At 32.5% G+C, this 124830-nt stretch overlaps 2 protein-coding genes across 2 annotated transcripts; both read right to left on the bottom strand.

Moving 5' to 3' along the window:
• Positions 1 to 810: 810 nt before the first annotated feature.
• Positions 811 to 9137, bottom strand: LOC137926662 (protein artichoke). The gene is made up of 5 exons (XM_068770334.1): positions 8964 to 9137; positions 8503 to 8684; positions 6381 to 7671; positions 3776 to 3978; positions 811 to 2909 (listed from the first exon to the last, which is right to left on the bottom strand). Exons 1-5 carry the CDS (start codon positions 8965 to 8967, stop codon positions 834 to 836), a joined length of 3756 nt encoding a protein of 1251 aa, XP_068626435.1. The 5' UTR covers positions 8968 to 9137; the 3' UTR covers positions 811 to 833.
• A 42963-nt stretch (positions 9138 to 52100) lies between these two features.
• dve (SATB1_N and homeodomain domain-containing protein dve) lies at positions 52101 to 123998 on the bottom strand. Its single transcript, XM_068770254.1, has 6 exons — positions 123802 to 123998; positions 88014 to 88248; positions 60799 to 60987; positions 59712 to 59941; positions 54284 to 55102; positions 52101 to 54203 (listed from the first exon to the last, which is right to left on the bottom strand). Exons 1-6 carry the CDS (start codon positions 123889 to 123891, stop codon positions 53541 to 53543), a joined length of 2226 nt encoding a protein of 741 aa, XP_068626355.1. The 5' UTR covers positions 123892 to 123998; the 3' UTR covers positions 52101 to 53540.
• Between the last annotated feature and the right edge of the window lie 832 nt (positions 123999 to 124830).

Genomic DNA, 124830 nt, shown 5'->3' with positions numbered 1-124830 from the left:
TAAAATAAAGTGAACACAACTTCAACTCCAAAAAAGATACAGCTAAGAGCTTATGTAGTATAGTAATACAATCATTGGCAAAATAATAATGGGATATGATGTATCTTACGAATAAGATCTACTACTATTACGATTTGTATAAAATTTATTTGTTGTTTTGATCGACCTCAGTGTATTGGTTTATCCTAATGTTGAGTTAGTTCAACAATTTTTATTTTCGTACTCGTATAATACTATTTACAAAACCACAAAGTTTTATTTTAAAACTTAGGTTAACTATTATATAAATTTAGAAGAACGTTCCCTTCTAAATAACATAAACTAGAATTTTCCTAAATATCAAAAACAAATAAAACAGTATACTAGCTCATTACCTCTATTAGTTGTAGAGTTTACACTTACTATATGGTACAAGAAACAAGGAAAAATGTTCATGAACAAAAATACTCTAAGTTTTAAATAATAATCTGTTCATTAAATTAAATTAGATAAAATTAACGAATATTTTAATTGGTATTACAAGTTAATACAGAATGAAAGATTTTTTTATATTTATGAGCTTTGTATTGACCGTTTAGTGAATTTTCAGAATATACAATCTTTAAGTAATATTTTTCGCCACAATCTATTAATAAATACTCTTTAACAAATTTTAAAACTTGAATTTAACGATTTAATAATAATAAATTAAAATTTGATATATAAATCTGATAAATTAATAGTTTATATAATTTAACAATATTTACAACAATTAAGTTTGTAGTGAACTATGCAATATCCATAGTAATAATGTAGAAATCTATAAGGTAAAAGGAAAATAAATAATGAATAACTTAAAAATCACTTTCTCTAGGTTCATCATCGTCTATGGAATACCTTCTATTCCTGATTTGTAGAGGGCGTGACAACTCTGCTTCCACCTCAACAGTCACACTGTCGCTAGCACCAACCATACCATACTCAGACATTCGCCTGCGACGTATCCCTGGAGACTGGTCTAATTCGGTTATCTCATGGCTTCCAAAGTTTCTAGGTCTTCTACGACGTCTTCGACGTGTACTTGACGCTGTTGCCTCAGATGACTCTAGTTCATCACCAATTGATAAATTTCCATTTCTTTCCGTCTCTTCTAGCAGATCGCCACTAGATTTTGTTTTTCGTCTACCTTTCCTCTTCTTTCTCTGTCCGGTTCCTACTTCACATAGGGATTGACATGAAATATTAAGTTTCGGCATTGAGAGAGCCTCGTCGTAAGTAGGCGGGGCTACTAAATCCCTTGGATCCGGAGTGTTGCATAAAGCTTCTTGTTCGGCACGTATTCTTAACTGTCGCAATCTGTCTCTAGCTTCCTCGACTTGTCTGACTCTTTCTGCTTGTATTCCTGCTAATCGACGATTCATTGTTCTCCTTATTCCATTTACTAACACTAAACACAAAGCTAGCCCTACTATCATTACAACTATAAACCATATCAAACTGTCAGTGTTCGCTTTTTTCTCACTAGGATTCCATGTGAAGTAACACGCTTCGAGCCATGTTTGTCCGACCAAATTTACGGGACTGTTGCAAATAAGATTATAGGATTCCTCTTTTTTGTTAGGTTCTAATGTAAGGAACTCATAAAAGTCAAACATATTACCGTCTGCACATTCACATCGCCACATGTTATCGCTCAGATCTAGCCTCTCCAGATAAGGGTTAGATTGAAAATATGACCTACTCCAAATAGTTGTAAATCGATTTCCAATTAAACCCATTCCGGTCAATCGTGGTAACATGAAAAAAGTATAGTTAGTAATAGTATTTATTCTATTGTAATTTAAATTTAAATATTTCAACGTATTTGAAGACAAACTCTCTGGTATGTGTGATAGTAAGTTATGCGATAAATCAATATCAATAAGCGATTGCCAACCTTCTAAGGAATCTTTACCTATGGTGTTAATTTCACAGTAACTCATATCCAGAATAGCAACTGACGTTGATCTTATATGTCCAACTCTTGTCAAATAGTTTCTGCGCAGTCTAAGTTGCGTCAACGAAGGCATTTCCAACAAACCGTCTTCTGGTACGCTAGCAATTTCATTCCATGACAAATCTAAGTATTTTAACATACTTAGTCCACGAAATGTGTCACTTCTAAGGGAGCCAATACTATTATATGATAGATCTAAATATTCTAATTTAGAATTATTAATAAAATTGTTGCTCTCAAGAAATCTAATCACATTATGTGATATTAAAACTTTTCTTATATTCGGAAAACCAGCAAGATTGATATGCATTATGTTACAATATGAAATATCTAAATACCTTAGTGAGCCGGATATGATCGTATTTGATAAAGTAGACAGAACTAAACCATTGTTATTTGAAAGTTTTAAATATACTAAAGATGGTAAATATGAAAGTTCGCTGTAATTAATTGAATTTAGTTGACAATTACTAGCATAAAAACTTTTAAGTGTTGGAGATACTAAACCTTGAATCCTTGACAATGGATTAGAGTTAATTTTAAATACCCTTATATTTATCAATCCACTTAACGGTGACCTACCGCTTATTGAAGTTATTCTACAGTTATCTAAAATCAGTGTCTCTAATGAAGGACTAATTAAAAGTTCTTGATTTGCTAAATTTTCCATAGTAGAAAACTTATTATTTGACAAATCAAGAATTTTCAAGTTCGTGGCAGGTTGGAGCACCTCATTAGGATTTAAGTTAAGCCACGAATCAAAGTTGTTTTGCGACAAGTTTAACAGTTCCAGTGATGTCAAGTTGTCAAGAGCATCCGCTTTAAGTGAATAAATCTGATTGTTACTAAGGTCGAGAGAGATAAGTTTATACAGCCTATTTATGTTTTGTGGGAATTCCAAAAGTTTGTTGTTAGACATGTTGAGGCTCGTCACCTGGAAAAAAATATATTTTTGTTCAATGTTTTTAATGTCTACGTTTAATTTATTAGATTTCAGACAGAAATATTTGAAAAATATATTAGATTCTCATTAAGTGCTTCAGTTTTTAGATATAAAGTATAGTGAAAATGAAGTATGTAATATTCCATAACACATGTAACACAAGCAACAAATGTATTTAATGATATTAATTTATTTTTTGAGGTTAAGTAATGAATAGATCTTATTTGACGTCTAGGTTAAATAAGAGCTATATATTTTCCTTAAAAAAACTTATGAACCATTGTAAGAACTTTAGATTTTTTTTCGATTGGGTAAAACAATCTTTTTACATCTATAGATGTAGATATAATTGACTTGTAGTTTAAAAATAAGGGTGTCGTTTATAGAACAGCCACCAAAACAATTAATTCATTGCAAACATTAATTTTTTAATCGTATATGTTTTAATTGGTCTTTCCAATCAGGCATTTTAATATTTATTTTATTTTTTGCGAGGCTATAAGAAGCAGGTTCTATACAAAGCCTATCCAATGGATTGCAGTTTTAAAACTCAAAATTCCTGTTGTGATTAATATAAGAGATTCGTTATTTTGCCAAAATATTATGGCAAATTTTGATTAAAAATTCGACATCTGCATGGTGTGCACATCTGTGTAATATCATTTTAATTTTTTTATAATTGCTGTACAATAAAAAGTTGAAAAATTTTCGTAAATAAACGATTTTTTATATTATGTTATATTTCAAATTCATCGGAAAAAAAACCTTACGGACGTTAAGTTATTATTGAATGAGACTTAATATGGAGCATTAAGATAATTGATAAAAATAAAAAATAGATAAATATAACGCCTTACCATGTCACTGATGCTATCCGGAACACTAGCCAGACTTCTTTTCGAGCAGTCGACAATGTTCTTGTCGGCACTGCACGAGCATACATAGCAAACATCGTTTCCGTCTCCGCCATCTACGTCCGATATTTCAGCATTTGCTACCAACACGAGCAACAGGAGGTATTGTAGTAAAACCATCCCGCAGATTTTTCTATCATAACTACCTGAAAATTTTAATTTCAAAACATCAATACTGGAGGTCAGAAGTACCGTGAATCACTCGCACACCTGCGTTTTTCGTTAACTGCTTTCATGTCACGTTTACATTACCAAAGAGGTTTAGTTTGGCCTTAATTCGTGGGTACATCTTCACATTACATTTTGCCATGAAATAAATATCAACAACTTTATCATTGTTATCTCTATTCGATAAACGCGCAGGTTGTAAGCTACTTAAATTTAGGTCGATTTCATGTACGCACCTTTAGTTCGTGCACTGCAAAAACAGTTTGGCAGGATTGGTCACTAACGTAATTTCCTTTGAATTGGAAAATAAGCGTCAGTTTCCCTTTCAATATTTTAGTATCTAGAAAAATTCTTATCATGAGTCAGAAGGAATTTTCTTGATAATCCTTATTCTTGTTTATGATTCACACAGCCACTTGGAAAATTAATTAAACATAAATTTAATATTCAGTTTGGTGAAATTTCGATACAAAGTGTAGCAAAATTTGAAAATAAGGTCGTTTATGGTCAAATAAACCAATAATGTAAATAAATAAAACTGTATATTTACTTGCCGTTGTATGTGCAAATATAAATTACATTTCTTGAGTACCAAGATTATCACAACCAAACAGAACTTTTTTTTTATAAAAATTGTAATAAAACACAATATACACGTTAGAAAATAGCACAGTACACTATAAAAATTTTGCACTAAACGATATAGGTAGAATAAGCAGATGGTTAGAAGCTAGTCGGTGGGCCTAGCATTTTTACGATATTCTGTGACTACACAGTTTTAACGTGTGACTTCTAGCACGAGATAACATTGTATGAACCGAATTAAGCGGACGCGTTATCAATGATAAAGTTTTGCGAAATCGCAGATCATGTAATCACCCATCACTTATATATTGAACACCATCTAACTCTTAGAATACTGGTTGTGATATTTTTTATATATACATTTATAAATTTGCAAGCTTCTATTAGCTTTAATTTTAATATAAGTTTTAAAAAAATCAAATTTACGGTTTTTATTTAATAAAAAAAATAAAAAAAAACTTTTTCAAACTTTTTTTAATTTAAAATTTATTTTTACTAAAAATAATACAACCTTGTTAATGAAATATTATAAATCAGAGACATCTAGGGACTAATAGTAGAATGCGTTCGAAAGTATGTTACATACGTTTCAAGGCTATTTTGCCACTCCAATGATTCTATAACTGCACAAAAGATGTCGCTGTACTAAAAATTAAATAATTTTAATGTCCCAAAAATTATTATAAATTTACGTTTCTTTTGATTTCGAAAGAATCTAATGTAAGAAATTTTCGGATTTTTCGAAAAAAGACTAATTCTTTTGAACTATGACTCAATAAGTACATGAAAATATATTTTTTCATCGACATTAAAGAACATACATCAGTTGAATTTTATAACGATGGCTTACATATTTTATGTACATAACTACAGCTTTCAAAAACGGCTAATTTCAGACAGCCCCGTCATTGTTTTTAAAATAAAGTCTGTTTAATATCTGTTTATGTATGTGTAATATCTGTTATATTGACTATTTCCTTAAACAAATGTAATAATATTGTTTTAGTTTTATTTTATTTTTGTTTTATCTGTATGGTACAAGTGCTGCTTTTATCTATCAAAAGCAAGAAAACGAATATCATACGTAAAATGATACACGATCTTACTCTGTATAAAACTAGTTACGTTACTATATTCGTAAGTCCTGACCATTGCGCATTATTAAAAATTTATCTTTAAATCTAAATCGTAAAATTACCTAAAAATCTACCCATCAGTAAATATGCAATAAATCATATGTAACAAAAAAACAGGAGATTAATAATTGACTTTTACGAAAGTAAAAATTCTTTATAGGATTGAATTTTTAATTAAATAAATTACGTGTAATACATATCATTATTAATTGTTTCATACACTGATTTAGTTGAAGCAGCGTCCTCTTTTGGTTCAATACTACATTACTAGTCTTTATTTGAATTGAAAGTAAAAAATGCCGCGAAACGCTATCATTTTAACAAAAAAATTGTTAATGAAACATTTAACTTAAATACTATTTAATATTAACATTTATTTAATATAATTTGTTTAAATAAATATCTTAGAAATATAAAAAAAATGTCTGTAAATTGGAGCATTTTTTTCATGCTTTATTGTAGATGGATTACTTTAAATTGTACATCATAATGTGAATTGAAATTTAAACCAGTCAGTAAAAAAAATGTTTCTCTTTTGTTCGTTTCATTGAACTGGAATGAGCCGCAATAAGGAGCGGTAAAGCTGGTTTATAAGAAAATATTTTTCTTTAATTACTTTACCTTAATTTCATATAAATTCTACTGATATTAATTAATACTTATTTCAACAGTTCGTCTGATTGAGCGTCTATCCATTGGTCTCGGTCTGGACTCTGTCAGATCGCCGATTGATCTGGATCTTCGGTGATTACGAACTAAATTATCATCCTCGTCAATGAAATCCGGTAATGAATGGAAAGATGAATTGAGACGTGGCATCAAAAGAGCTTCGTCATAGCTTGGGGGTAAATCATCTCCGAGAGGAATTCTCATCACTACGCTTTCAACCCTCGGTTGAGTCACGATGCTCGGACCATTCACAGTGGTAGTTTCCGTGGTTTGTCTCGTAGTGTGCTTGTTAATGGACATTATTCCTCTGCAAAAACATGATGTTACGACTATGCCTATTATAACACCAATAAACACTGCCACCGCCGTATACGATTGTTTGGATATCTCGTTCGGGCGCCACGTCAGTATATAGGCCTGTTGCCAGCTGAGCTGTGTAACATTGGACGGCGAATAACAAATAAGTGACGCAACGTCTCCTACCTTCGCAGGTTCTTTAGTCAAAAATTCGTATGTCAATAATAAATTAACGCTGAATCCTTCACAACTCCAACGGTTTCCTTTCACATGAACTTCTCTCAGAAAAGGATTCGAAGCAAAATGTGAGGATGACCAAACCTCTTTAAATTCATTACCTCTCAAATCCAGTACTGCCAGATGCGGCAATGCGGAGAAAGTGTCATCCGTTATTACACTTATTACGTTATAACTTAAATCTATTTCTTGAAGAGTACTAGAAACGATCCCGTCAGGAATTTTTTCAATTTCATTCATAGACAAATCGATAGCTAGTAAGGAACTCATTCCTGTAAGTGCCTCGGTATCGATATTTGCGATTTGACAGTAACTCAAACTTAAACTTCTCAACGACTGGGAGCGGAAGCTCGGTACTTCGGAGAAATAATTTCTAGACAGTATAAGCGTATCTAAGTTGTTCGCATCTGAAAACACGGACGTTGGCAAATCATAGATTCTATTCTCGGATAAATCTAAAAAAGACAAATTCTTTATCTTGTTAAAAGCTTTCACGTCAATGCTGTTAATTTTATTTTTGGACAAATCAAGTCTTTTGATGTCATATTCGTTATCGTTACCTAACCATTTATCGTAATTGTTATTTGACAAATTAAGCGTATGAAGATTCGACCATTTAGTCATATAATTTGGCAAAGGGGCTCTTAATCGATTTCCTGACATGTCCAATATTTCGATCCGATGAAAATTTTCAAGTTGTGCAGGGAACGAGACGAAGTTGTTATTGGACAACAGCAGCGCCTGTGCCTGAAATTATAAAAAATAATTCAATTATAGACAATATTTGTCTCAAAATCTTTTATTTGTAAAAAAGTTTTTTATTCTCTAGTCTTGTAGTAGCTCTCAATGTTTTAGTAGAGACTAAATTCAGAATTAACGGGATTATAGTTATTTCTTACGAAAAAATGTCATTTACTTTTACGTTAAGAGATTGCCTGACTGATTCCATGCCTTGGACCTGTTTCTGTGTTATTATGCAGTGGTTGTTTTTGCTGTTAAGTCTTATTATTTTTAGACAGATATTTAACATAAATACATATTAATAAATGAGTAGTGAATTATTAACAGTGATCACTTTTGCGCGTCATTAGAAGAATGCCAGAGGAGCTCAAATTGTTAGAAATTAAAATCAGGTACAATGGTATCCTTTAACTAAAAGCCACGAGGCTTCCGAACGCGCTCAGATCAGAGATGAGCTCACAACAAACTCAGATGGGTTTTCTTTCGGGCTCACTTTTACCACATCCTTAATATAGTAATAGAATAATTCATTCTCAAGCTTTACTATCATTTAAAAATCTTTTACAGTGTTATTGGATTTTGCATAAATTTTTAGTTTAACGTATTTATTATATTTGTTACACATTACTTGAGAGTGTATTATAATAATTTACACAAATACCAACAAGAGTTATTAATTTTATGAAGCCAAGAGAATCGTACAACGAGGTTATCTTTATTTCTAGTGCTAAATTAATGTAAAATTTATTAACAATCTTACGAACATACACGATACTAATATTTCTTTGCAAAACTTTTCTCTATTTTTAAAAAGAAACAAACTTCTAACGTGCTTACATCATAGTCTAGTTTTTCCGGTAACTCTGTAAGTCCACGGTCTGAGCAATCTAAGTACAAAAGTTCATTTTGAGTATATGTACGACATAGGGGTTCCTCAAGGTTCTCCTCTAAATTTGGCAGGACACTTGCAGTAACCGTCGCTGGCAGCAGCCATATCCCAAGGAACAGCGCAGCAACTCCTGAAATTTTTGTTGAGATTGTCACTATTATCTATTAATTATCAATCTATTGGTTATAATCTATAACATATTTGTTTGAATGAAAACAATATTGTTTAATTATGTATGTCGGAAAAAAATATAATAATTTATTAATAGTCAACACAATAGCCAAAGCCTAGAAGTTATTGAATGTGGCAGGGCAAGCTCAGTCATCATAGCGATCTTTGGGATCATCGGCTTCAACATTATGATGACGATAATTATTTGTTAAAAATAAAAATAGGTAAACGACCTTACCCATTAGAATCAATGTATTCTTTTTCTTGTTTTACGCATGTTACTGTTTATCACAAAAATCTTTTGAAATTGTTTTAATATAGAAAAATATTAAACCACTGCATCCAAGGAACTGATTTGTTTATAAAAATGTTCGTTTCACTTTTATGTAGTGTGGTTTAGCCGTACGATACAATTTGGTAATGGAACGACTATCTTTGTGTATTGCGGATGACACTAGGTGGGCTTCGTTTGCGTGCGACAGTGTTTAGATAAAGGATGTTTCTAATCTCAATAAAATCAGAATTGCTTAGTGAAGGGTGTTTGGTGTTAGTTTAGTGTATTGTAATAATAGTAAATATTTCTGTTACATGTCCGATGTGTTATGCTTTATGTTTATTAATACTGCAATTACGAAAAAAAAAACACGAAACATTGTATTTATTGAATGACACCATATATTTAAAAAGTCGTTCTACGATCATCTGCTAATGTAATAATCTTTATACATAATTACGAATATAAGTTAAATATAAGTTTAAATTACTTTATTATGTAACCTCCTGTATATTTTTACGGTTATCTACAATTTCTTATCGCTGATTAGACGTATCGACTTATCGTCAAACCCAAAGAAACAGTTTTCGCTTGAAATGTTAGTCACGAATCTCAACATGAAAATGCTTTCGTATACTGTAGACAACGTTTTTTTCAACAAATTTTTCTTTACAATTTATCCAAGTATTATCAGTTTCTCTTCACGTTTTTTAATATTCTATTTGTTACTGATACGAAACAGCAAGACTGTGAATCATTTATAAATCAAGTGTTATACTGTATTATTTTAATAGAATACAGTACTTTGAATAAATTAATTTAATGTTGAATACGCGTTAAATAAAGTTGAACACGCATTGAAGATGAGGTTGCAAACCAGAAAAGAGTAATTTAGCGTTAAGGGCAAAAAATAGCAATCGCAATAGTGTAAAGACAAATTAAATACCTTTTTAGAAAATTCCGTTTTAACAACGACTTGTAAATCGATAAGCAAAATGCAGTTTAGCATCCAATCTGTCTTGTCGTGTCACATCCTGCCCGCAAATCCTAAGTGCGTCAGGATTAAACACAGGTGTCGAGTTGTGAGAGCGTGACATGTTCGACTCTTCACGCCTGTCTGAACTCGTTTGAAGTCCGCTGTGACCTGTTAAAGGCCCTGCTTTCACCCCTGAAGATAGCAGCGAGCTCTCGAAGGGGGAGGAGAACACCCCATTTGATAAGATTCGTCGATTACAATTCGAGATGTTCTAAGAAATACGCGACTTGCTTAATGTTTTGGAATCAATTTACATAGAGTTAACGTAAAATTTTGTTATAACAAAGCAATTTTATTTATTTTAAATTACAATCTTTAAAATTACATGAATATGCGAAAATTACTTACAGTAATTTTTAAAATAGTTGATTAACCTATAATTACTAACTTTATTCAAGTGTTTTATTGATGCCTAGTGTGTTTCATTCTTTTCAACAATAAAGCCTCTTATTCGCGTCTAATCAATATACAGATGTTACGTCGTCTCTATTCTTGTCTTCGTTTAGCTAACTTTGATTATATAACACTGCAAAAAGATATAGGTCACAATATTAGAATGATATTATAACTGTAGTGTCACGTTATATTGTCTTAATAAAAAAAAATATTCCTATATTTATTAAATCATACAAACCTTGTTTTGTGATCATCGATTGTTTAATTTTCTCCATATTTAAATCGCAAGACGAGGACATTATGAGGTTTCGTGAATGTGAGGTCTCGATTATTTGTACGAGTCTACGCTGGTTTTCGTAAATAATAACACACCTTCCATTAGGCTCCTTGAAACTGCAACTCCTTTGTCGATAATTACGTACGCTTTTACAATAAACTTCTTTGTAATATATACTATCACTATTACTATCATTATTATATAAACTACATTCTGCATAAAAAAAATTTAAAATAAAAACTGGAAACAAAATGCGTAATAACTTTTTTGAAGCCAGCGGTAGGGGACAGACCTGCGATCGTCGGTCACAGGTTCGATTTTCGTAATATAATCATAAATTATTCACACTTAGTGCATTAATTTTATACGATTGCCACTGCCCACAAACAAGTTACCAGAGGAAGGGTAGCACCGTCCTCTGTGTACCATAATGCCATTGCAATCGCCAATCCGCCTTCCGAGCGTGGCGATTATGGTATATCTCCCATAGATATCGTTGAAGGAAATTTATATCTTGCAATGGCTGCCTATGGGCTCAAGCGATGACGAAACATTTTCATGAATTTACATCTTAAGGATAAACTGTTTTAACTACTGTATGAAGGATGTTTGTGAAATTCATCACAGTAAAAACACTATTGAATTTTTGCAAAGGTTTTTAGGTAAGGACACACTTGCAACCCTCGTAGCGTGTTCTAAGCCGAGGAATACCTTTATAGAGAGGCTCAATTCGCTCCTTGTTTCTGTTGACTTAGGCTCTTTTGATATTATTTTCATAACGTACATAAGTACACTGTTCAAATCAACTAAAGTTGATATTACTATGCAAAAAAAGAATTATTTTTTTTCCCGTTACTCCCATTTTGTTACTCACACGGGTATTCCTGTATTTACTGTTCAAAATCAATTTGCTTCAATTGCTCTAAATAGATTAATAGATCAGATAATTATAGTTATATATTTTATATTACATTGAAAGTTTATTTCCAAAAGTAGACCTTAAATCGTAGCTTTACTAATATCTCACTGCTGAGATACAAATCTGCCTTTTAGGAGGAATCTTACTCCTGATCTGATTGGTATATATTACAAATCTTCCGGTTTTTGGTCACAGGTCTGGTTTTCTAATGATGTTTTTATTTACCGTGTGTGACCACAAACGATTTATATACTCCATACAAAATGATTATTGCGTAAATAATTTAAGACGTTTACTTATTAGTCACAGGTTAATCACCAAGCTACCAGTTCTGTTGATACAAATATTTCAATTGTTATAAGTTAACTTTAAAATTTAGTATCGTTTAAAAATAAGACAGACTTTAAAATTTGTATCGTAACAATTTGCTTCCTGCGGCAAGTTCAATAAATAAGGATAAAGCCCATTAGTGACGGTCCAGCAAATCTTTGGCCGCCGAACGCCACTTACTTAGACTTAAAGTGTTGCGGGCGCTATTCCGTTAGAGATTTTGGATTGTAACGTCCATTTTAAGAAATATTTCGTCGGAAAGCACAATTTTATCTCTTAACACAAACACTCACGACAAACGATGTTTAAAAAATAGTTCCACGTTTAATAAACTTTTTTTAATATAATTGTTTGTTAATTATAATACAAGATTTATTTTAGATAGTAAGTTTAAGTTATATTTTTAAACAATTTTTTTTGTATAAAAACTAATAAACATACTAAAGACGTAATGGTAAAACAACAGCCAAATAAGATAACTAACATATGGTTCCACATTTGTTTTAAACAAATTTTTTTATTTGATTGCCAAAAATTCAAATTAAAATCAATTAATTATATGATTATTATTATTATTATTATTACATTTATTATTAATTATTATTACAATTATATATATGATGTATATGAAAATGTTGTATATTAAATTTTGTATAAATAGATATATATATAAATACACATAGATAATATATATATACACTAATAGACTTGGACAATATCTGTTTGTAGTAAAATTTATAAGAGCCTGTACAATCGTAATCATCACTATAATTTAATTTTATTATTTAACAAATTTATGTAAATAGTATATGTAACTATTTAAATATATATTATGGTATACGTATATATAGTAAGTAATACACATAAGTATATCTATATATATATATAAATTGATTCCACTTTTTTGCATTAATTTTCGTCTTTTATGATTTTGACCTGTTTCACCTACCTTTATTAATTTATTTCTGCACCACTTAACGGTTAACAGGTAGAGAATGCTTTCGGCATTAAGTTCGCCCTTATGCATAAAATGTATAAATAGTATTTTAAATGAATAAATAAAAACAATATTTCACATAAAAACCTTTTTCCAACTAAATAAAAAAAATGTTTGTTTTTGACTCTTAAATATGCAATTATAATCTATGCAATTATCTTTTTTAAAATGATTAAACCCACGGTTACTATTGGTAGAAATATTTGGTAGAAACTGGGATCAGATTAAGCTCCAATATTAACAATAATAACACCCTTAACTTAAAACCACTAGGGTTCCAATCGAGCCCTGCTCTAAGAAGAACCTAGACTTCGTTACTTAGATGGGTTTTTTTCTTGCCACTTTTGCAATATCCTTAACAAACTGATCGATTTATTCCCAAGCTTTATTTTATCTTAAAAGTCCTTCACAATATAATAAGAATTTAAAAAAAAACATTCTTAAATTTATTACATAATATTTCAGAGACATTACACGGGAATGTATTGTTATACCGTACTCAGTTGCCCACTAAAGATATATTAATTATTTTAAAAAAATAGTCTTTTGTTTGGGCCATATATAAAAACCATGAATGTATGAAAATAAATATAATACACCAAATATTTTCAAACAATATGAGAGACAATAAAACTTACATCTAATACCAATTGAGAGGGTCGCAAAGGTACGTGAATTATAGGGTACGTCTTAGACCGATCCACTGCTGACCCTTCCATATCTTTAATACCCGGGGATCACAGAAATATAATACGCAAGGAGCGTATTTATTTGTGCGCACCAAGGACCTGCCCTTCATATGTTAAGATGTTTGACCCGACCAAATGAGATGACGATAATTTGCTATATTGACTTCTCGGCCTTTCCGACTTATTGAAAAAATATTGAATCGGATGAACGATAAATTAATACATATATGATACATAATAAATAGTACACAACAATAATTATAAAATAGTCGAGTCGTATAAAGATATCTATCTAGATCTTTATACACACACACACACACACACACACACACACACACACACACACACACACACACACACACACACACACACACACACACACACATATATAAAATATATATATACATATATTATATATATATATATATATAATATATATATATAATATATATATATATATATATATATATATATATATATATATATTGCCAAGAAGGGCATGTGACTACATGTTTTTCGTTTAAAAACATATTAACATGCTTTTTAAACTGCCGAATCAATAATTTGTGTTTACGAAGTATATAATCGATGTTTTAAAATCATTGAAATATTGCCGCAAAGAATCAGTTCTCGTAGGACCTTTGTCTGCGTCTCAATCCTCTGCTACGATTGGCCTCAGCCTCAAACATCAATCCTTTTATACCAAAAACGAATCTCTGTGATATCTATCGATAAGTTATCACCGAAATGTTTCAAAGTTTAAAAATTTTACTTACTATATTTTGAACATCTCATACAACCCTGTATGTGTACTAGAAATGGTTATGTTGTTATTAATATTCATGTTATGTGGTTTCGTGACGTCTTGATTTTTTTGTTCGAGTCTACGCTAGTTTTCATTTTAAATCTTGTTGCAACAATGTATAAATGGAATGGTCAATAAACCAAATTAACACACTAGTTTTTAACTTATGTTAGATCGGATATTTAGAATAAAAATTTCATAACACTTGTAGTAATATCGAATTATAAAAACTTTGTTTAAAGCAATAACTTTCCTTTAAAACTGATAACCTCAAAGATCGACGATGACCGATCTTAAGCTGCCTCGTATTCAGCGACTTCGATAGACCTAGTAAGAGTCGTACCCACGTGATGTTAAATTAAATAAGATTCCATCGCAGCAAGACATTTCAAAAAGATACTTCTTCTTTTTGCGGTAAATTTATTCAAGACGTGTGAATGTAGAATTCGAGTTGAGATGAAAACATTTATCGACTATTTTTAAAGTAACATCACTAGATCGTTCACAAGTATTTTAAGTATTGATGGCAGCAGAATAAAACAGCATTGAGACGATGTCGCATCCCTAAACCTCGACGTCGGGAAACAGGCTTATTCTACCGATGAGTGCTATCGCTCGTGGCCTTTCAGACCCACCTCCCGCGGGAGCTCAGCCTTTTACTGTGTGTACTCGCTTTATACGATCGGCGTTCAATATGAATTTCAGATGGGTTATTAGATCGGTAAGCCAGCGTTCACAAATATGCTATACAATACTTATTGATTTGTACCGCTTTCTATCGTTCAAATGCACAATTATTCTCTATCTATTTTAACATATTCTTTTTAATATTTACTCAACTCGTTTTTCGTTTACCTATGAATTATAATTTTAGTTAAATTCAAAATCTTAATTGAAACCTTTATGGCTATATTTGAACAAATAAAATGTCTTTTAAGTGAAACAAACAGCTTAAAAATATCATTTCAACGATACATATTTCGTCTAAGACTTCTAGTAAAAATAATCTTATCATCAATGATAAATATTTGGCTATACATGATTAAAAGTAATGTTTTTAAATATTTTTGCGGTCCAGTCATGTTTTATACTGCCAGCTACTTATAATTTATTGATAACGAAATGTTTTATATAATCGTTATATTTTTTAAGGTAAATAAATAAGATATAGACAATAAATGAATAAAAAGCTATAATATTAATAAATAATGATTAAAAATATAAAGAGCTTCACAGCTTGAGAAATAGCGAATAAAAAAAAATACAGTAAAAACGATATGATGTGTCTACATTTTAAAGTGTAGTTTACGTTAAAAAAATATTGTATAGTAATGTATGTTAATTGCTCTGTCCAAAACTGGACCTCGCTTTGCCGTGAGGGTAAAAACCGTGACCTGATCATCCATGATGGAGGTAAGTCTAAATTGACGACCGCAGTTCGCTCTTCTCAAAAGTCTTAGTTAAATTATTTCAAAAACGAGCAGAGGCAGACGCGGGTATCACTTTAGCAGCTTCCGTTAAGGAGGAAGAGCCGATTACGTAATAGCATTTTCTCTTCGTAAAACTATTAAATATTTTAATCATCATTGTGAACGCTTTCGGCTATTAGGCGTCTACTGGTCTCCCCACAGATTTCCAATTGGAATCGAATCACAGGACCGATTGAAAGCGACCAGCATCCAGTGTTGTCCGATGACAATAATATCAATTGCTTAAACTTAACAATAATAAGCTTCTTCTTCTTCTTATCAGCCGATGGTCGCCTACTGTAAAGCGTTGGCCTCCCCCAAAGATCGCCTCGATGACCGATCTTACGCTGCCCGCAACCAGCGAATTTCCTCGACCTTAACTATGTCGGTCCACCTAGTGGGCCCCCCACCCACACCGCGCTACCGGCTCGATCTACTGAAATAAAAATATATCCGAAATGTATATGTTGCAAAATTATTTACACTAACGAACTCCAGTAAAATCAAGAAAGAAGTCGTAACAAAATTTAAACACGCTTTGATAAATTTTTGTCGGAAGCCACATCTTCAAAGTTACGGTAAGTTTCCCGAAGTTATAGTTCTTCAAAGCCCGTCGCGAAATTGCGGAACATTCCTGAAAATGAAGAAGCGAAACATTCGAGAGAAACGAGAATGGCTGACTGAGGCGGAATAAAGTTGACATTTTTGCAAAGCTACGTTAGAATTTCAACAAAATTAAATGTGGCACTACACGAAATGAAAATAGTGCGAGATCCCGCTGCCTTCCCAAGCTGCGTTGCCCCGTCTCCCTTCCAGTTATATTTTTGTACAGTTTTTTCAAGGTTCATTCTTGGCTTCGTTATTATTAGTTTTAATAACTACTTTTATACCAGAATTTCAGAAAATCTTGAATATTATTTTATACACTAGTGATTATAATGAATTTTATCCATACATTAATTATATATATCATTAAGCTATTCATTTTTACTACCAGTGTATTTTTTATTTATTAAAGTTTTTAGTTATTAAAGTTTATATTAATTTGGAGTAGCTGTTACGATTTGTGTTATTAGATGTTTCACAATTTTTATATTATTCAACGTACACTTGCCCTGCAGAACAAAGGCCACTCCAAATGGATTTCCAATAGGACCAGTAGCAAGCTCGTTGCATCCGGCATCTTTTAAGAACCTTAACGTGTATGCATTGAATTAATTCTTGCTTCCAGTAAATATGATTGATGTCTTTTTCTCTGCTTACTATCATTTTCTTCTTCTTGGTATCGATTTCGTGCTTTTTGCAGATTATCATTTATGGAACAGCCTACATAAATCACCTATCGATATATATTATTCGAACTAAACATGACAATTTTTTTTAGAATTTATACAATTTATTTTAGCGATCTTTGGGGGAGACCATGGCGATGATGGTGAAATTTATGAAGTATTTTTGATGGTCGTACTGTAGTAAAGATATATATATCTATATATATATATAATATATATATATATATATCTTTGATCTATAGTCTTATTAAGCCACGATAATTAATTATTCTTCAAATAAAACTTCTGTTTCTGCTTCATGATATTCACTCAAAAATTTGTAATAAAAAGTGCATGTTATAGAAAAGAATGTTTTTAACTTACTTTCGTGTAATCCTCACTAGAAATACTCATATCTTGTCGAAAAAGAGAAAATATCTTTAATTGATGACATCAAGAGTTTTTCCTAATTGTAAAAAAATTTACTTACTATGTTTATGATTATTTCATAAATTTAAGTGTGATGTGAAATTGACATATTTAATTAAATGTAGTGTTGTCTTCCCTAGCAATCTTAGCTAGTCTCCTCTATACAGCTGTAAATTAATAATCAATTCGAATCTTAATAAATAATAAAAAAGGTATTTCTAAACTTACTTTTTATTGTTATACTTACGTGAGAAACATATATTTCAAAAATGAATGTACTACACATGAAATTAAAAAAAAAACAAAGTTATAGAAATCTATTTACAAAGATAAGCGAAATCTGTACTTGTGCCAAAGTTATGGCATATCCAAGGAAATTAGGTATTAATAATAATATACTTTTCTTCAACACTTTTATTATAAATTTGTTTAGTCTCCTGACTTTCTGCTAGGCGAAGACTTAGATTACAGGAGTTAGAATTCTTATCCGTCATTTAGTAATTAATTTTGTAAATTTAATAATTAAATTATATATTTACCAACAAAGGGACTAAAGTAAAAATAAGAAACAATGTATATGTCTGTTGTGTGTGCGCTCGAGTGTTCAGTATGAGTGACTAAAAACGATTCACTTAATAGAGATCGATATGTGATGTAAGTAGTAATTATAAATAAATTATAAAATGGATCTGCATAACATAATCAAAAGTCTGAAATATTTTCTTCGAATGTAAAATGGTATCTGTTTATCAAAGTCGCTAGCTGGAAAGTTGTGTTCAGTGGGAAATGCAAACGAGATGCAGCTGCACATTAGCGCAACGAATAACCTCTGTCGCGGCGACTATCGCACGCCACATAAACTACCGCGTACATTACCAACCTGACACACGGCCCGGAAGAACGTCCAACAGATGAACAATTTTAACTCACGTATTATTAATTAATTTATCCACAAATAATATTAAAGCAGTAATTCATATAATTGTTTTTAATAAAAAACAACGTTCGATTGTAGTATTTTAGTTTTTATTATTAACCATTGACGTGTGATTGACCTGACAATAGAATGGTCCTAATATCAAATAATGAATAAATTTTTCCTAACGTATTATAAATTTTAACAACAATAAATAATCTTTATTTAAACTATGCATTTCTAGTAATGATTACATTGTCACTAAGCAAATTTTAAATGTTGTTTTACAGATATTTCTTGTAAGCTCTTATTATCTGTTGATAAATTTTCTTTAAAGGCTTTCGTGGTAATTTAACGAACATTTAACATTCCATGTAAACACTTTTTAACAATATACACAAATATCTGTGATACGCGGTAGGTAAAACTAGTTGAGAGTCTCACTAACAATCGAGTGAAGCCTGGTACGAGGTTGTTTTTCGTAATAACCGTTAAAAAACCTTTACCCGACATCTGTTAGCCAAATCATGCCTACTACATCTTGAATTATTAAATTCTCTAGTATGTAAAATATTTAATTAATTTTTTTATATGTATGATACAAATAAATCCATAACAACTATGCTCATGATGCCTTTACATACGTCTTGAAATATGTAATATTTTTTATGTAACACAATTAATAATTATTTTCATGTATATAAACGTTTGTGGGCAACCCCACAAACGTCATTTAAATTTATGAGAAAAAAGAATGACATAGGAACGTCAATACGACAATGACATAATAAGCATTGATCGAATTAATTGCGTTCTGTGAATATTATTATTATTAATTGGAGCACTCCACAATCTCCACACGTTCAATGCTCACGGATTATTTTGTCCGCGTGTCCCTATATACACCATCAAGCGCATACTATCATAAGGCTAATGTGCATGATCATAGCCGCAACATAACATAGCTTATGCAGAAATTCTGGCTGCCTCGCTGCTATAGCTTATTTACATGGTTTTATTTTTATAATATAAATATAACATTACTTATAAAAGTATTTATGAGTAACATTATATTAGTATTTTATCATTGCACTCTACATTATTAATAAACCATGCAATGTTTTGTCTGTTCCATATAGGTTATATAAAACTTGTAGTTTTATTCCATACCAATCAACGATGAGGGATTTTAGATGTACAAGAAATCGTGGAAATTCATTATATAGACTAGAATAATTGGTTTATTATTACTTAAAGACTCCCTGGTTACTATAACTTGTTGTTTTAGTTATTATTTCTTGGCATTAAAATGCTGAGAGCAAACGAAGCTGATGAAAGAAAGTTGCCGACATAACCCAGAGTAGTGGCAAGTTAAAGTGGCAATCCAGCCTATTGCGCATAGACAAGACTGCTGGTGGGCTCATTGAGGCTGATGAGATTCTGGAATGGATACAACGGATTGGCAAGCGCAGCGAAGGTGGTCCAGCTCTTCACGGGGCACGGGGGGTTATCCAAGTACCTTTACCGGTTTAAGCTCAAGGAGGGCCCTTCGTGCTTCTGTGAACCGGGCGTGGACCATACCGTGGTCCCCTTGGTAGCCCACTGTCCCGCATTCGGAGGACTCCGGGTCAACTCCGAATGCCGGTTGGGCGTAAAAATAAATGAAATAAACATCGCCTCTATGTTAAAAGATGCCAAAAGTAAACATGTTTCAAAAATAAACTCGTAAAATAGTATAATTAATAGAGTAAGCGTAATAAAAATGTGAATTAATGTAAACAAAATTATAAAATAGAGAAATATGAAGGCGAAGTATGAATGAGAATTAGAACGAAAGAAAATATAGAATGAATTGTGGAAAGAAAGAATGGAATGATAGATTACGTGAAGAATGATCGTAGAGAACGAAAATGAAAAGTCAGTGAAAAAAAAATTAATAAGACAAAAAAACACCCTGTCCTTCCCAAACATAGGGGAAAGAGAGTAAAAAAAAGCGCAGCGTAGGGCGTCTACCCTCAGGGTGGACAGGCGTTCTTATTAAGATCGCCAGGAGACGTTGGAGACAGGCCGCTTCTGAGTGGTTTTATGGAGAATGGCCTATTTTATGCAGTGAACGTCATATGACTGAATGATAATGACGATGATGATAATAAAGCGACTAAGATAGACTAGGTTCATTGTTTCAAAAAAATTTCGTGTTATAGTAAGTAGGAGTATTACGTAAACTGGTCAAGTCATGTCGTCATCACCAGTAATAAACAAAACCAGACTGGAGCGATAGTGACGCTATATCGCTTCCATTTCCTGGCACAGTGGGGCCTTGGACTGAACGTTTGTGCCGTAATTGGCTCTGGCCCATCTTCAGGCAATTAGGAGGCGGCGCGTTTTAAAAGATCCATATTTATTCGCAAAGCCGTAGACTCGTCGTAACGACGTTTCCAATGCTACAGCAGTTACAGCGTAGAATTAATGCTACGAAACATTTCTTTATGCTCGTTGACCATAACTTGCTTATTTCTTGATGTCTGTGAAAATCTAATAAAATAGATTCTGCTAAAAATATGAAAAAAAAAATCCAAAAAAGATCATTTAAAAAAATGTAAGTTAATATTAGGATTTTAAATGTAAAACTACGTACACATTTTATTTGTGAAGCAGAAATTTGCTTGGTTCCCTAAATGCTAAGTTATTGAATTTAAGCTCTGGACATCCAATTTAGAAGCGTTCAGTGTGCTTTCTAGATGATAATGACCCCTTTGCATGTGGCCAATAACTTGAAGCAAACTTCCCTATGCTCTGCATAAATTTATTTGAACACATTGTGAAACACATTTATCCGTGTTGCCAGAGCAATAAGGTAGCAAATAGCGTGAGAATCGATAAATTAAATGCAAATAACGTTATCGTTCAGTATAGGACATCAGCGAGGCACAATGCACTAATTATATCAATGTCTTAGAAAGCCCCTAACCATCCCCTTAACAGTTTTCCACGGTATCGGAGGGGCATTAGTGCATTTCCCAGTAATGCTTCTAAAGACGGTTGCCGCACGATGACCAAAGAGGTCTTCGGGTGACACAATATTCAAACTTGATTTGAGTTAATCGACGTTTACTTTATTTCTAAGACATTTTTAGTTTTTGAAAATGAAATATGTGTTAAATATTTAACAGTACCGACAGTTTTAATGATAATTAAAAAGTAAAAAGTTGAAAAATAGATTTTACGAATCCTTAACGAAAATTCATTTATGGAATAAAAGTGAATTGATATAACAATTTTGAAGTAATGTAAACAAAACATAGTAACAAAATGTTTACACCTTCCCCTTTTTAAAAATAATTTAGCGACTAAGACAGAAGTAGGCAGAAGTTACTATTTTAAGTAAGTAATTTGAGTACAAATTTAATTTACACAGAATTCTTAGTAATTTGAAATCTTAAGTCTCATAATTTAGCAAAACTTTGTCCCACGTTAAACTTAGATTTATTACACGGTGAAACTCGTCTCTTTGGCTAATTTAGAACTATCGGCAAGCAAAGTGCTTCGCTAGCGTCTTGCCGCCGCACCGGACTACTCGCATAGTTTCAAGTACCAAGCTCTGGTCCGCATCGACCTAAACTTAATTTTAATTTGTGATCTTTGGAAATACGTACCACCGTCAGGCGCATCTTGTGGTTTCTCGTAAAGGCATTGGAATTCTTTTTCATTTATCGGTGTTCTTTGAGGAAATAATGTTTAAATTCCTTCAGTGTCGCGTAAATTATATAATCATTTCAATAAAATTTACAAAATGTACAACATATTGGAAATACAAGTATAAAAATATTGCTAAATAGGTTTAAATTAAACAGCGAAAATTGTATAAAAAGCTAAGTTACTGTAATTTACCTTATAACTCTTCAACCTTACTATTATCTACATAAGTTTTTATAAATACTAACTACGAACAGCTGTTTAAAAATAACAGAAACATCAGAGATTATTGATGGCAATCATAATAATCTAAAATATTCAACGTTATTTTGTATTCTTTCTATGAGTACTAAATTTCTCATTAATATTTAACAGAAGGATTCAAATTACACATTTCGTAATTTCAGTATTCCTTAACAATTGTTCGATAACGTTGTAGTAATCAACGTAGGAAGTTATATAAGATATATAAGATGAACGTCTAATAATTATTTAGTATACCAAACTAAGAAATCCTTTTTATTATTGCATTAACCGCGATTATTCTGTGAACATTTATCCTCTGGCTCATCAAAGCATTTAATATTTAAAAACGCGACAAAGATTCGTTTACTTCTTTAAAACAATTAATTTAAAACTAAACTTAGTTAAACTTTACTTAGACAAACTAACGAATAAGTTATAAAATTTATTTGATAAACGTTGAGAGAACTATAGTAGATATCAAGTTAAACACAAGGTACATCTTAACTACAGAGGTCGTCGTCTCATATCCCTTAATTGGCGAATATCATCTCGCAAAAGGGATCCGTCTTCACCAAACCGTTAAAAGGATTCGCTACTGTTAAGTGCTGTATCGAGGGTTCAATTCCCCATTTAGTAATTCGATTCGGGCCAATTAGAAGTTTAGTTGTCGTTCGAACTAATACGTCTCGGATCTTGCGAAAGCGAATGCTGCTCAATTGTACCGGTCATTTGGACCCTTCCCGAGATCTAAGTGTGATGTATCCTCTAATAACCCAAAACTTGATTTCCTTCGGTAAATTATGATTCAAATAATAATTACATACTGTGAAAAATTTTAAACTATTCCTGATACTTAGATATTAGATATTCGCTTTTTTAATTTGTAATAAATATATGAATCATTTCCATCCCATTCGTAAAAATTTACTTTGATTGAAAGTTGCCTTTTATACGAAAACAGTTATAGATTCTGTTTAGCAGAAACAAACGATTCTTCAAGTCTTATAAAATCTGTGGTTATTCGTTATCGTACCACAGCCGTAAATTCGAATTTTGAGCTAAAATTTAAACGACATTTCAACCTTCACCAATTTCAATCAAACGCACAAAGCTTATGTCAAATGTCAAAGTTATCGCAAGATGGGGGAAAAAGTCTTTTCGCAAATAATATATATAAAATTGTAATAAAATATCTTTGTTTGTACTACTTTGTTTGGCTGGTTGCAATAATATTAAAAAGGCAACATTTAAAAAAAACTGATAGAAGAAAATAGTAAAGTGTTGCTTTGAGCTATTTTTACTTTACACAACAGAAAGAAACTGTCAGAATGTGTTAATCAAATGAAGGTTCTATATATTTAAAAAAAAATCAAAAAGTATTAAATTTTTTGGACGTAATGCAGGATAGTAAGAGAAAAACAAAGTTGGTTAAAGCGTTTTCATTCTAGAATTTTTTTGAAAAATGAACGTTAGTTTTGTGAAAGTGAATCAAGTTAGGTATGTTAATGGCTGTAAAACAGTTTTGTCTCAATCGGAAAAGGCTGGGTGTGTAAAAAAAACTTGTTATTTGGGTACCCCACGAGCTGTTTCCTCATTTGTGACCATTTATTAAGACGTAATGAAATTGAATTGTTTTGGAAAATGGATAACTCGTGATTAAAAGATACACATTTACATTTACACACATGATGATAAAATGCGAACAAAGCCGTCGGAGATCTGTCAGACCTTACAGACTACAGCAAACCCCAGTATAACTTTGTGTTTATGGTAGGACAAGAAAGTCGTTGTTTGTCATGAGATATTACTGCCGCACAAAACAATCGATTCGGAGAAAAAACTGCAAGAGTTAATCAATAGAAGGGGTGTGATTTATCATCACGCTAACGCCAGACCACACACATATTTAGCCACTCAGCAAAATTAAGGGACTTTTCCTGGGAGGTGATAATGTATCTATGTACGTATCAGTCATGTATGATTTCAGTTTCTTCAGAATTCTTTAGGCAACGATAGGTTAACATGTAGTTTTTTTTGTCAAGAGTTCCAAAATTTCTATATCAATGGATTATGCTATCTACAAAATGGCAAAAAATCATCGAACGAAACATCTCCTATGTTGAATGTTTTATTTACATTCATATTTTGAAAGTCTTGTACCAAAGTTTCATGTAAAATGCAAAGGAACTTTTTTACCAATCTGTTACTCACGGAGAAACCACCGTTAGACTCAACAGTAAAGAAATGTAACAATTATTGACCAATCACTAAACAATGATTTTAAGACCGAAGCAATTGATTAGACAAGTTATTAAAAATAGAAATTTCTTTCTTTTAATTACAATAAGTTCATTAAGTTAAAAATATTAATTAATTTTTGTGACGAGTTAGGTTAAAACGTCACTGAACGTAATAAAATGACTGAAGTATAAGCGAACCGACGATAAAGACGTTTTAAATCCAACCCACATCTGAAACTAAGCGCTAATCGCGCTGAAAATTCTTTCAGTTGGGCGGCGCTTCAGGCGTGGCGATCGTGGATATAGTCGTATCCGCATATCCGGCTGCGTAGTGATATCCGTGCGCATATCCGCGCGGGGGCGGATCAGCCGGATAAGCAACAGGTGGGGGATGAGCCGGTTGCAGATCCGCCCACCGTCGCCACGTGCTTTAGTTTCAAACTTTTACACAAACTTTTTTTATTCAGTTGCGAAACGGCGCAAGTTCAACTTGTATTGAAACTCGAATAGTTAATGCAGATATTGTTCTTATTTGTAAAAGACATTTACTTAAATGTTCTTATAAATAAATAACGATTTAATATCACCCGACTGTAATTATACCCCTTCATCAAACAAACTGCTGCTTAGTTATTAAAATTAGATTTGACGGTTTAATATTCACGCACCTAAAACAAAACAAGTTTTGCTGTATAATTAAAACAGCGCGTAGCTGTAAGCTCCAAATTAATCACCTGTGCGAATTTATTGGTCCATTCCGAAGCTTAATGATCGAAATTGACATTGGCAATTGTTATACCGCAAAAACTTCCCTTATTGTTGGCGTATCAATCATGACTCGCATAGAGTGTGGGCCTGTAATTTGACGGTTAGTTTATTTATGATAATCATTTGAGCTGTTACCGAAACTTTGAGTCAAAGAACTTATCATGTAAATAAATACCCTTCAGATTTTTGTTTTATATTTTTGTTATCCTGTGTAACCTTTTATAACTATAATTATTTTATGTCTTGTAAAAATTTGATAATGGAAGTCGTATATATATATATATATATATATATATATATATATATATATATATATATATATATATATCATTAATTCTGTAGTTTATATGCTTGTTATTTAAACATGATCCATATAGGTGATGTGAATAAAATCTTTTACTAATACTGAACAACCACATGGATCTTTATTTTCATATACTTAACAAACAGAATCGCATTGGTATTGTAGAGTGCAGTCAAGTGACAAATTTTGTGTGATGGTTCATAGCTACGTCCCAATTACGTTGACGCTTTTTAAAGGACGCGTTCGTTATTCAATTTAATAGTAAATCGTCTCATTTTTACTTTTTTTTTGAGAACCTTGAGATATATCATATGGTCACTCACTAATATGTATCAAGTCACATCACAGTACAATTTAAAAAGAAAATTGGACTAATAAGGGAGAATAAAGGTGTGTGCACGCACCCACACATAAGTATCCCCTGTTATTTGTTGGCGTTCGTCGTCTAAGACCCAAATTAATAGTCTAAACTTGGTTGGATCTCGCACGCGCTCGCCCGCCTTACTCTTAACTTAGTCACCAATTAATTTATTGCGCCAACTTTACTTTAAATTCTTTACCCAAACTCTTATACGTCTTAGTTCGATTCGATGTTGCCATGCTGCTGTAATAAAATTTCCACATAAATGAGTAGTTTTTTTTTTAATATTTAGATATTATTGATATTTTTTGTTATTGCTTATTTTGATTAATTCTAATGCTGCTGCCATGCAATTTTAAAAGTTTGTTCAAATTTTGAAATTACTCTTGCTTTATGGTGACATTATTCTTAAAGTACAACGTACTGAATAAATTACAATTAATTATTTTCAAGGAATTTGATATTTTGTCCTAGAAAATGGTGGCTTATATGTTATAGCTGTATTTTAATTAATTTTTGTTTTGGGCAAAGCGTTTGAAATTTACAAGAATGGCAACTGTAAAAGACAAGGACGCGCCTATGCCGCGCGGCGATAACCGCATGCAGAAGAGATTTATTTCGCCAACTTGTTAAAACTTCATAATTTGTCGGCATTATCTTCACAGTGTGTGTGCACTGCCGTCGATAGCGTTGCTCACCGCGTGTGTGTATCGGTGGTAACAAAGCCCGTCGACAAATGCGCCGTGTTTCATTAACTCTTAAATATTTATATCTTATCATAATAAAACACTGTTAAATAGAATTCAGTTTTTAGTATCAGGAAAATTTGGCAATGGACCAATCCTGGAATCTTTTGAAGTTATTAACTACTGTTTTTTTTGCAGATTCCGTAGCGGAGCGCAAAGAGTGCCTAGCATAAGACTTCTTTTAACTACTTATCCGTCTTCTTTTTTCATTCTACGGTTATAAATAATGCCTATTGTACATTTTTTAGTTGTTATAACTATATGTTTATCTCTCTATTACTTTTACAACAAAGATAATTAAATTATAGTTGATTAATATTGGATGGAATAGATGTTAAGTATTCATTTGTCCAATATTTAAATTTATTATCGTCGTTATCACTTGAACCGTAGGACGCTCACTATACGACGTAGTTATCCCCCATAGATTCCTAAAAGAACTGTTAGGAAGCAACGTGCATCAAGCTTCTTTTTACTAACTTGAATCGGTCATCAATACGTTCCAGAACTTTAAGGTTAACTTTGAGGTAATTTAGTGGCCATCTGAATACATGTATAAACGTGTTTTTAAAATAAATTTTATGAATGCTTTCTCGTAGCATGTAATTTAACCTAATAGATATATATTCATATTGTATAATGCATATATCTAATGTAAGTACACAAGTATAACTTATTATAACCATATTAGACGAACCGCAATAAGTTTCTGATTGAGAACCATTTCAAATTTTCATAACGGAATACAAGAAAGTTAATACGTATAAATTAAATGCTTATGACTTAAAACTTTAATACTTATGTCTATCTTGATCAGGAAGGTTTCAATTGCTAAGTATTCGAACGTAACATTATTTACTTCCGAAGTATACATTCTTGTAAAGGCAACACTAATTAGTCCCTCCTTATTTATGATTCATAAGCCGATGTACAATAAATTCTCGCGGAATCTTTCCGTCCCACATGTGCCAGTAAGCCGTGGCATTAGCGAATGTTGAATGTTGGTTCTCGCCTAATAAGAGGCGGGATGTAAGGAATCGCTCTGATTACTATATTATTTATTACGCTACGTGCCGCCCGTGTAAACGCTTCCTAATACTCCTCTCCGCGAGCACATCTTGCAACCGTATCGCTGTAAACGTTACAGGAACACTAAGGAACGAAGAGGAATACATCGGCAATGTTTTAGTTTATAAAAGTTCTAACAATAAAAAATAATAGCCATCTATCAAAAGCTATAAAGATTAGTTAGAGAAACGCGTGCTTGGCAGGTTTTTTTTTAAATTATGGGACGTATTAATAGGGATGAATGTATACCTTGTTGAGATACGTATATTTTATTATTGAATATTGCTTTGAATGAGTTGTCAAATTTTCTTTTTGATTATAAGCGGATAATAAATAGTTTTGTTAGATTTTGCTTGTTGTGTGTGTAGATATTTAGTACATTAAATTAGTAAAATTGAATAGGTAAAAAATTCTATATAATAGTGACTGACGCGTTCGAAAAGGTCTATATATTGTAATTGTCCCTTGAATATTGTAAATCGCAATTCTTCGCTTAGTTTATACACGTTTGAAACAAAACAGTGCGATGCTTCGACCCAGTAACTTGCTACGTGATATAACTATTCGTCCTTGCAGTACAAATCGGAGTTTCAGTATTTCTACCTAGAAGACTTTGATATTATTCGTTATATTTAAATGGAGAAAAAATAACGTTACCATAACTGTCTTTAAGAATTGTCTTTGTAAATGGCATCGTTTTTATTAGTTTATAATTAAAAACAGATTAACTAGATATTAACAAATGTAAAAAAATTACATTTTCTTTTGACTTAGTGTTGGTTACACCTAAGATTTTAAAGTAATCTAAGTTAAATAATAAACCGTTTCTGCATACAGATTGAGTTATTAAATGTATTAACCGGCTAAAATAAATTATGCGTGTGAATGTTGACAAAGCGCGGTTTGAATAATGACTCCCATATATCGTCGTATCTCCACTCTTCTTATTGCCGAAGGGGATAAGGCATAGAAATTTTGCTCATACGCCACCACGTCGCTTACGTAGCTTTTGCGAAGTTTTAGGTGATATTGCGGTAATTTTAATGAATACCGTTTACGGATTTTCCTTGATAACGTATGAGATTCAAATATTATAAAACGATGATTATATTTTTATCATTTTGATAGCTGCCATTTCTCTTTGACAAGACATGTATTAAATAACGCAATAAATAGACAAATCTTATGTAATAATGAGTGTCATGGGTTGCACTCGGAATGAAAAGATCCGTAGACAAATGAAAGTAGCAAACGTAATTCAGCAGATTGGTAAGTTGATTCGGATTGGTAGCTGGCAGGATATCTACCAGAACAAAATTTGGTTAAAGTTGTAGCAAAGGTTTGATGCACGCAGCTTCCAAACAGTTATATTAGAAATCTATGGGTAGACCTATATTAGGCAGTGGACATCTTATGACTGATATGATGACGACAATGTTATGAAATTTTGTAACAAAAAGGTGATATGTTGAACCAACGAAACATAATTTCGCTGGCTTATGATACACATATTTTAAAAGTTCCGAAGAGCGTAATAGACTCATCTTTAATACATCGTTGTTTCCTCGTCTCCACAAAGTAGAGAGTTGGGTCGTGAATCAAGCTCGCTAACCGTAATCTACGAGTACGGCGCACTGAATTATTATTTATAACGTAATTACAAAAACACTCTCACGCACGCTATCGCCCATTGCTAATGTTATTTATGCGGGGATGAACGTAGACGTGTAATTTTTGCATATCACCCCTCATATCGGAAGAATTGAATGATAAGCGAGAAGTTTTGTGGAACAGATTTTTTAGCTTCGTTAAGAAGGGGGAGGTGTTTTAGATTTTATTATGTTGTATTCTAACGATGGTATGATTTTTTTTTATTTATACAATATCAGGGTACTTTAACAACGTTAACACAAAGATATATAGAAACCCTATAGCATAATTCAAAACTAGTGCATTCCTTAATAACACATTCATTTAAATTAAAGACAACTAATTATAATCCTAATTGAAACTTCAAGAAAAATAAAATATTAAACATCAACATAAGACATTGATTTAGGAAAAACTACGGTAAATAAACAATAGGAACTATTAAGTGTATGATGTGTTCCGGTTATGAAGTAGAAGTGAGCCTCGCCTTGAGAGTTCCGTAACACGGTTTTGGTATAAGCTATTATAACGTAATTACGTTGGTAAAAGATTAAAATTTATATTTAAATAATTTTCATGCCATTTGAGACCCAGTACTTGTGAATATGTTTAGGTCACAACAAAAGAACATATTAAAGAAATTATTGCATAAATGATTTAAAATCCGAAAGTTACGTTACATCATAATCCGGGTAATGTATTACGATTTGTGTTCTTTCACATTAAAAAAAGGTGTAAAGGTTTAGATTTTACTATAATGGTAATAAGTTGTTATTTAAAATTTCTACTGCGTCGTCTAAGTTTATTATCGGTTCCCGTACTCCGATGTCCTTAAACTTATTTTGCATGTTAGACGGAACAAAACTTGCATGAGATGTATCATATCTATTATGCGTGTATCATATTTATTATGAAAATATTAACACCTTCATTTTAGATTAATAATATCACGATAACAGGATAATTCCTACAGACACGTAGTTTAATAATGACTAGGGTAATATATTCATTAGCAGAGATACTGCAAAGATCATTTTACTTGGACATATGAGAAGAATTTATATGTGGACGTATTGTGTAAAAAGATACTTTTTGTTAAATTAATTATGAGTTCATGCAGTCTCTTGGGCCCGAAATGAGTGTTCCTATAATGGAAATGTTATAAACACAATAAAGAAACATTCGTAATACAATTTGGTAAGAAATCTACGTAATGAATAAAATTGTTATCACAGGCTATTAGCGGTATTTTCCGACTGACTGTCCTTTGATTCTTTCAAAGAAAATCGTTGTCTAACCCTAAATACTACTTCTTAGGTGTAGCAGACGTTCGCTGGGGAATTGACCCCTTATTGTCACCAGTGTTGCTATTAAATATTTACTGAGAACTTTAGTGTAAACGTTTTTTAAAGACTCGGTTTTAAAACTGAATACGTCTTAAGGGAGCTATATCCGAAACTTCATATTCATAGAGACGATAAATTCCCAGCCAAGCCAACACGCGCACCTCTTTAACCGGGTCTGTATTATTTTAATATACGTAAACCGTGCGATATTTCCTCTCACTCGTGCTCTGGAAAATAGAATCTTGTTGTCCCCTTCATTTTTCGGAAGATATCTTAATAAGATTCATGAAAGGACGCCATATTTTATATCCGACTCTGTCCTCTATCTTCTTATATTATCCAGGCAAGAAGAGCGCCTTTGAAATATGTGCTTGCTTGGGAATTTCCGATCTTTCAATTACACCTTTGTTGGAGAGTTCAAGCTTGATATTTTGAAAGTTGTTGGAGATAAAATCGCATTGTTGGAAAATTGTTTGCGGGGTGGATGACTAGGTTCAAAGATAGTTGGCGTCTTCCTTTTATTTATGATTGCAACAAAATTTACCTCAATCGGTTCTACTGTTATAGTAGCTGTTACATGTTAATAGCTATACAGGGCAGACAGTTCTGTAGTCGTGAATTTAAAATATCAAAATTATTCGTTTGCGGAATATATGAACAGAATAAGTATGTATAAAGACTGAACTCTTTATATGAAACAGTTGTTTCCGCTAATATTTTTTAATATTTATTTGGTTATCATAAATCGCCTTGATTCGGATATTGCTTTGGTTTAGTGATACTGTTGGTGCAGCTTAAAACTTTTCAGGGCTTGGGGCGTAATATTAAATAAAGTTCCGGCTATAAATATTCCTTCAGCTAACGGTGAAATAACAACTCTGGAATAACGTATGATAGCGACGTCTTACGTTATTATCTGTTATTCTTACTTTAAAAACGACAAAAACGTTTAAATTTAAATATTACTCTAATTATCATTATAATTTTAAAGAAAAAGATTTTTAATGAAACCAATATCAACATATTTTTAAATGATTCAATAAAAATGACATAAAAAGTATTTACTATGAAATTAAAATGTTTTATCTAAAAGAATATCTACTGTGCTACATTAGGCTTTTATTTATAGCTGTAAAAGCTATATTTACATATGTCGATGTACACCTGTAAAAGAATCGTAAACCGAAAATAGCAGATAATACTTCAATAGAAGAAAATATAGTGTGACGAAAAGATAAAGTGAAGTGACCATCAAACCGGAAGCGACCACCAAAAAGAAAAAAAACAGTAGAGTTCATTGTGGGCTATTCTTCAATCAACGAGCATTTGAAACCCGTGGATTTTTATTTTAATTTAAGTTGGAAGATGCTATTATAAGCCAGCTTAATTTGTTTTTAGTTTCTATCAAATTGGACTCTTCCGTCACTCTTCTCATGACGCATGCAAGTGATCACTATAAAGGGTCCTAAATAGAAAATAAAATGAATAAATTAATAAAATAAATAAAAGCTAGCAATATCTAATCTCACAGAACGTCTATAGAAAAACTGTAGAGGTTAGGTTACTTAACCATAAAGTTCTTGATTTGAAAATATTGCGAATATTTAAAAGTACATAATTTTTGACAACGAGTTTACATGGTAAATCTATTTTCAGTATTTCGGATACTTAAAATTTCGTAATTGGTTATATAATGCCGCACGCTAATAGCATTAACGGTATAGTTTATCTAGATGAGAAACGAGCGTTTCCTTGGAAGTGTATGATTAAATATGCAAAAGCGCCGGCTATAGGAAATTTATTGACGATCTTAAAGGGGTACCTCCAGCAACGAGGTGAATGTAGTTAAAAGAAAATGTATTATTAAGAGACAAAGATAATGGTATATTTGTGGATTGTTCCAACAAAAACCTTAATATTAAATGATTATAATAACTAAAACCTTTCTAATTCCAAAATTACTAAATCACTACCAATTTTTAAGAAAATGGTTAAAAATATTTGCTAGAGCAATAATTATTTGGCAACTGCGATCCAAGTCAGTTTGATATTTTTATTTAATATTATATTTATGATAATCTATTATACCGCATTTATTATAAGTATATATGCTATATACACGTTTGTATATGTATGTTTTGTCTATATGTACACGTTTACCATCCGTTATTTATACTTCTACTGTTTCCATACTGTCGTTGTTTGGAAGACATTGCCGCGTGTGATAAGAGCGCTTATTGTACTCTTATTCTGCACTTATGTTTATATTTTTTTACTATTATGCACTTATGTTTATATTTTTTAACGTGGTACCATAAAGAAAATTATTGAATTAATAATATTTTACATTTCAAATGATGTTAATAATGTTAGTAATTTAAGAGGTTTTAAATTTGAATTTAAAATTTCTGTCGATCTTTTCTGATTATATTATCTATCCTATCGAGCCTCATCCAGTAAGTAAGTAAGTAATATGTTAGCAGTTTTGACATCCAACAAACCACTCATCGTTTCATTCGTTTGCCAATACTTCTCTATCCTATTGGTCGTTTACAAATTTTGAGGTTGGCGTCCAATGCTGTCTGTCGTTAGGCCTATGTGGCCTGCCTGTTAGTGCTTTGATTAGAGCTTCTGGGAGTTGATTTTCACGGCTCAATTTCTCATTGCTCGCTGGCCAGTGGTAATTTATGAATATGCTTATGCAGTACACCTACGATTGACAGGTAGAGTTACAGGTAAGGAACAGGAACGAAAGTAAAAAAAATAAGGAAAAGAAGGACAGTAAAAAAGTAAGGAAAGAAAGGACAGGTCAGAAACAGTCTCCTTAAGGCTTATTTTATAATATTGATGATATCGTAAACAAGCATAGATGTAGTCTAATAAGAAATACTAATACTATCAGTATTATTTAAGAATGAGTACTAATTTGATTAATGTGTAACGTATTAAATTTCTCGTAAAGTTTTCAAAATATTTCAGAAATTGCCCCTTGGCCTATCATTCTCTTACCCCACTATATCTCATATGCAAACTTTTTTCATTGACTGCAAAGCTTATTTCGCGGGGGCCCAACATAATTCCTTCGCCCATAAATCTTAACTTTAAGAGAAGCAAGGAGAGGGGATTAAAGATCAGTAATCTTACGTTCAGATGAATTATGGCCACCTCGCCGCGATCCTCTTTATTGTGACTTTAAGAAACTGAGAGGAGATTTTGTTAAACGTTCAAAATTAATTTAGATAATGATTAATGGTATCTACTATAAGCAGGAAGCGGTGCGGGATTGTGCGGTATTTGCATAATTAGAAATAGGTGCGATAACGTTAGAGGTTTGCGTTGCAGTTGCTCACATGAATCGATTCTTAATCGATGCTTAATTTTATTTTGATATTTTTCCAAAGAATAAAATTGAATACTTAACAAGAAAAACATGTTATACCAGAAATTATCTTTGTATTGCAGTCTCTAGATTGTATTGAGATAAAATTAATTTATTCATTATTGTAACTTTTTACTGGATTTTTATTGGTCGTAAAATTTTCACATAAGTCAATTTTGTTTTTGACTCTACTCTTTGTTATACCATGTTTAAACCTAGTTATATGTTTATCTAGGTTTTATAAAAATAGTAACTTTTTTGCAACTATGTTCTGTATTACAATACGATCCCGTATAATGTTATGTTATAACTGAATTAAGAGGTAATAAATTTATAATGTTTTTAAGTTAATATTTGTAAATATTATTATAATGTGAAAGATTTATTAGAGATATCAAAACTTGGGAACGAATTCCGCTTTTACATTATATTAATGTACTTAATATTGTAAAAGTGGGTAAACTCCGTTTTCTGACTTTGTTGTGGGCTCTGAGCTAAAGTTGAACGTTTTATTTTCTAATTTCTAAATTCTAAATAGAATGAATCTGGAAAGGAGCTAAATTCTAATTCTAGTTAGAATCAAAATTTAGCACAAATATTTCCGTAAACTTGGGTTCTACATTATTTTGTGTATAAAAATATAAACACACGTTTATGATATTTATTTAGTATTTTAGTAAAGTATTTTTTAATATTATTATTATCATTGACGATCAGAAGGCCATTGCTTAAAGCTTGAAAACGTCAATTTGAGTGGGACGTTACCAATAATTTATTATACCTGTCTGCATGCTAGAATGTAAGCAGGATTCTATTAATGCATAGAACGATACATAAAATTTATTGTACATATGCAATAAAGTTTATTGATTAATCAACAAACCCAATAAATAAAGGAGAAGTAAAAAGTATGCGCACAATTTATACAAATTTGTCAGTTCTCTACTTTATCGCCACCAATCATCCGCCTAAACAAACGGCGCTTATTCATAAATCTCGCGAGGCATTATTCGCGGGGAAGGTGAAACAACAAACATTACCGGCATAAATCTGCGACGTATCTCGGTCGCGAGCTCTGCGCGTCACATACAGCCCTTGCGGTTAGCGAACAACGAAACCTGTTTCATGATAAATATTTAGAATAATTTTAATACAATTGGTATTTGTTATAAAACCTCTGGTCGATTTGAAAATAAACAAACTTTTCATCTTAATTCTTGTAAATATTTAAATTGTTGTAACATGAACATATCTCACTAAATGTTCTCCTTTGGACGATGTAGAGAAAATTCAAAGAAAAAATTTCCTTTAATAATGATCTTTCAATACTCTCCGACTGATACAATCATAGTATACACATGATCCAATTATTTAAAACTGATTTATTTACATGTTTAAAAAAACATGAGCAAGCAATCAAAATAAATACGATGTTTTTTTGTGTTAATAACTTTTTAATAGAGATTCGTGTGTTCGGTTAAATACCTTTGGCCTTAACTTTCTGCCGAACATTTGTATATGGCTTTACCCGTTTTCAGGTTTAGCCATTTAGTTTTGAATATAAGAATGTTATTTTTTCCAGTAAAAATAACATTTACTTAGTATTAAACCAGTAACTTAAATTTATGCGATTTTTAGAACAGTGTGTCTCATTTGTTATCTGCCACCGTCGCGCCATAAGACAATAGTAACGCAATAATAAAAATGTTGAATAGCCCCCGCAATGATATTATTGCCGGTGGTAATGCATTGTGCCCCTGATAACGGATAAACTGTACCCCGAAGACGTATACACCGGCTATCTTTTCCGCGGTGAATAACTACGGCATTATCTTTAGATAAATTCACCGATTTTGGTTCATTAATATTTATTTCACTCGATAACACTATAACATTTTATTACAAACTAACCAAGCTCAAAAAAAAATTTTTAGTGTCTAACTTTAAAGGTAAGTTTCAATGTCAGTTAAAAAATAAATGGATATATTATGATATATATTTCAGATATTTAATGGATTCAGGCGTTACATTGCGGAAGTCCATCCTAAATAAGAAAGGACCAATATCTAGCCAGTCTCTCGGTGTTTAGCACTAATCTGTGTAACAACTCCTGAAGATGCCCCGTGGAGGGGTGAAACACGTGTTGGGTGAATTTACGGTGGCGGTTGTGTAGTTGGCATTGTCTGTCGCATGCGCATTTACGAGCGGGCTGGCGGGCGGTGCACTTTCATGCACGACAACCACTGCATGTGCGGAGGTGGCTAGATATTGGTCCTTTCTTATATATTTCAGAGTGTTCACTTTATTTTTGTCTCAACAATAAAGTAATATAAATTTAACAAATAGCTTTAGACTATTATAGAACTTTATTAGTCCTTCTTTGAAAGGTGCGTTAGTGACAAAAAATATTTAAAAACCTAATCAATTTAAAACAATATTAAAACATTAATATTTCCTTTGAAAAAGAAACCCATTACTAATCTTTTTAAATACTTAGCGGCATTCTATCATTTATTTTTACGAATTGGGGGCAATTGAAAATAATATTTCTGAATCACAAACACAAAAAAAAGTTAATTCATCCTCGTGTATGATTTTTTAATATTTTGATCGGAGGCAGCTACAAAGTATATATCCCACGATGCTCCATCGTGTGCTAATATTTACAATTAGTTTAACGAGTTCAAACTTTGTTTTGCTAATCTTAGTGATTATTCGGGTAAGTACACTGATGTGAGGACTGAACTAGTGGAGACTGAAGAAATCACCCACTCGCTCTCTTGTTTAAACAATAATTTCACAGGAAGCAAAGAAACATTCTCATTCTCGGGGAATTATTTTGAAAAATTCTTTGATATTATTAAAACTTTAAATGTATTTCTCGTATTTAAAAACATAATTTTTACTTCCGTGCAGTTCACGAATAACAAATACATTTTTAAATACAATTCATCTAAAAAAAGAAATAAATTTCAATTTAATATTTATTGAAAAGTAGACATATGCTCAATATGTAATTACATAGCGTTATATGTACATTTATATTCACGAAACAATTTAAGAAAGTTCCTAAAAAGTTTCCGAATTTACGACGCACCATCAAGATTCTCTTTTAAATTTCTCTGAAGCGAACACGCATATTTTCTCTGTTTATTATCCATACCGCCGACCTTCTTACTTATCTGCGCTTGTATATTGTTAAAAAACGTGATGACTTAGGAACTGAAAGTCCCATTAAGTAGACGTCTCTATTCATGTGGCAACTTGCAAGGAAGGGAGTGCGGATGGGGGACGAAGAGGGGAAATAAATACAAATAAAGAAGTGAGTTGTTTAAAAATGGAACAAGCGGGTATTCAGAAAGAGATAAGGCTGCGTTTCCGCCGCCACCCCCGGCGTGACGTCACTGGAGTTATTTCAGAGGTTCGACGGCGAAACCCGATGTCGTGTCTCTGTCGCATTCAACACTCGTGTTTTAAAAACCGTTAGTGTTGTAACTGCTGTACAGTAATATTATTTATGGCGTATATTTTCGTTTGTTTTAAAATATTTTACACAAATTTCACGTGATGTATTTTGTAAACAAATAATGCCTTTTTATTTTGTAATAAAATGTTAATTTTACATTATAAATACTTATAATATATGAATAAAGGTTTACCTTTAAATAATTATTTGCGAAAAATAATATATTTTATAAACTATGACCAATTTTAACGTCGTCGATTTTAATTTAGGAAGTTGAATAGTATTTATTTAAATAAAAATATCGATATTTCAAATTTTCGTCTCTATACACAGATCTGCAAAGAGCGCTCGTGTCAGATGCCCGTCGCTGCTTCTTAATTTCCTCTTGCTGAGATAAGATTGGCTTTTAGCTTTTTATTGAATTTTCTACGCTAGACGAAGCACTTTACTCTTTATTTCTTAAGTACTATAGAGTTATATTCATAACTGTCAACCAATTCGATTACTATTAAAAATATAAATATTAAACAACAAAAATTAAAAAACAACACTTTATACTATAGACTTCTTCAACCAAATCTGTGCGTAAATAAATATTTATATTATATTTACGTGAAGTTGTTTTAACAAAGACGCTATGGAAGCGGCTTCTATCATTTACAAATTTAAGTTGCAAATTTAATATTATTTATGTTTTAATTACGACTTAAATCTTCTAAACTTAAATTTTAACTAGAGACGTAATTATAATTTGTGATTGTCATTATTAATTTAATTGTTATTTAAAAACTGCCCCTCGCTGACATTTGACGTAAACGAATGCTATTAACCTAATTATGAAATTAATTAAAGGAAACGACACTAAACGCCGATTATATAAATACAAACACGATTGTTATATGTATGTACTCGTGTGACAAATTCACGATCTTCTTATTTGTAGATACTGACTTTTATTTTTATTTAAACTATTTAATATTGAACTATTTTAAATTCTTCACTATAGCTATTGATCTATTATAAAAGTTTTATCGGTTTTACCTTGCTTATGATGAACTTAGTTATTATCATCGAGTTTTAAATAGACGTACATGAATATTGTTAGTTCCATTATACAGGCAAATGCCAGTTTATAAGGCTATACAATTATTCTTTATTTTAATGTGTTTATTTTGTGTCATCCAAATAAAACTAGGAACCTATTTGCGGAATCTTTACCTACCAACAAGCAGATATAGTTTATAATCACACGTGTAAATAAAAGCACTTTCCATAATAAGCCAACACTTATTCTTGAAGTAAACGTTCATAGCTTTTACATGGTAACCGTGTAATGACATTCTAGAGTTTATACTATCTATGAACGGTGTAGAACTCTGGAATGGTTATGTACCATAATTACATTGGCTGTGTTAACAAAAATAATATTATTTCGCTATTGGTATATCTATTTAAGATGACTAGATCTAAGTTGAACCGACGTAGTGCTTATTTCTGATGTGTAACAAAGTTGCACGAGTAAAACTTTTAAGACTCTGCTGGTAAAATAATTAAGGTGATACTCACAAACAAACGCCATGATTTTATAACTCCTTGCTCTTATATATCTATATGTATTTATGTAAGAGAAAAATTATGAAATAAATTCTTATAAATATTTACTTATAAAGACGGAGAAAATTTTATTATGCTCGCTACAATGGGGATTCAGTGGAACTAAGTAAATACAGTTACAAATGATTGATTTTATGTTTGTTAGTAACGATGTAGATATGAAGCGATACGTAGATGCATCGGAATTCATTTGCGTCTTCGCGCCTTATCTGCAGCATAAACCGCGCGTTAGCTGCGCGGCGCACTTCCGCCTCTTCATTGAGTATATTTCACTTTTTTCGTTTCCGGCACGATTATTTCATTTTGATGACTGTTTTCGTTCCAAATTTAAAATGAGTTCTGTCGATTTTTGAACGTTGTTTTGCAAATCAGAGTGTTAAAGATGAGATGAGAATATTGTGCGGAAAAAATAGGTCACGCTGTAGGAGCAGGCATTGGTATTCCTTGTGAAACTGTAATTAATACGTAGAAGAATAAGTCGTAACATTAAAGAAAACTCCTTAATTATTCAAGCTTTAGCTATTAACATAACTAATTAAAAAAGAAAAACAATGTTAACAGTCTATGGAACCTTGCCTTAGATCCTGATTTCCAAAATGACTAAATGATTATCTGGGGTTAATTTACTTTATAGAGGCCGTCTTTATACGCCCACCGCTGCCGTGTCTGCCGTCAAAGTAGTTTGTCTACATGCATATGTTTTAACTTAAGGCAGCCTAATCGAGTGTGATGGGCTAACGGTACGTTTTTATATTACGATGACTACCATTTTGGAGCTGGTGCTTGATGGTGGCTGTAGAAGGTTCTAGAGTTCAGACCATGGACCTACCGGTGCAGCGTAGGTCATCCATTTATAACAATCTTATTAGAAATCTGTGATGCGGGCCGAAGTCCAGGAGTGGAAGTATTACGGCTAAAATTATGATTATGATGATACGAAGGTTCTATGAAGCAAAGCACAGTTGTCCCTTACTTGAGTAAAAAATATGATGTTTTATTCGTTTTATATCCATTTTAAGAGACTTTTTAAAAAAATGCGAGTTTTAATTTAATTTTTTTGTATTCATCAGAATGGAGCTATTCAATTAATATGAACAGAACGAAAATTATCAAAATAATTGTCACAGAGTTTTAAACAGTATTCTCTTGCCGCGATAATCGCGTTATGCCTGACACCTCGCTGACAGTGCCGCGAGGGGAGAGGTTTTTAAAAGAGCTAATTTCCTGAAGTTGTCTTTCACCGCACCATCGGGGACGTCTTTATCGCGCAAGTGTCCTCTTAAAGCGCTTGATTAGTCTCCACCCTGCGACAGTTAGTGCGCTGCCCCTTCGGGACGCAATCGAGCAATTTTTATGAGGGCTCGTTAAAAATTAAGTTATTTTGTCTTCAGGGACCATAACGTTTCTGCTATAGAATGTAATGTTTTAAAACGAATGCAACCAGAATACAGATACAATAATAAAACATGCATAACAGATTATGTATTAACTTGGATGAATAATTTATGTATTTCGTTATTTATATTAATTGGTCAAAATTAATCGTATCGTTAATCAATCTATGTGTAAACCACGTTACAATATAAAGAATGACTTAAAATTATTTTCAATATTTAATTTATTGAGGTCCAAGTGCCTCGAGGTACGTGAGTCTAGTCAAGCTGATCTTAGTTGGCCAGTTAATCTAATCATAATTCCTTCAGCAAAAACATCGTTAAATTGATGTTAAATTAATTAACTTAAGTGAGCCTGTAGCCTTTTATCTACAGGCAAAAACGGAACTAAGACTGCGTTAGCTCTAATAGTGTCTCTTGATGAAGTAAACCCGCTCAGTACAAATCAACGAACACCGGTCATCGTAGCGACCTTAAAGAAAAGCCCACGCCTTTCAGCGAGCGTCTATCTGACGTGAAATAAAATAATCTTTTAGTTAATTGTAGCATGTTTCAGTGATTACACTTGGATAACGGCTAAAAGTGTTTTACGTAAAAATATGTACAGGTTAATTTTGGCAGTATGGCATATATGAACGGAGCGCTGGTGGCACGGTAAACAGTTAAGCCAGCAATGCAGACGGTGGGTGAGCGTGGGATCTTTTCACCTGAGGCCGCTGCAAACACAGCGCGATGGAAATTTTACTGACTCTCTATAGAGTTGTTTATCTACCCTATTCTACAGATTGTAACACGTTAATTTTAGATGCATATTTTCGTTATTTTAATAAATCTCTGTACCTCTAAACTCAAGGTAAGATGTAAAGACCGAAAAACATGCAACACCACTGAATATACTATATATAGTATACGAGTTATATTTAAAACGCGTAAAATAATGATTTAAAAGTAGCATTAACTTTTAATTTTCTGAAAAGAACTTTTTAATTTAAATAAAATATTTAAAGCGATTCTCTTCCTCCGAAAGTAACGGTAATTACTATGAATTTTTGTAAACGTTGGAAAACATATTTATATTTTAATAATCTATACTCAGCCAAGTTTAAAGATACGCAATTTTATATTCCTCATTATCTGACTATCTTGTTACAACATAGTAAAAGAAAAATTGCTTTAATGTAATAGGTAATCAATCAATACTAGATAATAATTTACTAGGCTAATGCGTTATACATTAACAAGAAGTCACTAAAGTAAGATCATAACAGATATTGAATATCAATATTTTAATTTTATTTAAAAAATAAAAAGGCCACTGAATAAAACGCATTCATGAACGAAACAGTTTTTTTCTTTGTCGCGTTTTATTTTATTCATTTTCTAACATAAAGCTTCATTCAAAACCTTCGTGTGCTCTTAAAATATGTATTTGTTATTTATTATTATACGCGATGATTGGTAATCGGTGTAAAAACTTTAAAAGTGTGAATGCATAGCCTATTTGTCAGCAAAAATCTTTAAAGCTTTTACATCTATTTCCAATCACTCTCTATAAACTTATATTAAAAAATTCTCTACCAAATCCGAATTATCAAGTTTTTTTTCTGTATCATCATTACTTTATTTATTTTTTCTGAAACCATAGATTTTTAGATTGGATGTATCATGCATAAATTGACTTCAAAAGAGCTACACCCATCCCTTTAAAGGTTTTACACCTATAATAAATTTATTTTTACTGTAAATACTGGCTCTTTTGTTACGACCTAAAATGAAAAAAAAATTGTTTTATGATATGTAAAATCATAAATACGCCATTTTGATACGCAACTGTAATTTTTTTGTTATTTCTAGAGAATAGAAGAATATGTAATTTCTGCTCTATGAAGTTCTCGGAAGAGAGATGCATAAGTGCGATTTAGCGAGATGTCAGGGTGTGCGACGTTACTCATGCGTTAATTTTGCGCCGCGCGACAAATTAATTCGTGCACAGATTTAGATGAGAATAAAACACGCCTGCGAACTCCGACTCTTTGCCGAGATACTGTCGCTATTGTCCCGGCCTTAGCTGAGGTACACTTCATGTCAGCCTACACTGTCTTAATATAGACTCAAAACATTAATCTAGTGTAATATCAAAATTAACCCTTTTTTAAATTTTTGCTTTAATTTTATTAACTAATATACAGTATATATTTGACCGAACACCTATTTAATTATGTTTAAAAGTTTCTTTCTACATTTATTTTCGTATTCTTCCAATTATCGTATGCAGAATGCATTTGTATTTATTAACATGGCGACAGCAAGTTAGTTGAGCTGTCAGAAGTCTTTAGATGTAAATTAAGGTAAAACCAGATTTTTTTTAAATCATAACACCTATACTAGTGCGATCCCGGACACAAACATAAATATATTATTTATAAATATTATTAATGTAATATTGGATTAATTATTTACTATGTTCAACGGTGTGTTGTGTTGAAGAAACAAGAAAAAAAAAAAGGAAGTGTTGTGTTGAATGTTCAATGTAAGAAGTTAAATGTTGAAATGAACGAATTCTGGCAGTGATCAAATTGATTACCCTCGGCGTATCATTCAATAATAACAAAGAGAGATAGATAATTGAATAGCTCGCCCCGGTTTACGGCCAACGCAATGAATAAAAAGTAACCTGAGGCTTGACGTCACAAAACGCGCGAGAGGGAGTAAAAAAATAATATTATCCCGTGGAAACGAATTAAGCAGTCCGCAGACATTGTGGCGGGATCGGAAGTGAAGCAGCTTGGTGTAGAGACTGCTTCCGTTTTTTTTACGATTAACTTAACCTTTAATAAAACACGTGTAAGACTTATTAGTAAAATATGATGCTTAGTTATATATTGGTAATTAATTTTCTCTCATAAATAATTATTTTTATGAAAAGCAAGTTAAATTTATGCGGCATATTTTATTAAAGACCGGACTTTTTAATTTAAAAAAAAAAAAAACATTTTAAGTATTTAAGTAAACGTGTAAAATATCTCAATAATAATTTGCATTTTAACCAACAAACGAATTTTTTGTCGTACAGGATTTATGAGAAACATGCTGTAAGATATTGTAAGTAATCGCTGTTTACCATGGGTAAATAAATATCATTAACAGATTTACATAAATAATATATTTGACATTCAGAAGTACCTTCCATAGTTAGCGCTCCCAAAATCTCCCGATCCTTGGCAGGGTAAGTAGGGAATAAAATTAACCGAGGATGATCGCTAATGAAAATAAATTGGCGGCGGGAGATTTGAGATTACACCGGGCGCGCGGCTCCGAGCTCGGCGCAAACAACCTACGGACTATAGAAACTCTTATATTTTATTACAAGATTATATTGCAATAGAAAAATTACATTGTTAGAGATTTTTTAATAAGAAATATAGTCAGGAATGACAAATTTTTAATCAATCATCGATATTTTATTTTGGTGCATCCCATGTTTATATTATCTTCATCGTCTTCTTCTGAGGACTTTAACGAGGTCTTCTATCCACCGTTTAGCTGAATGTCCTACGTTGCGCTTACCGGTCCGTGTTTTCTACTCCAGAACCTTAAAGTAGCAGCTGCCAACTCTTCAGCCACTGGTATTTCAACTTGCAAATACGTTGTTCTCTGACGGGAATCGGGCCGTGAAAGGTCAATTTGAGGTACGGTCCCCGCGTACGTCTTTATGTTAGAATGCTAAGCGAGTATTATCGACAAGTCAACCGAGGGGTCCTTTGAGCCTAATCACTACCTGGAACATCCGCTGAAGACAGCTAAGAGTTTAACGGCCTCTCAATTCGGTAAAATAGTGATATACGGCTCGAGCTGACGATCTCTAGGAAACTCTAGAGCTTTGCTTGCTTAAATGCACCACGAAACCATGGAGACTGCAAGTACTATTTGGACAGGATTGTGATTACAATCAAAAATAATGTCGATTTCCTCATTACAGATTCGATGACGTAGAAAATTTCCTGGCATAACCCTCTCCAAGGTTGATGAGCGCCTGTGATGAGATTCAGAAAGAGGGATCACATCAGCGTCGTAAGTTATTTACCTTTGGCCGCTCTGTTCACAAAAAAACCGAGAGTGTACATAATTACACGGTTGTTACACGATTATATTTTAAGTATTTTGACATATATTTTCAGAAATCATTAAGTTTACTGTATTAATAATAACATTTTACTTAAGTCAGTTATTTAAGATATAGAAAGTAATGCAATTTCTTGTAAAGTATTTTTTTGAAATAATTATAGTTTATTTTTGATATAGGCCGTATATCATCTATAGTGTTGGCAGATGTAATATAATAGTTTACAGGAAAAAACAATTAATGAAATTTTGATTTTTTTTTCAAGTATTAAATGTGATGTCGTGATTAAGTTTTCATATTAAGAAGACGAGCCAGTCAACAGAACAAAGCCTAAATCCAACACGCTTTTTTAACCACCTGGCCTACTGAAAAAGCTTCAACATGCAATTTAATGTGAAAAATCATGCATGTTGATGTTTTTGGGTTGCGTTCACCAGCTATATGACGTCTCACGCGGCTGCTTACCACCATCACCAGGGGAGTACGGACCTGCGGTGTAAAATCAGACCAGGCCTTCTGCCCACTACCCTTTATACAGAAACATATTTTTCTTCTGTTGCCAAGTTCGCTGTTTTCTTTTACCTTCACCACTCGCAGCAGAAACGGTACACTTTGTAATTATTAGATTAACAGTAACAAATTAATTGCACTTATATAAATTGGACTAAATTACAAAAAAGCAACTAAAAAAGTACCATTATAAAAAGAGATGCATAAAAAAGTGATATGGATTATATTGGTCGTAGGCAGAGAATCAAATAAGTAAGCCCAATTATAAGGGAGCGAAGTCGTCGCAAAATAGGAGCAACATATCCGAGAAAGGTTCATCATCTTAAGTCAATGTGAGGATCAACTTTGAGTTATGAGTCGTGGGATTGCCGTAGTTATTAAGGAAGATTGCCTAAGGTTCACGACGACAGAGATGTAATATTTTTAAATTAATATATTTTTTTTTGTTTAAATTGTAATCCATACTTAAAAGTTTTCGGTGAATTTCGGTTATGTTAAAAGTGGTAACTTTACACATTTAAACAATAAAAATAAATAAGAGAACATCAGGTCCTATGAAAAATCATGTATCGTACATGGAGGAGACAGTTGTCTATTATGTATTTACAGTAATATTATTCAAGCACTTATAACCAATTTTCCGAACTAATTCTAATAACTTTTCTTATTTGACTTGTGCACAATCATTTAAGTTAACAGTAGTGGCAGTAGGAAATATTATATTGGTAATATGAAATTTATTTGGAATTTGGAATAATATATTCGCTAACTGTAATTAGTCGAGTATTTTTTTTAATGGCCCACGCCATTGGGGCCCTCTCGTTTACCTATTTTGTGTGGGACAGGGACTTTTAATTTTTTATTAATATGTTTACACACTTCTATTTATTTTCATTCTCTTCTTTCATATTTCTTATTATCTCTCTTTCTTCTTCATTCTTTCTACAGTTTTCCCAGTCTTTCACTTCCATTCCGTTACATACATCCTTCCATACATACATCCTTAGCCACTACATGCTAAATCTAGTTTACAATTTTATTTATTATTTATTACAATTTCGCACCATTTTATAACATATATTACCCATTTTTATTTCACAAATTAATTAGTCGAGTATTAGACAATATCAATTAGAATAGATGTTTTAGTGGTAGGTCAATTAACTATTCGTAACAATATTTATGACGAGACGAGTGGTGCAAAAAAAGGTTTGTCCCGTGTCAACTTGAAATATATGATGATTCATCTATTTTATTCATATATCGCAATACAGACAAAGTTACTGAAGTGTCATCTGTCACGTGTCATTTTTGCAATTTTTTATCTGTATTAAGATAAAAATAATATCGTAAATGGTAGAGGAATATTTTCTTAACAATTCACAATTAATTTAATATTCATAATTAAAAAGTTTTTAATCTTCTTTTCTCTCTCAAGCGAAGTGCGGACTTCGATCGGGTTGATTTGATGTTTTTTTTTTTACTGTTGTATTCACAATTATTAATCCTAACTATAAATACACATAGACAGGTGGTATCTTAGTGGCCTAGTACTTTTTTATTATTATTCATAAACTCTACATTTCTGTCGTTGTATGTACAATGTATTTTAAATTAAATTAAAATATTAACATTTTTTATTTTATTTCCAAAGAATCTAAGTAAAAAAATAATCATAATTGTAATTTTAACACAATAATGAATTTACAAAAATTTTACTGGATAACGTATTCCGTGTGAAACAAATAAATGTAATTTAGTCTGTTCAAATTTATGTGTATACAAAAAACATTATTATTAACCATTTCTTATTTACGGTCCGCCCAAATCTTGACTCATCATTATTTTTAAGCGTAACATTAAATCGCAAGCTTCCCCTATCTTTAATTTCCATCGAGGACCAAAAAATGTCATGTCAATTAATAAAATCTACCGTAAGCCGCGGCTTAGCTGCCTCCTTGTTATATCATAACTAAGGCTCGAACGGGCAGGCACGGCCCGCAAGATAGGCCAATAAGGACAGTGACATAAGGACAGGGTAAGCTATTGCGAAAATATATAACATTGCTATATTATTTCACCAGATAAATGCAATTGTTACCATAATAAAAAAAACAGTCATGTCATTAGACCAATTGTTTGTGAATGACCATGGAGTACCGTGACGATTGTATTTTAATATCTTTAATAGCTTAACATTCGCTCTACATTATGTGGATGCAGTACCTAAGTCAGCGATATTACGGTGTATTAAGTTGCTGGAGTAAATCTTCCTTGCTAGGCAATGGGCTTAAGAGTTTTATTGTCGTGAGCCAAGGAGCCGTTCTGACATCGCTACAGCCTGTTTCCTTTTCTTATTTTGCATGAAAATATGTAACTTTTGTTTTGTAATTTACGTATAAACAAAATTTTTATAATAATTTGTGTATTAACAAAACGTACCGGCAAGAACTATTGTTTAAAAGTATAAATGGTAATTGTAGGAATTACCTTGTTACCATCGTCATCAAGAAAAGCATTAAAAGACAAATTTTTCACGTTGGTAATCAACAAAAGAATCAACGGCCTTAATAAAGCTAATCTTTTTATAATAATAATTTAAATAGTTTCCAAGCGTAATAAAAACATTATAATTTTAAATAAAGAGTACGTACCTGTTCTAAGGTACAATGTTACTCAGAAAACAATTATTTGAAGATTTTTTATAGTCGTAAGGTTACATTGAATTTGATTTACTGCGGCCTTTGTCACAAGACAAATTTAACACGTGATAGAATTTCATCACGTTTACGTTGTCTCAGCTAGTTAAAGTTACCACGATCCAGATGTCAATAAATGTTTAACATTTTATACCGTGTCTTATGATAGAAGTTTCTTTTTTAAATTTGCACATAGGAAAAAAGTGGTACATTTTAAAATTACAAATTAAAAAACATGATAATAAGTAAGTCTCATCACCGATGAATAAGATTATACGTGAAATAATCAACATCAAACATGAGTAAATGTTGGAAGACGCAATACAAGGCGCTAAGGCTTTAAACTGAAAGTAATAATAATGTATCTTAAACAAACCGGTGGTAACAAGAAAAATTACCTAACACAGAGTTTTCAGCCTTAACTAAGTAATAAATTACTACATTACATGGCATGTCATAATCCACGTTTAACTAACATAAATGCCCGGCTTCACCCGTAGCGGCACGGCAGTTTGTTTAGATTAAAACGTTAATGGTTTCACTGATATTAAACATGAAACACTTTTTCATGCTTGCAGATTTATATAGATCTTAAATAAAATTATTAAATACATAATGACAATTATTTTCTTATCATAATTAAATTTAAAACGTAAATTTCCTCATAGGTTAAAATGTTCATAACTAAACTATGTGAAAGTAACCTCTGCGTACGTAATAATTGTGTGGTATTACAGTATGTGGTTATTAAAAACTGGCCCTAAATCATACATATTTTCAATTTTTTTTAAGGCGCCTGATGAATTCAATGAGCAAAAATGAACTACAACGGAATGCTATTTATTTATGATTATATTGTTTTACACTATTTTACAATATATTGTTGTTGGTTAGATTAATAATAAATGTATAATCTTTTTATACAAATATTTCAGTAATATTTTTCTTTCTTTGGTAGAAATTAGAAACCTTTAAAAGCATTTTGAATGAGTTTTGGATTTAAAAACAAGATTAAATTTAATTAAAATTACTCTCTATTCTTTTTATAACATTGATATTAATATAATTAGCAAAATGACACCGAGGAATAGACTCACGGCTGGATAAGAATCGCGAGCGAGTCTTCTGGAATCAAAGAAAATGTTCTGCGAAGCGACGCACAAATCTCTCTTTAATTGGCTTAATCCATATTAGGTACATCGTTCACAAACGTTTTTGTGCCTTTGTCTTCATTGCATTCTGTTATGTATATGATGATACCATCTATTCATTGTATACGCATGTCATTCGCAGTTTTATTTTTTTATTAAACTTACACTGACGGTATCGGCTTAAAGATTTCTTCACTAAAAGCTGCTACTTTTGCAATGCAAATTTTGCGCGTTTACATTTAAATTTTTATATCTTTTCTTTCTAGTTAAGGAATTATGTTATAATCTACTGAACGAGAAATTCCAGCAATCCGGATCCGGATTGTGGTTGAAGATCGCGAAACTCGTAGCACGCGTTATGAAGGCAATCTATCTGTAAACATTGGGCTGACTATAATAAAGATGCATTCACTTTAGCAGTAAATGTTTTTAAGCTTGTATCTAATTATGATTTTCTGACACCATAGTCTTTTTATCATAAAATGGTGAAGCAATGATTTCCGCTCACAACAGTACGGTTACGCTGAAGATTTCCATGATTCTTTGACAAAATACGTCTGATTAGCAAAGTGATTTCTCTTAACGTAGCGCTCTTAAAGCAATGTACAAAAATGCTTACGCTGTACTGTTAAACGCAAGATATAGTTATTGCGGGCGTACGCAGCTAGTTGTGATAGTATAATTATAATTCTCTAATAATTAAAGTGAAGTAGGTAGGCCACATAGCGCGTATCTGTTCTGCAGATAACCGCTGGGGCTTTAAGTTGCAAGTAAGGGCAGCGCAGGTCGTCCACCCGCAAGGGTGAGAGACGACTTTGTTAACTTACACAGAAGACGCTGAATGCAGGTTGCTTAGATTATTTTCAAAATCTATGGGAGAGGCATACCTGCAGCAGTAAACGTTCTACGTCTAAATAAATGATGATTATTTATTTTAATTCATACAATAGATGTGAGAAGTAATATTATTTTGTATGAAGTTGTATAAAGATAAATAGTATAAATAATAATATGATAAAGAGAAACTTTCAGCTTAATATTGGTTAACTATATTAATAAATATTATTATGTTCATTGCTTTAAGTTTACGTTTCCGTCTCAGCCTAAATGCGTCCGGTCACAAGAAGCGAGTGAGGATCCGAAGACTCGACAAAGATGTCTGCAGATATCGACGGCTGTAGGAACCCTAGTAACTTTGACAGGTGATTTGGGTCCTGCAACTACCGCCCGCCGGTCGCTTCCTCTGATTTGTAAGTACCCGGCCTAATCGATCTACTCTGAGAATTATATTGACATGCATTGTTTCAAAGTATATTCACAAGAGGGATGACAGTTTAAATTATAATTAAATATAGGATTACTTAATGTTATATATAATATTAACATTTCTCTCACATTTGTGATATGAAGCAATCTAATACTTACAGTATTTAAAATACTGCTACATGAAAATAAGCGTTTTTGTTATTTTATAAAAATCATTTCTTTTTGTATACCATGAAAGGCTATAGGCCAATATAAAAAATATTTATAATCTTCATTACTCTTATTTAAATGCCTATTGCAAAAACCGTGCTTATGATTCATTGATAAGCATACCCTTTTTATACAATATATTTAAACAGATTGTTCGCTAAATCTCGTGCGATATTCTACAAATAAAGCATTGGTTATTATCTGTTTCTAATACACTTTTCTTTTTAACATTACTCGACATTTTCACAAAGCACTCACTAAGAACAGTCGAGTTTAGTGATACACTCGCTTTATTAAAATTGACATGTAATATTTTCATATTTACAATCTCGTGAGTATACTAATGTATGCTATACTCTGACATTTATATATATGTAATTATTGCTATCATTACACCGCAAAGGCACTTTTTAAGGAAAGGGTAAAAAAGACTACAAATTTAAGATATATTCATTTAATCCTTCGTTTATAATGGAATGGAATAACATTTAACCAATTACTTTCCATTTATCTAAGCAATAAATGCTTAATTGTTCGTGTGAGCTTAGTGACAAATTACAATAGAAACCTTATTTTAACAATAATAAAATATTTACATTATTTGGAAATATCATCACAGCTTCACAAAACAAGCATAACATGGAAATAACAAAACAATGTAAGTGGAAATATATCTAGTGATGAATGTTAAAAACTACAAAACAATAGTTGAAGTTCTTGTGTTACAGCCTCGATGAGTAAATGCGTAAATACTGTTACAGTGTATCATTCTGTGACGCGACCTCCCTCCGCGCGTTAAGCTAGAGAAATGGTTAACAACTTCAGAAATATGTTCCTCGCGACTACTTGACATTGGAGTCTTTCAACATCAGCGCAACGTGAAGGGGTTAACGACTTTTTACGAATCTATGGATTTGATTATCGAACGCTCTTAATCTGATTTTCTCTAGGCTGTGCTTAGTTAAAAGCGCCTAAAAGCGTTATAAGAAGTGCATCAAAAATTACGTTAACGTTTACCGCCGCTAAAAACATTAGTTGCTATTTTTCCAGAACTTTTCCTATTTAATAGAAATTGATCGCTGCTGGCCTTTCAGGATTTTAGTTTCTACTAAGTCGGAGGGTAGCCAAAACTTTCAAAACTGCTCTGGAGTAAGTAATGGAAATTGGAATTTGGTATAAACTAATATCCTGTAATTGTTTAGTGGTATACCATTACAAATGAAATATAGTTATAATGTTATAATGATGAACAAAGTTGGCATAGATTATATGTAAGAATTCACTTTCTCGGAATTTTATTTCAACGATATTGTACTGCGAATACATGACATTTTTTATGTTGTATCAAACAACATTATGTGTAAATATTTTAACATAAAATAAAATTGTATAATTTTATAGACATAACTATAATTTGTGAACTTATTGAAAAATATGTTTATTCGTTTCCTCTTTTTGTTTTCCTTTGCAAAATTATGTTATCTGGTTGACAAATGTATTTGAGAATAATGTTATATCTCAACTCATGGCATTTTGTTCCAAGGAGCCACCGAACAATTTTATTCTAAACATTTCTAGAGTATGTTCGCGGATATTTTCGTATAACTTTTTATCTTAGATATCTTTACAGAGGGTTATTGTTAGGTAGAATTTAACCTTAAGATTGAAACAATTCCTTGCATTCAAATTAAATGAAAACAGAAAAGCTAAAACAACATCAACAGTTGGTTCTACCATGGTATGTATTGATAGAGATTTTATAAAATGTCAACCATCGAGATGAGTCTTGCAATAATAGAAAATAAATTGGTATTTAATATATTTTTATATATATAAAAGGAGTTGCGCTGGGAGATGCTTCGGACTTGGAAACCGTGCGATGAGTTAAATAATTAATATCCTATTAGATAATTAAACACTAACCAATCTTTGGATTGCGGAAGTATTATAACGTATAACAAAAGAAGGAATGTGCGTAATAAATGTCCTAAGATACTAAATTCTCGCCAGGCCTTAGATGGGTGTTCACTAACACCGACATGTAATCTAAGCTTTAGACCAAGTACGAGAAATTTTATATAATTTCAAATGTTCTACTCTATGTGCAATACATTTTTAACATACGTATATCTATGATAAATGACTCATTAATTACATATTATTATAACATTTAATACCGTTTTAAAGTTACTCTTGTTCCATAAACAAGAGTCTAAATGGTACTAAGATAATTAAAATGGAAATTTTGGTGAGAGTGTCCATTCGCATGAGTATTACTAACAGTTTAATATACAACTAATGTAATATTTAATAAATAGTTCTAAAACTAATTTATGTACAAACCGAAAGTACTGCTGAGTACATTTGAGATTCAATTATGAATGTGTTATCTAACAAATCGCGACCGATCGTCCCGTCAAGTATTTAAGAAGAATTCGTCAATTTTAAAGTAACGACTTTTCACGTAACACATAGCTTGTTTAATGCTTCTGAATAAAACGATAAATTTTAACATAGTTATTCTAAATCCAGAAAGACTAATTCTAAAATTTTATGGTCTTCAAACTGTTTAATAATACAACTGTACAGAAGTACTGACACTATTAATACTAACATGGCACTACACACCATAAACGTTTCGAATTCAGTCTTTCGTAAAAACGATGAAATTAGAAAAAAAATGTATGGTTCTAATCACAAGCGTTAATACAACTCCAAGATCGCGCGCTATGAACTTTACTAATAGGTATATTTCATTATCATGTATAATTTAAACCATCTTGCGGTCGGCGATTGCATGAGGGTGCCCAGGATGCGAGTAATGACTCGGCGAGGACGGCTCATATAAAGACATCTTCAATCTTTTACACTTAGCGCGCCTGTTTTTGAACCAAAATTGAACATTTTTAGATTCCAACCGTGGAAACTTTTGCCTGTACGGCATTCTGTTTAGTTCCTCTGTATATTTCAATATAAGGTTGTGCGAAGGATGCGTGTTCATTGAGAACCATTGCTCCAGAACGGGCACTTCAGAAACCGGGTCTATGAAAGTGCGATTACGCTTACGTCTTTCATCAGAAGCTCCTGCAAGCGCTAGATTAAGGCCGCTCGCGCCTTCGCCTGGTACCGGGCCGACACCTGGGAAACCGCTCATGTACTGACTCATGTACATAATACCATGGCCGAACATCGGATGATTGGGCACCATAGGGAACGGTAAGCGGTCCAGATGCGGCGTAGAAGGACGATAATGTCGCTCTTGAACGACATCGTCGTCAGAAACAACATCATTCTCGTCCGTAACTCCATTTTCTTCTTTAATATTGTTGTTATTATTGTGAGAGCTGTCACTATTTTTAGCTGGAGAGTGTTGAGGCGAGTTCATCTGATCAGATCTACTTAGATCGCGTAGCTCTTGTTTAATATCATGCACCTAAAAAGAAACGTTAGTTAAAAAAACAAAAACACTTTTTATTATACACTAGTAATTTACAAAAAGGCGTATTGTATTACCTTTATAATATCAGGTGGCTTTGGTGATTCTTTAGATAACTCTTCTTCGGTATTATTCTTTTTAGTGGTGATAAGAGAAAGTGGTGCATCGGGACTTTCAGCTCTATCATCCGGATTTAAATCACCACCATCGTCTTCTAAATCGGATCCTGCGTTGGACAAATTGTCTTCGGACATTATTGACATAGGATATCTACCAGGACTGCCAGACATTTGCAACGGGCTCTTCAATGAGCTGCGATCTTGCATAGGATAGTTGTCATTACTTGTCATCAAGGAACCGTTTGACGGACTGTGGCTTCTACTATTAAAACCATTAACACCAAGATGACAACTTATGCCTCCAATGTTGCGGAGTTCGGCGCGCTTTTGTGCAGCTCTAGCATTTTTAAACCAATATACCACATTATTTACGTCTAAAGGTTTTCGTCCCCGCCTTGATTCTAAATTATTTAGTTCTCTCACATATTGTTGTATTTGTTGTCGGCTTGGGTGTTGATTTTCTGAAAACCAACGTTGCAACTTTGGTAATTCCAACTCGGGATCGAAGCTAGTCCTCATTCTAGTTTTTTGAGTTGGATATTGATTTTGAACTGTCTGTAATGCTGGGTGTAAATGATCTGGAATAGCATTTAGTGTAGGCGAGCGATTTTTTGGCACCGGAGAAGAGTAGTGCCTGGGGCTGAATGGCGGTGGACGCGGGGACACTTGGGCGCTCCACCAAGATTCAAATTTACGACGCATGTCTTCAGAAGGCTCGTGAAAGTTATGTGGACCCGGAGTTCTATCTTGGCCTCTACAAATCTGAGCTAGAGTAACCTGCAACAAAAAAATACTTTTTAAATCTTTTGGGCCTTGACCGCGATCAGAGTGAACAGTAAAATAAGAGGTACCGCAAACATTTTAGACGGTTTTAAAGAGGGCAGTCTAACAAGCAACAGATACAGAAGTAATTGCTTAAATAAACAGCAAGCATTGTTTCACAGAACATCGCCATTAGATTATGAAAATATTAGGCCGACTGTTAATGTATGTGTCATGCGAAGCGATCTCGGCGCTGGCCGTATGAGCTGTTTGCTCGATGGTTAGTGTGCATCACTCCCGGCCTGCGCCGCCGAAACATCAATCATGGGTTGCTCTAAAACAATGAGCGGGAAAGGCATCTTAACAATTAGCATCCACCCATTTCATCTTCAACAAAGTGCCGGCATTCCAACATAGACTAAGTGGTTCAACTTAGAGGTAACGCCTCGATAACTCGATTAGAAAACACAACCCCGGCCGTCACAGCGCTGTTTACAACAATCGTTATCAAAAAGATGACTTTGGGACGATACATTGAGTTTCGAAATAATTCGTACAGTCAGCATAAAGTCAAGAGGTAGATGTTTGATGTGATGTTAATCAGTGAGTAGTCAATCATAAAGAAGTTGTCAGATTACGGCCGCGCTGTCGGGTTTGTTTAGCGCGGCAGTTATGCAAGTGAGATCTGTTCGTATCGCTAGATTACACACTACAATGCCAACGATTACGTCGTCATGCGACCTGTCACTCCTTCCAGTTTGCGTTGCGTGTTGCCAAATCAAACTTAAGTAAATAGATGCGAGCGCAACACATCCAGATTGCGCCTATAAATCATGTCAGTTGAGCGGCGTTAGCGCCTAACCGGAGTGATACGTTAATCCGCTTCTTTGTTTTATGTTTTTAAATAGTGCGCTTATATTTGTTCTCAGATATTGTCCGTTTCAGCCACGTACAAGATTTACGAGAGCTGGCGCCTGCGTGTGATAACTTTGTCACGTGTAATCCGCCTAAGTACGTAATTCGGTGTGTGATTGAGAACATTCTCTTGGTGTCGGAAAGGACGACTTTGAACACAATAGGCTTAGCGTTATCAGATATTAGTTTCATACTATGTACTTAAGCTACTTTACGCTTGCTTCATGAAATAATAACAATATTTAATAAATTCAAAGATATCTCTCTGTAACACATTTCTTATCCGCTTAACTTTACTTCTGTAATTTTCCAACGGTAAAGTTTATACGGAGAATTTCAGACACAAATTGGTATGATGAATTACCATAACACCAAAGTCGTTCATCTGACGTTTAGCAACTAACTTTTGCGTTCGAAACGTTTGATCATCTGCTTCGCTGAGAATTCACCGAGTTTATTTCCCTCTACTGTTTTAATCGTTACTACTACTGTTTGTTCATTTTCTTTAAACTAATAAAATAAAAGTTGAAAATGAAGTATGTAAATGTAAATCTTTAAATTTTACAAATCGTCAAGTGTTTGACAGGAGCTTGTATTTTAAAAGGTTTATTGTAGACTTGGGCGCTGTTTACACGTGTTTGAGTTGGGTCAGGAAACGCTAAATTGAAATCGCGGGCCGGAATGTTGGGCGCTTAAGCCACGGCAAGGGCGCGCATCGCGCTAACCTCGCGTTTAATAAGATTATAAAGCATTATTTTATGGCATTAATAAGATCAAAAGCGTTCGTACATCTAAAACTCCTTTTAACCCTCTTCCACTCTAGCTTGAGTTGGCAAGACGAGGCCCCCTCGCGCCCTAACCCGTTCGAACAGGGTATATATTTAGAAAATTATAATAAGATGCGAGACGCGGATGAGTCTGGGATTCAATTAAATTTATTATGTATGGAGATCTTGCGCAAAAGGCAGGTGTTCGTCGCTTCGACAAATTTGAATCTATACGCTCCCACAAGTGCCTATAAAATCTATAGAGAAAGTGTTTTTTTTTTATAAAATTACAAACTCCAACGGCTCGGTAATGAATATACTGAATGAAGGATCTAATCCATGATTAATTATTATTTACTTGCTCGATTCACTAACGTACAGAAGCTTATTGAATTCAGGTAAAATAAATATTTTTATTAGTACATAATTTCTCTTACCAAACTGATATTTAATAATAAAGCGATGAAAGTAAAGCGGAAATACCCCATGACCTGTTTGAACAAAAATATAAATATGTGTGAAACTAATTTTAGTACTAACACTTGGGTATTTGTGTACCTGTATTATATATATATATATATATATATATATATGAAATATATGTACAAAAGGAAAAAATTTAGACTCTTGGCCAGTTATGGAAAGGAATCAAGCAAATAAAAACTCTTAGAGTAATTGTTGTTTTAATTTAAACTTCACAACTCTTAAGATTATACAGCATGAAAAGATAGATTCGTTCATCCTGCAAAACGCAGTAGAAGGAAGAGAACTTAAGCCATATATACACTCTGTTGTCAAAAATAAAGTGAAATTGTCATTTAAAACCGACAAGGGCCACGACAAAAAAAAAGTTTGGTGCTCTAAAATCGTCGATTGACAAATAGAGACCTTTATTGAAATATCATTTGGCTTATGCCCAAATCCTTTTAAATAATGTTGTGTGTCTCAAAAGCGTTAAGTCTTGATTGATCCATGACACACTGCATTGATTCCTGACGACTTTTTTGCCAAAAACTCGACTCATATCGCATCGCAAACACCGTATTCGCCTAATTTCGCACCGTGCTACTTCTGGCTATTTAGCAAATTCAAAAGGCTAGTATGGACGACCTTTGGACACGACTGAAGAGATAAAAACCGTATCAATGGTCTTGAGGGCTGTACTGGAACACAAAAGTGTTTTATCGGATGGGGATTATTTTGAAGGGGATAAAAGTGATTTAGAAGAATGAACAAAGAATTTACATTTTATTATAAAAATCACCTTAATTTTGATCATAGTTTAATAAATGAACGTACAAACTCTAATGTCCGTTAGTTGTTTTAATATTTTAGATTAATTGAATTATAAGGTAATTACAAAATACAAATATAAAATAGATTTGTGTAGCGTTGTTTTCTCGTCTTGTTAAGATGTGAAATACTTGTGAACATCAAAACAAATGGCACGCTTATTCTTCCCTAACTGATGATCCTTATTAGCAGGGACTTAAGCGTAACCTCGCAAATTATAACGACCTACAAAGTACACGAGCCCATCTACTTAGCGAGAGTTTGATAATCTGTCTCCATCGTGAGTTCTTCAAATCCGCCCTCGCTGTGAGCTTCTTCTCATTAATTTGACGTTTTGGCGGACGCGTTAAAGGTGAATTTGTTTGCCTCAACAAAGAATCCGAACATAAACACGGAAATGGGTAATAATAAAAGTAACGTTAAGTCTTAAATAATAAGTTTAGTGTAACGAATCGTTGATCCTTAAATATTACAAAGTTTATACCTCTTATGATAGTTTTATCATCCATTACATGCGTTATAATGATAGGTTATTAGGGTTAAATTTAAATTATAAATTGTTTTAATACATGTAAGAATATTTTACTACAAAATGAGTAATATCACAAACTATTATGGACTTGTTGTGTGTATGTTAGTCCAGTCGATTGGAAAGATGGAATAGCAGTGGGCACGCCACATAACGCGCAAAACAGATGGCTGCTAGAGTCTTGGTCTTGGTGGATGGCTAGGTTCTGGAGTGGAGACCACGGACTGGCAAGCCGCACGAGATGGATAGACGACATGGTTAAGGTGGCGTCTATCTATCTAAGATTGGTACCGGTTCTATAGGCAATCTATGGATGTCAAATTATAGACGTTCTTCGGCTGAAATAATGAGGACGTTGAGTGTACTATTTTTGTAGTAATTCATTCATAACAAACTAATCGATACAATTTTTGCAAAAAATTAAACGTTGTATATATAAAATAATTCTCTATAATAACAACGCTTAAAATAAGATTATTAATTGCCATTCGAAATTTCAATAACACTCGGGGTGAGCGTTTAAAAATTATAAGCGTTCCGTTTCAATGAGCGAGCTTAAATATGGTAAACAATAAGTTTGGCGGTAATAAGGGGGTGTGGGTTTAGTCTGCGAGGGGCGCATTGTGCCGCGCTCGGGGTTACAACAATCAAGCATTAAAGAACATTACAGCGTCGCGGGTACATTGTGAACGCTGGTTTAGCGCACTGTAGCGGACCACTCCTGTCGCCCAAGATCAAATTCTACGCTCTCAGTACATGAACCGCTTCACAATTATCGTACCGATAGGTATTTACAGATTTTAAACCAAAGTTGAGATTAATAATAAAGTTACGTACCACATACAGAAATGTACTATCATACACGGGCTCAAAGTGCACTCTATGGCTTCTCACTGAGTATTTATTTATGCTATAATTATAAGCTTATTAAACCTTAGCATTTATTACTTGTCAACGCCCACGTTAAATAAAAACCAATAAATAAATTTTATTTTAAAACAAACATTACTTATAAGATATGTTTTAAGAAATAGAATTAAAGTTATAATGCAAATTTAGGGAAAAAAGAGATTTCAGAAAGATAATAAATAGATTAAATTAAAAAATTAAAATAAATTACCTCATCCAAAGGACATCCCGTTGAAATCAATAAAGGTCTACTTTGAACCAGCAACAATTTAAGAAGTTTGTCCTTAATGTCTTGGAGAGGGGTGAGTCTCGGCCGCAGCAGTTGGATCCTTAGCGTGGCCACGGTCGTCAACTCGCCCAGCACTTCGCCGACGGTGGCCAACGGCCCGTCAGAGATCTTCTCAAACGAGAGCGGCTTCCAATTGTTTATGACCACAGATCCTAAGATAATTATTAATTATTGGTAGAGATACAAAAATGGTACCACAATTCAGAGGAAAATAATAGTATATGAGTAAAAATACCTATGTACCCAGGAAAAGTAAAGGCGACATTATTTACACGAAATAAATAGCGTGCATGTCCACGAAAATGTCTGTTTGCTTTAAATTATTGGCTAAAAATTTTCCACTTGCATTGCACAATATGTTTACAAACATTTCCGCCTACAAAAATTGAAAAGGAATATATAACACGTTTACTATCAATTAAAGCAGGGTACATCCTTTACAATATCAATGGTTTCCGAAATAGTATATCACGTAATGTTATTTGGAAAAAAAGGGCCAATTCGGATTACTACATATATCCATTAAAATTAATTATTATTTACTATCCATCACTGCCTGTCACATTCCAATAGAAAAAAAAACATGTATCATATTTCAGAGCGATCACTTTATGCAGAATGATTGGAATAAGAGTAATAAGCTAAACAATTTGCAATAAATAAAATCCTTGAAAGATTTTCAACTAAGCCAATCAAAGGTGATTGGTTATAGTATTCTAAATCTGTTACTTTATTTACCAAACACATGTAAACTAAACAAGAGAAATTAGCGTATTAATATATTGACGCTTGTGAAAAAATCTTTCGAAATTTCAAGATATTTTTTTTTATTTAAATAATAAATTGTAATTGAAAGTAACTCGTAGTAAATGTAAAAACTTTGAGATCATTTGAAAAAAATCAGTGCTAATTAAAACATTATACAGGTGGTATACTTTCTTAGTGCATAATAATTCTTACAAAGTTATATTAAGTGTTTGTATCAAATAATTAATGTTAAATAAAGCACCTTTAGCAGAAGCCGCGAGTTCGTGAGGGTAACCCAGTCTCATCATGGCAGCAGGCACCAGCTCGTGAAAGGCGGTTGCCGCGGGAATGATAACGTAGCTGTCAGTTTCGACCACCGCCCGACGCCTCCACGCGCCTTCTTCTAGTGAAGACACAGCTTCGACTACACAGTGAACTGGCAGAGTTTTACCTGTACAAAAAAATACGTTGTTATCGGAGAAACATAATTTATGAATTACTTGTACATAAAAAATTTATTTACAGTGTATAATCCATAAAATTGAAGACGCACTATTTTCTAAATAATGTTGCCGTAGATAAAAACATATTAACTTATATAATACCAAAATTAATCTTTTGAATAATTTAGCTACCGTTTCATAATTTCACATGAAAAATTTAAAAAAAAATTACTTAACTTATCTTCTATTAGTGTAAGCCCACCTAAAATTAATGTATTACATTTTTTATAGCATAAAACAGGGAATAAAGTGATGAAAAACTTTATGCCTGCCTTCAAAAATAAAACTGCTACTTAATGTAGACGTCGAAACACTGTCGTTAAGAAAGCTTCTTAATTATTTAGCAACTTTTCAAGCGAGAAAGCAATGCTTTTGACTTGCTCGCGGACGCGGCAAAAAATCGAGTGAAATGTTTAAAATAATAATTAATCCTTGTTCCGTGTCTGGCAGCGGCCGAGAGAGGCCGCTTTGTACCGGTCGATGCTATTACAGATTTTCTTTGTAGACGCTTCTTTAGGCTGATATTAAATAGTTCACGCCTCTCTGCTTCATCTTTTTTACTACGATGAGTAAAAGCGACGTTCTTTAAAATTTAAATTTCAGTTATTACATTCTTATTGTTTTAAGACTTAAATGTTATAATCAAATTAATGTACTAAACATTATAACGCTATACGATATCTGGCCAACCGTTGGGAATTATACCGTGACATCATAGGAAGGAACCTATAGAGACATTACCTTACAGCCCTTGGTAATAAAAGAGAACAACGCGACGAGGAGAATTCGATGTCTAGAAGTATACTTTAAGATTTTGCGTAAATCAAATATGCGTCAATCAAACTTACTACTAGGCGATATCGCGCCACTTTTATTCCACTACGATAATTACTCTGATCACTGTCATGAAAATAATAAAGAGCATAGCTGCATACCGGAGTGATATATAACAAAATATTAGTTCCAAATGTTAAATACAAACATTTCTTAGCTAAATAAACACAATATTTAGGCAACATCTAACAAAGCTATTCTAACAAATATCGTAGTACACTGAAATTATTGCTGTACGCTATTAATTGTAAACAATATAAGGCTTTCGGTTCCCACTTACTGTTATTGAATTTACATAATACTATCCGGGTACCCGGTTCAACAGAATACCGTGAGCCGTATTCAAAATTATAAATTTTGCGGCACAATAATCGTTTAATAATACTGCGGCGGCACTGGCACCGGCGCCTCTGCTGGCTTACCGTTCAAAATAACTGAAATTTTCCAACGAGTATAATCGTGTAAAGTAAGTTTGAATAGTTCTTCGGCGGTAGTTTTCCCGGGAGGTTATTTCGGGGGTAGTTTCAGGGTTAACACCTATAGTCTGTAGTTAAGCATGGATTAGACGTGATTTTGCCGCGGGCACACGGCCGGTGCTTCGGTCAATTAAATCCTTCGCCCATAACGGCACACTTTATTAATTTCGTGCGTTAATACTTTGAAATATTGTATTTTAACGTTGCGAGATATTTATTCCTCGATTCCGTTCCCTTTTATCTACTCGTAATTTATTAATAAGTAGTTTTACTAAAAGTAAATGTATGTAATTAAAATTTCTGTAAAAGCTGTAATGACGACTATATTTTTATTTATTATGATATTTCGATTACACCTATCACCAATATATTCAATAAATTGTGAAATAAGTAAGCTTCCAATTAAGTGTTGTGAGTATAAGTGAATTTCCATACATAAATAAATATATAACCACAATTGTATTATGTTTAAACATATTTTAAATTATTTCTTCATTTATATGATCAACTAGCAGATATTCTCTTGAAAAACATACTTAACGTACACACAATAAAATGATGCACACTCATTCAATTAAATCGCAATATTCGAATTATTATTGAAATGAAAACAAACAAATGTATAAATTATTATACTTTTTTATAATTTTATGAAAAGTATTTCACAAACGAGCAAACAAAACAAACAGAACGAGATTAGAACTAAAGACCTACACGAACCAAAGCGTTTAACACTTTTTGATTGAATTTTATGCGTGTTCCTTTGAAAATGTTAATAGCATGCAATGTCATTTAAAAAGAAAGCTTCCCAATTAAAATCTGCATCTTGTGTCTGAGAAGTCTTTGTGTTTAATGCAATAAGTAAAGGCACAGCGTTCGTTAGTGTAACATAAAATATCAATTAGCAGCGATGGCGGACGCGGAGGCGGAGGCGAAAACGGGAGCGAAGCTTACTTTGCTCTGCCGAGGCTTAGCCGATCTAAGCGTACTTGAAAAGAGTTCAGTCTTTAACAAAGGATTCACGTCGATGTCAAGGAGCTCACGAGCTACAAGTAGTGCGAATTAAAACTTTAGACTAACAGGAATTACAAGTTGACAAGGCTCCCCCGATAAACGCTTGAAGGAAACCAGCGTTTTAATGAACATTAATTATTGAAATACTTTGGCATTCTATTGTAGTTTTTTGAAACAAACAATAAAGCGCAATAATACAGGATACTTAATTTTTAATATAATCATAATGTGTCCTAACATTTTCTATTCCTTGGCAGAAGGATCCTTATAATTATTTTGATATTCAGACTCATTAGTTGTAGATGCAGAAGCACCCTGTTATAGTATATCCCTTTTTTCAAAAAAGCTTATTCTCCATTTTTCAATCAGCCTGTTTAGCGACCATTCTGAAATATATTACTCTAATTTACTTTTTTTTGTTGTAATACGACAAGGCAATAAAAATGGCAGTACAAAGTATACAGAGACAGACAGAAAATGTATTTAATTTCAATTTGTACTAATCGGAATTTTTAAAGACTTTCTCCTACTGTATTATCATTACGTTCTTTATTTCTAAAACCATTGATTTTTGTGTAGAGTGTACCATGCATTACTTGACAGCAATAAATTGACTCACCCAAAGCTTGCAGCTTAGCTACAACCAATAACTCCGTATATTAATAGGTATCTATATATATGCCCATTATATAAATACATATAATTACATATATACTTATGACTACTTTAACAAAGGATTATTTCTTTATCTGGTTACGAAAGAGAACAGCTGGTCTAAGTACATGTGTGTAGAAGGAATGTTGGATTAGTTGTGTAATGCACGGGGTTACATTGAATACATTGAGATGTAACGGAATTTGTAATAAACCAAAACAATATCTGCTCACATATCATTAAAAATTACACGGAATATCAAGAGTATGTAACGAGATTTGTGTATCATGAAAATAATTAAATTTGTTTCTAGGAATCAGCAACGAACTGGAAGATCCATGCATGAATGACAGGAATTTTGCATAAGTATTTCGTCGAAAGTCTCATCCATATCTGACATCCCTCAACGACGGGAGAGAGTTTAATGAAAGTTTCCGTATTAGCAACACAAAATTAAATAACATTTATTAATAATATATATTTTTTGATCAAATTAAAATACAACTATTTAAAAACACTTAGTGTCCATTTAATGTTTTCTAACCCATGTCCGTGTGATTAGAAATTACAAAACTATGCAGGTTATACAATTGCGTTTGGATTTGCGTGCTCGACGGAGAGGCTTTCGTGAGCCATGATCTGTTTAGATCGGGTAAGTCGAGCACTAGCGTGACGGATGCTGAAACCTAGCAAATACCGTGTCGTGTTGTACTAATCGCTTGAACCCTGTACTTGTGTACTTTCTAAATGAAAAGTGTCTTTTTGATTTAGGTTTACTTTTGTCGCATAAATCGCGGAAGCCTGCGCTTGTTTTTAATAGCACTCGCATGGATACAGCCTTAAGTACGCATAGTAGTCATTTATAGGCGTTAAACGCTTTGAAAAGTCGAACGAATTGTTCATTGCCTGTCGATTAGTGTATGGTACACCGTATCCTAAAATCATTTGTATCACAAAACTTTCAACAACGTAATCATAACGTATTGAAAAAATTTACTACATTGAATTTAATTATTGTTTATGCGTCCTTACATATTTTGTGCTGTCAGAAAATATTGGCATATATTTAGAGTAATTGGTTTATATAAAATGATTGGAAATATGTCTAATCGTTCTAATTTTTTTGTATGTTTTATGAGTTCACATCTATAAAGATATTACACTTATGACAAATCACTCTGTAAAGTATTGGATTACAATTTTAGTAACTAACTTCTTTAATATTATTATTTCTATATAAAGATTACTGAATAGAAGTTCAAAATTAAAAAAAGCCTGCCATTGTTCTATTTGTGTAATAAATATTATTACCTATTATAATTTCACAGCCTTTAGTGTATCATTCGAAATATCATATATTACATTACATATATTACAAATATACATTATGTTAATAAAATTACCCTCTGTAATAAAATTATTTGAGTAAAATTTGCATATTCGTACAGACATATTTCGATATTTTATATAACTCGGAGTATAGAATCAATTAAATGTTTTTTCTATAAACAATTGCTATTTTAATCCTATGACATTGTTATATGGACAAGATTAAATTTAATAATGTTTTAACATAATTTATTACATGTAAGCATAAAAGCAGTGTTTAGATAAACGTACCTAAATGTTCAAATGTCAAAACAATTGTATATTTTGAATTTTTCGTACATAGTGATAAAAATTTTGTGAGAAGTATTAAGTTATAATTATTTCAATTTTGGAAATTGGATTAAAAAAGCGACACTCAAGTGAATCTCAGGTAGCGGTGAATGGACATACGGAGGACGCGGCTAACGCCTATACACGTGCAGTAATCCCCTTACTGCAGACCCCAAACTTTCATCTGGCCATCGGGCAGACAGACTAATGCCCATCTAAACAATGCAGATATTTATACGTATACATTACACATATAAGCTTAACGTAGTTACGGACATAAGTTTCAATTAAAATTATTTCTAACAAAGGAAAATCGTTGACAGAATAATAGTACCTATAATATTTCATGAATGTATATTAATTACACTAAATTATTATTGCTTTACTATATTTGACGATAAGAGTTAGTCAAGCTATGTACTTTGTTAGCTTTATTCACTTAATTTATTAGCTTTTAACTAGACTTAAATATGAAATCTAATGTTATTAAACAGCTAGAAATATGCTTTAAAAACACCACAGTGCACGGCTCCATAAAACTTTCCGAAAATAGAAAAGCCCGGGAAAGTGTGGTAGTGAAAACTGGCTTCATTGACCACAACTCTCACGAGGAAACGTCTAATAAGAAGAAATATTCTTTGAGTTAATGTTTAAAAATAAAATAACCTCATACTTTTTTTTGAAATTGCAAAAGTTAACGAAGCAATAAGAAGTAATCTAGTATAGATCTATTAAGTACGAAGTAGACTACAAACTGCCTGCACTGAAGCATCGCGCAGAAAAGTAACCCGACACTAGAGATTTTGCAATAGCATACCAAGGCTTACCTGCCTTAAACCGCAGCGCGTTTATACCCTACCTTAAGTCCCAGATTTAACTTTGTAATAAGGCTTTGTACAGACATTTTCTACTAAAATTACACTTTTCATGACACTTTTAACCTAAACGAGTGCCGTGACCTCAGACATAGTGAAGTGGACTAACGTTCACTAACGACCACATCTAGAGAGATTGCTGGTCAATCTGAGAATGTTACAAATATTTCAGCGATCTGTGGTGCTTGTCGAGTCTGTGCCTATTTTCGCTCAAAATTTTTATTAAATAACACATTCATGTTTCATAGTTATTTTAATATGTCAATCAATAACAAAATCACAGCATTTTTTTAAATATTGTTTATTAGCCTTTATCACTTTATATAAACATTTTAGTGGCAACACATGTATTCAAAAAAAAATGATTACATGCTTGATAAAGTAAAAAAACAATACTAGCCTGCCGAAAAATTTGACTAAAACCTATGGACATTTTTTGCCAGTCTTATAAAATATTCAATTGAGACACAAGCCGCTTCTGAAAGTGAGGGTAGGAGCTGTCATTCACATCACAGTGATATCCGCTTTCCGATAATCGAACCCATATCGTGTGATTGTCGACACAGTTCTTAGGTACAAGGCTATCATTGCTCATCATCATAAATCAAACAAAATTATTATTTAACGATCACCGTGAATCGTAGAATAATTGTAAATTAGTAATTTTATCAATGTTAAATGTATTTGTCTTTTTGTAAAAACCAGAATTTACTTTAAACATGATTAACAGCAAAATTTTAATACACTACAACATGAACGGCAACAGTCGTTTAGCAACCCCTCGGTCTCACTAGAACTTTAGTTCTGAGACTATAAAAGTGCAACTTAAATGATGCGCGAAATATGAAATTATTAAATTTGTTTTATGTAATAGTCTACCGTGTAAAAAATTAAAAATGTACTAAATGAAACTCCGAGTTTCTCTGTATTAAAATTCCTGTGCACTAAATCTTAATTATGGTACTCTTATTTGTAAAAGTAAATATTTATCAAGTAGCCAAAAAATAATATAAAAATAACTTACTTAATAACTTAGCTCCTATATAGGAAGAATTATCAGAAATCTATCCATTCAAAGTTCCCGGCGGCGTTCCCTGGTAGCGTTACGAAGCAACGGAACCCCGAGATAACACGAACAATTATTGTAAAGGCGATGTGGCTGTCAAAGAGCGTGTTAAAGGTTTTAATTAGGAAACACCGCCTTCCCCTTATACAACATTGACCCAGTTGTTATATTTCATTTTCTTGTGTTCTTGCCTGCGATGTTGATATCAAGTTACAATTTATTTTTAAACTATCTTAATAATAAATTTGAAATATGTGCATTGTAATTCAAAACATTAATTTTGAGGTTTTTGGATAACATATTTCTATATTTTTATCGGAAAAATAATAAGCGACAAATATTAATTTGCGGGCTGAATGTTGTCAGTTATATGTATTATTAGTTTAATATTTTATAAACGTATTTAATTTAACATACATAAAAGTACGTAACAACATAGAAAGTAGAAAATATTGGATATTATTATTAGATTGATACCCATTAGTTGACAGTAACAAGAAAATTATGTCAATACGAATTGAAAAAAAATTATAACCAACATTTAAATTAATTGAATAATATTGCATTTAATTTCATTTACAAAGTACGTACAGATTTGCAATTAGTTTTATGAAAAGCTATGTCATTACGTTTCACGTAATATTAGCCGTTGTTGAAGGTTTTTGAGCTTTTGTCCCGACCCTTGTCGATGGCTAACACATTTACCCACTTACGACTGGGTGAAAACTCGCGAAACGAACGCCCATTGTAGCGACCGTACAATACACCTCCGCCGCGCTTATCAACTCCCGTCAAAGAAGTTCAAAAGCATCGGTTTAGACGTACGCTATCGCACCGTCGTTTGTCAGTTTTCGCCCCGAGCCGCGATTGTCTCCGCGTTACAAATGGCCTCTTTGGAAACGCCCCGCTTGTTTCCATTTTAATTGACGTCGCAGAAATAGCAACAATTGTTCCGAGAGAAAATTTCAAGGAGGCGCCGCAAAGCCGCGCGTCGGAGATTCTTCCAATTCATTCGACTTTGGTTCGTCCCCGCTCAATAAGCGACGATAGCGACGGCAGCGACGAGCATGACGTTTAGAAGCCTGCCTACACAACGACGTCACCGTGTGCGTGTTCGAGTATTAATCTCATTTGTGTAATAAAATCTGTGCCTTAGCCAAGCCGATGGCGGAGTGATCCGTCCCTGAAATGCTTGCCTCCGCACGATAATCCTGTTAGGTTAAGAAGGTTTCTACATATTACGTGCTTTGGTACGCCTTAAGGATTAAAACGACATATATTTACGTATAACTCGATACGTACCGCCGAAGGGCTCAGCAATATATATTTGCCTGTAAATTATTTTACGAAAATTATGACTTTATAGGTATTCATTAGCCGGCGTCTGGTCCGACGGGGCTTACGGGATTACCCGTGCTTAAGATGCAATGTGGATTTACGTCAAAGCTCGCCATGACAAGGTGGTCATCGCAAGCCCCTAAATCTTTGCGCCGGACAATGAAGACAAAGGACGGTTTAATTATTCAAACAAAGCAAAAGCAACCTTAATATCTGGCGCGTAGTCGACATTTGTAAATATTTAAGTTTGTACGCCAATTTCGCGTTAAGACGAGTAGTTTGCATGAGAGAGGAATTGGAGAACGTCTGGGAGCTAAACCTACCCGGGCAGCGGAGGGGCCGTCCATAAATAATTAATCTGCGCCGATGTGCGTCGGACGGTTAACTAAATCCTGCGGCGGTTGGGCACCGGCCCGCCGGGGATACCTGAGGGACCGTGAGACGTTGTTCCAAAGCATCGACATTACGCGAATACTGCGAACCATTATATTTTATCAAAACACATTATTCCAATTTGACATATAATTTTAAAAAATTATGAAGGAAGTCATTCATATTTTAAAAACTATATGCTATAACTATATGAATTATAAAAATATATAAAATGTTAGAAATAGAATATAAAGGAGTACAATAATTTTTTATTTTAACTACGATTAACTAAATAATATATTGAATCATTGCCACTATGGTTTCGTGCATAGATGATTTATATTTATTTCGTGTATGTTACAATACTAAAATTAAAAAAAAATAATGTAAAAATACTGTATTTAATTGTTTTTATTCGTGTATGAAGTTCTTTGAAACTCATCAATGCATACATGTATGTAGGTTTGAAAATCAATTTACATATCTAGCACATTGTTTACACTACCTGTCCAAGAATTTGTATAATAATTATAACAGCTCTTCAAAATATGTCACGTCGCTCAAGAAAGTATTATATGTACGTAGAACATTTCCCGGTGCGAGTGAAGGGTTTGCGTAGCATAGTGCTGCGAAGCCCCACGTCTGAGCAACAAGCGGCGTCTTGCGGCTCCGGCGGATCGGACGCGGATTAGGCCGGCTTTGTCCCGCAAGACGACCCGACACAAGCAAAAGTATACGTTGTATTTTTTGTTCCCTTATAGTACATAATTAAATATATTGTTTTAATTAGCGCATTTTAAAGAAGTTAAAACAAAGAATAACCGACTAACTTGTGTTCAAAGGTTTCATATACAAACCACTTTTTAATTTACGTTTTCTAAATAATTTTCTTCCTTACATGCAATTATCATGTATCGAAAAAACTTTTTCACAAGTATATGCAAATGAAAATTGAGCCAAAAAAATAACATGATTATGTCGAAATATTTTCGCGGCTTTTTCATACAAAGCTGGCATAACCCCGCTTTATTGAACATTGAACTTAAGAAATTCAGCTTACCTGACTCATGTACCATTCATTGCCATGTTCGCTTTTAAAGTATATTTATGATTAGGCACAGATCAGATCAAAAAATAAACATTAAAAATCAATAAGAGCTAAACTATCTATAGTTCATACTATTTTATATTGAGGATTGTTAGTATATTTAGTATAAACGAAGGATTGTCCTGTGCAATTACACAATTTATTAGTGAGAATATTAATGTGAAAATAATTTAAAATAACATTCTTACTAATAAATTGTGTATTACAAGTAAATTACTCGTATGTGAATGGAAGCATACATCCAAGATTTACAACATTTAAGGTTTCTCTTTATACAGTGAATAGAACATCTGTTCTTATAAGAGAGAAAGGTAGACAAAGGAAATACGCACGCAGCCCTGCCAGTCAGAAAAGCTCTCTGTTCTCTAATCAATCTAGTTATGTGAATGAACTTCCGAACAACGAAACCTGTTTTCGTTAAAATTTGCTGCGGATTTGAAGGTAAGACACCTTTTTTTAATAATTAAGCTACCTGGACGATTAGTTTTCATTTTAAATTTAAGTTTTCCATCAATAAGTTACTATAATTAATATTAACTTTATAATTACACATCAAGTTAACATACTGCCGCGTCTTAACTTACATCAATTTTACGCGATAAAATATTAATATTAATTAATAAAAAATTTTAAGGTGTACGTTTGTTAATTAATTATATAATTAGGTAATTATTTATTTAGACACTTCTTATACAATGTGTCTACAACGGCGTTTACTATAATGCATATTTTTAGAAAACATCACAATAATTTTTTCACATTTTCGATGCACATATTTAGTACCTATATTTCATCAGATACGCAGATTTATAGCTACCTTAGACACATTAGAGAATATTTAACTCGCGCAATATAAGCCTGCAAAAGTTGCCTCAGCTAACTAATTGAGGCCTTGCCCTTAACTCGATTGCGTCGAAAGCTTACGAGTGATGTATCAGATTAGAGCCTAATTGTGTCTCACTTTTCGTTTCGTATGTTAACAAAGTTAAAATGAAATTTCAGTTAAAATAAAAGCTAAATGTAATGCCTTGTATAAGATTATCAAGGTAAGTGATATTATATTACTTTTTATAAACCTAAGAGAGGAGCGGGGAGGCTGACGTAAAATCTGGTTAGTTTTGTGGTTTCATGTGTTATATCAATGTGCATTCGATCAAAAAAGGTCTTCACCAAAGCTCGCATTAATGCGGATTAGCATTATTACTCGTTAGTGGAGCAGCAAAGCATTAAATAATTAAGAGGATAAAACATAATTAACGCAATGGTGGAAACGCTAATACCACACAATACTCGATCAATGCACGTTGAAATAGCGGCCAAATAATCGTCGAGCGGAGTACTTAATGAACGCGTTTGAAAAGTTAAAAGCTCGCCGTTAGGCCGCGGGAACGCCGCGCGACTAATTAACATCACGCAGTAATTCCACGCCCAGTGTGCACGCAGACTTAGCGGCATTATCGCCTAAATTGTCCTAATGTTAGTTGCGAGCGCAGGGGTCATTACTGAATTAGGATACAAATGTGAATGCTCTGAATGTGATAGCAAATATACGTAACTAGTTACGTTTTATCGTGGTCGACAATAATATGCAAATGGCTTACGGGAATGAGACCGGCGATACGTGAAAGTAAATAATCACGTACATTCACATATTTCACAATTTGTTTATACAAAGTTAAAATCTAAACAGCAATAAATAACATAAAGGCAAAATAATTCTTGTTAGATTCACGTTAGAAAATCGATAATAAATCAAATACATTAACGACTATACATATAATACCCACTTCATAATCACGTCCTGTCTTTTAGTCAATCTAAGTATCAATACGCTAAGTACTTAATACTGTATAATAAATATGTTACTGAAATTTCATACACTGCATTACTGGTAATTCTTTTTTCCTTTTTCCGATTTTTAAAACTTTAATGGCGTCTATCTAAAACAAATCAGTCACAACATTTCTTTTAGCCCTAGATTGAAAATCGTTTCCTAAACATCACTTTATTTACTGAAATTTTTAGCTATGTAAACTAAAATCTAATTAGTGTTTATTAAAAGACAGATTGGAATCTTTCAATATTTTATTTAGATTCTTATTAAAGAGAAAGAGGATATGCTAAGTTAAGTAAAAAGTTAAAGTTAATAACAGCAATGAAACGCGGAAATGGGGAAGGATTAGTGGTAATCGAAATTGCGTGCGAACGTTAGGCTTTAGAATGAAACCCGCTGTTTAGACGGCGGCAGACAGACTTGATTTAGTAATTAATTTTACTGCGCAAAGTGCTCTAAATGCACTAGAAACTATAATCTTCATTAAAATGGGAATAGACCACTATTCATTTTGCTATCAAATATAATTTTGCTTCCTAAATGTATTTAATGTGATCATGTATTTCATCGCACCTGATACGTGCAGCAGCTTTCGAATCTTTTAGTTTCAAATCGTTGTGTATTTTAACTTATAAATAAATACATGGAAAACAAATTAAGTAAACATTCCCATTTCTTAATTATGCTCATTTCTCTTATACAAATTGCATAGCGAACTCATGAAAAAATCTTCTGCTTTATACTTTCCAATTAATATTTCATATATCCCAAGGCATTTGTTAATGAGGATCCGACACTACGAAACAATACATTGCGATCAGTTTTATTTGTGCTCCTGGCTTTCAATTTTTCGCATAACGGATCCTCCAATGAAAATGAAAATGCAAATTAATTCACTCATTGTTTGTGTACAATTTTATATCATTGAGCCCAAATATCTGAGAGCGCTGCGTTCACGAGTCATAATCCCGAGCCGAAATGATAGTTATGGATTACTTCTGTTGCGCTGATTCATTCCATCATAACCAAAATAAATAATTCCATTAAGTTATGAGTATGGGTTAAATGAAAGTTAAAATCGTCTGGAGGGATGGTATTGTTGTTCCGCTGTTTTGTACGAAAGGTAGATGGAGATGCGTCATAAAATTCGAAATCAAAACGTGCGGATGCAGGCACCAGAGTGCGCGAGGGAGCGGCTGTGTCGACGCGATATCCGACACGGGTTCGGATTATTCAACGTCAAATCCGGGATTAAGCGGGGCCGGGATAAAACGAAGCCCGGGATCGGCTCGAGGCCGGGTCAGCGGGATTTTGCCGGGGCAATAAAAGTGTCTGCAGCCGATTTAGACTGAGCCAGGAGGCAATTCGACTCGGTTACCAATTGCTAGGTAATTTCGACGTGCGAGCGCGATCTGTCCGCACAAAGCCTCTCTAATGCCCGCCAATGGGATTAGCCAAGTGTCGTGCGGCCCTTACAATTTATTGGACGGAATCAAATGCCAGCATTTAAGTTTAACCCTAGAATAGAAGCGAGTTTGGTAGTTTTACACTGGCCATTATTAATAATATCATCTAAATCTGTCCCGTGTGGTAGCTCACAATTTTTCCTAGAAAAACTTTTGTTCATATTGGGATCGATTGAAAAACTAACAACCTGGTTATAAAATTTTATAAACCAATTATTAAATCACTTGCCGATGAAAATAAGCAGACGTCCAACCAGCGTACATTTGCGTCTTAGTTCGCTCAACCATGGATAAATGAGTTGCTGTTCGCGTTGACGTGTGTATCGCTTCCGCCGTGTATCCGCAACGTTCATAGGGATAAAAGTTTTTCTAAGCTAAACCGGCGCTCGTTTGCAACTGCCGTCGTCCAACCATTATACGGGCCCTCAGTAATCCGGATCGGAGATTCATTAGGGCAAGATTATACTCTATTGAAATCTGGCTTAAGCGGCTGCACGAGCGGAACGAATACCCAAGTGCCCAGTTGAAAAGAACGAAAGTTAAAAAATAACGATGACGTCACTGATGTTTTCAATTGATGTAATTTTTTATTATGGTTTTATTTTAATGTAACAGTATTTTTAAAATTTTAATATTACTGAAGTCTATTAAAAAAATTAACTCAATACATCTCGCAAATGAACGTTTTCATACCGATGTTTGATTAATACATGATATTACGCTTTTATTTGTATCAACTGAATGAAGGAAGTCGCGAATTTTGCAAAAATCGGTGAAAACATTAGCGTTATTGGATAAGACGTGTAACGAGCAATGATACATCAAAAGCAAGGCCCGACTCTGGTAGTAAACAAAAGACTTATGTATTGGGGATGAAAAGGCAATACAAGTTCCTGTGCTTACGTTAATATAATAAGATGTTAAGATAAACAGGGAAATATTTTCTGTTCAATATTAATCTGCTATAATGAAAGAATTACATTTATTATAAAAATAATCATAAAAACGAAAATTTATTTAATAATCTTACTTCTGTGAACTTAGACCGCGTGAGAATTTTAATATATTGTAAAAGGCCTCATGATATTATCTAGGTTATTCACGAGAATAACATTGTGATTGGCATTTCAAAATTCCTAAGACAAACAATGTTCCTTTATTTATATCTATTTGTTATTCACCAATAATGATATATTGTCATAAAGAGGTTTTAAATTTATATATTTTAAATAGAACAATTCAAGTCATTCATTTAAGTATTAATCAATTATCATTCGGTCATTTTCCTGAATGAATCATAATCGCTTAATACTGAAACGTAACAATTGGCTTTTTATTCCCGTTCACTAGAATTATGTCATCGCATAATCCGGACGAGATAAGCCGAACCTTCGTTCTACTTATTTACGAATATTTTGATAACTATAATATTTTAAAACGTCAAGTTACTTTGCTAAGTCACATGACAGAAAATAAATATGTACATAACTTTATTTTACGTTTTTGATTAAAATAAAAGAAAGATGTAATTTTTAAAATTATTAATCAATGAAACCGTAATGATGATCTTTTTTATGACACAGACTAAAAAATTTTTGATCATTACTTATATACATTACTTTCCATTTAATTTTTGACAATTAAACGGCAGGTTCTATAAATGATTTTTTAATGAAAGTTTATAAGTAAATTTGATTTTATTTATATTTCATACACAAAAGTCAATAAACAATGAAAAATTGTAAGCGCTTATAAATCCATCTATTCGGAGTCCTAACGTTTAGCGTGATTGCGCTAGGTTAGAAGCCACCCTCATATCACTCCTGCACACGAAAATATTTCATATGTTTTAACATTAGGGTACATTTTTAAGCAACCTTGATGTCTTAGAAGCTTTCTATTGCAAACTGAAGATAAGTGGAGGGATTAATTTAATGGAAAAAAAAATAATTATAAAATTTTATAAACGATACTATCAAGAGAAATGATGGTGTTCACAGGTGAGTTCATCCCATAAATATTTTTAATCCGCTTAAAACAAAAACAAATGTCATGAAACTTATGACAGAAAATAATAATAAAAAAGATACAATGGATTTAATTTTCTTATCCTTTACGGCGTCCTCCCTTCGATTTTTGTCTCACATCCGTGGCACAATAGCGTTAGATTTATTCCTAATCTGATGATGCATTGCATTACTTCATTATCCATTAAATAAGCTGTTCTATGGTCCTATTGCAATTGCATCGGTAATAAAGTCCTTCAATCCGCTTTCAGACGATGAGTATTATGATGCTTCACTTTCAAAAAAAAATTCCATGAATATTACTAATATACCATAGCGCTATAAGAATGTTCCACATCGCATACGGTGTCAAGTAGTCGGCATGATAAAAGATTCGTCATATCCGTTAGTATACATAACATTGAAAATTAAAAAACTATAACTCTTTGAATTTATATTGCGCAGTATAATCTTTTTCAAAATATATTAATTGCTAATAAATACGTGATGTCGCCTTGGATTCTTATTAGTTAATTAATCCAGACTCTATATTCGACTTGCTGATTAATTAACCTTTTTGGCTTTTACATCTTCTTTGGAATTAGGACCCGAATAATAAATTAAAAAAAATCGTAATATGCAAAAAAAATCGTAATAATCGTATAATATTACGCAAGGCATATTATATTGACTACATGAAATTTATTTGGTTATAGGACTGTAATTCAGACACAACAGAGCGGTGCCTTTTATGTGACTACCCGTGCAACCATGGCGCAAAGCAATCTACTACTAGCGCCATTAAAAGGTAAAGTTCCGTGAATATATCATCACTGTTATTTTCGAAATCACCTCGTTGAGTAAAAACTAAAGTATAAAAACTAAAATCAAAATTTGAATCGACGGATTAGTCAACAATTCAAGGTTGAACTTAAGAAATAATCAAAATTGTAATAAATTTGAAAAATTAAAAATTATAATTAAGATTCAAAAGATCAAGGTATTATATATCATTTATACTAGTTCAATGGCAGAATACGTCTTAATACACAGATCAAACCCGTCTAATAGAAGTATCTAGTATGTGATCATTTTTAATAACAAGGTGAGCAAGATCATGCAATGTTAAATAATCCGCCCTGTTCATAACAGTGTGGTGGTCAAGAATTAGAAACATGAAAGTAATGTTTAAAAATACCGATATTAACCATTTCGATAAGATCGCAGCTACTAACAAATTATAATATCCGAACCCAACACTAATAGCGTTTTTATTTTTAAAAAAATATGTATACTAATATAGAACAAACGGTGCGCCTTAATCTTAGCTACATATACGCGGCTCACGCTACGTACACAACGCGAGCATTACCCGCGCGGCCACTTGGCGCGCTCTGTCCAGAGATAATCCCGTTGTCGATCCTACTCTCACACGCCGCTGTTGCACGCAAATCCTCGTTGCGTCCTTCTCTAATCCCTTATTTGAATCTTATCAGATCCCTGGAGATACACCGGCAGCGATCGTATTCCTATGTGTGGATGTAGTGCGGATTTAAGATTTAGGGTTGTCAATGTGATGCTAAAATTGTTTTATAATACTAGATTTTTGGGGTTATTTTAGACTATGTACGTTCTTTTTGTATTTATAATAATGTTAATATTTACATACGTGTATTTATGTATACACATAAAATATGCATAAATTTAACATTACAAATACTTATATAAGTAGATTTATGTCTATGTAAATTATTTATTAGGACACGTAAAACGTAAATTTGACCATCGGTGGTAAATCACAAAAGAAGTAATAATTTTACACCGTACATATCCAAAATTAAATCATCATCATACAGCAAAACTTCAAATAAGACTGATTATGTATATACGAAATATACAATTAGTGTAATCCTTATTTAGCAATCATGCTTTGAATTCCCGATTAACGGGCTTTGAATGCGCGATTGAAGTTAAATTTATTTCGCTGCAACGCACCAATACTTTAGGTCGACAGACGGACCCTCTACGAGCGGCTGTTGTAATCAGTCTCGCAGCTAATCCACAAGATTCAGTGTGTCGTCGTACTAAAACATATAATAATTTTCAATATCATGTAAAATGTTTAGCGCGGCTGCAAACACTAATAATAGCTTCATAGGGAATGAGTTGATACCTTCTGGTGTTTGCAACCAATACTTCTTACATTTATATAACAATAGTTTCTATTAAATTTGAATTAGTGTCGATTGAAAATTGAGTACGAATTTTAGAGTTTTATTAAACAGCAAAAAATTTTAAAAATAATAATAATGTGTTATCGAATTGTATTTGTGAACAATAGTATTTTGGGCTCGATATGTGACATAATTTATGAAGGAGTCAGAACGAATTAAAGGTTTATTTCTTGCAAGTGTTATAAGATAATATTACTAACCCTTTGTAAGGATTAAGATTTTGTAGGGCATGGTCCATAAGCTTAGGCAGACGGCTCCCGCCGATTAGACAAGGGGACCCTGCCTTCGCCTTCCTTTCCAGGGTTTTTACGTTGTGAGAAATAAAATGTAATTTAATCACATTGAACCCAACTTTTTAGGAGAATTAAATTGCATGTCTAACTGAATTATAACTTTGTAAAAAGCAACTCGTGATTCATAATGATTTGATTATATTTTCTATTGTTTTAGATAAAATAATTTGTTATCACAATTACTCTCAGCATTTAAATAATGAACGGATACCAGAATTTCGTACAATGACCTAATGGCACGAGGTGCTTCACTAATTTATTATACAACCGATACACATGCCAAATATATATATTTTTATCTGACAATGACCAGTTCATGCTCTGCAAACCAGTCTTTATTTTGTAACGGAAATCTTGGCTAATATAGTATAATAATCATGTTATAATTTTATTAGCTGTTTAATATTTATAAAAATTAAATAGTAAATAATTATAAATCCTTATATTAGACAATATTAAACATATCATTACATGTGGCGCGGGTAATCGTCCGATACCCTGAAGAACGGCTTTGGTCTCTGAGAGACAATTAGAAACCGCATACCTCCGTTAAGCCTAATCTTGACAAATGGTTTGGATCATCCGCTTCAAGTACTTATTTGTCCACATGACTCGATTCTTTATCGATTGATCAGGGCTCAGCTGATTGCCTCTCTGTTATTGCCGGCGGATTAAACGCACACAAACATAACGCCATTGATTGCACATGTAGTTGTGACTCATACGAAAATGAAATTTATAAACTTTGAAACATGTATTCACCGCACACAAATAAAGTATTAAAGAAAGTGTATGGCGATGTAAAACCTAATTCATATTTAAGCGATGAACAACTATTTTTTTTTTGTTTTTGTATAATTAAAATTTTTCTAATGATAATGTTATGTTAATGTCGCGAGAGACATCGCTTTACGATTATCCTTTCTAAAATCAGTTTTTGAATACCTGTTTTAAGAAATATCAAATCCGGTTATCAAAAACCGATTTTGCGTAGTGTATTTTCAAATTTAAATGTTAAATTAATAGACATAAATTTAAAGAGTTTTAAGTGTTATTAGCGGCAGTTTACATTGTAACTTCTATTTCTACCACAAAACGCTTTGGTCAGTAAAATGATGACAACTACACGATAAATACAACCTTTCCAGCTTAACATTTAATTTCTGGGTTAAAGAGACCTACCAAATAATCAAGGTGAATAACAAAAACTTGTGCCCCGAACGATTTTCCTTTTAAAAAGAGCTGGACGTCACAATTGTCAAGGGCTTACATGAAACTCTAAATTATGTAAGACAAGCCAATAAGACCACCGGCTATGGTTAAAAAGTATTTGGTAACTTATCTAGTCTTACAGTAGCCACATTTAACGCCCGCATATAAATTTCGAACAATATTAACATAAAGTGGAAAAGCTTTTTTGCATTACTTTTTTAAGATGAGAATCTCTTGAATATCTCATTGTGATGTGTTTACAGCCAACATTTCTAATTGGTGAATTACAAAAGGATTCTGAGAAAATAAAATAAAACTGACATGAAAATTACACAATATTTTTATTACAACATTATAATTTTTTAATTTATTTCTGCGCATATAGACGCTTACTGCAAGGCATAAGTGATTATGACATATTTCCTCAAAGATTGGCTTGGCGATAGCAGTGTTGTATTTTGGTACGCAAAGGACTCTCCTACCATTCCTTTGGAAACTTTCTATGTAATTAATGGACAAAGTATGAATTGTAAATAAAAGTTTGTTCTTGGGATAGCCCAAGAACAAACCCGTGAACTAGTATCGAAAATTTTGGTCTCAGTCTTCTACCGGTGGACTATCAATGTTCCATTTTTTAATTATACCATTTATTATAGCTTCTGATACGCTGTACTCTAGATTAATTTAGTAAAATACATTAAAATAGGTACGGATCAGTTTTTGTAATAAAGCAGATTTAGTAAAACACGCGCCTATTAACTGCAAAGTTGTCTGAATATTAAGAAAAAACATAAATGTGTAGTTTCCAATTTTGATTTCATCTACGACAAGATTAAAATAAAAATTTTTATTTAAAAATGAAAACTGTGGCAGTTATCAAGTTTTTAGACTTTAAAACCGTGACAAAAATTGTAGAAACTGGTTTAATAAGAATTTATATAATTATCTTAAATTTAATAGAAACATCAAACATTTAAAAAAAATCTATTAACTTCACGTGTATCATTCAGTCGAGGCCGATTAAATTATTTAAATAGCCTTAATACGACGGGTGCCTTATGGCACGAGTTAAACGCAACGCAATCGTAAACCAAAATCAGGCTCAAGCAAGCTAATAAAAATATCACACGGTAAATTGATCAATTGATCTGGTAAATCTAAAGAAACATCCGTGTTTTGATCCAAGGTAAATCTTGTTAACTTTTATAATAATTAACCTGTTATTTTTACCAAAACCTACAACGTACATCTATTTTAAACTCATAACATACTTTTACACGATTAACTGTTGTAATATCGAAAAAAATTTGCTTTGTAATATTCGTAGTGTTATGCTGTAATTCATCACACCTGTCCAGAAAAGAGTGCAAATCTTCCAGAATTTCTGTCCCGACATGGCATTTCTCTGCAACAATTACCCAAGACTATTCAATAAATGACACATTTTATTGGGTGTGTTTCAGCTAACTATCAAGCTTCCGACCTGAGATTTTACACCATACCCCTTTATTAAGTATTGGGTCAAAATTATACAAGATAAATATATATAATGATGTAAAAGTCTATATATTAAATTTCGTTAGAACCAATTTTACTTTAATTCAGATACAATTTAATTTTAAAGTACCATTCGTTAAAGTAAATCTATAAAAACTTGCAATCTCACAATGTCTTTATAACATTATAAAAATTCACCGAACATATAAATTGTATAAAAACATCATAAATATGAAAAACCACATTAGCGAAAAACCTCCGACAATTCCTGAAAAAATCCAGAAGGAGCGTAAACCGGTCAGAAAACCGGTATAAGGCAGTAATACCATAACCGCTAACAAAGAACGGAGGAGCTCCCGCCATGTAGAGCTAAGTAAAGCGCACAGAGCACGTATATAGCTTAGCAGAGCTTGATCCGGATGAGCTGAGATTAGGTGTGGCAGCGGCTGCCCACGGGCCGGGGATACATCTCCGACTGGTTTATTCGGATCCGGATTAAGTTGAATAACTCGCCAAGGATTTATAACGTAATCATCTTCTGTGAGTATAATTATCATCTCGGAATTAAAGTTATTAATACTTAATAACTCTTTGTAATATAAATACTGATTATTACAGAAAATTGTAAAAAAAATCTTATTAGTACATTTTTCTTACATGCAATATTTATGATTTCATGCGTTAATACTGGGAAATTACTTCGTTGTTAAATAATCACTTCTCTATAATTTATACACCAAAGCAACGAACGAATTCAACAATGTAATACACAAAGAATCCTCCGCTGCCTGTACTCGTCACCTACAGCAATCACAGGGAGGCATCAATACTGTTATTTTACTAGCTACAGCTGGCTGAAATAAACACAATGTCAACAAACATAATACAAATTGAAAATATTTTCAAGTTAATATACTTTTTTGACATTTTTTCTTTCTGGACATTGAATTCGGTTGGCGTTTATTGCTTTCGAAATCTTGTATATTATTTACCAAACTAGTACACAGGTACAGCAGTTTGGGGAAAACTCTGCGTAAAATTATATAAAACATATATATGTTTTCATTTAGGTATGGCAGGTGACGGAAACTGAATGTCCGATCTCTTATATCGCTGCGTTAAATCATTTACTAGTCGATCTACCGCCCGCTTGTCGAAAGAGTTATCTGTCAGTAAAATAGACAAATCTCAAACTATTTTCAGGAAGTTAAGTTTCACTGCTTTTCTATGTATTTTTAATCACTATGTATCTGAATATCTCATATCTGGATAAATGTATTTATTGTATTTTGTATTTTACGTATTATAGTATGTAGTTACGACATATGTACTATAATTATTATGTATTTAAAACGTTGCTAAAACATATCACCGTTTGCGTTAAGACAGACGTTTTTATTTATTTCGTCTATTTCACGTGATGACACAATCTCTTCCAGGCACCCAAAAGTCAACTTTTATTTAAAAACCATTTTTCATGTATAATTTTTAAATTTATATAATTATTTCTAACAATACCCCGGTAAATGTATTGCTACTGTTAGTTAAATGAACAATATATTTAATTATTTGTTGGTGGAAAATTAAACATTTTTAATTATTATTGTAAGAGCATCACATTTAAATAATTATATAAAAACCACAAGCACAAAATAATGATTTTTAATTACTCTCTGTATTTCAGTACTTTAACCTCATTTGCAATTTGCAGTAGCATTATTGAACCACATCACACCTCGAAACGAAAGACACTAAATTCGTTTTCCCGTTTTCAATTTATTAAATGTATCAATATTCAACCTTTGCCACTGTAAGTTCGATACAATAAACGTTAAGGGTCGCCCCGCGGACCGTCTGAAATAAATATGAAGATGGAACGTGATACAAATATACAATTAGCTGTTGTCAGACTTGCCATTTTAGATCAGACTAATACGTGAATATATAAAAGGTAATCGTAATTTGGACACACATATATGCACGGCATTCCGCACTTTTAAAAATGAACTTTATTACTCGGTAATAGACTCCTTTTTGGTGCAATACGATGTACTTTTTGAAACTTCGGTGTGTTCAAAGCGTTAGCGGTACCTTAATCGGCTGTCATTTGTTGTAATAGATCAGTTAGTATATTAACTAAATTAAATAGTACTCACTAAAAGAAAGGCTTATTTTTTAATCATATTTTTTCCTCGCATCGCTATAAGGCGATTCGTGCAATCCAGCATCCCTTTGTCAACAAGCGGGCATACGAACTCTCGCATATAGTATACGCAATGGAAGTGGGGATCAGTCCTAAGCCGGATTACGCGACCGGCGGATTTAGATTGTATTCCGGCGAGGTCGAGAATATTATGGATTTGGGATATAGTGGCTCTTATAATCTCGATCACAAAGAATGTATTCCCTTGTGACCTCTTTGGAACTATTTAAATTTAAAAAATAAAATTGAAGCACTCTTGTACGCGATAAACTTTATTTCATTTTTCATGCTAAATAAACAATCTTTCATCAATTAACTGTCTATTCGAGCTATAAAATTTCATCACAAACTTTGGACCTGAGAGACCTTTGGGTGGACCAGAGAAGTTGAAGTTTTTAATTTATACCAACAGTTCCGAAACAATAATATTTATAAATATTTTCAGGAACAGATAAAAAAGCATTTTTAAGCGTAAGCATAATAAAAGAACCTCTATTTTAATTGTCTAAATCTGTGAAAAACTGGCCACAATAAGTACTCTAAATGATGTACTAATATTAAAAATAACGTACAAATTTAAAAATTCGTACACAGCGTTCATTGAAACGCTATACATATATGGAGCGGCGGGATGGTGCGATTATCCGGATTATCCAGGGCCGGATCAAGCTCGTGTCGTCCGGAGATAAAGCAGAGCTACACATAACATGGAACGATTCTTGGTGTGTTTCGACGCACACATTTATACTGACAGTTGTATAGGACAGACATACATTTATAAAAAAGAAAGTTAATGGTTTATATTAGAATAATATGTTATACACTTTATATTTATCACATTTAGATACCCTAATTTTTAATTTTAACTAAATTTAACACTTCTACTTTAGGATATAAAAAACTGTTCAGCATCACATTATTATACATTTAATATGAGAGATATTTAACCGCTGCGAATTAAAATTATGGCTATTTTACATATTCGCACCACAGTACGTTTCCTCATCGGTAGGTATATTTGATTTTTCTTTATACTTCATTTTAACTTACTTTACTTTATAAAAAACTAAATATTCGGTTCTTTTATATTTACGAATTGTATAACAATATACCGTTTTTAGCGGCAAATGATGGCTCACTAAGCAGGTATGGCTTACAAAAAAAAAAACGAAAATAATAAAATTATAAATCGGCTTATCTATATAAAACCAGCTTATTCGTATAAAGTAGCGTCAGCGTGTCAGTATTTAAGTTCGTATATTCATTTTATTCGCTCTTGGCGGCTTATAAAACACAATGTGTATGCTAATTATATATTTAAAAAAAACGTGCCAAAAATCTTATCTCTAGTGAATATAAATAGGATATAATCTTACTCCTATTATGAGTACACTTCACGAAAATATGTTTTTTAATTAGTCAGGTAAGGTAGTCAAGTTTTGAAAAAATTCGCAATTCTCGGCACGCATGAATAGAGATGATGTAATTATTTTTTTTTTCAATAGAGCAAAAGATTTAGGTCGCATTCCATCACCCAAAACAGAAAGCTCATCTATGGACACAGATATTAAAAAAAAGCCAATCGAAAATTTAAAAATAAAAAAGTCAACAAAAAATATATTTAGCTATTTTAATATATTTTTATATATTGTAGTTAATAATGATTTAAACACCAATATTTTTGAACGTACTATTTAGTACACGATAGTACTTTTTATATAAAGAGATGACTGATGTTCCGACGTTACTCAGGTAGGAATTGACAAAAGATATATCTCCAAGCACAGGCATAATCCGCCTCGCATTGTGCAATCGCTAATCGGCGTGGATCGGCGGAGCGGGTCGACTTGAAATTAATAATGATTTATAGCACTCGATTAAAGGAATTAGATATTAACACGCCACCGTGTCTGCCGGTGCATAAGAGGCTCGGACGAATACATATTTATTGATTTTAAATAAAAAAGTAGTATAGTTATATAAAATATGTTGAATTATTTCTGCAGGTGTTGCTAGATATATGCTTTATTTACATTTATATATACAAGTTTTTTAAAAAAGTCGTAGCATGTAGATATTAATTCGGAAGCCCGACAGTAAAGAGTTTTGAAAAAAATATTGTTAAGTCCAAGCATTTGTCTCTAGAGTTCATTATAGTCACCACAATAACATTTGTGTTCAACTATTGAATGTGGATGTTTTCAAAGCTTTAGGTGACGGACAAATGAGGAAACGTGACCGTCAGTTATATTTTTAATTTTTTTGTTCACTTCTAGCAACATTTAATTTAACCTTCATAATTTTTATATTAAAATTATCCTGTGTAGATGTTGCATAATCTGTTAACGTATTACTTGCCTGTACATTGTCTGTATAGCTACGGATTATTTTGAAAGCTCGCCTTACGGGCAGACAGGATGTATCGGATTAGATTTAAGGGGTAAAAGAACTAGAGCGGGATAAAACATAGTAAAGTCCAACGTTACAGACAAAGACACGACGAAGGAGATTGAGAGATTATGATTCATAGAGGAGAATGAATGGAAAATTATAACAGAGGGAGTGAACGATGGGGACTAAGAGGCGATGTTTTATGAGAACTCGACGTATTCGTGGCCATTTATATTGCAATGACTACATGGGCGATTTATTTTAAACAGAAATGATTCTGTGGTAATAGGTAACGATTTTCTCCTTTGCATATTAGTTTATCTATAACATAAAGTTACAAAAGTTGAATAAATTAATATAATGTTATAAAAACAAAGACAGACACGGAAATTCACTTTATCTATAATTAAGTCTGTTTTATAGAAATCTCTTAATGCAAGCAAGATTAATAAATAGTTTATTGATGTACAGATAAAATGAATTAAAAAAACCTGTAAGCTGCGCCCGCTGTCGCTGCGACTTTCCATTCAAACGGAAGAAATAACATAGGTATAAGATAAGTTCAGCATATCATTACAACAAAGTGAAGATAAGTAACTATGGGCGAGCTCCACAGAAATGTCCATTTAAGTGAACCTTCCGGTCGGCTCTAAATTTTTATAGGAGCGATGAGCTACTGAATCGGCCTTTTTGCAATATATCTCTATCCGATTAAAAATATTACGAATAAAACTCTTTACCTTTACTCTTAAAGAAAATATTTTTTTAATCAATTCACGTCATGATATAGCGTGTTATATTTAAAACTGCAGCTTATTAACAAATTGCAGCTTATGGGTTATTTTTTAAGCCAATATTTCCAATTTCACTGCTATCCCAAAACAGCGACGCTCCGTCAATACCACTGATATGATTTTAAATAGAAAAATATTATGATATCCAAAATCTCAACTAAGTAAGCCATTAATTTGATTTTTTTTGTACGTAAGTTACCCCCTTCAATTTTTTAATCTAAGGTTAAATTTTTTAAGTAGTCTCCTATCAAGCCTTAAAACTTTTGTAGTTGCTACCAATGTAAAACGATCGATGTTTTAATGAATTTACTAGGACGAATCTGTTACATCAATATTTTTAGAACATTTTGTTGATTTACCGGTTATGGTAAACGCGTCGTTTCCATTGACCCCTTGAACATAGGCAAAGTTGAATGGTGTTAAACAAAACAAAATAAAAAGGTAAGAAAATCATATGACAAATTACTATAACAGTGCTGTTTTCTAGGCGTGTGAATACATAACAATTTAATATTTAGGTGATACCTATAAGCGTTGACTATATACATATATTAATAATTATAATAATTGAAAATAAATCATTACTGTTCATTTGTTTTTGATTAAATACGCCGAGATATGTATCTTGTAACATATTAAACAATTTCAATTATCAGTTTTTATTAGTCAAAACAGGTTATTAAAGTATTTGTTAAAGTTACATCATAATGATAATTTGATTATTTAATGACGTGGACGCTAAAGTAATCTTGCTAAATTACATTGAAATATATTACTTAATTCATCCTTAACAAGAAAAAGTTTGATCTTATTAAAACGAGCTCAACGACCAGTGTCTATTTAATATTTATAATTTTATAAATTTAGAAATCGTGCATTTTATGGATACATATGTTTTCTTTTTTGAAATCGATGGCAAAATTTCTAAATTTTTGAATATTATCTCTATCTGTTATTCGTAAATCTTCTAGTTCTATTTTTAGCTATTGCGTTGATTAAAATAAATTATTAACAGATTTTGATTTCTACTACTTTTTTTTGTAACATTAGTTTATCTTTGTTTGTTGTTGTAAAGAGTTGTAGTCGGTTTTTTTTTGTTGTTTCTGATGTACACTATCAGAGCTGAAAAAGTGGGTCTACGTCGATGCTTTCGTCTGAACGTCACGTAGGCGAGGGAAGAGTGAATAGACTATTAAACTTGCTCGCCACATTAGCAAATGCTAGATCAACCTAAATCACCAAGTTAAAACGCGAATTGCAAATCTTTCATGGTTTATAAAATGAGACATTGTAACATTACAAACCTTCAAATTAGGAAGACAGTAAGATACTAATTGTGTATTTGTAAATTAAGAGACATATATTAAAGAAATTAACACAAACTGGTTAAATTAGTGAATTCCAAGAATACCTACCGCGGTGTAAATAAATTTAGTGACATATTTACAACTTTACCTCACACCGTGATTTTTCATTTACATTTAGGTTCTCGAATAGTGACCACGGGTAAGTTGACGCGGCGTATTTAAGTCCTGCTCTAGGCAGACCGTCGAAATAGTAACGCTGTTAGGAAGTCGCTGGATACGGCCAACGACAGACTGGTTATCACGGCAATATATTTTATTAAAAAATTATAAAATATATTTACCAGAAATTCCTTTATTCAAGAGATTGTTAAAAGCTTCTTTTTTGGGAGACAGGTGGGGTGTGTACGGCGCGTGCGGTGTCTGCGGCGTGTGCGGCGTGTGAGGTGTGTGCGGCGTGTGCGGCGTATGTGGGCCACGCTCGTGGTGCACAGGCGCGGACGGTGGACGTGGCAGCGCACGTTCCTCCGGAGAGCGGCGTGGCGGACTCTTACTACGACGAAGATCCGTTGACAGATTCTGTAAAAATAATCAATGATCAACAACCATTTTTTAAGACACTGGACAGAACATATACTGGGTCATTTAAAATAGGCATAAAAACTATAAATGGGTGAATGCATGTGCTCATATGCTTCTTTACTATCGATTAATTATATACCATCTGTCCTTACAGACTGTGTCAACAAAAAATTATCGCTTGGCGTGTACCAATAAAAAATAAATTAATATAACATATTTCACACTGACTAAGTGATCAATTTACACAGGATGATTAGAAATAGATCTGTGTGTACAAGTTTTAAAGCTTTTGCTGACAAACGAGCTATACATTCAAGATTTACCACCTACCTACCTATAACCAAACAGCTTGGCTGCGCTATATGTATGTTTAACTTTTGTGTAGTAGAATTGCACATCTTGATGTGAATATAAAACTTGAATCATAAAATAATTCCAGTGGAAATACAAAATAGCAAAAAATATTAATTATCTTTTATTATCATTTTTTATTATATGTATAACTTTGTTTATCCAAATGAACTTTCAGCGTTTTGCCTGAAAGCGCAATTAAAGCACTGGCTACGTGAATGTTACCAAATACCTTAGTGCAAACACAAAGCCTGGGTGTTTGCACTAATAAAATAGAAAGAAGAAATCATTACAATCTACTAATTCTGGCCGCATAATTAAAATTACACAGTGTGTTGTAAATGTACTCATTTCATTTTGCTGTTTTATATTACGAGACTTCTATTTTTTTAAATCTGTTAGGTTTAGTTACGCGCCGAATTTCTTAACAAAGTTTATTTTATACTTTCAATGCTTATATATGTTGGTATGACAATCAAAATCGATAATGATCTTCATACGAGTTCACGACTCTTGCGAATTTTCAGCTAAAAATCAGCAAATGAAACCTTTGCTTCTTAACTGTGAATAATAAATAACAGAGCAAATCGTATAGAAATATTAATTGATGCTTAGAAAATAAAACTTGATACACATAATGTTAGTATTTTTCGAATAAATCAATGTTAACTTTATTTAAATTGAACGCAAAAGTAAAACGGATATGTGTAAAAGTTATATACGTTTACATGTAACAGATTTGCCTGTAACTAATATCATTTTCCATAATAGGTAATCATCGTTAAACTGGTGATGAAATGTAATAAAGCAATCAGTACCGTATTTTATTTAATATTTAAAAGCACTATTTTTTTCTGATACTTTATTATAAACGATAATCAAAAGTTCTGCAGTAGTTAATGTAAAATTAGGTTTTAGTTTGCGTACGCGCATAGTTCGAATGCGTGTCTGTTATTCATTATAAATATCTTTTAATAATTAAGTCAAACTGATCTAATATCTCCTGAAAAGATAGAAATCAATGTTATATTAATATAAACAAATGGTGCGATGGACTTAACCGAATCATTAGATGGTACGTATCTAATCTAAGAAAAGTCGGGGCCACTTAAAGCGAATCGAGATTCAAATTGGACACTTGTCCGTTGCGTCAGTCGATACAAACCGTTGATGAGCCACACTGATTACATTCATTGAATATTGTTACTGGATGACGATTTGACCACATAATGGCGAATCTGTGTCCCAACGCTTAATAAGGTTAAAGACGAACAAACATGGCATTTTACAAACATATATTTAAATTAGGCACGACATATTTTCCGTATTATTTTTACCTATTTACAACATGTTTGTTAAATAAAATTCTTTCACAAATACTTTTAGATTTTTGATACTTTATCAGAAAAAAATATATAGAACCTTCTTAATATCCAGCAATTTTTTTAATAATCGTAATTTTTTTTCTATATGGGTGTTTATATGTAAGTTACTTTTGTTATTTAACTTATCTTATATATCGGTTACCTTATATTAAAAACATATACGTTATTATTTTATTCTTTAGTAATAATTCACGATGTCACTTAAAACATAAATATAGAACCGCAAAGAATAATACATTGAGTGTATTTAAATCTGTAATACTTATATGTTTATATATCAAAGTTTAATTGAACATCCACGAGCTGTAACAAAGAGCAGCGTGGTCGCCACAACCCTTAGATCAACAAGTGTATCAACAAGGAAGCCAATAGCCCACGTACGTACGTGGAGCGGTCGATTCGCGCACAGATAGGTCTAATATCGTATTGGAATTTGTGATGCCGTTTGACCCCTGTTAACCCAGATTACGCTCCTCGGCGCCTGATTCGTCCTCGGTCGAGCCTGATTGTGTTGTGACACAAACTGTAATGTATTATGTGTTAACTCTTGCTGCAATCACGGCCAGCGCGTACGACAATTACAATGGATACGTTCGCCGAACTAAGAATTTATAGAAACAATTTGTACTCCGTACTGAAGTTTATCATTTTGTATTTTATTAAACCAAAGCAAAGTAAATCGTAATTACAAATATACTAATAAAACACAAAATTCACATTAATTTATTATAAATTCAAAATGTTAGATAATATTAAACTGTAAAGCTAATAATTTCGGAAAAAAAGCAAGTATGAAATATGCTTGCATCGCTTTGCGATTCTGAATTTAATAAAACTGTCTAATACATTCATATTTATTTGCAACTAGACACGTAGACAATTCTTAAAGATAGAAAGAATACGATTCCGGACATTAATAATTGTTTTGATAATTGGTAAGTGGGAACCAGACGTATGTAAACATACGTAATCAAAAACAGAGTATCAATATTATATATTTGTTTACATCTCATACACTTTCTTGTAATTGAATGTCGTTGGAATTATTACTACTAACATAATATATCAAAAAGATTACATAAGCCGAAAATATGTAAGAAAATGTATATGATATTCGTTATCAATAATTTGTCTATGGAAATTAAAATAAAATCGTTAAGTACTCGCACTTTTTTTACTACAGATTAAAAAGATAATATAAAGAGACTAGAACGAAGAGTAAACTTAAGGAAACATCATTCTTATCAGACGAATACAGAGGCTCAGCGTAATGGTTCCACACAAACAAGCACCGAAACTATGCGATAGTAACATTTACTATGGAATTACATGTTTTGTCTATCACACTGAGCCCCGATTAATTTATGTTCCACTTATTTGTACGAGATAGCGTTTAGAAACGTCTTGTATTTGTATATCATGTGGGCTTATCTTTTAATTCTCCAACTGTCAACGTGTTAAGAACGCAGTCGCAGGTTTTTCCATAAACGACAAATTCAAATATTACGGAATAAGTCATTATTAGAAAGTGCTTCATTTCAAAAGCCTCATGAAAACATCATATTATGAACTTGAAAACAAAAATTCATTCGACTTCTGTTCTAAGAATACGAGCAGGACATTCCCAGGGCAACTTAGCGTAGACTCCCAGAATTACGGTTCTGCGAGTTGATGCAGAATTATAAAGGCAAAACATGTGCCAAGAAGTGAATGGAACGGGAGAAGCGCCATGAAAGTGCAATCCGTACAAATGCTTCGTTAAATATCTGAAAGTTTTGAAGATAATTTAAAGCATTATTTTTACTTAATTATTTATTTCTCGATCATTTAAAACCAACAATTAATAATCTTCTGCATAAGAAGTACGCTTTTTTCAGTTTTCCTGCAACTTTAATTTAAATCAGTTCAATTATTGACTTCCGACTGATATTTTATTTCGGTACAAAAGTTTATAGGTAAAACCAATGTTTTTTATTAATCATAAAATATAAAAATAACTTATGCGAGAAAGCTAAGTAAATATGTTAAGTTAGGTATTTTTAAGATAATCCAATACAACCATAACCAACAAATAAATAAATGTAAAAACTGAGATATTTCCGTGAAAGCCCTATTCTTTAAATAGAATACACGTATACAAACTTATGAAAAAAAGTGAACTTTTTTTACGGGGCTTGATTGTGATAAAATATGATTTATTTAAAAATAATAATTTTCACATGTTTTATATTTAACATCATAGATATTTTTTTATTAAATAACGCAAATGACCATAAACTTTGTTGTTTGTTTTACATTTCGTGTAAAGTAACTTCCATAGTAAGATGAGAGTTTTATCTTAAATACTGTTTGATTTTTATCTAATCGATATGCTAATATCAAATCTTTTCATCTTCCTAATAGGTAATAACGTTTAACTGTTTCTACTGGAATTTTGAATGGCTTAGATTTTAAGAGTATGAAATAAAAGATACGGGGACGTGGTTAAGAGATAAGGTACAAATGGAGTGGGGCAAACTAATTACTTTTTTCACCTGAGAAAGGAGATAGCATTTTAAAAATCGAAAACTTTACATAAATATTTTTAAACAAGATGTCTTGTGGATTATTCGTGAGCTGTATTTTGATTACCTTATTTAATAAAACAAGGTTATAAGTTTGTTTCACTTACAAAGTTAATGTAATTTTAGATGGTGATTAATAAATCTAATTAAAATCTATAACCACTGATGACTTTCGCCTTATTAGAATCCAAACATAATCACTTATGTAAAAATAGATTATTACGTTTATGATTGTTATAATAATAATTTTGTAGTTTTATTAGTAACGTTTTTTTATTTATCAAATAAATATCAATCTAGGTTATAATTTTTTAAGTAACTAAATATTATAGAATCATATGACAATAAAAGTATAACAAATATATTATAATACAGTGAGAAATACGTAATAAAACTATAATACAGCAAATTTGCCTACAAGTAGAAGAGTATTTATTTATTTGTAAATAATTAATTACTTTTCGAATTCCCACAATCAAGATATTGAGAACAAACAGTGTATACGGAAATTGGCCTTATCGACTACAAACACGGCACAAAAGACATAATTGTTTAGTCTACTTCAAATCAGACATGACATGAAATCGCTACGTATTAAATGCCCGTAATTGTTTTACCCAGGTGGTACCGTACATACGTATACCAGTAGCTAATTGTCTATTGCTCGATATCTTTATCATGTTAAACAGTGTTCGTTGTCTCACATTTGTATTATCACATTTATTCCATTTCTAATCGCCTTAATTAGTGACTATTAAACTTATCTACTGTTACGCACTTAAGGTAAAAATATTTATCATTATCATATACTTCGATGGATATCTTTTTACCTACAAGTAGGTATCGTCATTTTTCTTTAACGTTGTTTTTCGTCTTTAACATTCCATAAAGCATAGCCTGAAATACACATTTATGGACGATTAATATCATCCTTCCGTGGTGATATAAACAAAGAGTTCATATTTCAATATTTAAGTTTATTTTGTAAAGAGCCAACGTACAAATGCAATAAAAATGGTAATGACCTACTATTTTAATGAAGTTTCTCCAACTGTTGAAGTCAGTAAACAATTTCATGAAACTTTTTCACACTTTATAATACTAGAAAACATAGATCTTTTACCATAATAAATCTTTTAATACTAATCACTAAGCGGTAATACAAAAAGTTATATGAAGTGAACAAAACTATGGATTCATTCACAAACATTTTGACGCTTTTGAGTTCTCTAAAAATAGAAATCTTAAATATTGATAGACACAAAATAAATACCAAAAATAAATATAAATCCCTAACGTCTATATTTTGTCTTCAAAAATAACAAATCTTTCATGGGTATGGTCGTATATATACAAAGTTTCACAAGATATCTTAGATCTCAGTTTCTTAGCTTAAATCTAAAATTAAAAATATGTTGTTAAAAAAAAATTGTAAAAACATTCAAGAGGTATTAGTTGATCGAAATGTCTGGAACTAGGTTTGTTGACTCATATTACTTATATACATAATTGATATAAAAATTTTTACATTTCATTTTAAAGGGCAACTGATGAAACGCCAGCTCTTCTCAAGAGATTAGCTTCCGAACTGCTGATAATACGTAGTACGACTATATCTTCTTGAATAAACACATTTTGAATTTGAATATGAATTGGATTTAAGGTTTTATGGACAACATTTTTTAATTAAATATGATTAAAAATAAACATATTTTTAGAAGCGAGCAACACAAGGCTGGTCTTAATAGCGACCTTTTTGTGCGGCCTATACCTTGCAGTGGATGTCTATCGACAGAAAAGAATTCGTAGAAAAAGTAACATTTTTAAACGTAGTCCTTTTGATTCGTGATTTCATGAACTAATATTTATAGATAGTTCTGCTCCAATCTATATAAAAAAAACTGTAAGTTCGGGTTTCAGATACTGAATGTTTTATAACACTTTTACAAAACTTTTTAAAACCCCTGTACTAACGTTAATTAGCCATAATTAGTGACAATAACTGTATAATTTAATTGCAACATTAAACACTCCATACTATTTTCGAAGGTACCTAAAATACTTAAATTTTCGAGGAATTTGTTTGTTTTTAACTATCAATTTCAAATAAACGAAAATACGCCTGCGTGAGCTTTAGTCGAATTTAGAGCGGTATGAGCAATCTATTAACACGGGCCCGCTACAACGGCGTAATTAGTGTCATTTGCACTGTTTTTGGGTGGGATAAACACAGGAGGGCATATTGTCGAGCGGCTCACAAATTGGAAACCAATGGTTATGAGTGCTAACTTAATTTGTGTTCAGCTTTCGCTAACTTGTGAGGAGTAAACGGGAGTCGGCTTGAAAGCCCACTGTTGCTTCACGTGTTTCTTTGTAATGCACTTCTTTATATTTTTTTATGGTATTACATCATGACATTTATATACCTTACAATAGAGATTTTAGAAATACCTATCTCGTGCATGGCACAATGTGACATCAAGATATATCTAAATTTCTTAATTAAGTAATTGGCCTTTTGCACTAATTTGGATGTATTTTTATATTCACTAGTAAAAAGAGCCGGAGTAAATGCGCAGTAAAAATCTACTACAATACCATAATAACTACTTTGTGAAGATGATATAACATTTTTATTCGTAACTAAGAATGAATAAACGTAAAGCCTTCACAGAATGCTGGTAACAATTATATGATTTTTTTTATTAAAGATTTAAGTGTGAAGATCACCAACTTTAGGTGATCAATACAAGATGTAAAGGGGTATAAAACGTAATAATTATAATTTTCGATCTATGCTATATAAAAGTGATTTTGATGATAGAGAGGATGAAAAAGCAGACAGTGCGTGCATGCCACGATTGTTAGAAATTCACGCGTGCGAATTTATGATCAGATATCGTACCGATCAGATAATACGGCGTACTAAATTTGCTTACATTTTTTATAAAAATAAAGAGTTGTTACGCAAAAACCGACTCGTATAATAATAACAAACTAAAGCGTTGCAATGTGCAAAAATGCGTGACTATATTATCATCAATGTTGAATATTGAGCTATTAGGTTATATCCAGTTATTTAACTTCTCATTGAAAACAATTGATATATCATTAAGTTAGTAATTTTAGCTCCCAAGTAAAAAAATACGGATATGTTTATATGATTTACATTAATATTTACCTTATTTGGTTAACAAATAAATGGCTATTATTTTATTATTATCGATATGATATAGCTGGAATAGCAAAGGTAGATATTACTTAATTCTAAAATGCTATTTCGCGAACGCTATTTTTTTAGCGCCATTAAAAATAGCACGACCTTTATCAAATTATCTCTTCATACAATGATTCCAGCAATAAAACGCGATAAATAAAAAATCTGTGCCGTAATCTGCGTAATCCACAGTCCAAATAGATAACAAGTTGGCTAATTGAGACATTATCGTTACGTTATCCATATCTCGTCAAGCGGATAATCTAAACGTGCTTTATCTATAACAGAAACGTCGTTTCTTTCTTTTTAAACTCAACATGAATTTGCTTAAAAGTATAAAATCAATGTGTAATTTCAATTCATTACGAAACTTATTTCAACTAAGTTTTTCATGTTATTTTAAATATATCGACTACTGTTAATTAAAAAACTGTGGTAAGTCCCTAGATTTTGTGATTCGAAATACGAAACAACAATCAATATTAAGACTGTATGGTCGGTCACTACCTTTTTTTTTTAAATCTTTAATATAATATTGAGTTATACTAAACGTTCTTGTCGATTTTGTTATTTTGACCATAAAGCAAAAAAAAATTTAAATACAGATTTTCATATATTAACATTTCAACTATACTATGTCCCAAAGCGTATGTAATTCCTGATGCGACTTTAATACAATCTATGGTGACCGGGCTATATATGTGTAGATTTTTTAAAGTTATAACCAACAAACTTTGAACCCAGAGAAAGCACTTTTACAAAGGTGTTTCATCTATAACGCCATGGCATTGAACACATGTTTTAATTTTTTGAAATTACCAGTTTCCTTAGTTTTTTTCTTGATTTTTGCTTAGAAGAAAGTCACAGTGACTTTTACTTTATATACAAATAACATTGCTTTTCCTTAAATCACCGTTAAGTTATTAATATTTGGAATAAGTCACAGACTAAGACACACTTTATTAGACCTTTCATAACAAGTTACCTAGTTGAGTCGCGGCGTCTATTTTTCTACCAAAGAGTTAATGCTTCTTGTATTACGGTTTTGTTTAGAAACAAATGACCAATGCCAACGATTTCACTAACTTTAGTTTCGTTTAGAAACAGAAGTTAGCGAAATTGTTTGCATTGTGGCAAATACAAGCTTATGCCCGAGGGGCGTTGCTCAGAATTTTTCTTTCAATACCCTATCGTAATGAATAGAACTCTACCTTCACGTATAAACGCTTGAAGGAATATGTGGTAAAAAGACAGTAACATCTTTATTACTTAATAGTTCTTTATTGTAAAATTAATCTGAAAATCAAGTCAATCAAGTCGCAACGATCACAGAAACGTTTGCAACTAGTTGTAAATCTGACAAAATGCGTTATGTGCCCCCCTTTTGTTGTCAACGATACTGTTTTTCTGTATCCTTTCTTTTATCTAATGCGAGGGTCCGAAACCTATTGCTATTTTATGCCCCTTTATGGGTGGTTGTCAAAATATGCAACATAAAGTAATAATTCAATTACTTCACGTTCTAACATGTTGTTAATAATAAAGGTATCTAATAGATTCACGATCAAATCAACTTCTTTTCATATATTTTTTTGTAATTTAAGATTTAAACCGCATCGACGACGTCACGTGGTTATTTAGTTATAGTAAAACATATTTCAATATCACACGTATGATAGACATACACACTTAGAAATAGATTATCTGCAATTAAATTATCTTTTCATGGATGGATAAAACTTATCGTACGATACAGACCACTCAAGATACGCTTGTTTAAATCTTCCAGTTAGTGGTGATTAAAATATATACAATATAATAATCTTAAACTTGTTCTTAAGTACTACGGTATAGAATACAGTAACCTAATTAAATAGTTTGCAAACAATGTCCTGATATCGTAGGAAGCCGACGACGGTGAATAATGGTAGCGATTGTAGTGTAGATGCTTTCGTGGAAACATGTGTCATAAATTATGCAATATTGCAGTATTTAATAAGGAGCCGACTGGAGGAGTGCAAAGGAACTGTTGATGCGCAAAGACACAAAAAAGCTATCAATGGGGCCGCGGACGATCGCAGAGCACATTAGATATTGTTGACAAAACTTCCTCCTCAATTAATATGCATCGGCAGGTAATGTCGCGGACGTGCCCCTGCGGCGCGGTTGTCGCCGCGCCGCAGACTATATTTTCGCATGCGCGACACATCCATGCAAAATTTTAGGCGGGATGCGTTCGTTGATGTAATAAATGCGCCCAGTAAAAGTAGCCATACTTTCCAACCTCGCCTCTTTGTCTTCGCAACCGACAGACTTCGGGTTAGACAAGGAAGGAGACGTTAGCTCCGACGCGTTTGGACAATGTACATCGCATTCGGTAAAAGCGGGTTTTGACGACCGCCGGCGCGCATTCCCATGCAAGGTATGCCCGCGGGAGCTATGTCGCCAATTTAAATATTACGGCTACTCAAAAACGTGAGATGTAGGTAGCAAGAAAGTCCGTGTGGGCTCCAACTCGCCAAAATTCGGATACAGTGAATCCATTCAGAAAAAGTTTCATAATTGAGAAGGCATTTTTAATAATTAAATTGTGTTTTTTTTTGCAACAACTCCATGAAGCAGATGTAATTAATATTTTTTAAAGAAAAGAAGAAGCGAATTTAATGAAGGCGTAATGTCAGTGAAAAATCTCAATTTGTCTCATAATACGGAGATTACTTACTATGAAAAAATATTATTACTTTTATGTACAATTATGTATGGGAAATATTTACAAGCCGCACTAGTGACTACGAGCAGTCTAAGCAAAAGCCGTTCCCATGTCGGTTCCAAAAAATAATATTCAAATGGATTCACGCGCGCGCGCCTCCGTCCGAATTTTGCAAGCTCTTTTGATGCGCCCGCGCCGATTCCGGCAAATCCGTCGCGTCGGAAGTGCGTGGCGCGCGCCGACCGCCACCGCTGTCGATGTCTCGATATGCTCACATGGAGTCATCGACCTCGATCAGGACCTTCGATAAAAGGTGTTATAGTCCGTTATCAACAATATCAAAAGCAAAGAAGGGCTGCCCGAAATTTTGTTGCGTGTTCTGATTTTTAAAGAGACCATTAAACTATTATAACCATACCATATCATCTCATGTACACTACCATAAAAACTCTTTTAAAAAGTAAAAGAAATTTTAAAGCGCATCTTATTAGTTGTATCTCTGATTTTAATTTAAATATACCAGTAAACTCTCACATTTTCCGTATGTAAAAATTCTATTATGTCAGCAATATACATTTTGACTTTTTTCCAAAATATAATCTAAATACAAAACAAAATTATTCTGATTACATAAAAAGAAGTTTGCGCAAATTATCGATATTACGTATTCCCCTCACTAATCCGCATGAAACGTATACGGTCACACAATGCACTTATTATTCGACGGTTCAATTTCTAAGTAAAGTGCATACAAGTTGAATACTTAGCTTGGAAATGACAGCAAACCTTTTACGATCGAATTCCTAAATTTTTAGTCGATGGTCGCATCGTTTTTTTTTTTTTAATTCAATTAAATACGTCAATATACAAAAATACAATACTTATAAATAGTGTCTATATTCTGATTTTTTTTTTGGTTATTGGCTTCGGCTCAAAGAAAGACCGGCACTTTGACAGTAAATTTTACTATATTTAAGAGAATACCAAAGGATCTAATGTGTGTTAACGGTTTCCTTGAAGCCATTACGATCGATATGAAATTTGGAGGAGACTATTACAAAATCTCATCCTCTGTTAACACCAACATGAAAACGTTTGTTTGAAAATATTTGTTTTGAATGAAAAGGTCATTTTAATAGATACATAAATAACACACGAGATTGACAATACTTAACTTTTTTGCTCATTTACAAGAGAATAAGTTTAGTGTTTTGAGGCCGAAATGTCACAAAAGAAGTTTTTGTTACATACATTAAACGTGTCGGAAACTCGAAACAGAGAGAATTCTGTTAAGGCAATTAGCTGGATTTTTCTTGTAAGTGAGGTAGCTTACCTGAGTTTTATGACATTTATGGCAATGAATGAGAAATATAACAGTGTTTAGCTTTTGTATATCCCATTACGTCAATTAAATCCTACTGAACAATGTCGACACAAATAGGATCAACAGTTTAACGGTAAAATCTCAAAGTGACTTTCGGAAGGATCTCCCTTTTACCTGTTTCTAAACAATAGTACAACATTGTCAAATTTATTGTCACAAATCTAACGTGTGACTTTTAAGTGCTTGCTTTCAAAACATACTTCCTTTCTTAACAGGATCGAATATTTAAAAACGGTAAGTTCATTTTCATACTTTAATGCCGTTAATTGTACAATAAAAGATGCAATCTCTAAACATACGCAAACAATACCTACCTACACACTCACATGCGCCTTGCATTTACCCCTTTGAAGCTTTTACGTCTATAACCAATCTCTATGTGCGTAAATATGCGTATAATCAAAAGAGTTTACATAATTATTACGATGTATAATATCACACGTGCAAAGTTAAAAAACAATTATATTGAATTAAAGGACTGATATATTAATGCTATTTAATTTACGTCATTTTAAATAAACGTGGGTATTCTGCGGAAGATTCGGTATTATTTTACACCAGGACAACTCTTAAGTCTAAATGTTGCACAAGTTCGGTCATGTGAGGAACACCGTAGCCACCTGTGGGATGGATCAGCGAAGTACCGGCACGAAGCTTTCGCTTATAAACAGAAACGGGCCAAGATGTTGATTAGTAACGAAGCTTTGGTGAGCGCTAAGCTACAGTGGAATTATATTAAATAGGAGAATTACGTGTATGTCCTTTTTTTTCTATCGGACGACAAAACCTACGGATTCATGACATCCGTACCCGATTGAAATGCCTTCGACCTGCACAAGCGTATTGCTAATACTTTTAAAGTGCGAACAGTCAATGAGTGAAACAATCTACCGGCATCATTGTTACCAACAATTATAACTTAGGAGTCTTCCAGACAAGAGTGAATATGTCTCTTCTGGGCAAGGATGCACCATCGTAGACCTCGTCATCACTTAACATCAGGTGAAGCAGAGGTCAAACACTTTGCCTATAAAGAATTAAAAAAGTATAATAGAATAACAAACTAAGGAACGTGGTTTCCAGAATACACACGTAAAAGTATGTTTAGTCCAATTAAGTCATTTTTAGTATGCTCTCTTAACTTCAAAATTTATGGATCATAATACAAATGACGATATTGAAATTGAATGTGTATTGCCACGCATTTCATAATAAAACAAAGATTTATATAATTATTGCGTAAAGTTTAATATAATATCATCGTAAAATAATATGAATACCTCTGAAATTCATAAACTTTACTTCAAAGAATCTTTTAAATATATTACAAATTATTAAAAAAAATGTTACCATCACGTAATCAGTATGAATGTTCGACCGTCTTATCACAACACTAAATTACCGAAGATCGTCTACCGTTACAATTAGACCTAATTAACATGCCATCTACATATGTATTAAAAATTTCTATTCAAGTTTTGAGATTCGTGATCCCATTATGATTAACGTTATAAATTAGTTTATTGATAAACCAAAAGATATAAATAGATAATATATTCATTTGGTAAATGTTAAGACATGTGTTTTAATACAAATGGAGACGAAGTATTAAAACAAAAACGTTCATCTCCTTGACCTTTTTATAACTGATAATCGCGTATAAAGTTACATAACAATAAAGAGAAGTTAACTAATCTAAAATAAATAAATATTTTACTAAATTTAGCATTGTAAAATAAAAACATAAAATAGAAAAACGCTATTTTCGTCATAAATATTTATAAAAATTGAATAGTAATTATGAAATCAAGGCAAAATATTTTAATTTTTTGAAAAATGCTAAACCAATTTTAATAGAATTTCTACATTAGAAATTTTTTTTTAATTATAATGAAAACTTTTAGTATCCGGTAGAAATATTAATAATATTAATCATTACAACGTAAAATCTACTTAGTTGACCTAATTATTTAAAGAGAATTAGGCAAAACAGTATGTACTAAGTTTGTATAAGTGAATATTAATTTCTTTCTTAAACCGTTTTCGGCTTTTGCGTTTGTTGTGACAGTATTATTCCATTACATGAACATCAAATTGACTGTTAAAGCACAGCGCAAACGGTCTCGCGTTGATTTCACTTTCGTCGTGGGGCGATCTATCAATGCGTGAACCCGCTTACGTCTCGCCGGGCCTGGAAGCTGCCACAAAACACAGATTAGAGTTCGTTCACACAGGATTTTATTCCTCTGCATCGGTATCGATGCGCGTATCGGTGCACAGCTCTTACTCATTTGTTGTTGTAATTGTAAAAGGGATGGCGGATGAGATAAGTGGGTCGATGACATTTGGCTCCGGCCGACGATTACTACGATTATGCACTTTGTGCGTTGAACTTTACTATGAGCTTTGATATATGGCAGCCTCGCCTGTACTTGGGTGCCACCACTTTGTTGTGTTTAGCATCATCATGTTTATGAATCGCCAATAAATCAACAGGACTTTATAAAGAAAATGACATAATTAATCAGTACATACAACTATGTGGAAAGTTTAATATGAAGTGATGATAAAATACTATGGGGACCGGAAAGTAATGTCGTTTTTGTGCATATCGATATTTGATTGTTATTTGGATTCGTAGTAAGAAGACGTTGTATACTAGATGGTAAAAGGTTGTTGATAACGAAGGTGAATGTATTGTTGTTTAGAAATAAAAACTTGTTAAAAATGTAGCCGGTTGGATTTTAACTTAAGAATTAAGTATTTATTATTGCCCAAACCTACTTTAAATTTAATAAGTGACAATAATTACTTCAATTAGTTACCTCAAAACTCATTAAAAAAAACGTCAGAATTATAAATTGGTTTTAAAGACAACTGTTGTTTCGCCTAGCATCGTTGACATGCGCGAGTTACTTGAACTAAAAGTTACATCTGCAATAACTTTTAACGATGACATCGACCTGAAAGTTTTGGAATTTTATATATTTTACAGGATACATAATTATAACTTGATTTAGTTAAAAAACGAGACATTCTATAAATTATATATTACAAATTGTGTACATTTAGGTCTTGATTATAAATATATTATTCGTGAATATGTAATACTGTTATAATTATATTTAACGAAAAAAAAAATGCATAATGTAAATATTGTAAAAATGAATACTTAAACAAGCTGAAACACAGATGAAACGATATAGCTAATAACATATAACAGATTATTAAAAAAAAATTAAATTTGTACTCAATTAGCGTTTCGTTACTCAGCCGACAGTTCCCATGTTGGAGCGATAGCGAGGGATTCTATCTGTACGTTACAAACCAATATTACCGCTATCGCATCCGCTGCGCCGCCGCGATAGGCGAGGACGATCGTTCCACGATGTCGAATAATCTATTGTTCTAAGGGCTGTAGTAGTACACTGACTTGACGGTTCGATGACATAGCGCATGTAATTGTCATCGAAGTTACAATGTTCCCAATGCAGGATGCACGAACCGCAGTACGCAATCGTAAAGGTAAGGCGATACTGTAATGGATAAAAGACTTTGTCGATCCTTTGTACAGTATTATCTGCTAGCTGCCGGCAATATCATTTTCTTCTCATGCAAACAATGCAAAATTAAGTACTAATATTACTTTTGAGAATGCAAAATCACCTTGTGACATTTTTCAAACGATCAATTTTTAATGAAGGCGTTCAAATGACAGATTTATTTTTGAATTATAATTCAATCATTGTGATATCACCTTTACACGAAATTAGGAATATTTGTAGTCGATAGTGTACGACGGAGCGTGCGACTATTTACCGAAAATTCCGGTTAATTAACGCAAGCGAACAGGAAATACTAGTGGACAGCTTATTATCTGTTCATTCATTGCACAAAGATTATTAGATCAGTTACCACTTAATTTTCATTCTTAATACTTTAAAAAATTCTCAGCTGCCACTCGCTGTACATAGACTAAGAAACATTGTACTATTTTGACCAGTATGTTCGTTAATCCAGATTTTATTTTTGATCTTATAACTGACTGTACGTAACTAATCTATTCTTTGGACACCTTCACCTATCATTGCCTATTTTCGCACAACGTATATGATACTGATGCCTGACTCAAAGTAAACAGTCGCCTAGATCTTTTGATTTGATTCTCAGTAGTTTGATTAATTTTTTTTGTTTGATTGATTGACAGTTTGATTGTCAGTAGTACGCTTCTTTGGTAACCCTAATGACGAAATTTACTTTTTTTTTTCATTATGAAAGCTTTTACATGATTCATTACACATTTATCGTTATTCTTCACGAAAATCGTAGTACACGATACAGAATTGAATGAAAATTGATTAAAAATAGTCCAATTAAAATTAAGAGTTATATTTAAATCTCTGCTCAAATTGTCATCTTATTTTATTCATCAATGAATTAATATCAAAGGTTAAATTAATTAATTAATATTTTACATTAATTATTTTAAAAACTGCTTATAAAAATATGCAAAAAAAAACTTTGAAAACTAAATGAAAGAGTTAATATATTTCGTGTTATTGAAAAATTGTAATTGTCAGAAATAATATGTAATCAACGAATGTTAAAATATTTGTGGAATGTCTTAATACCCACATCGTACTTATGTTCCTGTTGTAAATCAATAAAATTGTTGCATTTAATAACCGTGCCGAATAGGTGTGATACCTAGTTACCGGTTATTAAATCTCCGGTTTCACACCCGCCGCAAGGAAATCTGATTTAAGTAAGCTATTTTACGGTAATATTTTGAATATTGTATACATGAGCTTTTACATGAAGAGAGGAGTCTCCATGGTTCGTGTGTTGTGAATGACGAGTGAAATGAATTTATAACATTGGTATTTATGATTTCTTACCTTTTAATATGATAAGAAAATTATTTTATTTATAATGTCAACCGTCTCAATACTCAAAATGAGCTAGACTTCTAGTTGCAACGGCGGTGATTGTAGCTTGGGGTTATAGAGTCAATTAGTGACGCGAGCCGCCTAAACCATAGCCAACATTCATGCTTCTAAAACATCTATTAATCAGCCACACAGATTCTAAATATAGGCACTTATGCTATCCGCGATCCGACTGATGTCAGCAGTACAGTTTACAACATATTTAGAGCAACTGTTAAAAGGATTTCCGACCCTGCGTACGCAAAACAATAGGTTTACAAGAGTTTTCTTTTACAAAATTCTTATTCCTAACTTGGTGATGAATTGAAAAAAGCATAAACTATTTATTAATTTAAAATTTCTGTTAATGAATAAAGAATAAAAATATTTTTGGCAGATATTTAATTAACTTTCAAGCAGTATTGTCAAACTATTGCAAAGTTCAAAATATGGAAATATTAGTCAAAGGATACCAATTCATCTTTTAATGAGAATGAGAGTGAAAATGATAATTGTTCACATTACAAACGTCCGGATATAGTAAATAAAATAGAATAAAATAAACCTGATCGCGACAGTTTTAAAATAAATGGTGCAGACTTTACAACAAAACTTCTACTCAGTTGACCCCAAAACTAAAACTATATTTAAAATTAATCTTTTATTCGTTGGTATAAATTGTCGTAGAAGTGTGTTATGTTAAACATTAATATCTGGGCGCAACGCATATCGGTGTGATTCCTTTAGATATTATAATTAATTATAATAGATGGAGCGTAAATAATTTTTAACGGTTTCAAGTGGTAGAGGTCTGAAAAGTAAACTTTTTCACGCCCAGTATTTCCAAAAAATATCTGAGAAATAACATTGGTTTGAAATGTCACCAGAAACACGTTCATTCTTAAGCAAAACACAAATCAATCAATTTAATTTCTCTGATTCTGATGAAGAAATGCTACAATTGCAATTACTAATCTTCTTCTTCTTGAAGTGCCTCTTCAACTAGTGGAGGTTGGCTATCGGCTTCCTGCTCTCTTCCTTATTTTTGGTTCTGCGTAATAGCTCAGCAGCGCTGGCGATTCCGGTCCACTCTCTAATGTTACGAAGCCACGACTTCTTTCTCCTACCAACCTTCCTTTTCCCAGTGACCTTTCCCATCATGATAAGTTAAAGGAGATTGTATCGTTGGTGTCGAAGAACGTGTCCCAAGTAAGCGATTTTCCTTCGTTTTACTGTGAGCATTAGTGCGTGTATATGGCCGATTCGTTTCAGAACTTCGACGTTGGTCACCTTCTGAGTCCAGCTTAACACAACAACAATTACTAATACTATTTCGAAAATCTTTAGTTTTGGAAAAAATCTGAAGGAGGAAACTCAGCTTATATTAAAAGAAAAAACTTGCCTAGTATGAGAACGCGCGTGTTATGCGACTTCACCGGACACGTATGATGGTAGCTGTTTAAGAATTTAACTCTTGGTTATTGCTATTTTATCATCCGGGTGATCGATGACAGATCTCGATCACCAAAGAATACGGTGCTTGAATATTTCTGACTTAATCGGTTTATTGGTAGAGGCACTTACAGTAAACGATTTATTATATATTATTGGGGAGAATAAACGAATACGTGAGATCTCATTTACAATCATGTAATATTCTTTTAAATTATTCCGGTCCTATTAATAGATAGGCGCAATCATTGATGATGATACTAGTTTTAATACATACGGTTTCAAATAGACACCTTTTAAATGTCAACGAATAAAATATTGTTATAAACAAATTACATATAAACAATAATCTATATGCAAATGGAATGAATGATTTTATATTTAGTAACAAAGTATAATGTTAAGGATAAGCAAGTTAAACAAGTAATACATATGCAACTTATGCTAATTAAATTTATTTATAACTTTCTCATAATATGCTAAACTATGAAAACACGTAGCAATCAGAGTCACTAATGTATAATTAATTGTTTACCCCTATTGTTTTAAATATATGTCGATATTTTCTTAAAATCTTCACCCTAGCGTTTTATGGAGATTAAACAATAATAAAAAAAACTTTGAACTTCTATCTCTGATAATTGCCTATTTTATTTTATAATTCTTCCATGAAGAAACCGGTGAAGGTAGTGTCTCAAAGTTCAGCTGTATCAGCAAGACAACTTTAATAAAGCAGTGTACTTCAGTTTTTTATAAAGCCAAACGTAACTCACTAGACCTATCGAAGATGAGCTTGTATTGCAAACACATTAAACTTGTTGCTAATTATTGAAATATAACTGCATCATATGATGATATTATTTCGAGCATCATCCTTAATTATGTGTGAATAAATATTGTAAATATTTAAAAAATTAACTCCAATGATGACTTCAACGTTACTTATGAATATAACAATAGCAATCGAAATTTGTCAACCAAAAAAACACAATTTATTATTAACGTTTTCATTTATTTGGAATGTTTAATTTATGATGCTTTGTTGTCTGGTTTCTCTTCGTGGCAATCAGAAAATTGTCAAATGGTACGAGATCCATTTTCGGAAAACCTGCCTACGCTCAAAGATACCAGTGTAATAGACGCACAAAAACCAATACATTTTAAAAACTAAAGCAAACTAACACGGAAGAAATTCTTTGATTAATAAGCAAAAAGAAGAAGGAAAGGCTTGTAGGTATAATGTTTAAACCCACGTAAATAGCATACACTTGATATGTATTTATTTAAAAACAGTGGAATGTCGAGAATTGAAATAATTAACTACATAATGACTGAAGTAATTTGAAGAAATTGCAAATATGGATGTCAACGAAGTCCCGGACACCAACTTTGCTCATGGACATATTTAATTTGTACAGTGTATAAAGTATTGCGGAATTTTTAAAAGTAATCATCATTGTTTTTTTTATATTAATTATCATAATCTCTCTAATTTCTGTTAGATGGCGTTCTTAGCCTTGTGGAGCTCTCACAACTCTGTCGGTCACACGGCTGGCGGATTGATTGAAGATCCGCGAACTACAATTTAAATTTCTTCCACCACTAGTTCTGCCCGTTCACGTGTGCCACTTGAACGTTATATGGCGCATCTAACTCGGGTACACTGTTTCGCACCTCCGGATGGTGTTGAGAGCAGTCCTCGTTTTCTAGCTGTTGTAGTCTTTTTGGTTGCTTCCGTAGCTCTTGTTGTTGAAATTTTCTTGTTACTTTAATTTCTTCTTTCTGGCGGTTCTCTTTCATTAGCATGTCTAGTACGTGTGACTCATACTAGTGGCCTCCCTGCTCTTGAGGCGCTTCATCCCTTTCGGCGTCGGTGCGTACAATCTAAATCGAGTAATAAGGAAACCATATCATTCACTACAAGCTTGGTCTAATTTTGCTCTTTCACTAAGATGATGTCGCTTGGGACTGTACTCTTTACAACGTTCATATTATCTAATTCAGGTAAAATATGAACAGAGAGCACGGGGACGACCCGGAGAAAGATATCCTCATTGTAACATTTATGTACAAGAGCCCTTTAGAGTTGGCTGTTGGTATGTCCCACTGATGACGGCAGTCTTGCCTAAGTAGAGATTAAGGAGAAGATTGTGATGCTGTTTCATTGAGAATAGCCATTTTTATGCATTTCTTAAATTACGCCTATGAGTTTAATTATTATAAAAACAGAAATTACTACCATTACCATTATATTTGTTATACCTGACTAGAGAACAACAATTAATTTTTAATTGATTCTTTAATCTGGTGAAAATAATAATTACGTCTTGACCAAAAAAAATATTCTATTATAAATTATTAGTATATATCAATGGTCTATTTCTGTAAGCTAAATATATAACATAATAAGACGTAGTTTGCTTAAACAAGAACAATTACAACAAATGCAATAACTGTAATATTGCAAGACACTACGGATAAAAACCATACGGTTAATTGTGAATTGCTTGTAGTTACCATTCACTCACTCAATAATAGTTCCATGTAGGTGCGTTTGTACATAGGTGCCAGTAGTTTACCGTGCGGAACCTGAATAATTCAATGCATTAGCGCTTAATACATTCATAATATTTATAAAAAATAAAACCGTCACACTCTGATACAGTAAAAACTTTGAATTTAATTACTAGCAATGCCTGGTTTTAAAAAAATGTCATTGTATTAGCACGCAGCTACAAAATTTAAGTGTTATCATTTCGCTGCGGTGACTACATAGTTAAAACTGGTACTCAACATCAGTCAGGATTTATAACAACATACTCTATCTATAATGATTACTAATATATCAATACCATTGATAACAAACAGTGGAAGGAAATATTATAAGTAAATCGATGTATATTAAAATTCAAGACCTGAAAAATGTCATTCATTAATTCCACCCGTACCCGCTTGAATCTTTACCGGCCGTTCCTTTTCAAGAAGAAGGGGTTTGTGTCCAAACATTATAAACATAAAAGTGTTATTATTGACAATTATGATTATCAGTACATATAAAAATTACGTCACAATTAACATTTATGAAATTTTTATATTTAATTTTTTATTTATTTACAATTTTTTGTAAACCATAGATAATAAATAGAAAGAAAAAAGAAACAATTCTTATGGTACAAGAGACGATTTCTACCACACCACCTTTGGATATAAACTGTAAATATAATTGTACAATGTAAGTCAATACCTTAATATATATATATATATATATGTATATATATATATATGTATATATATATATGTATATATATATATATATATATATATACATATATATATATATTAATACTAACCGGATTATCTTTAAACAGTCTAAAGTATTGTAGTGTTTATATGTATAAATTTTACTGTCCACCCGGTGTGTAGCGACGTGTGTCGCCGGGAGCGCAGCTAAAGGCAGAGTGGAACTTCCTATTAAATTATTTATTTAAATTCATATCTTTTAGTCTTCCACTTTTTTCTCTAACTTATTTTCAAAAACCAAAAAATTATAAAAACACAAAAATTCGTAAATTTTTTGTTCGGGAGTTCACGTATGATGTGTGTACTGAAAACATATGAGACAGTCTGCTCGAGATTGAAAGTTTAAGCATTTATATCTCGTCATATGCTATTAAAATGTATATTACATTATTGTCACGGTTTTTAAATCTTAGTTCAATTTGATATGATCTGATATAACGATGGTGGCAATTAAATTAAAAAAAAAAACATTTGAATATTTTTTTTTAAATTTAAACACAGATATTTTATTAAGGAAATAACCTGTCCTTGTGTGCCGGTTTCGTACGTTTTACATTTAAACATAACGAGCTCTTTTGACATGTTTAACGTAAATATTGAATTAATATGCATGTATGGCGTTTAAAAAACGGCATTTTTATTCAATAACCTGTAGGTTTTTAAATGTTAAATATCTATTTTATTTGTCTTAGGATTTTGTTATACGTTTAATTTTTACACGAAAAATGTAATATGATTGCTTACGCCGAAAGGAGGTCAGGTTATTCTCAAAATCGTGTATTACTTTTGACATCAGGTAAATACAATTTTTTTTTTAGTTTACTTAGCATTTTAATTTATTAGTTTACGCGTATGGACTTAATTCGCCATTTTTTTTTTACTAAAAACTTGTTGCACGACCAATTTAACAAAAAGACAATTTGACAAAACTAAAAAACGCGTTTAAAAATATCGTAGTCCGTCCCCTTGCATAAAATTTACGCACACGAGGGCATTTTGCGTAAACAAAGCCCCGTCGATAGTGTGGGGGTGCGTGCGTTTCAAACACGCACCTACATGTGGGTAGGATAATGATAGTACGCTTCCGTCGCGTCACACCTGAGAGCCCATAACCGCCAACAGGGTTACAAGATCCCACCCTACACCACCCTCTATTTTATATTTTTGACAAACTTAATGATTTAAAATGTATTGAGAGAAATTCCTTCATACGTCTCTGTGCTAAGCTAATGGTTACAAAATTGTCTACTTTAAAATTGTATTTCAGCGAAATAAAAGTTTAACCAAGACCTTCTTAGACGAAGTCTACTATATTATTTTTAAAAATCATAGTCTTTAGCAAAATTGTAAATAACGTAATGCAGTCCCTTACTTAATAACTTTTGTCCACACGGCACATTCCTGAAGTCTTCACTGAACTGTTAAAAAGTGATTGTTTCGTACTACTAACCTAGAAGTCATACTCGTGACAGTTAAAAAGAAAAAGATACGTTAAAACTTCTTTGAATTTTATTTGTGGAGCATTTATTTGGTAACGTTTTATGCAAAACCGCCAAAAGCTTTATACGATTATCGCATTAATACATCGTTAAAACCCAGTAGAAACCGTGTTAGGAAAAATTTGGAATGTATAATCCATAAAAAATGCGGTTTTTGTTTTCCTAATAATAATATAGAGCTTTACAATTTTCATTGAATTGAATTTTTTATACATCTATGTCAAAGGTTGGATTGAAATTTATTTATGCATTTCAAAAACGAATACATGTTAACTGTTACCTTTATTTACTACACAATAGTTAACACTGTAAATATGAAAGGAAAATTTAAGAAGGTATACCTATATGTATTGTAGAACAATTGTATACAAATAAAAATCGTTTATCCTAATTTCATTTCCGATGAAATTCGCGATAATAAACACTCTCAGAGCAAACATACATTTACATTACTTCCCCTTTCAAACTTCAAATATGTTAAGCCGCTTTAAAAAGAAGTTCCACAAATGTTTTATAATACGTAACGGACCAAGAACTCGGAGAGCATATCGAGCCATAGAGTTATAAAGATTAAAACATTTTAATCTTTGGGACACGAAATCTCAAAGATTTTTATTTTGACTATTAGATAAAATAAAGGTCCTACCAAAACATAAACTGTACGATTCCGAAAAATTTTAGTATAATTTTTTTTAAAACAAAGAAAGTATGTTATACATATGTGTATATGTAATTGTAATTAGTGAATGCGAAACCGTGCCTATCCTCCATCTAGAATATTTTGTGTAGTGTTTTTCATATAAATGCAAAACGCTGGTACACATTGAAAATAATTTCTTTATTAATTACTCAGATCATTTACATATACACAGTTGGTATCCCATACTAGAAGCACCATTATTATAATTATGTAATTTTTTACACGCAAAATGTTCACTGTGAAACGATTAATGCAACCGATGCCAATCGTGGAAACATCCGCCGATAAATCGATAAACAAGTGCATGCGACTGGCCTGTGTTGTTTCCTAACCACCGACAAATTATTTTAATCAATACACCTCTACTTTTAAATAGAGCTTGATATTTAGTCTTATACTCGTACGTTTACGCAAATTTCTTTTTGATCGGTGTTGGATACGGCATAAAATAAATTTAATTACTTATTTTCTACGCGCGCGTAAATAAATGCGACAATAACAATTTTTTACGTGAACAATACTTTGAATCTTATCGCTCTTCGTGTTCATGCGACGCTACTCGTCCATAGACATCAACGCTATCAAGCGGACCGAAATGTCCAAGTCATTGCATTTTTAATACATTCGACAATTTTTTAAAACACTTTTGAATAATCCATTATCACGTTCGCAATAAAACCTTTAATTGAATCCCCCTGTGCGTGAGACTTTAAAAGTCATTATACATTACATTTAACGCAACTTCCTGTAATTGCACTTTTTTATATTTAAAATTTACCTTAGTGCAATGAATGCGTGACCACTCCGCTTAAGGGTGGTACGCAGCCACAAAAATAATGCTTCTTGCAACTGCCTTTTCACTTTCTTAAAAATATTGCTTAATTGTAAAATAACTTCACGGACAGCAGTTAATAATATGCGATTTCTATTAACTAGTCATAGCATAAGTAACCATTTATAGTCACTAAGTGCTGTTTCTGCTTCTTCGAAAACTGCAACAAAAACTTAAAAACTACGCTTGCTTACAAACGTCAGTGGCTTATAAATACATATTTGCATATGTATGTTTTACAATGGATTACCGGTATCTACTTTACATAACTTCATTAACATGTTGGTTCGTTAGTTTACATGTGTTTGTTCTACGCGATGCATTAAAGGCACGCATGTGTGTGCGTCCGTCATTTCCCTGCGCGGGAGTCGTGGATCGCAGCGATTGTTCACGCGTTTCGCATCACTCACCCTTACCCTTGGGATAACTCGCTCACCGACAATTTATATACAACTCGATATGCAATCGTACCTTTTTTCCTGTAAGTTATTCCAACGATTATCTAACGTTTCACCTCACAGATGAGGGAATGAACTGTAATGTAGTTAGAATCATAATTTTTATGCAAAGTTTTGTAATAAAAATGGTAGGTGCGTCCATAGAACAAGAACAACGGGGTTATGTTTAAAGTTGATATGCAGCAACAAACAATGCTAGGTAAACTTAAAAATAAAGATTTTTATTGGATTAATAAATATATATAAATAGAAATTATTTATTTGTAAACAAAAGACGTGAGTACATAAGTCAGCAAGTTTTATAGGCATTACTAAGAAATCATACGGTGTTCAGTTACTATAAGACCGTGTCCATGTTAAGAACTATTCGAAGCGCAATAAGACTATTGTAACTGGACCAGAGGTTTGATAATTGAATTTATGCACCTTGTCACGAACTCGGTTACTATGTGAACGCTTACGACATGCATACTGTAGTTGAAAATCTATAATAATACAAGTTAATTCTACGAAGTAGAGTGTACCAACGGACGTACACATGCGCTGGGCGTGTCGCCGTGCACCAATGCGCTCTCCCTATTGTTTATCCCACGATTAAAACCAATTCAAATACTAACTCGCACTCAAAAATTAAGCTCGAGTGGTGCTACAGGGGCTTTTGTTTTAAGCACAATGCGAGCACTCAATGAGCACAGCGAAAGCTGCAGACTTGAAAAACATGGCAAAAAAATCATATTTTATATTATACTTTTCTTAGCATAATATATTTAAATTCAAATTAATATATTTTATACCACGTTAACAAGAGCTTCAAATCTTTTTACGTGTTACTGTAAAAAAGTAATATGTACATTAAAGTAATTGTAACAGATAAGGTTGTTTGTAAGTTTTTAAAGTTAAAATTTTATTTCCTTCTATATGTTAAAAAGTGCTCAAAAACTGATTTCAGAACAAGAATAGGCATAAGCATTTTAGCTGTCGTTTCTCGCAAAAATTCTGATAAAACAGTAAAGTCCATTACCAAGAAAAACAAATTATAGAAAAAAAACGACTCACGCCAAAATAAATTGATAGCCATTTCGTAAATTAAAAAATTCAAGTTAATGCCTGTATTTTGAGCTAACACACGTGATATTTTCTATGTTTAAAAGGCCATTATATTGGTTGACATCGGCTAGATTCGAATACGCATCCCGTATTATTATTTAAAAACAAAAAACTAATTAAGGTTCCACTATTTTACTGAATTATACATAAATATATTACATATAGTTTACGCAGTCCACAACATTCGTAGTCCACTTTATAATTTGCTAAATGTGGATTAAAAAGTAGGGTGTTGAATGTAAGCTCTTCAAGCTGCGCCAGCGCAGACGACAGCTGACAGCGAGCCTGTGAGAGCCGCGGATTTTTTAGTAATTAACAAACTCATTGTTCTCTTATTAGAGTTACGTATGGGAATACTGTCTTTCTCTTTTTATATTTAGTTTTTATTTAACGATTTAGTTAATATAATTTACTTCATAAAATCTAAATTTTCATTCATTACTTATTATAAAACTATATTGAAAGCTACCGAGCTGTTACACGTTCTTCAATAGAAATATTACGAAGCATGGTACTGCCATTATTAATTTGTAAACAAATAAATGTTGTATTATAGATTATCTAAATACTGTCAGTAATAAGAAGCAATGTTACAATTATTATAACCTCATACTATTCAAATTCATTCTTTCATCAAATTAGAGAATAATATAATCACGATAATACAAAGACGAAATGCTTATTTCTAAATTCATATTAATGTATAATTTCAGCTAATCAGGGCATTCCATCGATGTATTTTTATGTAATAATATATATAATAATATATAAATAGTACATAGCTCTCGCGAATAATCGAGTTTTGAAATGGTGTATTGAACCAAGTGATTTAGTTCGAGAAGTTTCTCGTTAAAACTATTCTATTAAGCCCTTTCTTTAGTTATAATCCTATTTAATATTTTTATCATAGCATCATAAAATATATTAATGGTAAAAATACGTCTTTCATTTCTTCCGTTACAGCCACAAAAAATAAAAACTTTTGGTGAACAATTAGACGTATACATTTTCTTGTTACGGGCAAATAAAAAGCGAATGTATAATCATAGCCGGCAAACAATATTTACGCATGCTTTATCGTCAATCAATAATTAATATCTGGAGGCAGGATGGTTGAGACGCTCCCGAATTTCGCCGAGAATGATGAGGAGATCGCGTTCGCGTAATCGGGCTGGCAAAAAATAAAAAATGAAGCAAATACGAAATACTCCATTACCGAAATACAAAACTCCGAGGAGTCATCTTAATACTAATATTATTTTTTTAAGATTTTTCACTCGGTTTATTTATATTATTTTAGAAGTGTATAAAATATTTCAGTCTTAATTCATTTAGTTACAGTTTCATTTTATTCAGTTGTATTATTTTTTGTAGTAACGGCATTCTTTTAAGAGGGTAAATCCTAACTTTCAACAAGTAATTCTTCGATAATAAATCTTTATCTCGTTACAGCAGCAATGACTACAATGAAGACATCTTTCTGCTCATTCGCTGCTTTTTGGCAATTCATTAAACACCATACAAGATATTTAATATAACCTTTTTTACATTATATAATGGTCAAATTAATTCCGTGATTCTTTCCATGAACATTGTAAAACATTTAATCTTTTAAATGTTTAGAACGAATGTATGGAAATCAGTGCAATATAACATAGACAATTAACTTCTCTTGTGTCCTAGCCTACAGCATAGAAAAATATTAGGATATAATTAGTACATAGCAATAAAGCAGTTGAGGGTTCAGAGCAATTTGTTTTAAAATTATTTACATATTCGAAACATAAACATTAATTTGCACTATTCGTTTACATATTTTAGTGTCATTTTTATCCCACGTTATATTACATGATTATTTTTTTTTTATTTATTTCATATTAATCTGTTGCATATTGTTCATATTAGTGTAAGCAAAACTTTTAATAGTTTCCAACTATACCCTCCATGGAAGTCCTGTGCTGCCGAATCGCATTGCGTATGCAAGCCGCGGCCTCCTGCGGCCACGTCAGCTATTTGCTCGTGACCAGAGGGCTAAGCCATTCAAGGCTAAGACGTGGGGGCCAGTTTTTGGCCGTTCCCGACCTGATCCACTACTCGGAAACCCCCACACTTGCAGCTCGTAACTACTAAGTCTCACACGTTTTACTTATCAATTTTTTCTAATGAAATAATTAAATTCGGGCTTATTATCATTTATTCATTTAAAAATACACATACATAAACTTCGGTTATTTGACTTAAAGTTTATATAAAATTAAAATTTAAGATTATCAAAAAATTCCATGTATTTATGGAGTATTATAAAATCATTTAGCATGAAACTTTATCGAGTTGTAAATGAAACTTACGCATGCTGTATGAGCTCTATTTAAGCCCAACTCGTTCATTATTAATTGCACTCCTCAGGTGCGACGATTATCCTTATTAGGGCACCGCAAGCTTGAGACATGCATTTCCCCTCGCGTTTTAGGATCCTGTCTTATCAAGGGGCTTAAATACTATAATTTAAATTGTTACTGCTATGTCTCTTACACGAACAGTTGTGCTACCCCCTTTCTCTTAGAGTAGGCATGTGTTTCAATAATAGATACATTACAATGCTGTTCACAACTTGCGCCTATCTATTTCATAATCAATAATAACTTTTCGATAGTAGTAAATATAATGTGAGTTTTTATTACTTTGGGTTTGATTCAGAAGGCTGATCGCGAAGCCGTTCCCGCCAATAATTGCGCGGTTGGCGCGCACAGATTATCACAAGCAAGTGCGTTCGATAACGCATGGGCACGAATGCGTTATTAAATATATTCCTTTTTCGACGAAATCTGCATAATGAGGGAGCATAAAGCAGGTAAAGACTAGATGGCGCGACGCCTTGGAGAAAGGCGAGCATTTTTGTGTACTTGCTTATAGAGATCTCAAGAATGGATGCGTATTAAAATCTTGGCCATTTTTCTTTAATCAAAATTTTTAGATAATACGTATAAAAAAAAACCCTTTAAGAACCTGAAAACAACAACAATAATACGAAAATACGTAGGTGTATTATATTTATAGCTATTAATTACTTTATGTTTACTGAAGTAATAACTAATAAGCCAGAAGGTCAAGGTTAAAATAAGTCTTGTCCCTGAAGGTTTATAGATAGCAAATAAGTGGTTATATAGCTTTGTCTGCGAACATTGAATATTTTATTTTTTATTTATTAACTTTTGTTAAATATTCCAAAGTTATGTTTAAATGAAACATTGATAAAAAATAACTAATTTATTATCATTGACGCTATCAAACAAAAAATTGACAAACGACCTTCTGGAGTATTACGAAAAGATATATAAAAACTGTTTTACATATTAACGGGCCTTTTAAGTTATTTCTCAAAAACTAAAAAACTTATTCGTTATCTTTAACAACCGTCTCGTTACCGGAACCGAACTCCCAGTGCAAATGTCTCCACCCGTAAAACAATAACTTTGCAAGTCCGGTCTTATACTCGCGCCTTATCTTAACCACCGGATAAAAAAGGCCGAACGGCTACACACTGGCGATATCAGAGACAAAGTTCAGACCAATAAATAAAATTAAATGACAACAGCGGTGCAAACTGCGCAAAACACATTATTACAAATGTAACACTACTTGTTGCCACCAACACGCTGAATATTCTCAGTGATATTTTAAAGGTCCTCTCCATAATAAAACGCTCTGTAACAGGATCGGGGGTGCGGTAAAAAAGCCGCGCGCGTGTCGCCGCCCGTCCGACAAGTGGCCAGTAAATTATGGTTAGTTTTTGGCTGCGCCCGCGCAATGTGGCCTCGCGGCTTGTCGGCAGCTTCTCGGCGGCTGCTCGTCGGCCCCCCGCAAACCCCGGCCCACCGCGCCCGGTCACAGACCCCGTCGTACCGTCAATCTCCACTACTTATCCGTCCGCGCCAATACCTTAAATTAATCATTTTCTTCCAAAAAACGAGATGCAATAAAGATCCTATCACCCCAGGCCGCGAGCAACGTCGGGCGGTTTCATAACTATAGACTTGACAAACCGATGTCGCAAGCGGTATTTCTGGTAGTGCGCATTGTGTTCTATGAACTGGTTCATTGTGCCGCCAAAATTAATCTCGGGGGGTTTAGCAGCGCCACAAAGGCGGCATGCCGGCGCGTACGGTGGCTATTACGGACACCATTTTATAATTACCTTTTTAAATAGTTTTCTCGATCAGGCTACACATTAAAACGTCAATGTAAATAACTTGTTAGCCGCAATCTCATTTCTGAGCGATTGGATATTACAATAGTGTACGTGATTTGAGAAAGGTAACGGTGTCGCCGCTTTATCCGCGAGATGGAGCCTATTACGGAACGCGGCGCGAGCGCAGCGCGTGCTGGCTAGCCGCAAACACACCGCGGTGCCGGTGCCTATTCTATTTGTCGGCTGCCCGACAAAAACCGACTCCCCGATGACAAGAATTAACTTAGCCGTATACACGAAGTCAATTAATTGTGCCTCTTTATATTTCACGTCTTATTATTTATCGCAAATTGAAGTCTGCGAAAAAGTCGCCTATGTCACATCAGCGTTACAATGAAAAACGCAGCTTATATCTCGGAGTTAATCAACTTTCGAACAATAAAAGCAAAAGCGTACGTCATCTTCGTGCCGTAACACAAAAAAAGCAGAATGATGCTCGAAATCCAAAGAAAAAAATGATCCACGTCAGTTAAGGTTCGATTATAACATCACAAAGAAAACAGTCGCGTGGCGCGTAATAAGGTTTGAATCCAATCATTGCGCCCGGAACCAGCGCAAATTGAACCATGGAATATTTCACTAGCCACGCCCCGAACGTGTGTAATTGCACACAATTATCAATCCACTTTAAACTCTTTTAAAACAGTTTTTGTCGCAACTGTTCGTGGCACGATCCCACTTTCTGTGTACCTAACTAGAGGTGTAATTGGTGCATAATGTTTTTTTACAACAAACTTAAATTTTATAATGGTTTACTTGCATTTTGTACTGAATCCATTTCAAAGAATTATTGGAGAGAAACGGTATTAATGGCAATAGTATAATTTTCTAGACTTTTCGACTAATATGATAACACTATGTTACTATCGCTTTCTGAAATGACCACAACAATTTTAAAAGATATAGGTTAACATCAGCAAAACAAGACATTTTTAATATGTTTAGTAACTATTTTTATGACCAGGAAATATGCAAATAGAAAATACCTTGATAATTATATTTTGTATATGAATAACGCAATATCTGACGACGTCGATCTTTGACGAGTGTGTGTTGCCAGTGGTGAGATATATCTCGTGGTACTATACGATGGTCTTAAAAGAGGTCTCTAGATGACCCAGAGAGTAAAAGAGAAAGCTTTACTCTACTACTGCGTGGTCGCATCAAGAATGAGACCCGCAGAGGAAACTAAGTCATCTACGTAGCTTGAAGAATTGCTCGTATGAAAAGGCAGTGGGTCGAGCACATTGCTCGTATAGCCGTCGGCCGATAGAAATGAAAGGTTCTCGAATGGCGACCACTAGCCAGCCCAACGACATAGTCGGCGTCGCGCATGCGGGCAGCGCAACACCGGTCATAGTAGCGATCTTTTGTGTTAGGCCTAAGCCATGTTATGGGCGTTTAACGGCTGACATGATGATGATACAAAGAAATAAAAAAAATTAGCAAATGTTACAAACAAAACATAAATTAAAAGACGTTTGTAATTTATTAGCTGTCATCAGAATTGCAGCTCTACATTGTAACTTTTGTTCAAGGCGAGGCGTAACACGAACTATTTTCCGTTATGCCCGGCAGCTACTGTGCACGTATCAGTAGAAGGTAATACAAAGTTATCGCGCGAAACAATAATCCGAGATAATGGATTAACTCGTAGCCGTACATTTCTAAACACCGCTATCGATATTACGATTAAAGTCAACAAAAACTTGAAACCATTTCTGATGGATTACCGCAGACACCCGTTATCGGTGAGCACGCACCAAATTAGTACATTGATTTTACTTTTATGCAATTTGATTTGATTGAAAAATTCTTTAAATGGATTTATAAAAAATAAAATAGGATAAATAAAAACTCTACCGTACTTTAGTGTTTAGAAAGTATATGATTGAAAAATATGACTTTGAGTGATAAGGCCGCCCATTGTTTTTATTTTTGGTTATTAGGGATCGTTTATTTCCTTTCTGATACGTATATCAAAGAATTAAAAAGAAATAAATATTAGGGTGAGCGGAAAGTAATGCCGTTTTTGTCGACATATTTACAGAAAAACCATTGATTTTTACCGCTTCGGCATTGAAAATTTGTATACTAGACGGCAAAAGGTTGTTGATAACGAAGGTGAATATATTGTTGAATAGAAATAAAACCTTCTTAAAAATGTAGTCGTGTGAATTTAACTTAAGAAAGCGACATTACTTTCCGGTCCCCTTATATTTAAATACATTTAAAACCGATTATCTACAAGTAACACAGTTTGTCCACAATTTTATTTTCCGTAATTTCTTCCAATATTCATATCATTAATCTCAAGTTGTGTTACTTTGGCTATCTAGTATAGAAAAGGACTGGTACTCAATGGTTACGTAAATTATGTACGATGAAGTTTTCTACCGAAAACTGCTACAATGATTTAAAAGTTATTTTACTACATGCGTAAATTAATAATTATATTAACCTGTTTTTATGGGATTAAAATCTTTCATATTTTACTATTATTTTATTCAATTTTGTATATAAACAGAAACATTAACTGTATCCTTTACTTTGTTTTCATTTCTCTACTTTAAGAATAAAACATTAAATGAAGTACATAACTGATGCACTTATCACCGTGCTATTAATAAACAGTATAAAGGGAGGTTGTTATAGCTGATCAGACCTTGATATTTGTACCTTATGATAATAATAAACATAATAATGTAGTAAAAAATTTCAGGTTAGGCTTCACCCAAAAAGATATTTATTTTTAATCGCTAAATTATTTATATTCGATAACTTACAAATAAAAACAGAAAAAAAAATTCAATTTTACTTTGCTATAAATAGAAAAGTTACATATAAGATATACAAACACACAAAAAAAAAGTTACATAATACATATAACAATGTTATTAACATAAGCCCCGATGAGGTTGAAGCTAGTTAACATAAAAAATACTTACGTTATATTATTTATATATGACCAGTACATGTGCTTTTAATGTTTGAAGTTCAATCGTTAAAAACAGCTATGATAAGACTAAGAATAATCTGCGTGTATCTGTCTGCTTGTATCTGAACTGTGTTGAGTTTAGTTTGTAATGTCACGTACGCTCTCTTATTATTTTGCCGTAGATAAACCAGTATTTACTACTAATTATCTGTCTTGACTTATTACTGCAACGCAATCTATTCAAATTGATTGTGATTTGAAAGACAGAAGTGTTTATTGTTCTATTTAATATACTAACAATATGTTGTCAAGATAAGTACAAATGGAAAATACTAACCGTGAATTATAAACACGCAGCGAGCCAACAGTCTTAACTTGCAAAATATTTAGTAACAAATAGTAATTTGTTTATTAAAACGCTATAAGGCAGCACAATTATCGTCTAAGGCATAATAATCTAAAGGTGAAATGTGGATAACCCTTGTAACCTCTGTCTATCCCAATTGGATTAAAATACACGACCTGGTTATTAAATTTTCTTTAACAAGAGTAATAAAATTGAATAGTCAGTTAAGTTACATGTAAAAAATGTAATTATATGATCTCGCTGACAATTTTACTACTCTAAGCGCTCCGGAGTTTCCTACACACCAATAGTTAACATATTTCCGATCGATTACATTTCTATAAAACTTTAATTAATTTAAACGTAATAAATTTACTAATGACGTTATGGTTCGTTAAGTTGTATTTATAATAGATTATCACAAAGCACGAAACCGAAAGCCATATTATAAAAAAAAACGGATAAATAGCTCTTATTTACAATAAATTATAAAGATTTACCTAATAAAACTATGAGAGTAAAATAATAAGCTACTATTTCCATTATAATGTTGAAAAACTATAAATATAAGGAATATCAATAAGTTCTACATGTTTAACGATTTAACATATAGCTACTTAATTGAACATTATTTTTTTATCTTTGCATAAATTATATGCTCGTCTTATATAGAATAATTTTTAGATTAAATTTAGTGAAAAAAAATGGAAACAGCGTACAGTTAAACCGGAACAAAGAGCAACAAATATGTAAGGTTTTATGCCGAGTTAATTAAATTCAAAATTCTTGACAACAATAAATAAATGACCGTATTAGCCGTGGTTTGATCCATATTTTACCTTTACACGACAGAGAATTTGTTTCGTATCGTTTAAGCCTAAGTATAAATTTGTAATAATTAAAATCAATTAGATGATTTACATTCCATTGCTGGTTAATGCGTTATTTTGTAATAGCAATTATGATTCAAAGTACTAATCAATTAACAGAACAAAGTAGTATTTAAATAACTAGATGGAATTAGCGGTCAGAATTAATCATCATACCTCAAAATCTGGTCATTCAGTTTTATGACCTTTAATAAATGACGAACTGTCAAAATCCCTAAGTCAAATGACTTCATTGACATTTAAAATATACAAGTACACCAATAGAATTCAATTTTTACTAAAATAAATTAATTTTGTTTTACCATCGCTAAGATAGGAATCCTTTTCTTAAATAAAAATAGCGAACTTTTGAACAAAAAGTGTCTTTATTCTTTTACTAAAAGATAGAAAAGTTCTCTTTTAAAAACAAAAAAAAAACAATATCTTGATATTTTTAGAACCAAGTTAATCGATAACGTATTTTTTATAGGGCTTGCCGTTATTTTGTTTATAGTTATGTCACCAACATTCCAAAAGAAACACAAGAGTTCAAGGTTGTCATTTAAAATTACATTTAAGATCGACTAGCAGATAAATATTTAAGACAGTAAAAATACCTTAAACTAAAAAATAAAATTGTATGGAAATTTAAGGAATTATCGCAAAGAAATCAACATTTAAAAAACAACACAAATGTGGGCTTTTATTTTTAAGTGATAAAAATGTTCATAATCGTTTATCGGCATCGAAGTATAAAAATATATTTATGCTTTTCGGAGATCCTAACGCTTATGATTTTGTATTGACAGCGTATCGATGTGACCTTGCTGAAAAATCGCTTACTATTGTTAATATTTAAATTATTTAAATGCAAGTATATGTGTCATTATTTTTATGCTAATGATCGTTATCAAGATGAACTTGGCCGCTTATTGTCTAGGTGAACCAATTAGGCGTGTATTGTCTTACAAAATCATAAGGATCCTGTTGTAATTAACATTTACAGCCGATACCACGTTGATTTCAGATTTTAAATGTGACATACAATTAGTTTCACTAAAAGAAAATATGTCTAAAGTTGTTATATTAAAAATAAATACAAAAAATGAACATGTATATTAAATTCGTTCATTTAAATAAATAAAAAAAACTCCCCCAGTCTTTTGACAAATATAACATGAACAGTTATGTATATGATTTGACGTTTTATTTAAATAAAACATTAAGTAGGTAAGTGCAAAAAACAATAATAAATACTTACTTGGGATAAGTCACTCGGTGCTTCCGATTTGACTGTGTTGGCAGCTGCCCATGCCTCAGCAAATGTCTCCATGGCACTCTGAAAGTCCATCTTGTTACCAATTCACGACGACATCAACATAACGAAATTTCACTAAAACATGCGCCCGGTGCGGCGAAGTCGAACGATTGATGACAGCCGACGACACGTTCACTCTAGCCGGCCGGCGCCGCGGTACTGCCGTCGCTCGGCCCCGCCCAGCGAACCGCCCGTGTCGAGAAAAACCGATACCACCCGAGCCTTCCCGTTTCAGCGCTTTTCTTTTTTAAGCCGCTTTTTAACGAGTTTTTTTTATCTAAAGCCCAACCCACGGTGGTGGCTGGGCGTACTTTGGATTATTTACACTAGTAATTCATAGATGGCTAAGCCGTGATGTTTCATTTGTACTAATGATAGATACTAAGCGTAACCTTGTTTCACGATTACGTACCTTATTGAACGCTGTGTAATTCTATGTCAATCTGTTTTATTTAAATTATCTAACTAGAAGTTAGTAAAAGAATAATGGTACATCAAATTCATATTTTAATTTAAGATATGGTTAAATTATGACAGTAATTATTATAATTATGTCACTTATAATGACCACATAGGTTTTCGTTTTTATAGTACGTTAATAAGGAACATCATTTACTTTGTCAAAAAAGGTATCGAAGCGACTAATTACAGTGGCGTGGCAAATGGGCGAGACGCAGAACCGCTACTGTGGAGGCATTTTTATTCATTATATAAATCACGGCAGCTTCCCGCCTGCTCTAGGATGTAGGAAAAATTGTCACAGCTTCCTATAATTTTGTACGTGGTCGTTTAAGCGATATTGTCCTGGCTTCCGCTTTTCTTTGCTTTTAATTTTTTACGTACCATAAATTTAAGCTGTATAATCATTACTAATTATATAAACCTTTATAGCTACATAACTAAAAACATTACTGCGTTTCTACAAAGATTAAACTTCTAAAATAACCAATACTTTCAATGCTACGGGATTAG

Source organism: Battus philenor, unplaced genomic scaffold (genome assembly GCF_028537555.1).
Source record: "Battus philenor isolate CCGP_79_NKW_IND1 unplaced genomic scaffold, ilBatPhil1.0.hap1 SCAF_3, whole genome shotgun sequence".
Lineage (NCBI taxonomy): Eukaryota > Metazoa > Arthropoda > Insecta > Lepidoptera > Papilionidae > Battus > Battus philenor.
This window is presented reverse-complemented; position numbering and strand designations above follow the sequence as displayed.

What these genes read in the sequence shown, in the direction of transcription:
- LOC137926662 (XM_068770334.1), bottom strand. An exon ending in CAGACGAACTGTTGAAATAA is followed by an intron (nt 3,979 to 6,380) that starts GTATTAATTAAT and finishes TAAAATTTTCAG; the next exon opens with GTAGTTATGATAGAAAAATC. An exon ending in CGGATAGCATCAGTGACATG is followed by an intron (nt 2,910 to 3,775) that starts GTAAGGCGTTAT and finishes ATTTTTTTCCAG; the next exon opens with GTGACGAGCCTCAACATGTC.
- dve (XM_068770254.1), bottom strand. Translation starts at nt 123,891, where the DNA reads ATGGACTTTCAGAGTGCCATGGAGACATTTGCTGAGGCATGGGCAGCT. An exon ending in ACTCGCGGCTTCTGCTAAAG is followed by an intron (nt 59,942 to 60,798) that starts GTGCTTTATTTA and finishes TAATTATCTTAG; the next exon opens with GATCTGTGGTCATAAACAAT. An exon ending in CGGGATGTCCTTTGGATGAG is followed by an intron (nt 55,103 to 59,711) that starts GTAATTTATTTT and finishes TTTTTGTTGCAG; the next exon opens with GTTACTCTAGCTCAGATTTG.